The following is a 144179-nucleotide window of genomic DNA, read 5'->3' as shown; positions in this document are numbered from 1 at the left end:
GGTTCAAAAACTGTTCACGTCTATGTCAATTCCAGCAATGCCGCATACATAGCTTCTGAATGAACTCCGTAATTCTCTTTCGGAATAGTCGTGTCGCAGTATTCAAGCAGTTACTTGCAAACATAGAGAAATTTAATGATCATCAAAGATGCAGAACATATTACGTCATTTAATACAATGAAAATACAGTGTGAACGTAATTTGTTCTGCGGGTACTTTTAGATAGGTAGTTTAAATCGTCATTTACAAATCTTTCTTAATAAAAATTTGGCTCTATTACTGAAATTACAGTTCATTCAGATCGGTATTTTGAAAATTAGTCAGGATTTTCTCAACAGATATTTGATGAATTTTGTTAAACGTAATTAAAACCATCTGCACATACGAATTACGAAGAAGAGAGAGAGAGCCCTTGTCCTGAAAATGGATTTCGAGTGGAATCAAAATGCTGTGTGTTTCTCTATGACTAGACTGTGTATTTTCTGTCAGATACTCGTATTTTTAGTGTAGTATTGAACTAACTGTTGTTTTAGCTGCAAGTACGTCACTTCGACAGGACTACAATACTGATATTCCTTTAAGGAAGTATTGCAATTGCTGTACCTTAATTTAACAACCCATAAAATTTAATAGCTTTACAATTTTTCTGCAAACATATTTCTAGGATTTCTCTGAAATTTAGACTTTCGATTCTTTCTGTATTTAGTTCAATGTTTTCCAGTGCAATTTCAAACAAAGAGCAACGTCAATTAAAATGACATCAATCGTATGTCACATTAATTGGAAACTCTACCACATATATTTCTGTTGTCTATTCGCTTCCATAGCATTTATCAAATATTGACATGGAATTCATCATCATCCCCAGGAATACGCTTCTATCGGATGAAAGAACAGTTCAGTCAGGAATATAAGTGACTAATAATCACTTTGGTAATTCGAAACTCTGGAGTGATTTATGTCGCCATCTTACAGAGCGGACCATTCTTTAAAAGTAAATCATGACAAGCAAGCTTGTTAGCAACATGATTGACAATTAGGGAGGAATCTAAAGGCAACACTTTTAAAATTTCTTAGAGAAATTTCAGGTGACGCATAGGGATTACTCAGCAAAGTTCCTGATCTGTCGTTTCTTTATTTTGATATTCTTATGTCACCATTTGATACCATCGTGCAACTTCTGTCGCCCTTCGCTAATCGTTTCGTCTTTACGTAGCTCCTATACCCAACACCCCTTCAGTCTATTTTTTCACGTCCTAGTCTATGTCTTTTTTTCTTTCTTTTACTTCGTCCGAATAGGTCACGAAGGCTCCTCAGCCGATAGGCGTCACTGGATGCTGGTATAGAAAGGCATGTGGTCAGCACACCGCTCTCCCGTCAGTTTCCGAGACCGGAGCCCCCACTTCTCAGTCAAGTAGCTCCTCAGTTTGCCTCACAAGGGTTGAGTGCACCCCGCTTGCCAATAGCGCTCTACAGACCAGATGGTCACCCATCCAAGTGCTAGCCCAGCCCAACAGCGTTTAACTTTGATGATTTGATGGGAACCGGTGTTACCACTGCGGCAAGGCCGTTGGCTCTAGTCTGCGTCTACTCCACAATATTCCCCTCTATTCTTACTTCAAGTGTGAAATTAACAGTTACCTGATGACGCAAGCAACTGGCCCATTAACCTGTCCTTCGTCAGGTCTTTTCCAAGCAGTAACTCTTCTCCTGTGCTGTTGGAAGAGGTCGGTTGCTACAAGCTATTTCAGAACTCTAGAAGCTTTGTGCCTTCTCTAACTCTTCCTTCTATTACCTCTCATGCCACAACGTTCCAAGCAGAAAGGATGATCTACTTTTCAGCACTTTCCATATATTTACTTTATTTCCTCATTTTTATATTACCTCAGCATCAACTTCTGAGGGGGGCTATATTAACATATACTATAACGGTAGCTATTGGTTTAAATTATATTTCATAAGGACAGTTAATTTTTTGCGTTCATTGCAATATATTTCCTTATTCATAACCCGTTACACTGTTTTTGTTGCTGTTGCTGTTACACTACAATCATCTGGCCATAAGTCATTGTTCTCATTTCATTTCACTTTCTCTACTGACCATTTACAAATCTGACTACACCCTTGGCTATCCTTGTCGGCTCCGTCAGTTTCCTTCCAGCATCAAAGAATCCATTCCACTTTCCGGTTAATAGAACGTTAGCAACTAGTCCTCGTAACCCATTGCTGGGAAGTCCCCACATGGAGGTCCTATTGTAAGACGTCTTATTGCCTGAACTTATTGTTAAGGAAACTGTCATTTAGATGATTATCATTTTTACGACTTTAACGCAGTGGTTTCCATTGTCTGCTACATCCTCATGACGTTGACATCTTTCACTCTGACAGATTTTTCCCATCATGGGCAAGAGGGTACTCCGTCCTCTTTTGAAAACGACAAATGAAGATCCAAGCACTGAGTGGGATCGAATCTAGGATCTTTGGACTTGCAATAAAGACCAGTAAACCAAAATTACAATCTTAAGACAACAAAATAATGTGGCAGATACTACTATGACTAAGAGAAAAAATAAACACATCTTCCAAGACATCATCCTATGCAAATGGATACTCGAATGTACGGAATTTTGCTTTGAAGACATAAGAAAGGCAAAATAATTGGCGATATGAGAGAGATAGCTTCCTATAACAGCGAGACCTACTGATACGAAGTACAGCATTATGGTACAATAGTTATACCACTCGAAACAGAAAATTGGGAAGCCTGTGTTTGATGACACTAAACACCACATTATTTCCTGACGACGACGTTGTGGTGAAAGAAAATATTAGAATACGGTCGGCAGCATATGAATCTGAAAGTCGTAGGTACAGTGATAAAACGCAGCTTGTTATCCCACACTACATACTGTAAGGTAGATTTCAGAATACAAATTTAGATATACATGTTTTCACAGAGGCCTTCAATGTTGTTTCCAGTACAGGCGACAGGTACGAGTTAGCCTGTTTAGTTGGCAGCAGTCACATGACTTTGGAAAGATTTTAAACGCATTGTGAGTAAAATTCAATATTCCCACATAAATGTTGAATCTGAGACAGTGTATCGAGGGTGTTTGGTTACCTTGGGCAGCAACTAGAACATCATTTGTAGGTCACAAATCAGCTACTCACATTAGAACATCTAAAAATAAAAATAAAACGGATAAATTGGAATACCTTTCACAAAAACAAACGTTTTGATACCAAATACTTGTCTAAAAATCCCAAATTTCATGGATTTATGGATTTGATTTGACCTAGGACTAAGACTTTTCTCAAAATTAAAATCTGAGGTACGACGTTATATGTATGTGGAACATGAGGCGTCTAAGAGTTATAAAAAAGGAAGATAGTCATATCAAACTAAATGGAAAAAATTTAACAGACAACTCTCTCCCAGGAAAATTCAGTTTAATTAATTGTTAGATAAGGGTAGTATAGTGAGAGTTGCGGGAGAATCAGAGAGGAACTGGTACGGCCACGCGTAAAAATGGTTCACATGGCTCTGAGCACTATGGGACTTAACATCTGTGGTCATCAGTCCCCTAGAACTTAGAACTACTTACACCTACCTAACCTAAGGACACCACACACATCCATGCCCGAGGCAGGATTCGAACCTGCGACCGTAGCAGTCGCGCGGTTCCGGATTGAGCGCCCAGAACCGCTAGACCACCGCGGCCGGCGGCCACGCGTAAGTAAATAGCCCTTAACCAACTCCAGTTATTTAATCAGGCATAAAAAAGAATATAGAAGCACTGTAACCTTGAATCGGTGCCCGACGATAGTGTTACATGTATGACACCACATTCAGAAACATATAAATAGCCATTTACTCAAAACCATGACAAGCAAGAAGAAATCTCTGGGACAACACAGTCGAGAACAGAAATAAAATCTAGGTCACATTGTGTGTGTCCAGAATTAATTAGTTCGATAATATATGAGCAGCAAGGAGTACAACTGAGAGGCAGTACACTTAACAGTGTAGAAATGACAAAATAAGGTGGTGTACTGAATTGATCAAATAAGTGGAAAAGGAGGTGCTGAGAAGAAAGAGAGAGAGATAGAGAGAAAAACCGAAAGAAGAGACAGACTGAAAGAAAGAGAGAACTGTTTTGAAAAGCAAATAATATTCCTAAGTGTAGGGTATATGCAAATGGCGGTAAACCTCTACTTTCAATCAAAAGCATTTGCTAAAGTGCATTGAACTTAGTGGGTTTGCAGAACGGATAAAGCCGATTTGAATTGGCACGTAATTACTTTACTCCTTGGTTTCCACATTATTCGATAATTATAGACATAATTTCTTTAGCCATGAAGACAATGTGCGCAAGATATCCTGTTTTGAGCCCCGAAATCAGTCGGTTAGGAAGTCACTTGGAAACGTAATTCTTATCGGAGACCGGCAGTAAGTGCTTCGATAAGTCGTTGCTTTAGTTTTCACGGTCAACTTGTACTGCCGCAATCTCTGGTAACCACAATAAGTGCTTGTTTCTTACCTGATTATGAAAAAAACAGACAAAGAAATTCCTATCTAAAGTTGTCGCATTGGGAACACGGAATGAACCAGTCTGTTTTAGATAACCTAGCTGTTGTGCCTAAGGACACAACACGAACAACTGTTGAAATTTTTCTTCTTTTATACCCACACCTCGAAGTATGATTCTTTCGGCTGAGTTGGCGTTTCCATCAATAGCTGCTTATTTCGGTGATACAGCCATATTTTCTTGATGTCGTCTCTGCACTGCAGTTTGAAATGTATCTATCGTCAACTTCTTCTTATTAGTGTATTCAGATGAACCGCTCTGAATAAAGGCGTAATATACGGTACGTCGCCGGCCGGAGTGGCTGAGCGGTTCTAGGCGCTTCAGACTGGAACCGCGCGACCGCTACGGTCGCAGGTTCGAATCCTACCTCGAGCATGGATGTGTGTGACGTCCTTAGGTTAGTTAGGTTTAAGTAGTTCTAAGTCTAGGGGACTGATAACCTCAGAAGTTAAGTCCCATAGTGCTCAGACCCATTTGAACTATTATGGTACGTCACATTATTCGCCCGATCTGTATTTCTTCAGAATCTTCCTTTACTTCTACTACTCGCAGTAATATTTTTGTTCTACACTTTACATCAGAGGAGCACCTCGCAAATATACTGACTATTGTTTTCCCGTTTTTATGTCACGCTACTAGGACTTCTCTTGTGCAAAACTTCAGTCTCTTTATCTAAAATTAGCGCCCATTACCAACATCTTTATTTATTTGTCGTATTTAAATCACTAAACGGCTAACGCGGTGGACAGTACACGACACCAGTTACTGGTTGCCTATTGGCAGCCTCCAGGGGCAACAAAAATTTGTTTTCCATACTTCGTATAGTTATTAACCAAGTTTAAATTTAGGGTGCTATAATTATCTGCTCACTAAGAGGTCTAGTCTTATGTTAAAAGTTTAGCGCAATAAGAGAAGTGTTACATTTTTAAACTGTGTACACACTGTTCAACCAAAACCATTTGACTACTTCTCACCGCGACGTTGGTTGCTGCCTGATGGTGTTGCGGGCACATGACGCCGTAAGTAAAGTATGTAAAGCGAGCAGGCACCGACGGAATAACGTTAGAGAAGATATGGTCTGTAAATGGGGAAATCCATTTACATAACCTCCTTTGACAAGACAGATTATTATTGGACAAAGCCTGCAAACGGGTATCTCTAAAACGGCTAAGTTACTCGAATGTTCACGTGCCACTGTCGTGAGCATCTACGGAAAGAGGTAGAGTGATAGTGAAACTACCACTACGGGGCTAGATGGTCGGACGACCATGACTCTTCGCAGAACGTGGGGTTCGGAGGCTTCTCTGCTCTGTAAAGTAGGATAGATGCTGACAGTGGCATATCTGCCAGAAGAGCTGATCCACGCACTACTGTTTAAGGGCACACTGTTCATCGTAGATTGTTGAACATGGAGCTCCGCAGCAGACCACCTCTACATGTCCACATGTTGACCCAACGGTATAGTCAATTACGATTGAAGTGGGCACGGGACCATCGGGAGTCGACCGCCGATCGATGCAAAGGTGTCAGCCCATTGGGTGAATCACGTTTTAGGTACACGAGGTCGACGATCGTTTCCACGAACGCCGTCGTCGAGGTGGAAGGCGGCTCGAAAACTTGCAGCACGCCACGGACGCAGGCTGGTGGGCGCAGTATTACGCCACGGGAGACATTCTCCTGCATCTACATGGGATCTATGGTAGTAATCGAAGACTCGGTGACAGCTGTGCAACTTATGAATCCCTTCATGCTTGATGTCTTCCCCGGCAGCGATGTCATCTGTCAGCAGTATAATAGTCCGGAGCCAGAACGGAGCTACAGTTTGAGGAGCATTATAGTGAACTAACGTTAACGTATAGCCTATGGAAGCCACTAGGGAAACTTCACCGCATACGAAAATCAGTGGCCCGTTATTTACGCGAATTACACGACCTGTACGTAGACAGCTAACGCCACATACGTCCACAACCCTACCAACAAACTGTCGGATCGCCGATACGTAGAATCGGTGATGTATTTCGTTTGAAAGACAGGCAAAAAACCAACTAAGCTAGTGGTCATAATGTTTAGGCTTATCAGTGTATATATTGAGGCAGCATATCTCATGGCGCACAAGCTACCCAAACTACAGCATATTAATGTAATATTTGAGGATTAGAGCACGTAGGGCCTTCCAACGAACTTTACACATTGTTTCAAACCTTGTGAAACATTTTCTCGCTGTCACTACCCACAAGATAATGAAAGGAAAAAAAGTTTATCACTTACTACGTTTTCGTTGTTAAAGCAGTAGAACTTCAGCATCAACCATGACGCTTTAATTTATTACGTCTTTACTACAAACTATATTAGCTGCATATTTTTCAGATAGCTACATATAAAAGTGGATATAGACCTACCTGCAAAATTATATCAATGTACTGAATTCAGGAGATACGACTTGTGAGACGTGAAAAACTGACTTTCGTTTATAACGGAGCGCAAATACCCGGATTATAGTCATTCACTGTTTGATAACGAGAGCACTTACCGACTTCTAACAAACTTTAAGTGTGATTTCAAATCTTTCCTAGTAAAATGTTTAACACACTAATTCATTTCTAAAGTAATCACACGTTTGAAGCTGTCTGGTACTTGTTAGTTTGATTCTTTAAAAAAAGAACGGAGGTGTGTGTTTACTGTTACATTATGATCTCAGTCTTCTCCTATCATTTTTGTCCTTTACGGCTCTCTCTGTTCGGAAAGTAAGAAACGATCGCTCGCGAAACGGAAACCACAGTGAAAATCCGATTAAGCTTTCCATAGCTGTGTTGGGAAGTTTCTCTAGTATGCCCGCACGTAGCGTCACGTCGCTCTTCTCAGTTTAGAGTGTACAGTGAGCGCTTAAAGATTCCTGGAAAACAATGTCTCCCGATAACTATGGGTGCCTGCCGTGAGATTTCGCCTGATTTCATGCAACCCTTAATAATGGAACTGTTCTGCATTTCTTTCTTCATGAAAGTTCGCGGCCGCACCTTGCAAGAGCAATGAAGGCCCCCGCAGCGCTTTCTAAGGGAAGTATTTGATCACCCATAATATTACCAGGACTTGGCTCCCTCTCATTTTCATCTCTGCTCATATGAACTGCTGGCTATGAAGACAGCATTTTGACAGATACGACAAGCTGCAGTCCAGCGTACAAGCGCAGGAGGCTGCCTTCTCTCACGAGGATACTGGAAAGTTGGTACCAAGCAGCGACTGTGTAGAGAAATTGCTGAAAGCTAACTGTTGCGAATAAAACAGTTTTGATTTTCACTGCGGTTTCCATTTCGCTACCGATCGTTCCTTGCTTTCCTAATACCCCTCGCATATGGCAGGAAAAATGACTTCAGTGACTACGCCAGTGGCCTCATATCACCGTAGCGTTCAGCGAACAACGATGGAAATTAGAGGATGATTGGATGATATATCTTCTGCAGCTGACAGATGTAGGTAGTTACGTAGATAGATAAGAATTTAACGTCCCATCGAGAACGAGCTCATTAGTAACGTATCAAAACTCGGATTGCGGAATGATGATGAGGAAGGAAATCGGCTGTGCCCTTCTCAAGGGAACCATACAAGCATTCGTCTTAAGAGACTTAGGAAAATCAAGGAGAATTTAATTCTGGATGATCAGACGGGGATTTGAACCGTCGTCCTCTAGAACGCGATTCTACTGTGTTAGACACTGTGGCACTTCGCTCGGTTTGAGAAATGTAGACAGTCAAACTAGCGTAAACATTCTGACAGCAGGCTCATCCAGATCCTAGCGTTATCGTGTGGGGTACGAGAACTGGCGTATCAAAAGCCCCTTCTCACCACACATTGAGCATCCGTGATACGAGTAAATTGTTAGTGAAACTATACAGGTTTTTAGGCTAATACATAGTTTACGATTTACATGTACGAAACAATAACGTAATCAACATACCTGTCACACATTTCAGGCAGTGTTTCCTGTATTTCGTACCGACAAAGCACTATGGGACTTCACATATGAGGTCATCAGTCCCCTAGACTTAGAACTACTTAAACCTAACTAACCTAAGGACAACACACACATCCACGCTCGAGACAGGATTCGAACCTGCGACCGTAGCGGCAGCGTGGTTCCCGACTGAAGTGCCTAGAACGGCTCGGCCACAGCGGCCGGCGTTTATCGTCGGACTACCACTTATTCTTCTTGTTGTATGTGGGCGATTTATTGCTCTGTGCTGTTAAAGTAAGAGCTCATCTTCAGTGTTCAAGACATTAAATATTTGTTAACTGTGAGAATTCTCTCCCGTCAGGTAGGTAGCTTAGTTCAGCGATGCAGAACTACAAATGAAACCAGAGGTAGGGTTTGACTAGGGTGGAGGAAGGAGGAATCATTCAGTTGTTCTAGGAATTATCCAAGGTTCACCTCAAATTGTTTATGGAGAACACTGAAAGCTTAGGTACCCGTGAGTGAACGGGTATTTCAGATCTGCGAGTCCATTTTTTTAACCACAGCACCACCTCTCTGGATTTCAAACAAGTAATAAAGTATAGATTGTGCCCTGTGTTTGGTTATGATATGGGCTAGTGTTAAGTGAAAATACAGCCATGATGAAAAACGTTGGGCACGTTTAATTTAACCACCTCTTCTGCACGGCCCTTAAACGACAAGTAAAAATCTGGAGTCATTAGTACATCGTGCCACGGCGAACTATTTAATTCGATACGGCAATAAGATAAGCTCCTTCACAAATGGCAGTTCTCTCCATTCCTTTACCCGAGAATGAAGTGTGTGCGTACTCGCACGTGTGTGTATGTGTGTGTGTGTTGCGGAAGGGGGGCGGGGGGGGGGCAGAGGGGGAAATCGATAAGGCGTTTCATCAATACACCTCAAATAAACAATGAATGGTTCCTTCAAAAAGACCACGGCTGATTTTAGTCCTTCTTTTTCCAAACGGAGCGTATGCTCCGCTTGTAACGACCTCAAGGTAAACGGGACGTTAAGCTTTAAGCCAGTTTCCTCTTCGCCTCACGGGTCACGGGTCCATAGAGCTATTCTTGTCATGCGGGATATGGGATGGGAAGAGGTAGGGAGAGACGAGAGGGTAAACTTGAGAAGGAACAGTCGCTCTTAACGGAACAAAATCGACAGATGTATAGATAATATCCGGAGTACAAGAGGGAAGTGTGACAGGACAATTGCTGTTTACAATGTATATAAATGATCTAGCAGAAAGCGTCGGATGTTCTTTATGGCTATTCGCAGATGATACAGTTGTCTATACCAAAGTGGCAACGCCAGAACATAGTAAGAAACTGCAGAACGACCTGCACAGAATGAGTGGTACAGGCTCTGGCAGTTGACCCTGAACGTAAATAAATGTAACGTATTGCGCATATATATGAAAAGAAGTCCACTGCTGTATAGCTACACTATTGATGACAAACAGCTGGAGACAGCGTCTACCGTAAAATATCTGGGCGTAAGTATCAAGGGGAACGACCACATAAAACAGATAGTGGGAAAAGCAGATACCAGACTCAGATCGGTCGGAAGAAACTTAAGGAAATGTACCTCATCCTCGAGACAAGTGGCTTATAAGGCGCTTGTTCGCCCGATTCTTGAATATTGTTGGTCTGTCTGGGATCCCTATCAAGTAGGACTGATAGAGAAGATCCAAGGAAGAGCGGCGCGTTTCGCCACGGTATCGTTCAGTTGTCAAGAGAGCGATACGGAGATGCTAAACCAACTTTACTGGCAAACGTTACAAGAGGCGCATTGTGCATCACGGAGAGATTTACTACTGAAATTTCGGGACAGCACGTTTCAGGAATCGGATATTACTTCCCCCCACACACATCTCCACGAAGAGAAAATTCGAGAAACAATACAGAGGCTTACCGTCAATCATTCTTCCCACGCACTATTCGCGAGTGGAACAAGGTTGGAGGGATCAGATAGTGGTACCGAAAGTACCCTCCACCACACACCATTAGGTGGCTTTCGGAGTATGATGTAGATGTAGAAGGAACAGCAGAGGTGGAGGTTTAGGCAATCTCGTTAACCGTCTTGGCCTTGAGTTAGGTCACAGCGTCATTATATTATGTTCATGTAATGAAACTGCAACTGGTTCGCTATCTTCATACAAACCGGGTTTGCGACCACTGGAGATAGGAACCCGTCTGACACACGTGGAGTTGAGTAAAACAGGGCGCCCGTGGAAGACCTACAATTTGTTTTGTCAAGGTGAACCACGGTTGCTGCTGATTCAAGCATTAGAATACCATTAACTCTTTTGGAACGAGGACGAAAAAAATACAGTTTGTGTAAGCAGTTTAACAGGACAAACCGCCACGCATAGCCAGCGTATAATGCCTTCACCTTTTCCTACGAACGGATGGATGTTAATTGTTCTGCGCCCGGATTCTATTCCCGACTGGGTTGGAGATTTTCTCCGCTTAGGGACTTCGTGTTTGTGTCGTCTTTATCATCATCGCTTCAGCCTCATCGACACGCAAGTCGCCGAAGTGGCGTCATCCAAAAGACTTGCACCAAGTGATCAGGTCTACCTGCTGGAAGACCCTCACCATACGACATTTCATTTTCACTTAATGGTGTTTGAATAAAAACAACCGCGTCACTTATATAACTCACAAAAATGTTCCCCAATCGAAAATATTTTACAATCTCTGATAGGAGTGGGTTGCACAGATAAAAGTCAATCGAGCTGCCTAATCGATTGGAAATGCCAAAACAGCAGAAGAGTACGTAGATGTTACTGATGCCAACCACGACAGATTGCCTTCCAAAGTTTCTCATTTCCCACAATGAATAAATCCGCTTCAGCTTTACTTGACGTATCCCTCATTTGGATAAAATCTTATACACGACCCGTGTTTCAGAATGTAAATTTCACCTTCAGGCACTACAAAAAACAGGGGAAAAAATTAATTGATGTTGAAAGTGCGCATATAAATATGAACTTCAGGTCAGTTTGTACCTTGTAGTTCACATCTGTCTCGGCCCTTTTAACGTTAATTAATTTTATGAAGAGTCCCTCTAAGGCTTTTTCTTTAACCTGAAGATGGGATTTACAGCCTGAATCCCGGGTCGTGTTCGTGATTTTATCCAAATAAAGGGTTTTTCAAGTAAAACTGGAGCAGATTTATTCGTCATGAAAAGCTACGGCGACAGTTGCGGATGTCCCGCAAAGACTATATATCCCATTCTCACTCATAAAGTTTCGATTCAGTTGATTTCCGACTACGATTCGCTATCTCATCTTTGGCGTCAATGGAAAGCATGTAGTACAATACGTTACATAGTTGCGACAACAATTATTCTCAATTAAACTTTCGATGTTTGTTGGACAAGCAAAGAACTTGAACACTGAGACCTTAGTCTGCCACCCAGCAGTATGTTCTAGATCCATCTTTGCTATGTAATTATTTCTTATATTTGCTGTTGTGTCTACGAATCGAAGATTGAATCGAGTATCACACTGCCTTATTTCTTTCTGCAAATAATTTCATATTGGTGGGCGTAGTTTATTTGTATAGTCGCCTACTGTCGTGGAAGAACCAACGGAGAAAGGCGGGATAATAATTTCGGAAAGTTACAAAGGGTGTTTGCGGTTTAAATGCCCTGTTCTTTTGCTGAAGATAGGCTGCAGCCGATCAGCCACATATGGGAACTTTTATCGAGTAGGATGTGTGTTCTTTGAGTGCCCTCCTAGTCTATCTCCTCGTAAATTAAAGATATTGACCGTCATAGAATGATACGCGGACACATAGTCTTCACACGTCGTGCCACACCGCCACGCCCCACGTCTAAAGCTGGTACTGCGTATTGTTGACAGAGAAATAAATTCTCACCTAATTTAATAATTAAAAAACAATCTTGATCGTAAATTTCTTTTAATCGGAGCAGTCAGTTCAGCATCGTGGATCGGCGCAGCCTGCTCCATGGAAGTCCACCTGCCGTTCTGGAGTCTGAAGAATCCTTAAGGATTGAAACCAGTCATTGGGATTAAAAGAAATTTGCGATCAAGACTGTTTTATAATTATTATATCAATATAAGATCGCTGGTAATGTTTTCAAAAAATTATCTCACCTAATTACTTCATTGATCATATTGACCTGTGTCACCAGTGTTGCTATCTGCTTAGTGTGTTGATTCGATCGGTACTGGACTCGGGGGAGAGTATGTAAACCTATGGTAACCTATGCACAATGAACTTAGAACATAAATGTTATAAAGCTCAATAAAATATTGGGTGGGTGGAAATGTGGTTCTATAGAAAAATGCTGAAGATTAGATGGATAGATCACATAACCAATGAGGAGGTATTGAATAGAATTGGAGTTTGTGGCACAACGTGACTAGAAGAAGGGATCGATTGGTAGGACATGTTCTGAGGCATCAAGGGATCACCAATTTAGTATTGGAGGGCAGCGTGGAGGGTAAAAATCGTAGAGGGAAACCAAGAGATGAATACATCAAGCAGATTCAGAAGGATGTAGGTTGCAGTAGGTACTGGGAGATGAAGAAGCTTACACAGGATAGAGTAGCATGGAGAGCTGCATCAAACCAGTCTCAGGACTGAAGACCACAACAACAACAAAACATTGGGCCATCTTTCTCACATAAAACATCAGAATGTCACCGTGGAATGGATTTAACAAGCCATGCAAATGGCGCCAGCTGCCCACGCACTCCACACACACTACGTGACCAAAAGGATCCAGACACGCCCATGCGGAAGTGACCACTAGATGCCACGAGAGGCGAATCCGGCAGTATAAAAGGAAGCAGGGAGTATCGCATTGTCAGAAAAGAAGCAATAACAGGGGACTAGGTCGATCATATGAGCTCAGCGACATCGAACGAGAATTAGTCATTGGGTGTCACCTCTGCAACAAATCCATCAGGGACGTTGCAACACTTCCAGTGCTGCCAAAATCGCCTGTTGGTGATGTTACTGGGAAGAGGAAACGCCAAGAAATAATCACAGATAAACCAAGACCAGCAGATTTCGTGTTCTTACGGACAGAGATCGTAGCGCGTTGCGGAGAGTAGTTGTAAAAAAAAATTGTATGAAATATACAGAAGTAATCACTCGTGAGTTCCAGAGAGATACCAGGAGGCTCGCTAGCACAGTGAGTGTGCGTAGGGAGATCAAAGAACGGAGTACAATATTCGAACAGCCACACATTTCTGTAGCCACTGCCCAGTGGCGCTTGGAGAAGTGTCAAAGCGACGGTTGTGCACAGTGGATGAAGGAAACGAGTGCAGAATCGTGTTACACCCTGTGGCAATTCCACCGAAGGGTCTGGGTTTGGCGAATGCTTGGAAACGTTACCCCTGCCATTATGTGTAGTGCCAACTGTGTAGTACGGACACAGTGTTACAGCATGGGTTATTTTTCGTAGTTAGATTGTGGTTCCCTTACTGCGCGTAAGAAAACGCTAAATGAACACTATGTAAATTGAAGATGGGGGGGGGGGGGAGGGGGAGATACGAAAGGGATTATTGATGTCAGCTGCGTCGGGACATTACGCGTAATCGGCGGCGACGAGTGAAAATGTGTATAGGACGGGGATTAGAATTCTGGAGCTCCCGCTTACTAGGCAAGTGTTATCCCAACTGCGCGGACTTCGCGGCACGCCTCACGGCCGCCCAACATTCCCTCGGAGAGCGACCTACCCGCTGTCCCTGCCCATTTCCTCCATGCTCGCAACGCTGAGATTCCCGAAAGAACAGACATTACGCGTTCATATAAAGGATATGAACAAATTTTACAGCGTTCTGTACTTCGTACAGCAGTGGAACAAATCGTAGGCGATGGTTATTTGTATCAGCGTGACAATGCACCGTGTCATAAAGCAGCAGGTGCGAAGCAATGGTTTGTTGAGTATAAAACTCCACAGATGCAACGTCCATTTCGCTCCAGCCCTCAGCGTTCAAAATCTCTGCCTTCTTTAGTTTCGGCTCCTTAGGAAGAATCGGCTGCCATTCCTCCACAGACCTTCAGACGCATCCTACATTAATGTCCACTAACGGATGGTTGGATACTTTCGATCAGACACAGTTGAGCTGTGTCGAGCTACCAATACAGGGTGTTTCAAAAAGGACTTCACATCTTTAAAAATTCAAATAAATTTATTGAAAGAAGATATAGGCTGGGTTTAGCGTAATTTTGCAGGGAAACACATCAAATTTTTTTTACTTTAAACTAAAGGTGTTGTATGTGGCTTCCGTTGGTTATCCTGCACACATCCCATCGGAAGCCAATTTCTTCCAAAACTCGCTGTAGCGTTGCAGGTGTAACTGGCTCAGTGGCGCCGTAAATTCTTGCTCTAAGTTCAGGCAGAGTAGTCGGCACAGGAGGTACAAACACGATATCCTTGATGAATCCGCATAAAAATAAAATCGAGTGGTGTCAGGTCTGGGGAACGTGGGTGCCATGCAATTGGCGCATCACGGCCAATCCATTGACCTGGAAAGCTGTCACTGAGAAGATCCCGGACGTCAGCCAAGTAGTGCGGTGGTGGTGCACCATCTTGCAACAAACGAACATTTCGTTCTTGGTCATTCTTATCGGTCTGTGGTATCAAAAACTGTTGTAACAAATCCCGGTACACTATCCCGTTGATGGTTCTCTTACAGAAGAAAAGGGGCCGTACATTTTGTTCTTGCTCAATGTACAAAAAACGTTCAGTTTAGGGCTATAACGAACATGTTGCACTTTTTTATGTCGATTTTCACTGCCCCAAATCCTAAATTGCCACTTGAGCGAAAAATCGACTCGTCAGAAAAGATTATTTTGTCCAAGAAATGTTTATCTTCAAGTAATCGATTTAACATATCCGCACAGAATTTCTTATGAGCAATTTTACCAATGTCTTTTATTCCTTGTACGATCGTCCTATCTGTACAGTTTCAAATGCAAACGTTTTCGCAACACACGCCGAACAGACGTATGTGGGATTTGCAGTTCGCGAGATGCACGCCGGGTCGATATCGTAGACTGTTGACAAAACGTTGTCTCACTCGCTCAAAGACGTCGTCAGATGTGCTTTTACGACCTGATGATTTCCTATGTCTTACCGAGCACCTTGTTTCTACAAATTTGTAGGCCTACTAGGGGGAACTTTAGCGCACTGGGTACGGAAATTACGCTGAACTGTTGTCGCCGACTTCGATTCTTCAAACCACAACACACAGCTAGCACGCTCGGGTCCAGTGAAGGCATCCATCTTTAACGCAACTGCCGCTAGCGCTCCTTACGGAGCGATTCGGCACTAGCAAACTACGCAAGACAAAACTTGATGTATTTCCCTACAAATTTACACTACAATCACCTCTGTAGGCACTATGAATTAATTTATATGAATTTTCAAAGTTGTAAAGACCTTTTTGAAACACCCTGTTTAGTCTGACACAGGAGTATACGAGCAACGGCTCAGGCGGAACACACCATTGCCACTGCATGTGAGTAACCGGTCCGCTGCTCGCGGAGTGGTTGGAAATAGCGCAGAAAGGATCAGATCGAAATGTAGCAAAAATGTCAGCGTTCAAGTAATTCCGTCTGCTTTCGTTTATTCTCGGGTTTTAAGTAATAACTCAGTAACATCTTTCAACACTTGAAGGAAATCTACACAACAGTGGTTCACTATACCGTCCCAGACCCATCACTGTGGTCGCCACTTGTCTGTATTGTTACCTCGCGCTCTGAGAGTCAATTTCTTGCAAGCTAGGGCTTCGTATAAGAAAGTATAAAAAGAAGAAAGACTAAGCTTTACAATCACAAAAAGCAGGGAGAGGGGGGGGGGGGGGTGGGGAGGGATTGGCGGCACTGTGTTACTTAAAATAGCTTCCAATAGTAGTCTCAAAAAATTGACTATCGTTTCTTTAAATATTTTCTTGGTCACTTAGTTTAACGTTGATATATTTCTTTTTCTTCCCATGTATTGCAGAGGACTGCTAAAAATTAAAAGAAAAGGAAAAGGCACAGTTGTATTATGAGTGGCCTAAAAGCAATTTATTGTTTTAGAAGACAAGTACACATAGTACCTAAAAAGTATAACTTGGAAACTATTAGAAAAAGAAAACTGTGGTTTGTTGTAAAACGCGAAGTAGCTCTCAAAGGTTTTTTCCTTTCTTTTGACCTTTGTTATGCATTTTACTGGGTTTGCATCGAAATAGCAACAGACCAGGAGAAGGTTTACAGAGCCCAAATCTATGACAATGATACAGCGGAAATATTGGCGCCAGAATCGGAGGACACCACAGGCAAAAACAAGCATAATGAGGTGGCAAAAAAAACTTTAAAAGGCAATTCGAAACCTTTGCTCCAAGTCCCCCTGTGTCTCAAGTACCTGTTGACATAGTGTAAGCTGCATTTCAAAGCAGCCTCCAGAAGCCAGATAAATTGTTCCTGAAGTGTTACATAAGCGGTTACGCCTTTTTGTGAACAAAGTGAAAATGGTCCAGACACTGCAACCAAACAATTGTCCTCTGCCGTACGGATTCTTGTGTTCCGTGCTGGCTTTTGTAGATGCTTGTAACCTAATAAAGTGCTTGTTTTCAGATAAAGCAACTTCCCACGTGTCTGGACCTATGAATCGCCACATTAGCATTTGGAGCTCTGAAAACCGACACAACCAATGTGAACGTATCCGTAATAGCTGGAAACTTAATGTTTGATGTGGCCTAATGCACAGTAGAGTGATAGGTCCATTTTTTTTCGCAGAGAGAAGCGTAACGGGTACTTCTCTTTGGTAAATGTTTGACCGGCCGCTGTCCCGTATCCACGGTGAATCAACAGAGATAAATTTCCGTTGCCGTCATTCCCTTATTCTGCTGATCGTTGTTCGTATTCGCAACTGCCAATATATTTCATGCATCTCTTCGTGAGGTTATGTCAAGGATCACATGTACAAAACACCAGGCAGTGAAATTAATACCCTTCCTGCACGAATCACTGAAGCAATGAGAGCTGTTAATGGTGCAGTGCTGGTTCGTGCATGAACAGAACACGAATATTGCCCTGATGTTCTACGAGCGACGAAGGGAACACATTTTGAGACTCTGGCGTAACAGAAAGAAAATTTGAGTGCTGCTAAATATTTTACAACAAACCTCGGTGGTCTGTCTCTATTAGTTCCAAATCGAATAGTGGAAAATCCAGGATGGAACAACAACACTATTATGAAACGGATACACTGCTACTCATCGTATAGAGCAGACGCCGAGTCGTAGACAGGCACAACAAAAAGAATGCTATATATTAGGGCCTTCGGCCAAAAAGTCTTCTTCTAGAGTATAAAATACACACTCATTCACACAAGCACAACTCACACACGTGAGCGCCTCAGCGACCAGAGACAGTGGTCACGCGTGTGTAAGTTGTGCTTTTGTGAATGAATGTGTGTTTTGTATTCTAGAAAAAGGCTTTTAGCAGAAAGCTCCAATGCTTGGGAGCCTTCTCTTTGTGCCTCTTTACGGCTCAGTGTCTCCTCTATATGTTGAGTAGCAATAATATCGTAGATTCATATCGATTTTTTTTTAAATTATAGCGCGGGTGTATTACGTCTACAACTTTGCTTCCGCCATTTTGCAATAGACGGCAGTAGCGGCAAGTCGGGTTCAGGTGACTGGTCATAGGTGTAATACATTAAGCTTAGGCATCTGTAAACATAATGCCATAAAATATTAGTCGATTTGTGATGGCATCATAAGGTTATTCTCGATTAAGTACGTCAACTTACATACCCATTTCTCGCCATTTGCAGCAAGTTTTAATTTTCTCCTTTAACATGAAGAAATTTACAGCTGTGGCTCTCAAAATGCTGGATAAGACCAATGATGAGGGAACTATTAGTGGAAGAACGCGCAGAGAATGTTTTCAACGCCTTAAGAACGGTGATTTTGATGTCGAAGACCAGCATGGCGGGAGAAGACAGAACGTTTTCTTAGCTACTGAAACAGACGAAGACAGTCACAGGACATCATTATCGAAAGCAATTGAAACACAAACGGCCACAATACAGCGATAGACACGTAAAGGTAATTTTGCAGCAGGTCAGTGCTCGACCCCGTGTCGCAAAACGCGTCAAAATACAGTATACATGGAAACGTTTAAATGAGAATCCCTCCCGCCGTATTCTCCATACGTTGCTCTCTCTGACTACCAGCTTATTCGATCAGTGGCATACAGTCTGGCTGACCACACTTCCGATCATATGAACAAGTGCAAAATTGAATCGATTCATGGATCCCCACAAAAGACGCCCAGTTCTTCCGCTATCCGAAAAATGGGAGAATGTAGTGGCCAGCGATGGGACATAATTTTTTTGTAAGTTTTACGCAATAAAGCCCCGAACTTCCAGAAAAAACGGCGGAAGCAAAGTTGTAGACCTAGTATTAACTCCTTGCACATTATGCGTACTCAGCATATGTTCGAAGTAATGTGGGGAATACTCGAAAAAAAGAAAAGATTTAGGTATTTAAAAGAAATGACTGTTACGCTACAGGCGTAATATGAAGCGCAGGGGGTGGGAGGGAGGGGTGGCGAGTACGCTGTTCAGAGTTTTGTTAACAAGCACTTCCTCTGTCAGTTTTGATGGTCTACGAATAGATTTTCGCTATTACATTTTGCTCAGAGAATACTGAATAGTCTGAAAATTACGGTAGCTGCCGCCTCGTTTTTATGACACCTGGACATGGCAGTGAAATTCTGTTAACGGGGAGACATCGGAGACGGGGATATAATGAGCTGTAAGTGGCGTTATTTTATTGGTGCACACTTTACGGCGTCATTATGCGTGCACTTATGCGGTTACACGCTTATGAAGATAACAAGCAGAGAGACCTACTTGTAACGTAATGCTTCACCTGGCAGTGATCAGCTTTATGAGAACAGCCATTTCACTTCCTTAACTGCAACGGTAGTACAAAATCAATACCGCAGGGAGAAATAAATTACACTTAAATGACGTACAAGCAGTATTTCCAGCTCTTGATGACAGCACTCTTTATTCATTTGTGGCAATAAAGAACATTACAACTCGTCAGACATGAATCTCTTCTAGTCACTTGAGTCGAGACGTTGTTATTATTTCAGTTATTGAGGCACATAAAGAATGACGTCGTACCGGTGGTTGTCATTACTTGTATCTGTTCTGAGTGTAATAAGGTTTCGTTATTGTTACAGACCGTTTTGTGGGTGTGGTGGTTTGGCGGCTAGAGCACTAGGCTGCGGCTCTGGAGGTCTCGGGTTCAGTACTTGATAGGCGTGAAATTTTCCCCATTCCAGTCCCTCCAGGACGGCCCCAGATACACTCATCCTTCTACCAACTGGAGGTCGTCTTCTGGGGACAGGGCTTGGGGCAGGCAGAAGGCAGCCGGGGCGATGGGCTCGCCACCGTCCTCATCCTAGCGCCCTGGAGAAGATACACTGCACTTTACTCCCTTTTATAGACCATTTTGTGCGCCCAAGATGACATCTTCATCTACAGAGATACAGTAGTACCATTAACACTATTTTCACTCTTTGTTGGTTCTATCAAGTGCCAGGTTATTTTCCACGCCAAATCTGCGCTACAACTTAAATCTGCTCTTCGCCACAACTTTGTAGAACGCAACTGACTTTTCCCGTAAAAGTTTACATACATACACTGCAAATACTTCAAATAAAACTACCAATTTCCACAACTTTGAACATCATGGAATCCACGCAAGGGATTTTTGTGAGCAACATAAGTTGAGTTTTGTCATTAGCAAGTCACTCTACAGTCAAAAATTATATATTTTAATCGTTTTTCTCGTGGCAGTTTAAACAGAGTTTTGCAAATTTTATGCCAACTGTTCTTATTTCTACATAAGGCACTCTGCCAAAGACCAGCTTAAATCTGTAACTCTGATTCACTGACAACTGATATCCCCCCTCCTCCCCCCTACTCGCCCCTCCCTGTCACAAGTTGGCCGAGTAGAATGCAGCAGTAGCAGTAATTGCGAGCAGGAGTACAACCACTCGAGCCCCCTCCAAAGCGTGGCGTGGAACAGGCAGTAAAAGAAGACATTTCGACGCTGGCGCACCAGAGCGTACGGCGTGGCGCTAAATCTGAGCTGTTAGTGCCGCTCCGGCAGCCCGGCGCGCTTGGCCGGCAGCGTGTGAAAGAAAACGCCTCCGACAATCGGCGAGGCGACTGCCGCACGTACTAATAGCGCCGGCAACTTGAGGCAAACAGGGCGAGAAGCTAACAAAGTACTCGTACTCTCTTAACGTCCACATATCACGTGATTTCAACGAGGAGAGGCTGGATTATTCATATAGCGTGGCGTAACAGCTACCGCAATCTTTCCATTTAGTCTTTGCATGTTTCTCTGTTACCACCGCCTCACAAGAATCCCTGACAGCATAACACAGTTACCGAGCTCAGCTGTCTTCATTTTCTTTGGTGATATTTCCCTTCTCCCGCGGTCACACTAGTCGAACCACGGGTTTGGTGCATGGTGCACCGATATACAGGGTGAGTCACCTAACGTTACCGCTGGATATATTTCGTAAACCACATCAAATACTGACGAATCGATTCCACAGACCGAACGTGAGGAGAGGGGCTAGTGTAATTGTTTAATGCAAATCATGCAAAAATGCACGGAAGTATGTTTTTTAATACAAATCTACGTTTTTTTAAATGGAACCAAGTTAGTTTTGTTAGCACATCTGAACACATAAACAAATACGTAATCAGTGCCGCTTGTTGCATTGTAAAACGTTAATTACATCCGGAGATATTGTAACCTAAAGTTGACGCTTGAAACCTCCGACGTTCAGTTGCGTGTTGTAACAAACACGGGCCACGGTCGGCGAGCAGCATCTGCAGGGACATGTTTACGATGACGACCGTGTTTACGGGTGTGGCTGTAGTGCACTGTTGTGGTTTGGTCTAGCTGTCGCAGTGTCCGCATGTAGCGCTTGCTGCTATTGTTATTCTGCATTCGTCTCCGCACGCAGACCAACTGTAGTACACCGTGTTAACAGACGTCTGTGATAGTGTAGTGTTGTAGGAACTGTGACCATGGTGTATTCGAACTCTGAAAAGGCGGAGATGATATCTATGGCGAGTGTCGACGAAATGCAGCTGAAACCTGCAGGGTGTAAGCAGAAAGGTACCCGGACAGAGAGCATCCAATGTGCCGCACATTGCAAAACATCTACCGCCAACTGTATGCAACAGGTATGGTCGTAGCACGCAAATGGGTCCGTAACAGGCCCGTCACAGGAGAAGCGGGTGCAGTTGGTGTGTTAGCTGCTGTTGCCATGAACCCACACATGAGTACACGGGACATTGCGAGAGCCGGTGGACTGAGTCAAAGTAGTGTCATGCGCATACTGCATTGTCACCGCTTTCACCCGTTTCATGTGTCGCTACATCAGCAATTACATGGTGATGACTTTAATCATCGAGTGCAATTCCAACAATGGGCATTAACAGAGAATGCGTAGCAGTTCTACCTGTTTACCGATTAAGCGGGTTTCACAAACCACGGGGCTGTGAATCTACGGAACATGCATTACTGGTCCGTGGACAATCCTCTCTAGCTCAGACAGGTAGAGCGACAGCGACCGTGGACCGTAAATGTATGGTGCGAAATCATTGGCGACCACCTCACTGGTCCTCACTTCATTGCAGGGGCCCAAACAGCTGCAACATACATCGCGTTTCTACAGAATGATATGCCAACGTTGCTCGAAAATGTTCCACTGGAAACGCGTCGACGTATGTGGTATCAGCATGATGGTGCACCTGCACATTCCGCAATTAACACTAGGCTGACCCTTGACAGGATGTTCGACGGGCGTTTCATACGACGTGGAGGACGCATAAATTGGCCAGCCCGTTCTCCTGATCTTACACCTCTGGACTTCTTTCTGTGGCGTACGTTAAAGAGGAATGTGTACCGTGATGTGCCTACAACCCCAGAGGATATGAAACAACGTATTGTGGCAGCCTGCGGCGACATTACACCAGATGTACTGCGGCGTGTACGACGTTCATTACGCCAGAGATTGCAATTGTGTGCAGCAAATGATGGCCACCACATTGAACATCTATTGGCCTGACATGTCGGGACACACTCTATTCCACTCCGTAATTGAAAACGGAAACCACGTGTGTACGTGTACCTCACCCTTCATGGTAATGTACATGTGCGTCAGTGAAAAAGACCAATAAAAAGGTGTTGGCATGTGGACGTAATGTGCTGTTCCAGTCTCTTCTGTACCTAAGGTCCATCACCGTTTCCTTTGGATCCCTACGTAATTCGGTGCTTTCTGATACACACGATCGAACAGCGGAGGAGTGGTACTCAAGCGTCAACTTTAGGTTACAATATCTCCGAATGTAATTAGCATTTTACAATGCAAAAACGGCACTGATTACGTATTTGTTTACATGTTCAGATGTGTTAACAAAACTAACTGGGTTCTATTTAAAAAAACGTAGGTTTGTGTTAAAAAACATACTTACGTGCATTTTTTTATGGTTTGTATTAAACAATTACACTAGCCCCTCTCCTCACGTTCGGTCTGTGGAATCGATTAGTCAGTATTTGATGTGGTTTAAGAAATATATCCAGCGGTAACGTTAGTTGACTCACCCTGTATATGATGTCAGAAGAACGCTACATTAAACTAAACTTCATGTCACCTGTAGCAGGATGGTGTAATGACATTGGTGTGTCTTCCTATCTCAATTTTCCCGTTTTACCCTAAAGCAAATATATCGAAATTAAATATCTACCAAGACAAATTATTGCGAGTAACATGCACCGAAAATCGACTGCAACGAAGAATGCTTATCAAAATGTCGCAGATCAGGTAACTAACTTGCTGAAATTTGTTGACAAAATAACTTTGACAAATGTTCAAATGTGTATGAATTCCTAAGGGACCAAACTGCTGAGGTCATCGGTCCCTAGATTTACACACTACTTAATCTGACTTAAAGTAACTTATGCTAAGAACAACACACACTCACCCACGCCCGAAGGGGGACTCGAAGATCCAGCGGGAGGGGCCGCGCAATCCGTGACACGCCGCCTCAAACAGCGCGGCCACTCCGCGTCGCTTGTGGCAAATATTTACTTCGTATCCAGCTCAGAAACTCGTGGAATATTAACTATTGAAGATTACTTAGCACTGATTCTGATCTAACCATAAACCAGGAAACGGATTAGAACATTCTTGCTTACGAAATTAGGCAATGTCTTTTAGCTTTAATAACTCTATTATCTCGAATCAAGTATTGGCCTCTTATTTTTCTTGTACGTTTGTCACGCATTGTCGATGGGCCAGCATCGTTATTAACGAATGTGGCATGGTTCGTTTAAGGGACGGCCCGATACCCTTCCTCACACCCAACCGTTGGCAGTGCAAGGAGTGCCAAGGGGTAGGTTCAGTTGCCTAGTGGGAAAGGGTTTTATTCCGCCGCCGAGCACATTAGCCACTTTCCTTGTGGATTTGTCAGGACTGTGTCATGTAACTATTTGTGGAGTGTAATGAAGGTGAGTGTGTGTGTAGTGTGGTGTTATCATCTCGTATTATGATGATGAGAGAAGGAGTAGGTTCAAACGCGGTGCCGGCACACAGCATATCCTCTCGAACAGCACGAAGAGGACAGCCAGGATTAGCGTCCGCACCCGACGGATGCATCACTGTCAACAGTGGCACATGCCTTCCCTTCGTGAGACACTCCAAACCGGTTTGGAATTTAACCCAGGACTTAGGTGCTAGGTGGGGTGATCTGAAACTCTACGCCGCTACTTGTCCTCCCCCTGTCGGGCAAATGCTGGCAGTGAGTATTTCATCCACCACCAGTATTCGAACTGGCTTACCTCCGAGTCGAGGTCCAGTGCAAAGACCTACGTTAGCGACCGCGCCTATGGAGATGAGCCGGTGAAGTCTAAAATGGTTCAAATGGCTCTGAGCACTATGGGACTTAACATCTGTGGTCATCAGTCCCCTAGAACTTAGAACTACTTAAACCTAACTAACCTAAGGACATCACACACATCCATGCCCGAGGCAGGATTCGAACCTGCGACCGTAGTAGTCGCACGGTTCCGGACTGAGCGCCTGAACCGCTAGACCACCGCGGCCGGCCGGTGAAGTCTACTACTCTCGTATCACCCAATTGCGCAACATCTTCGAAAAGAGAGATGAAGTAGGGGACGAGTTACCAAAGGTACTGAATTAAGTTATCTATTGTTAAAAACTCATTATTTTGATCTTGAAGAAAACTAAGTATTTTATAAGCTGCGATTTACTCCCCACTGTTATCAAGACGCGGGGCATGTCCTTCAGGAAACTACAGCCACAGGAACTGGTTGTACACGGGCGAATCCAGAGGTTTCTGAATTATTGTCGCGTAATTTCTAGTCATTTCACGACCTCCAAAGTAGCAGTGATATCACTATCAGTTCCTTTCGTGTGTAGCTTGTCTACAGCGCGTGTAGAATCCGGTCAGTAAGGAAAGCATTGTTCCTTTAGCCACTTATAAACGAGCGTTACTAAATACTTAACGACACCAAGGCCGTGTGATAAGAACCAAAAAGACAGTTAAACGGTCGAGATATCAAACTTGTTTCCCTTTCTCTTTCGTCCTCATCATCAATGCCGACATGATACTTTACTCAACACTCACCCGTCACAGTCAGCTAGACCAAGAGCAGAAAGTACCGCAAGCTGCCCAACGGCAGCGAGTATGGAAAGCCATTCCGTTTCATTGATATCCATCTGGCTGCACTGCCACGAGACAACGCTCTGATGAAGACCACTGCAATACTGTCGAAACGTCTTCTATTTAGTATCTTAATTATTTCAGGAGACGCAGTATCTCCAGAAAGCTTTTAATGAAATTCAAGCCTGCTACGCGAGCCCATGCGTTTATAATAGTATTTTCGAATTCGGTGGTAGAATCCTGAGAGAGATACCATGCAACTTTTTTACACTACATCTGTATTTAATACTGGAATTTAGCGGTTTCATGGATTTACTTGCTTCAATGACTGTAAGCTTCAAATACATAATAGCATTAATAACCAGAGATGACTACGCCAGTGATTTGCTACTTGATGGCTTTAAACTTTTCCAAGTCTATTATTCAAAACACATTCTTTTCGCATTTTTTCGTCACAATAGAAAAGGAAGTGGAAATAAGTATTTCGTCCCCTTATACTCTTTGATTACATTCATTCGGCTTTCGATGACCTACATTTCAAGTCAGTTTATCTACTACCGCTAGATCCGATGTTTAAATTTATCTACCTTCGATAGCGAAACACACACACACACACACACACACACACACACACACACACACACACAGCTTGAAGTGTTTCATGACATAGGTTGGGCTTTACCTAAGCCACAGAACAGATTTTACGAAAGTAACCGTCATAGTAAGTTCCGTTGGCTGCCTAAGAAATAGATGGCTAGAAGATGGAACTTTCCGGAGAAAGAAGCTGTGTAACAGCCGGGAATTATACAGCTGCATTCTGCTTTCTGAGCATCTGGGTCACCGCAGCCTGTCACTGAGAGGGACTTATCTCGTATCGCATCTGGTGTTCCGGGCACGGCCAGCAGGCCGCGTCATCGGCTACGATACAATCGCCCGGCAACGACGTCACCCCAGTCCTCCGGTTCTCGTTCATTTTGTAACAGACACTTCCTGACTTTTTCTGTTAATTTGGACAGATTTATCGGCACGTTTACTTTATATCGCTTCCTGGTTGTACTGTTTTGTCTACTGCTAGCTCTTCACTGTCTCTAATATTACCACACTGCATATGGAGTTAAAACGGTAAAACAATTTGTTTTCAGTTTTTGAGTCGCCTGTCTCAGTCACTTCTTGTGCAAACGAATGAATAATTCCTTTGGCAGGTTCACACAAAATTGTTCGCTTCATCGGTGTCAAACACAAGCTGCTGCTCAGTCATCAGACGTCCATGATACCAGCATACTGTATCCCAAAAATACATACTTTTTTCCATTGGAAAACTTGTTAGCCGATATTGGTGTGTTTCCATCAGTTATAATTCCCCCAAGTATATTACGACTTTTTTTCTTCAGTTAGATCGTTTCAGACTGATGTCGCCTTTTAGAGGCCATACTTTTATTACGACGTTACCGCATCGCTCGTGGAGAGATATCCGACGCACTACACAGAGATATTTTTCCAGTGAGACGTCACTGAGTGCAGAGTTGGAATTCACTACAAAACATGTAATTCTTAGTGGATCCTCTTCAACTTGGGCCATTCTACAGAGAAGCGCCACGCCCTCGGTTTATGGGTTGTCTGTCTGCGGATCGCTCACGAAGGTATTCGAATTGCAAACCCCTTTTACGCCATTTTTCAAGGTAGCGTGTATCTTTTATGATTGGCTCTACGCGTCTGTCGGCTTCTTCAACTTGCCTGCTCTACTCGTTCGCGTATGTCATATACGGTGATCAAGCAAAACATTGTGTCTACTGCAGAGCGTGACGTTGGATGCCACCTGGTGGCGTTGCGGGCACTTGAAGAGGTAACAAAAGTATGTCAGAGAAGCAGACACCAACGGGGATAACCCGAGCGAAGATATGAGCTGTAAATGAGGAAATCCACTGAGATGAGCGACTTTAACAGTTTATCATCACGCAGAGCCTGTGAACGAATATCTCGAAAGCGGCGAAGCTGGTCAAATGTTCACGTGCTACTGTCGTTAGCATCTACGGAAAGAGATAGAAGAATAGTGAAACTACCACCAGGCGCCAAGTGGTTGAACGTCCACGACTCTTCAGAGAACATGGAGTTCGGAGGCTTGTCTGCTCTGTAAAGTAGGATACACGGTAATCTGTGGCATCTCTGCCGAAAGAGTACAATACTGGTGGACGCACAAGTGTTTCGGAGCACAGAGTTAATCGTAAATTGTTCAAATTGAGCTCCGAGCTCCGCAGCAGTGTTCACATGTTCACCCATCAATATCGTTGCAGAGGGCACAGAATCATCGGGATTCGACAACCGATCAATTGAAACGTGCCTGTTTTTCTGGTGAATCACGTTTTAGCTACAGTAGGTCGACTGTCTTCTCCCTTAACGTCGTCATCGATGTGAATAGTAGCTCGAAATGCGCAGTGCACCACGGATGCAGGCTGGTGGGTGCGATATTATCCTATAGGATACAGCGTCTTGCTCTTGCATGGGACCTGTTATAGTAATCGAAGACACGCAGACATCTGCGAACCACCGTCATCTCTTCACGCTTGATGTATTTTCCGCACTGATGTCATCTTTCAGCAGTATAATAGTCCATGTCTCGGAGCCGGAACCGTGCTACAGTGGTTTGAGGAGCAGTTTAGTGAACTCACGTTGACGTCTCGGCGACCAAATTCGCCTGATGTAGATCCTGTGAAACCCATCTGGTTCGCTATTGGGCGCCATCACCGCGTACTCAAATCAGCGGCACTTTATTTACGCGAATTACATGACCTGCGCGTAGACATCTAATGTCACATAGCAGAATCAATCACATATTTCGTTCCAGAGGCAAACAGTCTATTAAGCAGGTGGTCAAAATGTTTTGCTCATCAGTGTATAATATTTAAGAAACATACGTGAAAGAGACATGCTTTTCAATTTTGAAAAAGGATTTACCTAGTTGGCAGCCTATTTGCTCGCCTTATTTCGCATGGAATTCTACAGTTTTTACTCTGACAAGAAATCCAATGTTGAATACTACTTTCGTCATTATGTATGGCTGGTGTTGCGATTTGGGTCACCAACAAATACCTTTAAATATCCGTGGTACAACGATTTGTCTACGTAAACTGGTGCTTCAGTCTTGCTGTAGAGGCCGAGTTTATACCCTTCTTTTTGCGTGCTCTTGATGATTAATAATAACGGAGCACTTAAGGCCAGACTGAGTTGGATTGTCGCTGGCAATAAGACTAAGGCAGTCAAACCGCCACTGTTACTTAGATTTATAATACCAGTGACGCCCCCCCCCCCCTGTTGGTGAATCAGAACTCAACTGTTATCACCCCCAAATCCAGGTGTGCTTCACTGCTCAAATTAGTCCCCTTAAAGATCATTTCTCCGTATTTCGAAATTTCTCGTGATGACGTTTCCCTATAATCTCTCTCTCCTTTCACTTGTTCCATAGATTACGCCTTACATACCTCCTTCGTCTGAAAACTCGCATTTTACTGATGGTTTCAATTACATTATCTCATTTTATTTTTTGCAAAGTAGTGCAGATTTAACAGGATGACAAAGAGAGGAAAAAACGTTTTCAAAGGGATTTCTACGAAGTTTTAAGCCATAAAAGAGGAAAAAGAAAAAGTAGATAGTGATGTTTGGTTTGTGGGGCGCTCAACTGCGCGATTATCAGCGCCCGTACAAATTCCCAACCTTTTCTCAGCCCAATTTCGCCACTTTCATGATGATAATGAAATGATGAGGACAATACAAACACTCAGTCATATCGCGGCAGGTGAAAATCCCTGACCCCGCCGGGAATCAAACCCGAGATCCCGTGCTCGGGAAGCGAGAACGTGACCGCGAGACCACGAGCTTCGGACCAAAAAGGAAAAACGCTACAAGCCAAGTCACAGACACTTTTCCATGTCAATGGGCACAATATCTGCATGTGAGTGTTCGGACGTTGCGGAATGACTGGCTCTTGAAAAACAGGTTTGTCATACAGTGACATTTCGGCTAGCACCGAGCACACAGTCACGATATTAAAGCGAGCGTGACGTAGAAAAGGTTACACGAGCCACGGCCACGTGCTGCACCACGGCACGGAAGGAGCCAGCATCTTGCCGGCATAACCCTGGAACGTTTAGCTTCGGCCATAGTGTTGGCTGCGTTCACGATTCGAGGCTGTCTGCGCGAGCTCTCCCGTTGACACACAAGCAGCGTCGTTGTCTCCCATTCGCTAGAAACCACAAACATCTCAGGTTGTAATAGCCCAGTGAATGCCGTCGCTGGCGTGATTAAGAAACGAAATTTAATTTTATTAATGTATTCCGTAATTCAAAACTGCCAAGGGCTGTTGATAAAATATCTCGCCTGAAAAAGTGAAGCTTCCAGAGGAGGAGGAAATGAAATAAAACTTCGTAGACTGAGAGAATGGGTGATGCTATTTCAGTGATTACAAAATCGAGTCTAATGTACAAAGAACTTGGCAGAATGAGCCCAGTTATCTGAGACATTGTACCACGTCTGGCCTGGATGCGTCTGCTGATTCCGTTGGGAAGGTTGTCTTAAAGCCTTTGTACCCCCTCCTGAGGCAAGCTGGATAACAAGTGATATAAATAGTTCTTGTTAGGCTGCGGACGAAGTTGACGTCCCAGTTGGCCATACGTGTGTTCTACCGGGAACAGATCTGGGGATCTTCCTGGCCATGGAAGTACCTCTGTGTCACGGAAAAAATTTCACAGAGAAATTTGATAGAATTGGAAAATAACAGTCAACTTGTTGCACAATTAAAAGTATCTTACCTGTTTACTATTTTTTCAACGAATATAAATTTGTCTTCTTCGTAAGGAAAACGGGCACATATAATCACATATTGGCATAAAGGAATGGTGAAGCCATAAGGGTCTTTCTTGTCTATCCTTATAGCTTCTACATCCAATATGTAATTTTGCGAGTCTATTGCCTTCTGAACAAAACAAAATTATACACTGAAGCTCCAAAGAAACTGGTACAGGTATGCATACTCAAATACAGAAATATGTAAACAGGCAGAACACTGCGCTGCGTTCGGCAACGCTTACAAAAGACAACAAGTGTCTGTCGCAGTTTTTAGATCGGTTACTGCTGCTGCAAGGGCGATGTACTTGAGGACAATATTATGGAAATGGAAGAGGATGTAGATGAAGATGAAATGGGAGATAAGATACTGCGTGAAGAGTTTGACAGAGCACTGAAAGACCTGAATCGAAACAAGGCCCCGGGAGTAGACAACATTCCATTAGAACTACTGATGGCCTTGGGAGAGCCAGTCATGACAAAACTCTACCATCTGGTGAGCAAGATGTATGAGACAGGCGAAATACCCACAGACTTCAAGAAGAATATAATAATTCCAATCCCAAAGAAAGCAGGTGTTGACAGATGTGAAAAATACCGAACTATCAGTTTAATAAGTCACAGCTGCAAAATACTACCGCGAATTCTTTACAGACGAATGGAAAAACTGGTAGAAGCGGACCTCGGGGAAGATCAGTTTGGATTCCGTAGAAATGTTGGAACACGTGAGGCAATACTAACCTTACGACTTATCTTAGAAGAAAGATTAAGAAAAGGCAAACCTACGTTTCTAGCATTTGTAGACTTAGAGAAAGCTTTTGACAACGTTAACTGGAATACTCTCTTTCAAATTCTGAAAGTGTCAGGGGTAAAACACAAGGAGCGAAAGGCTATTTACAATTTGTACAGAAACCAGATGGCAGTTATAAGAGTCGAGGGGCATGAAATGGAAGCAGTGGTTGGGAAAGGAGTGAGACAGGGTTGTAGCATCTCCCCGATGTTATTCGATCTGTATATTGAGCAAGCAGTGAAGGAAACAAAAGAAAAATTCGAAGTAGGTACTAAAATTCATGGGGAAGAAGTAAAGACTTTGAGGTTCGCCGATGACATTGTAATTCTGTCAGAGACAGCAAAGGACTTGGAAGAGCAGTTGAACGGAATGGACAGTGTCTTGAAAGGAGGATATAAGATGAACATCAACAAAAGCAAAACGAGGATAATGGAATGTAGTCAAATTAAATCGGGTGATGCTGAGGGGATTAGATTAGGAAATGAGACACTTAAAATAGTAAAGGAGTTTTGCTATTTACGGAGTAAAATAACTGATGATGATAGAAGTAGAGAGGATATAAAATGTAGACTGGCAATGGCAAGGAAATCGTTTCTGAAGAAGAGAAATTTGTTAACATCGAGTATAGATTTAAATGTCAGGAAGTCGTTTCTGAAAGTATTTGTATGGAGTGTAGCCATGTATGGAAGTGAAACATGGACGATAAATAGTTTGGACAAGAAGAGAATAGAAGCTTTCGAAATGTGGTGCTACAGAAGAATGCTGAAGATAAGGTGTGTAGATCACGTAACTAATGAGGAGGTATTGAATAGGAATGGGGAGAAGAGAAGTTTGTGGCACAACTTGACTAGAAGAAGGGATCGGTTGATAGGACATGTTTTGAGGCATCAAGGGATCACAAATTTAGCATTGGAGGGCAGCGTGGAGGGTAAAAATCGTAGAGGGAGACCAAGAGATCAATACACTAAGCAGATTCAGAGGGATGTAGGTTGCAGTAGGTACTGGGAGATGAAGAAGCTTGCACAGGATAGAGTAGCATGGAGAGCTGCATCAAACCAGTCTCAGGACTGAAGACCACAACAACAACAACACTGCTGCTGCAATGGCAGGTTGTCAAGATTTAAGTGAGTTTGAACGTGGTGCTACAGTCTATGCACGAGCGACGGGACACAGCATCTCCGAGGTAGCGATGAAGTGGGGATTTTCCTATACGACCATTTCACGAGCGTACCGTGAATATCAGGAATCCGGTAAAACATCAGATCTGTGACATTGCTGCGACTGAGAATAGTTCTTGCAAGAACGGGACCAACGACGACTGAAGAGAATCGTTCAACTTAACAGAAGTGCAACCCTTCCGTAAATTGCTACAGATTTCAATGCTGGGCCATCAACAAGTGTCAGCGTAAGGACCATTCAAGAAACATCATCGATATAGGCTTTCGGAGCCGAAGACCCACACGTGTACCCTTGACGACTGCACAACACAAAGCTTTACGCCTCACCTGGGTCCGTCAACACCGACATTGGACTGCTGATGACGGAAAACGTTGTTTCAAATTGTATCGAGCAGATGGACTTGTACGGGTATGGAGACATCCTCATGAATCCATTGATCCTGCACGTCAGCAGTTGACTGTTCAAGCAGGTGGAGGCTCTTTAATGGTGTGGGGTGTGTGTAGTTGGACTGATATGGGACCCTTGATACATCTAGATACGACTCTGATAGACGACGCATACGTAACCATCCTGTCTGATCACCTGCATCCATTCATGTCCATTATGCCTTCCGACGAACTTGGGCAATTCCAGCAGGACAATGCGACACCCCATACGCCCAGAATTGCTACAGAGTGGCTCCAGGAAGGCTCTTGTGAGTTAATCGCGCAAAAATCTGTGTATTGCGCTATTCGACCAGCCTGCTGAATGGAGATGCATAATGAGGCCCCTTCCAAGCTTTGTCGGATACTGTAAATGCTGGCTCACACGAATACGCGACATCCCTGTGTCCTTCACAGCGATCACTCAACATCTGTGCGGTTCACGCACCATGTATACCTAAGAACTCCTGGCAACGATACTAAACCCGAACAATCTTGATGCACTATGGTAACCATTCTGCGTGTCACAGAGAATTGCAACTCTAATCATTTACATACTCGTCGATCGTGTGTACGTGAACGAAGTTACATTGAAATCCGATCAAGTCTTCTGCGTGCTTCAGTTGTTTTGTCTGGCTGTGTAATTTTTTATTTACGACCGGTTTTGATCTTCTGATCATCTTCAGGTATCGTTCTTACTGAGCCGTCACATAAAATAAAGTTCGTCCTGCTTCATTGTTCAAATGGATCTGAGCACTATGGGACTTAACATCTTAGGTCATCAGTCCCCTAGAACTTAGAACTACTTAAACCTAACTGACCGAAGGACAGCACACAACACCCAGTCATCACGAGGCAGAGAAAATCCCTGACCCCGTCGGGAATCGAACCCGGGAACCCGGGCGTGGGTCCTACTTCATTTTTTACTGTTACATACCGGCAATAGTAAAATACATGTGGAATCAGTGCTGAAACGTTCGAGCACAGTTAAAAAACCTTTGTATAATATCATAATCCGATTTAACCTTTTCATGTGGCGACACTCGACATACTAACGACTGCATAGCTGAACACTGTTTACTGGTTGATGCACGGGTTCCAGAGGGTATGACCGAACACAGTGGCGCAGATTTGTTTCTACTATATTTGGTGCCACTGTGAGAACGCTGACACGTACGTTGTCATAATTGATTTTGAGATACCTGAAGATTATCAAGAGATCGTAACCCGTAGTAAATAAAGAATTGTTTGAAATATGACTTTTTTTTTAAAAAATTACGGGCTACAAGAAATATATTGCAATATTTTAGGATAATTCCTGCTTCGTTCTGTTCTGTAGTGATTACTGCATACGTAATCGACATGGCGGATAACCACCAACTGTATCGTTTCCGGATATAGTAGATAAAAAGACACTCTGGACTTGGGGAATACTGAAAGAAATCTGAAGAACCGCTGGTATTTCAAGAAGGTTTTAGCTGCTACCCCTCCTTCAGGTAAATTACGCATGTCAACAGAACAATGTCCGGTATGGATCCTCATATTGGCGAGGTTGCACTGAGGCGCGGGCTTTGCGCGACTCCATGATCAACGACTGCTCAGCTGCCGCGCACTACTCACTGATTTTATGTTCGTTTCCAATGCGACCGCGTAATCCGTAAATAAGTCCAAATTCGTCGTGAGCAGAACGCGGAATGAAAGCCAATAACGAGAACAAGAAAGTCCAGACATTGTGCACGGTCAAAAACCAATAAGCAGGACAGCGTGATTGATAGAGATGATGGGACGCACTGTACTAGGCCGAATCATGGCCGCCGTCTTGGTCTCGATGCAGTTAGGGTTCAGCCAATGTGACGTACCATGCACAACCATGGTGGCGGTCGTCATTCGCGATCTGTACCGCCTCAGAGGTGTGATTGATATTGGCCATTGCAGCGGATATTAAAACTGAGGTTGGTTGGATAGTCAAAGCACCTATATCTACGTGTGTGAGATCAGGTGGGAATGTAGGTAGGAATGTTCATGTTTAACGTTTTGTTGACGACTAGGCAATCTGAGGTCAAAAACAGGCAGAGGAAATAGGCAGACTCATTTTCAAAGGAAATTTCTCGAAATTCGCCGTAAGTGATTTTGAAAAACAATCGAAACCAAAAAGAGGACGCGAGACCACTGTCTTCCCCATCGTATCCCCTCATTCGGTCCAAACAAACGGGTGCATAAGATGCGACAATAGGCTCTCCTGTCGTTCACCGTTGAGGTAAATATCAGGGATGCTACATTACTCCATGTGAACAGGTTCTACGTAAGAATACTCCCACCAACTTCCTGTACGCTTAAGGCAAATGGGACGCGTCGCCTCGTGATGTTTCACTGTACTGGTATCCTGGTATCGACATGTACACTATCTTGTAAGCTGCAAGAATATTCTTACCCAAGAAAAGGGTTGTCAGGAGACCTGCAAGTTCAGTTCGTGAAGGTCATGTAGGCCGTTGTTCAGGTGACTCGGTATTCTAACTCTGCCATCTGTACTCATGCAAGGAATTTGTTTTGACGATAATGACTCATTCAGAATTAACTGTAACATTTATTCAGTAAACTCTAGAATGAATTACTCTTTGCATTTGGGTAATATATCCTTAAGCATTATACAGAAGAGTGTACACTATTCAGTGGGTTTCATTTTCTATAGGCATCCAACAAAATAGAAAAAAAAATAATGGCAAACCTCAAGTCGCAAATCTAAGTTGAAATCTGTCTTTATGGTACATTCGTTTTATTCTGTATGGGAGATCATCGCTGTAGTTGGGATCTTGTCTGTAATGTATCATTTATTCCAGTACTATCAGACAATTTTTTAGTTGTTCAGTTTGTTTTGTTTCTAATTTTTTTAATCAGTATTCTGTAAAGTACGTAGCAATTTGTGCAAGGCTAAGTTGCTTTGTCTCCTGTAGTTCCACGAAACATGAAAAATAAACAAATAAAATGGCAGGTAACATAAAAATGAATGTGTAAAATCAATTATACTAGCATAAATTGTTTTACTTGCGAAAACTGGTGTGCACTATTGTACGTGTTGCGCCCCTTATTCCGGAGCGTAGCGCTAGCGACTGACGCCAGGCCGTGTTTCTTTGGGCAGTTGTGGAGCCGGCGTCTTCGGCCCGCAGCATGCCGTCCTCCCCGGAGCTGCGCCTGGCAGGGTCGCCACCCGCGCCTGCGCGCTGCGCCACGTCGCCGCCGCCCCCGCCGCCCCTGCCGCTGCCTCTGCCGCCCCGCCGCCACAGCGCCTTCTCCCTCGTCTCGCCCAGAGACTTCCGGGGTGAGTCATTCAGCTTCTCACTTGGTCTTTCTTCTTGTCGTCTTCAGTGTGAAGACCAGCTCGATGCAGTTTTCCACGCTAGTCACACCTGTCCATCTCCATTTTCTGTGTATGACTACAGCAACCCACACCCATTTAAACCAGGTTACTGTTCTGTACCTATGTACAATTTCTACTTCCCATACTTCCCTCCACTCTCATCTTCGATGGCTCAGGTTGTGTCCTATCAGGCGAGTCCTTCCTTTTAACCGACTTTCATCAAAAAATTCAGAGAGGCTATCGTTTGTGACTGTTCGAAGCGTATATAATTGATAAAACTACACTGCTGACCATTAAACCGCAGCACCATAAAGGTGGCATATAAAAACGTCGTATTAGCAAGAAGTTTCTGCAGCTTAGTTATGCAAATGAATTTCAGCGCAATCACTTTAAGTACAAATGAGTAAAGCCATCCACATTCAATATCTGTATGAATGCGTGGTGTCTGTTCTTTTCGACATGTCCGAAGCGACAGACACCACACGGTCTACGCAGCTGTGATACGTTTTATGTAAATTGAAGGTGAAGGGGGAGGACGGAAACGGAAGGAAAGGGAAGCGACTATTGATGTCAGCTGCATCGGGACACTACTCCGAATCAGTGGCGAGGAGCGAGAACCGGGATTCGTAGCCAGGATCTCCTGCTTACTGGGCAGTTGCGTTAACCCCTGCGCCACCCAGACACAAGGTTTATCACAACCGTGCGAACTACCTCTGCACGCCTCTCGGCAGACTCACACTCCCACCTAGAGCTATTTACCTGCAGCCCCTGCCCATCTACTCCATGCTGGCTACTTTGAGATTCCTTCAGGATGTCAGAAGTGATTGCGCTTCCGCACTGATGAAGCTCTCCGTACAAAGACCTGAGCGCATCCACAAAAGATAATATTATGCGTCTTATGGAACAGCGGCAGTGTGGTGTACTATGAATTGCTTCCCCAGCTGATACAATCCAAGAACAACGACCAGGAAGACTCCGTGAAGTAATGCTACACCCGCCCGCATTCTGCTAGACTGATAAAAAACACTATACAGGAGTTGAACTGGGAAGTCATACAGCAAAAACCTTACACATCTTATCTTGAGCCTTCAGGTTACCGCTTTTATCGAACAGCTTTCAAGAAACTTACTTTCCGGATGAAAATGCGCTCCGAACATGCCTCGACTAGTTCTTCGCCTCAAAACTACGTGATTTTACAGTCGCAGAATGGAAAATTTACTCAAGTGCTGGCAAGCTGTTGTAAATAGTGAAGGAGAATGTATTATTAACGACTATAGTCCCTGTTATATGTATCTATTTTGTGTATTAATCTTCTGGAAAAACGCTACGGACTTACGCACCAACCCAATAAAATTGCGTCATACTCTGTCGTTTCTGTTGCTGCAGTTCTAATTGCCAGCAGTGTATGACGATAATGAGTGAGAAGTTATTTGCTTTGTGAAATCAGATCGAGTAACTGACTGCAGAGTGCACGGTTGTGCAGAGTGAGTGCTGTGGCGTGGTGAGAGCTGGTGAGGTGAGCGCAGCTTGGTGTTGCAGGCGAGGGCGGCGCCATGTGCTGGCTGCCCGGGGGCGGCGCCGCCCACCCCGCGCTGCTGTGGGCGCAGCCGGCGCTGCTGCTGCAGTCCTTCTCGCCGCTGGTGGCGCCGCGGCACGCCGCCCAGCAGCCGCTGTCGCCGGAGAAGGCCAAGCTCGGTAAGCGCCACATCTCTACATCTGCATCTACAACTACACCTACTGGCTGCTCAAAAAGTCAGTATATATTTGAAAACTTAATAAACACATGCTTGGAATGACATGGGGTTTTATTAGAATAAAAAAAAAAGTTCACAAAATGTACGACAGATGGCGCTGGACAGCAAAACGCCAGTACTGTTACTGTGACGGGTGAGAGGTACGCCGATATGTTACAGAATCGCATCATCCCCAGCCTGGCTGATAAACACCTGCTGGAACGTACGATATTTATGCAGGACGGCGCTCCACCCCATATTGCTAGACGCGTGAAAGTTCTCTTGCGCGTGTCGTTTGGTGATGATCGTGTGCTCAACCTCCACTTTCGTCATGCTTGGCCTCCCAGGTCTCCAGACCTCAGTCCGTGCGATTATTGGATTTGGGGTTTCCCTTAAGTCGCAAGTGTATCGTGATCGACCGACATCTCTAGGGATGCTGAAAGACAACATCCGACGCCAATGCCTCACCATAACTCCGGACATGCTTTACAGTGCTGTTCACAACATTATTCCTCGACTACAGCTGCTGTTGAGGAATGATGGCGGACATATTGAGCATTTCATGTAAAGAACATCATCTTTGCTTTGTCTTACTTTGTTACGCTAATTATTGCTATTCTGATCAGATGAAGCGCCATCTGTCGGACATTTTTTGAACTTTTGTATCTTTTGGTTCTAGTAAAACCCCATGTCATTCCATGCATGTGTGTCAATTTGTACCTCTCTATCTACATTATTCCGTGATTTATTCAGTTTTCAAATTTATACTGACTTTTTGATCACCCAGTACATAGATAATCTGCAATCCGCTGTCCGGTGCCTCGCGGAGGTACCCTTTCGTGTTCCACTCTCAAATACGGCGAGAGGAAAATGACTGTCTGTATGCCTCCGTATGAACCTTAATTTCTCTTACCATCATCGTGGTCCTTCAGCGCAGTGCATGTTGGCGGCAGTTGAATCAATGGGCAGTCGGCTTCAAATCTTCTCAGTAGTGTTCTTCCAAAAGAACGTCGCCTACCCTCCAGGGATTTCCATTTGAGTCCCCGAAGCATTTCCGTACCATTTACGTACTGTTCGAAACTACCAGTAACAAATCTAGCAGGCGGCATCTGAATTGCTTCGATGTCTTCCTTTAATCCGATTTAGTGGGGATCCCAAACACTCGAACAGTACTCAACAATTTCTCGCAGTAGAGTCCTACATGCTGTCTGCTATACAGATGAACCAACTTTCCTCAAATTCTCCCGATAAAGCGATGTCGACCATTCCCCTTCCTTGCCACAGTCCTCACACGCTCTTTCCATTTCATATCTCTTTTCTACGTTACGCCCAGATATTTAAATGAGTGGCTGTGTCAGGGATACACCACTAATGCTGTATTCGTACACGACAGATTTGTTTTTTCTACTCATCCGCATTCACATTATTTTCCCACATTTAGAGCTAGCTGTCATTCATCACACCAACTAGAAATTTTGTGTAAATCATCTTGTACCTTCCTAAAGTCGCTCAACTTTGACACCTTATTGTAAACCGCAGCATCATCAGTAAACAACCGCCGACTGCTGCCCTTTCCGTCCGCCAAATTGCGTATGTATGAATAGAACAACAGTCGTCCTATCATACTTCCATGAGGCTCTCCTGACGATACCCTCGTCTCTGACGAACACTCGCGGTCTATTACTTAAGAAGTCCTCAAACCACTTATGTATCTGTGAACTTATCCCATATTCTCGTACCTTCGTTAACACTCTGCAATGAGGCACCGTGTCAAATGCTTTCCGAAAATCTAGAAATATGGCATCTGCCTGTTGTCCTTCATCCATAGTTCGCAGGATATCATGCGAGAAAAGGGCAAGCTTAGTTTCGCACGAGCGATGCCTTCTAAAAGCAAGGTGATTAGTCGACATAAGCTTCTTAGTCACAAGGAAATTTACCATATTGGGACTGAGAATATGTTCAAGAAGTCTGCGAGAAACCGAAGTTAGTGGTATTGATCTGCAATTTTGCGGGTCCCTTCTTTCACCTTTTTTATATGCCCTATACAGGAGTCACCTGCTGAGCGAGAGATTCCCGATAAATACAAGCTAGGTAAGGGGACGTAGAGCACTCTTTGTAAAACCGAACTGGGATTCCATCCGGACCTGGTGATTTATTTGCTTTCAAATCTTTCAGTTGTTTCGCTATGCCGGGATGCTTATTACTATGTCGTCCATACGGAGTCTGTTCGATGGTGAGATGACGGTATGTTTCTACGATCCTCCTGCGTGACCGATTTCTTGAACGCTAAATATAAAACTTCGGATTTCGTTTTACTATCTTCAACTGCCGCACCAGACTGGTCAACAAGGGACAGAATGGAAGCCTTAGAGCCGCTTAGCAGCTTTACATATAACCAGAATTTTCTCTTGTTCTCTGGCAGATATTTTACTAACGTTTGATGCTAATAATATGCATAGATCTTTTCACGGACGCACGAATCTCTACTAACGTTTACTTGTCGTCATTCGTGCGTTATCTTTTGAACCGATAGTTCTGACATACCAACAACCTAAACTCGTTACCGTTGTAACGTATAACACTATCGGCTTGCGCTTGGTACACTACTTATTCTGGACAAACCTCCACTAATTTTCGTTGTAACTACTAATAGATCAGTCGAAAGTGTCCTTGGATTTTTTTCAGCAACTCCACGGCTGACATTATCTCTTCATTGTACTCAAAACGTTTTTCAGACACAAACCTCTATTCTCGTCAATTAAGAGTGATGTGCCATATGCCAACGGCCTTGCCTCATTGAATACACTGGTTTCCGTCACATCTCCGAAGTTAAGCAACTTTCTCTAATTCCATGCTGTATAAACGGAAGAATGGGACTGCAGCTGGTCGATGAATTTTCTTTCCCGGAAAGGCACCGCAAATTACCCAACAGCAGGTGGCGTACCCGGACGGTTAGCCATTCATGTACCAGCCACCCCTGACATTGCTCGACTTCCAGAAAACACATGGAATCATTTTATTACACTACACGTTTCGATGCGTCATCTAATGAAAAGATGTGCGAAGTGTCCACTTCTATTGTAAAGATATCTACGGAAGCCAGTTTGATATTGTGGTTCCCTAGTAGGCACAAACGACGTTTCGATGCGTCATCTAATGAAAAGATGTGTGAAGTGTCCACATCTGTTGTGAAGATATCTACAGAAGCCAGTTTGATATTGTGGTTCATTAGTAAGCACAAACGACTGGATGGCCTACGTAGTTTCGAGTGTAGGGACCTGAAGATGATGCCAATGAGACACCGAAACTGGTAGCGTAATAAAATTATTCCATAAATTTACAGTTGTTGGCTATCTGTTTCCTGGTGATTAAGCAACGTCGAACGTGACTGGTACTTCTGTGGCTACCCGTCCAGGTACGCCACCTGATGTTGGGTGCTTTCCTGTACCTTTCCGGTAAAGAACACGAGACCTGGTGGCGTAACGTTTGCCACCACAAGCCATTGCGTCAAGGTCCTGGGTTCAATTCCAAACCTCTCCGCAGTTTCTCTTGGCTGGTACAATGATTGCTAGCCTCCAGTCCGAATTCAGAAAATACGATACACAAACAGCGAAAATACGATCGCGCACAGAACAAAGTTATCACGATTCTTCGCTTAGGTTAATACACGATAGTGGCGGCAGAAAGAGCGGTTGGCTACAAAGGTAAAATAAAATTGTGAAATCTTGAAGAGATCGGCCCGTGTCCGACGAAATGTGTACTAGGAAAGAAAAGAGAAAGTCTAGTGTGTTTGGGATCGGAGAACATGGAGATCTGTTGCTATCCATCTCTAATAGTTAACCAAACGTAACCATGAATGTGTGCTGAACATTTTCATTCGAGAACAAGGATCATGGATTTTACGGGTACATTCGGTTGCTGTAGAAATGAAACATTTATGTTTCCATGTCCGTGTTTTCTTCTATTATATATGAGAAATGTTCTCTGAAAGACATGTCAGAACCTGTTGTTACACAAATGTGTCAATTCGTGGTAGTTAGAAGGTACAAAATCATGTGCTTACAGCGGATATTCTAAAATCTCTCCGCTTTTTACATTACCGAAGAAGGGTTTGTTGGAAAGGACATTCCATTCATATAAGATTATTTGCTTTTCTCTTTATATGAAGTCAGCTTTTCCCATTTATTTTTCAACCAGTCAGGCAACAGACTTGCGTATTGATATCCAGTTTTTCTTTTCATCAGTAAGAGCAATTTCTTTAAATTCCAAGATATTGTTAACCACAGTATTCCCTACATATGAATAAGGCACCAGATTTTGTAATGAACGCATACCGACTTGATTTATACATTGCTTTGCATACTGATTAGTTTCAGGTCTAGAGTGGTGAATCACCGTCGCCTCCGCAGTACCCAATCAGTGCTTTTGCGCCGGTCTATAGAAACTTATTTTTCCATTTACTTTCGGTAAATATTCAATAAACCCCGCCCCCATATTCCATGAAGACACTTCAGCCACTTACTAGTGTAACATGTACCATACACTTTCTGTTGGCGGGCTTGTAGTCCGACATATCTGATACACCCATAATCGGCCGAGCTTGCAATACCATAATGTGCACTTCCCCTGTGTTTACTTTTTCGAACATCCTTCACGGGGACTATAGTAAATAAAAGTGCGGCACTCTTGGGTCTGTCATCAACATTTCTGCACCGGAGCTGAGTCATTATAGACCATCAACTCTCGATGAATTTTCATGGCACTAACCAGTCCAGAACAAAGTACTTTATAACGACACACTATTCCCGTATATCTGTTAAAACAAAATACACATCACTGCTTTAAAAAGCCATAAACAATTCAGCAGATAAAGTAGGCACTTCCTTTGCGTTAAAAGCCAACATGAACCGACAAAAATTTTAATTATTATCAGGCCGAGTAACTTAACTTATCCCTCGTACGTCACCCCCCCCCCCCCCCCAAAAAAAACATTGGTTGTTCATGTTCCAGTAACGTACAGGACGAAGAAAATGCTGCTACATGTTCTGAAAACATGTTAACTGGGGTTTTCTAAGGTTCAGACTTAAAATCGCAAACAACTTTGGGACGAACTCGAGAATTTGTTGATGGATAAATGCGCCCAAGGGAGTATTAATCATGTTTGCTTCAATATATCTAAACTAACTGGAATGCCTTTTCTGGGGTTACAAAATTTAATTGTTGCTAATGGCAACTTTTTTCCAAACATACTAGTTCCCCTTTACTGTCTACTCACTCGCATTGAAATACACGTGCTTCTCATTTTGTCAAAGGGAAGATAGTTTCTCTCTGTCCTCTTTTCGTTTGTTGGTCTTGTGGTCTACAGTCCGAAGACTGGTCTGAAGCACCTGTCTACGCTAGGCTACTCCGAGCGAGCCTTTTGTCTCTGCATAACTACTGAAACGTACATCCATTTCAACATTTCTACTGCTTGGTCTCAATATACAAATATGATTTCCCGCACTTCCCTCCAGTAACGAATTAAATGTTCAAGGGCTGGACAAAAATATGGAAATACCGCGAGAACTGCAAACCTGAACGTAAACACAGACGCTAGCCGAGACTGCAGGTCGCGCTGTTGTATTTAACAACCAACGGCACCTGTGCAATGTCCTCAATACGTTGCATGTATCATTCGTGGTCACAATACTTTACTGGTACTCTTGCGTTGGTGTGTGTGTGTGTGTGTGTGTGTGTGTGTGTGTGTGTGTGTGTGTGTGTGTGCGTACTACGCCTGAACTGAGTGGTCACAATAGTTTCCTGGTACTCGTGTGTGTGTGTGTGTGTGTGTGTGTGTGTGTGTGTGTGTGTGTGTGTGTGTACTAGGTCGGAACTAAGTGAATTCGAACATAGCGAATTGTTGATACTCGTATGGTGAGTACTTCCGTAACCAATGGAGCCGAAGTGTTTGGTGTCTGAAAACGCACTACATCAAAGATTTATACCGGGTACGGGGTAAACGAAAAAAATAGCATCACCCACTAAGTCCCAACGTAGGCGAAACTATGTGTTGAGTGATCGTGACAGGAGGTCGTTAAAGAAAGTTATGATGAAAAATAAGAGGACAGCTGCAAAGTCACTGTACAGCTGCTACAACCAAAAAACACGAAGGGAGCTCCATAAGCTCAGAAAGGCAGGGTGAGCTGGAATTCCAAAACCACTTATCAATGACGCAAATTCCAGCAACAGGAAAACGTGGTGCCGAAGCCATAAAATCTAACGAAGACTCATCCAACCAAATGACATTGTTCCAATGGCATCTAGTTGGACGAGTCTTGTTGTACACGTTTTCCAATTTGTAATCGAGTTTGCGTCCCAAGAGTAAAACATGGTGGGAATTCGGTGATGATTTCATCAGTCACATCGCGGCATTCCATGAACTCTTTGGTTACTGTGCTAGGACGCAATTCTGCCAAGGATTATGCGTCCATTATGGTTGATCGGGTCCTTCCTTTGGTACGTTTGCTCCCTGATGAAGATGCTGTGATCCAATACGATAGAATTCCTGTTCATACAGCCAGCGTGAACGCGGCGATGAATTACTAGCTAGTGGCTACCACAGTCATCAGATCCCAATATTACTGAGCCACTGTGCTCTACTTTGGAGAGAAGAGTGAGTGATCTCTATCCATCTTCATCAACATTACCTGTCCTTGGCAGAATTTTGCTAGAACAATAGTAGAAGATTCGTCTGAAAACCATACGGGACCAGTATTTACCCATGACGCGGGAGCTGTTCAGAATGCCTTCGGTTTTCCGACACCGTATTCGGCATGCTAATGTGTTGTGTTTTAGCTGTTCTCGTATTTCTGCCCAGCCTCTGTACCTTGATCCCTTCTTTTAGCCAAATTCTGGCGTATCTTCGATTCTGTTCAGTACTGCAGTCCGTCAGTCACCCATTTAGCGATCTTCAAATTATACATTTTAAAATCTTCTGTTCTGTTCATAGCGGCACTGTTTATCGCAAACCCCAGCCAAATATTTTCGTAGCCCTTAAATTTATAGTCGCTGCCACAATACTTGTTTTTATTTTTTTATTTTTTATTTTTCAGGTAATATTTTCTTGGTGCAGTCAGTCTACATTTGATATCACCTTTACTTCTGTCATCATTAGTTACCGAAATTCCCAAATACCGAAAATTATCTGCTTCTTCAAGAATGAACGTTTTCTAGTCTAATTGCACTATTACATGACTTAATTCGACCACAGTAAACTACCATTTGCCCTTCAACTGAAAGAGAAATTGAGAAATCGGTTGCAATTTTATTTAAGAAACAGTTACAGAACTCATCGATATAACTGCGGGGAAAATACATAATACATGAATCACTACGACTTAATTCTCCACGAATCAAGCTTGAAAAAATTTTCTCTGGAAGAGAGTGTTGGAATTGTACAAAATAAACGATTACACTTTTGGTGCTATTCAGCGCTCAGTATGATTCAAATGGCTCTGAGCATTATGGGACTTAACATCTGAGGTCATCAGTCCCCTAGAACTTAGAACTACTTAAACCTAACTAACCTAACGACATCACACACATCCATGCCCGAGGCAGGATTCGAACCTGCGACCGTAGCGGTCGCGCGGTTCCAGACTGTAGCGCCTAGAACCGCTCGGCCACTACGGCCGGCCGCTCAGCATGGCTTTCATATTTAAATATCCCTTTTATGAAGATCTAATTCACAAACTTCATTCATTTTTAAATGAACGAGCATTTCTCTTCATTGAATCTACACTTATGTGTGCTGAATGCTTCATTTTGAAGTTGTACTTCGTAGGTTACATTCTTGCCGCTATAGCTATGTTATAGATTTTCTACTGACCGTGGCTGCAAATCACAGTGAGGAGGAAGACATATCAGCGCATTTATTTCTTTTCTGTTTATTTTGCAATACATATCTGATTTGGTTCGTTAGTAAGTCTCAGAATTTCCATGTACAGAGTGGCCAATATCTCAATCCTTTTATTGGGGTTCCTTTGCCCCCGGCGCCTGCCATTCTCTGAGTGGACGGCATAGCTGTTAAGGATTCCGAAGGCGCAGATTTGCTGACTGCGCAGCACTGGTACGGCTTCGCCTCAGGCGGGTCTGTCGACGTTTCCAGGCTTCTGTCTCACGGCACCTCCCACCCCGAATCTGCATAACCAGCTAGAAGCGACGATCCCTTCACTCTACAAGCTTAAGGCCCAAATCTTACACGGGGGAACACCTAGTCGTCCTTTGCGCTATAAGGTTTTACCACCAAAGTTTGTAACTGAACATTAGTCTCTTTGTGTGAAAGACAGCACGCTGCTAGAGCTCATTGTAAACACAAGCGTGATCCCACCGTCGAAAATTTGCTCTTACGCAATAAGAAAATACTCAAGTATTTTTATTTGGACTACCGCCTATTAGCCCACAAATATCAGAAATGATTTCTCTAATACTACTTTTTCGGCATTTTAGATAATTAAATTTGTTGCCAGAAGAAAACATGGTAGAGTTTCGCCAAGTTCCACAACAATATGTGCAGAAGCGGAGCAACAAGAACTACCGTCATCGTGCTCAAGATTTAGCAAAGTCTTTTGTACAATCTTCTCTGTACGTATGAAAGCAAACCAGATGCTATGCGTTTCGGTGGTTCACAACATCATCTTCAGGTGAAGAATTGTTTGTTTATACATCTTGTGACGCAGAAGAGTACGGATGTCTTTTCACGGTAACAGACCAACTGTAAGCAACTGCGTCTTCTGCCAGTGGTAAAAATTGTTGATTTAGGAAAGGCACTTTCGAAGTTAAAAACGTGAATTTTACTTAGAGGGGCAGTAGAGCAGTAAAAAGTTTGCATGTTGCTGCCTGTTGTACACTGATCATCCAAAACATTATGACGACTGACCACCGCAACGTTGTTGCCACCTGATGGCGTTGAGGGCAAGTGACGTGGTAACAAAAGTATGTAAGCGGAGCAGACATGGACAGGGCACCACGCTAGCGAAAATATGGGTCGCAAATGGGGAAATCCATTGAGATAACCAATTTTAGAAAGGCCAGATTATTACTAAGCAGAGTCTGTGACCGAGAATTTTGAAAACGGGAAGTTGGTGGACTGTTCACCTGCTACTGTCGTCTCTCACTAGGCCGTTAATAATTGAACGTCCACGCCTCTTCACGGAACGTGGGGTTCGAAGGCTTGTCTGTACTTTAAAGTAGGATAGATGGTGATCTGTGGTCTCTCTGCCGAAAGGGTACATTGCTGGTGCACGCATAGGTGTTTCAGAGCACACCGTTCGTCGTACACTGTTGAACATGGAGCTCCGTAGCAGACCACCCCTACATGATAACGTGTTGAACCTACGAAATCGTCAATTACGATTACAGTGGACACGTTACCATCGGGATTCGACAGTTGATCAATGGAAACGTTTCGGCTCTTCGGGTGAACCATATTTTTGCTACATTAGGTCGTCTCCATAAACGCCGTCATCAAACGAGCAGCGCGCTACGGACGCAGGCTTGTGGGAGCAGCATTCTGTAATGGAAGACATTTTTCTGCTTTTGCATGGGACCTGTGGTAATAGCCGAAGACATGCTGATAATTTCGAATCAACTGCATCCCTTCATCTTGATGTCTGTCCCGATGGCCATGTCATCTTTCAGCATTATAACTGTACCTGTCTCGGAGCCAGAACCGTGCTACAGTAGTTTGAGGGGCATTATAGTCAGCTGACGTTGATGTCTCGGTCACCAAATGCGGCTGATGTAAATCGTTTGGAACCCATCTGGGTCGCTATCGGGCGCCATCACCGCGTACGAAAACCAGCGGCCCGTTATTTACCCGAATTACACGACTTGTGCGTAGACATGTAATGCTACATGCCTTAAAAAACCTACCAAAAACTGTCGGTGTCTGTTATGCAAAATAAGTTATGTATTTCGTTCCAAGGACAGGCACACAAGCTTTCAAATAGGTGGTCATAATGTCTTGACTCACCACTGTATGTCCTGTCCATGCAACGCACTTCGTCTGTATATTGTAGATACGTTGTAGTGCGAAATTAACAGTCAAATTTTGCAACTGGCGATGTTCAGTAACTCTCAGGAGGTTGACAGAAAGTTCGGAAAAGAGGTCGCACTGTTCGCCCGGGAAAACCAGAGCGCCAGAGGCAAAGGCTCCCAGGCTGACACCGTGTTCCAGGACTGCCTAAGGGCATTCAGTATAGCATAAACATAAAGTAGATTTTAGGAGAATCTCAATGGAATGGTATTTGGCTGTTGCGGTTTAAAATTTGTATTATTTATTTACTGGATAAGGGTGGAGACACTGTGTGGCTACTTGCATACGACGCTGTTTTCTGTAGGAAGACTGCAAATATAGAAGACTGTAGCCCAAAACAGGAAGAACTGCAGTAGTCAACAATTGGTCGAGTGAGTGGTAGCTGACCCTAAACGTAAATAAATATTACGTACAGCCCATAAACAGCAGAAGAAATCCGCTACTTTTCGATTACGTTATTGGCTACAAAGAGTTGGTAACAGTAGTTATCATGAAAAATTTAGGAGAAATTATCCGAAAACGACCACATAGAGCTAACTGTAGAAAACACGATGCCAGAGATATACTGGGAAAGTAGTAAGGAAATATACTTCATTCACGAAAGAGGTGGCTTACAAAATGCTTGTTCACAGATTCTTGAGTATTTTTCATCTGCTTGGGAGCCCAGCAAACTGAATTTTAAAAAATAGAGAAGATCCATCAAAGAGCGGCACGACTCGTTACAGGGTCGTCAGCAAGCGGGAGAGTTGTTTTACAGGTGGTCTACGATTTACTGTGTCATACGCTACAAGAGAAGCGTTGTGCATCATTGAGAAGTTTACTGCAGAACTTACGATTGTTTACGTTGCGGAAAGAGACGGCAACATTGCTTCCTCCAGCATAGTCGCAATATCGCCACGATAAGAAAACCAAAGACATTATACCATTCATTTGTTTATAGATGAGTTTCCATAGCAACAATTGGTACCACCAATTTGTTTATAATACCCAAAACAATCTCTGGAAAACGATAAGACCACTATGTGGTTGCAAGGCGAACTTAGTATGTAGATTAATGACAGACGTACGGAGGAATTCAGTACTGAAATGCACAACTGTTGCTTTTACAGTCATATATATTATTTTGCTAGTGTAGGTGAACCGCTAACATTTCCCCATTCCTCGTCTAGCTGTCATTCATGTTATTTATATATGTGTATGTGCAGGAGCAATGACCACTGTGTCGGGTTGGCTTAGTGGACTTAAACCAATGCTCACTCGCAGCTATTGTCTGTAACTTCTTTGTGTCTTAATTCATTTTCTCATTCTGCTGCAAGTACAGAGATTATGTGTAGGTCTTGCCACGTGCCATTTGTGTATGGGACAGGAATAGGGGTAGGGCCGGGTAGGACCCTAATCATTGCCATTCGAAATTGAAATACACCAATCCCAATGAAGATCCAAGCTTCTTCGGCTAGCAGAGATGGAAGTGTGCTTATACTGTCGGCGCGTGCTGCAGCAGCGGTGTATTTTGTTGTCTGCGGCAGGCTGCGCCCTGGGCAGAGTGCCGCGACCAGGTGACGCCACGCTGGCGGTGACGGAGGTGAGCGGCGAGCCGGAGGAGGCGCCGCTGAACCTGTGCACCAAGCCGCGCGCGCTCACCATCTGGTCGCCGGGCAGCCAGTGTGAACGCGAGAGCGAGGGCGGCGCTAGGACCGCCCCGCCGCCCACCGCCGCACCCGCCGGCGTTACCCCCGCCGCCCCCACCACCGCCGCGGACACCGCCGCTGTGCCGCCACAGAGGCCGCCGCCCCACGAGAGGACGTTCCAGGTAAGTCTACTTCAATAATTACCTCTCCTTCTTGACAACTCTCTCACTGAATACCGCCTCCGAACACATCTTTTTCTGTATCGATTCCACTGCATCTCGTCAATAGGCTGCGTCGTTCAGGCAGTACTTGATCCTCCCCTTGGACAGTGTAGACAATCGAGAATCGTTTCGAGACAGCTGTGTGAGGTCATCGTTCAATGACAATAAGCGAAGACAGCACGTGAATCAACCGTCATACTTAGAAAACCCACGTCTTTTTTTTATGTAACGACGCACCTACAACGAAATTTTAGAGACCTATGTCTTGAAAAAAAAAGTGTGCAGTAGTATAATATGCGTTAATGTCCACACTGAAACTGAAAAACTGTTTAGAAAATATTTAAAATAACAAATTAGCGTAAAAAAGCTAAGAAAGCTATTAACAGCTCTGACTTCGACAGAGTTCATTTATTACAGACTGTCTGCCCGTTTTTTTCCAGCATCACAGTTTCACCATGAACATTAAAACACTACATTGACATAATCCTTTTTTCCTGAAGTCATCAAATGTAGTACCAATAGCTTCATTTCCTACATGTTTACTGTGGTGTGCGTACTGTAAGACCTTCGGTACACACACCATCAGATTATTTGACTTGTCGCTCTAACGAAGTAGGCGAGTGTCAGCAATATGTCTCGTGGTCTTATCGTGGCGTGTTTATCTTCTGCCGTTAGGACAGACGGTAGAAATGCCACTTGCACGCTTAGAGTAGCAGATTGACGGTGACCAACTTTAAACAGAACATGATTAATTTATCACACATTTACTAAAATAATAAAAAATATAGAAATTACGTAACTTTATTCTGGATGCTGTTTACAACTGACAATCTGAAGTTCCTTTGGTCTTGGTACGTTAATCTTATTCTCACATATCTCTGATACTTGACAAAGTGTCTATTCATATATCTTCATGGCTATGTACAGGAATATGGTAATCTTATTAGGCGCAGACTGAAACTTGACTATAGACTGGTACAGACAGGTGCAGATAAATGCAGACTAATGCAGACTGATGCAGACTATGCAGACTGACTAATCGGAGGTCTGTACACTCGTTATAATACCACGCGCGTTCAGGTATCACTGCGCGAGTGTGATCCGCGAGGAGAAAAGGTTCTACGTTAGCAGCAATCTAATTGGCTGCGGTACATATTAATACGCGTATCGGCGGAAGCAGAATTTGGTCCGTCTCTAAGACAGCGCCATCTCGTAGTGCAGAGACGGACGAGCGCTGCGCCTGTGCTGCTGTTCTTAGCGGGGCACACTCTGTTGGGAAAGTTGTGTACGTGCTGACTACGCGGAACTATGTACACAACATTTACACATTTTGGTACTTAGCCAATAAGCAGTTACTATGATTGACTATACCAATGTACACATGTATTCGCTCAGTGACAGTTGCCGAAAACATTATTTTCACATTTTGAATTTTACTTAAACTGTAGACACGTAAACGTGGCTCAGAAGCATGATACGCAGTAGAACTGAAGAGAAAGAACTTAAAAAGGTACCACTTTCAAAGGAAATTATGGTTGAAAGAAAGATATTGAGGGTGGGGGGGAGTGTAAGATGGACGGATCAGAAGCTGTTGGCAAGGTGTAAACCTCTCGCGGAATAGATACACACTGAGGTGACAAAGTTCAAATGGTTCAAATGCTCTAAGCACTATGGGACTTAACTGCTGAGGTCATGAGTCCCCTAGACTTATAACTACTTAAACCTAACTAACCTAAGGACATCACACACATCCATGCCCGAGACAGGATTCAAACCTGCGACCGTAGCAGCAGCGCTGTTCCGACTGGAGCGCTTAGAACCGCTCGTCCACAGCGCTTTGCACGTATACAGATGGCGGTGGTGTCGCGTACACGAGGTATAAAAGAGCAGTTCATTAGCTAACCCGTCATTTGTTATTAGGTGATTTATGTGAAAAGGTTTCCGACGTGAATATGACTGTACGACGGGAATTGACAAGACGTTGAACGCGGAATGGTAGTTAGAGCTAGATGCATGGGACATTCCATTTAGTAAATCGTTGGAGAATTCAACATTTCGAAATCCACAGTGTCAAAAGTCTGCCGAGAATACCAATTTCAGGCATTACCTCTCACTATGGGCAATACAACACTTAACGACTGAGGGCATCGCATTTACGTAGAGTTGTCAGTGCTAACTGACCAGCAACACTGAGTGAAATAACCGCCGAAATCAGTGTGGGACAAACGACCGTATCCGTTAGGACTGTTCGGCTAAATTTGGTGTTAATGGGCTATGGAAGCAGACGACGGACGCGAGTGCCAACAGTTTGTTGCTACCCGTGGCTCTATATGTATGAGCAGCCCATTGTGGCTCGCCTTCCATATATTCTTTTTTAAATTTTTGTGACTAAAGTCTTTATTGCTTGATATTTATCTTATACCTAACATGCCAGTTCGAATATTTAATTTCTGATGAAGACACTCATAGAAGTGTCGAAACCTGGCCAAAAGGCTTAAATTTTGTGACTGAGGGCTGTAATTGCATTAAACTCTAAAAACTTAAAAAAAACTGTATTAATATTCTCCATCTTTAGTCTTCATTCCTACGTATCAGCAATCCTCTGCTATTAGAGTGCTCCGAATTATTGCGCGTACCATGCGAGCGTGCGTGAGAAGCAGCGTGCTTTACTTGAATTTCGAATTCGAAGAGTTCACCACTCATGAGCACTGCACCACCCCCAACAAACCGACGCCTTGGGTTCACTATCATTCTCCATACAGTCCCGACTTTGCGCCATCGATTTTTATCTGTTTTCGCAACTTAAAAATGGTTCAAATGGCTCTGAGCACTATGGGACTTAACATCTATGGTCATCAGTCCCCTAGAACTTAGAACTACTTAAACCTAACTAACCTAAGGACATCACACAACACCCAGTCATCACGAGGCAGAGAAAATCCCTGACCCCGCCGGGAATCGAACCCGGGAACCCGGGCGTGCGAAGCGCACAACTTAAAGATCTCCTTCGAGGACGTCGCTTTGAATGTGATGAACCGGTGCAAGCAGCGGTGAGGTTGTGGCTCTATCAACGAAGTCAAACATTCTCCAATGATACTATCGAGAAACAGGTCTCTCGTTGTGAGAAATGTGTTCCTCACCAGGGTGACTGTGTTGAGAAATAAATTTGTAGACATGAAAAATAGAGATGCAGAATGTTAATAATATTTGTCCTATTTAAAAATCTTTAAGAGTTTTCACATACGGAAATCGGAGACAGAACTTTCCAGCACGCTAGCTATCATATTATACTTTTTTCCTGCATGATGTGCTTGCGGCCTATGACTGCCAACAGAAATCAGCCACAGGTCCTAATTAATATACCACGTAATCTGCAGTATAAGGATTCCAATCTACACCTTCACTGAGCTGATGGTATTGAACTGTTTATATCTAGTGCAGATAAATTTCAACAGTAAATGGAAGATATCAACTAAGTTTACTTGTTAGTTTTACACAGTAAGTCTACAGTCCGTGTGTATTACCAAACTGAACTATGGCAGTGAGATGTGGACTTTGTGGTAAAATCATCCAAAAGCAAAGGGCCGCTCCACGAACAATTGGAAGACAGATGCTCAGAATTACATGTAGAGGCAGGAAAATAATGAAATGAAGTAGATAACAGCGGAAGATCTAATTATGACGAAAAGTGGACCTTGCCGAGATAGTGACCTGAGTGCTCACCGATACAGACAGCCGTACCCTAGTGCGACCACATTGGAAGGGTGTCTGTGGAAATATCAGGGAAACGTGTGGTTCACGTAGAGGAACAGCAGCCTATTCAGTAGTTGCAGGCTAACTGAATGGTCTGTCCTTATAACATCAGGCAACATCGTCTTGCTGCGAGGGGTATTCAAAAAGCAATGCAGCACTTTTCCTGAAAACAGGTTGGTTTCACTCAGAATTTCAATGTACAATATTAATGCCTACTATTTTTGCTACAAAACCCTATTTTCAACATAACCTCCGTTCGATGTGACGGCCTCTCGCCACCTTACTGGGAGGGTCTGTATGCCCACATGGTACCGCTCTACTGGTCGACGTCGAAGCCAACGTCTAGCTGCATCAGTAACCTCCCCATAATTCACGTACTGCATCGCGTGGAAAGCAATTACGAACATATGATTCTTCGATGTTCTTTATGGTCTTCTGTTAGGCACCGATAAACCCAGCGAGCACATACTTTTGAGTACCCCCAACTGGTGGACGAGCGTGTCGGCACTACCAACAGAGATGTTCAGTTGATCAGCAATATGTCTGATTGTGGTCCTTCGATCACCTCGAACGAGAGTGTCCGCACTTTCCAAAGCTCCAGAAGTCACAGCTGTGTGTCGGCGGCTGGCATGCAGGAGATCGGATATATTTGTGCGATCTTGTTCCGAAGACGGCAGCCTAAATAATTAAAATTGCCAACGGGTTCTAAAATTCTGTCGTCCAAAAAAATCTTTGCTCGTACTTTATGTTTGCCCTGGAATGCCATGGTTACTGATTCTGAGGTAGTGATTTTAAAGTTAACGTTCTTTAAGATCTTATGTAGCTCTTTCAAGATTATCTTTAATGCTTTACATAATCACTCACTCATTAGCATATGCCAGCACTCTTGTCTCAGTCCCTGATTAGTAGCTACATTTCCCCCACTGTAATTAAATAAACTGAGTCTGAAGCAAGTGCCAGCATACACGTTTTACACAAATTATGTGTTGAGGTTAGTCACTTTTAGACACTATTCCATAGTTCCTGTCGGGCTACGTTATCAAAGGCGTTCTCCAGATCTACACACTCCACATAGGTGGGCAAATTGTATTGCCTTCATTTCTTTACCAGCTGTTTCACAGTAAGTTTATTGTCAATACAAGCTGTCCCTTTTCGAACAACAGTTTTCGGATGGACGAAGAAATTTCTTTAGTGGTTTCAAAAACATGTGAAAAGACCGAGAAAACGACATAATGGAAGGTGGATAGGAGATATTAGACAAACATCAAAACAAACGTGGATACGTACAGGCTTAAGCCCCATCGTACACAGGAGTCTGCAGGACGCCTGATTCAGCAGTGGTTGGCAAAAGGCTATTGGTGACAATGATGATAACCCTTTCGAGAGACACGGTTATAATCCTAGGGATAAAGTACGGAGAATGGTTATATACAACCCGCACAAAAGAGTGTCTCTAAATATTGAAGTACAGGGGTTCAACGAAAATATGGAAATACCACAAACGCAAGACATTACCTTACCCAGGGTGGTGTAGGTAAACCGTTGGCACTCAAATTGGCTTCCACTCTTCTTGAAATAGAAAAATACATGTCTTGTTTGGTTTTCTGTAGATTTTTATACAGTTCTTCCTGCAAAATAGTGGCAAACTCAGGTTCCGATGATGGAGGTTCATAGCGATCACATACTCTGCTCTCCATAGCAGACGACAAAGGCTCAATGATATTGAAATCTTGGCGACTGTGGTGGCCGGGGAAAAAGCGACAATTTATCATCGTGCTCACAAACCCAGTCCTGGACGACGCGAGAAGTGTGAGTAGGGATTCTGCGTCTTGAAACACAGCATCACCATTGCGATGGACCTTATCAACTAGAATGGTCACATGATCCTTGGCACAAACCGACCTTGCAGAGTGATCAAGGAGTCCATGGAATACCACGATATGGCTGCCCAAATCATGACCCCTGTATGTTTCACACTTGGGACTTACACCCGGCCAGAAGCTGGAAGCAATGTGAAACAAGACGCATCCGACCTAATGGCATTCTTGCATGTTTTATGGATTTGGCTCGACGTTTTTCTGTTACGGGCTTTTCCTAACTGACGAGGGTTTTAGAATTTCAGCTCGCCCTGCAGTTCCTGCTCCCCTCGTGTTGTTTTAGTACTGACAGGATTTTTGAGTCCGAGACTCAGTTCTGCAGTGACTTTGGCTTCTGTCGTCCGCTTATTTTTCGTCACAATCCTCTTCAGTGTCCGTCTGTCACGATCACTCAACACACACTTCTGTCTGCGTTTTGATTTAGCGGATGATGTTTTTTCCGTTTTCCCTGTGTACTGTATAAATCTTTGACGAGGTACCGTTCGTGATCAGATGCAACTGCTCCATTTGCAGGCTTGGCATGCATCTCCATTTCTGTTCAAACATGCGTTTCTCGCGGTGTTTCCATATCTCTGTAGTAGAGTGCTGTGATGTTCTGCAGATTCCTCTCTTTGTCGCCCCTACCGCTTAGGCCGCGCAGTGTAACACCATTGCTACGCGGGCAACATCCGCGTGTCGCCTCAATGTAGTAACTAGAGGGAGCACTGACTGCTAATACACTGCCTTGGGCATCACAATCTGGGCCTGGCGTTACCATAATCCAGATTTATACTATAAAGCAATCTTTGAAATTTATAGTTTTTTTTTCAACAAACACAATTTTTCCGACAATCGTTTTGCAGATCTGGCGGCCATATCAGAGTGGGGAAAAGCCTAATCAGGTGCAGTAGAACATCACAATGTTCAAAGAAAACTTCGAATCAGTGGTAGTTCTCTGTCTTGCCGAATGAAACAGTCTACATCTTGTAAGCGATGCATGTCATACTATTCTTTGTTCTTAGCAAACTAATCTGCAAAAGAACGTACGGCTGCTGCTAAGAAAACCATGAATAATAAACCATAAATAAGATAATATTGCGTATTATCTTGTCAACTAAAGCGTTCTGTAGCGTTACGCTGATGTGACAATTTGTGTTGTTTTAGAAAAATTTAACAGTCTTATTTCAAACTAAAAGTATCAGGCAGACGATCTGCAAGCACAATGATCACTAACTTTTATTGTGATCCTTCCCCACACATATCTTAAAGGAAGAAAGAAAGCTACTAACGTTATCATTTCGCACATCATAGAAGGAGGACTCAGAAGATCATTAGCAATGGATCTTGATAGTCCCTGTTTGCGTTGAACGATGCAGCATCACAATACAGAGGCCAAGGAAATTTTGTTCTGTATTTAATTATTCGTATAAAAATATTTCCTAATAAAAAGTAACCGGAGACCTTAATTTTGCCAGTAACATGATGGCCTCCATTAATAAGACGAGACTTTTATGTTATTATACGAAGATTTTAGATATATTTTAGCAGGGAACTGAAAGTGTCTGTCGTAATATTGTCCTTTAACCATATACTGTAAAAACAATGGCTACTAAAAGCGTAAGCATCAAGTTGGTATCGTATGCCAAATTAATTGTGTTAACTTCAGCACATATTATAACAAATGCGTTACAAATTTGTAAAAATTACGTTTTTACTCTTCATCTGTAAAAGTTAGAAAATAACGGCTGCTTGAACAACTTTCCATGCAAAACGATTGTATTTATACGCACATATGTAACATTTGTATAGTGTGATCCTCGAAACTAAGCATTATGTACTGTTCCCTGGGTCTTTCTGAGTGGGGCAGGAACCAATGGTTAGTTCCGTAAGAATTGCACAGTTCTAAAAAGCGAGGCCTGTCCAGAAAGTAAGTAAGGTTATGGGGAAAAAATAAAATAAAACATAATAAAATACTCATAAAAACATTTTTTCAAACCAAAATTAATTTTTTTGCAAGAAAGAGCGTTTCTTAAACTATTTTTCTACTTCATAACGCACTATTGTTCAGACATTTGTCATAGCGGGAAACCGACTTCTCTGTGTACTCTACATATAAAGATGCTGCCAGTGAAGACAGCCAATGCCGAACATTGTTCTTTGTGTCGTCATGGCTGTCAAAAGGCATTACTTCAAAGTCAAGTACCAATAGCAGTCAGAAGGTGAGAGATCGGGGTTGTACGGTGGATGATCGAACTGTTCCCAGTCGAATTGCTGAATAAGGTTTCGAGCGACATTAGCAGCATGGAGACTTGCGTTGTCATGAAGCAATACAGTACCTTGATGACCATTCCACCCCTTTTGTTTTAAATTGCACGCTGGAGTTTTCTCAGTGTTTCACAGAATCGTATGGCATTGACGGTTTCACCTCTGACAAGGGACTCATCAAGCAGATTGCCCGGTCTGTTCCAAAACACAGTGCACATGATTTTTTGTAATGACAACGTTGTTTCAAATTTTCGTTTTTTGGGAGATTGTTATTGCATTCGCTCTATAGACTGTTATTTTGATTCTTATGTGACATGGCAAACCCAGGTTTCATCAACGGTCACAGTTCTGTTTAAGAATTCTTCTCCGTCACCACTGCATCGGGCAATAAATGTCAAAGCACTGACATGTTGCTTCGTTATGTGGGCATCCATAAGCATTTTCGAGACCATGGGAACCCAGTTTGCCAGCCGGTGTGGCCGAGTGGTTCTAGGCGCTTTAGTCTGGAACCGCGCGACCGCTATGGTCGCAGGCTCGAATCCTGCCTCGGGCGTGGATGTGTGTGATGTCCTTAGGTTAGTTAGGTTTAAGTAGTTCTACATTCTAGGGGACTGATGACCTCAGATGTTAAGTCCCATAGTGCTCAGAGCCATTTGAACCATTTTTGAACCCAGTTTGCGAAAATTTAAGCGATCTGTGACAACCTCATCCAAAACAGTTTTTGAAATTTGTGAAAACTCATCACAAAGCATTCTTATGGAGAACCGTCTGCTTTTACAATTTGTCTCATTCACTTTCTCAACCAAACCATCATTGTTAACAGAAGGCCACCAACACCTTGCTTCATTATGGATATTGGTTCGACCATCATTGAATTGTCCCACCCACTTTCTCACCATTCCATCAAACATTGTATTTTCACCAAAAATATCTACAAGTTGACAATGAATTTTAGCTGGTTTAACATTCTTTGCGTTCTAACAACCGTGTTACAGAACTGACTTCATAGCTGGCGGGCTGGAAGATTGTCTTAAACATTTTGATGATCACTAACAAACGTAAACACAACACATTCAATATTGAGTATATTCAGCCCAGTTGTCAATCGTGCGATTATTGCCACAACTTGTTTCCGGACAACATTATCCCATTTTCAAGTGCGAAAAACAGGGTAACCAGATAAACCAATCATCCTTATACCGACAGACGTATAAGGATTACACAAGTCCAGAGTGAAATGAAATGTCGTGCGGCTAGGGCCTCTCGTCGGGTAGACCGTTCGCCTGGTACAGGTCTTTCGAGTTGACGCCACTTGTTATAAACTACCTTAAAAAAATTATGCTATTAGGCCTCGTCACAACTTAAAAACAAGCTCCATACGTGCATTATCAACTCAAACCATAAAACAAATCATCACAAGCCGGTGTATCCACTGTTCCCGAGGTACAGTTGCAAACTGAAAGCCGCTACCATCACCTACCAACGATGATATTTACTTAAAGGCTAACGCTCAGCACCAACGATACTACTGTCTGTCATAGTATCTTTAAGAAACAGCTCTCTGTTCCTAGCCCATTCAATCTTAAAACTACCTCCACGCTGCAGTCTGAACGTAAATATCATACGTAAATGCCATGTCACTAGATAAAATATGTTGGTCTCTGATTCTTAAGGAGGATATCGCTAAAGTGTGCGCAGGAATGCCCTTTAGACACATTCATCACCTCGTTTAAAACGCCGACGCACTTTTCTTTTAAAGCACAATAAATCTCTACCTCCTCTAAAAGTCACGGCAACCACTCTTTTTCTTCAAAGTGCAATACACTCATGCTTTCCGTTGTATCCACCAAATAATGTTGCTCATTCTTGGGATGATTTGCTACACGTAACAAGTCAGTCTCTCTCTTACTATGCTCTTTCAATCAAATTCCGTTCCGTCTGCCCCATATCTTGTTTCACATCATATTTTACCTAGTGGCTTAGGATTTACGAGCGCTGTTTCCGTCCAGATTGCATCGTAGAGGTAGTTTTAAGTTAGAATAGGCTAGGAACAGAGAGGCATTTCTCAAATATTTTATGACAGACAGTAGTATCGTTGATACTAAGCATTAAGTTTAAGTAAATATCATCCTAGGCAGGTGATAGTAGCAGCTTTCAGTTTGCGACTGTACCTCAGGAAAGGTGGATGCACCGGCTTGTGATGCTTTACGTTTTATGATCTGAATTGACAATGAACGTGTGCAGCTTGTTTTCAAGTTGTGACGAGGTCTAGCGGCATAAAAATATTTTTAAGGTAGATTATAACTCAAGGCGTCTGTAATCCTTATATGTCTGTCGGTATAAGGAGGTTTGTTTATCGTAACTGGTTTCCTTGTTTTTCACATTTGAAAATGGGATAATGTTATCCCGAAACATGTTGTGGCAATAATCACACGACTGATAACTGGGCTGAATATCTGCAATATTGTTTGAATAATAGTTATGTGATGGCCCCACATCAGTTATACTACACAATACAGTTATAATGGCGTCAGCGGAAAGACAGTGAACCAGAGAGACGAGTGCGAATATTCGGAACTGCGACGCTAGCGCTACGGTTGCGCTAGAACGAAACGGCACTTGCTTTCTGCACGCGCCTCGTATCATTCCACAAACAACACATAGACTCTTGCGCAATGAACACCTCCACCTATATAAAATGGATAATATTTATTAAGTTCTACAAAAGAATTTAAAACATACAAGGGAAGTATTATTTGTTCTGCGACATAAATACGCTACGAGGAGTGATGTTGATATTCTATTACTTTTTGTGTCATTGCTGCGTTTCTTTTTTATCCTACTAAACACTTTCTTTCCGGTTGAATCCAATAACGAAGGTATAGAGAGCAAAAGAAAACTTCGCACTATTTCATTTATCTCGTGGTAATTTAATCTTGTGGTGCAGTTGTTCACTGCGGTGAACAACTGTTAATGTCACTTCTTTGGTGTTTTTAATCAGTACTGAGGCTCCAAATGCAGGGCCTCGCGTGCATTTGAAACCTCAGGACTGATTATAAACACCAAAGAACTGACACCAACAATCGTCCATTGCAGTCGATATAGTGAGCCAAATAATGGCAGACATTCTATTGATAGATGTCAATAAATTCAGGTCACGTGGGAAAAGTATTGCACATGCACCAGGCGTGAAAGTGCAACAAACAATGAAGAAATATGCAAGAGTTAACCCGATTTCTCTTACTTGGGAGAGGTACAGTTGATTGTTATGCTAAAAGATTCGTCATTCGATCCATAGATTACCGACTAAATGAGACATAGCTACATAACAGATTTGTTTTGAGCAACACCATTTGTCTTCACATCAATGGCTGCGACAATACGTTTAATTACAATAGGCGTCTCAACAGCATAAAGAGGAGTTGCGTTATCATAAGTGAAAGCGCGTTAATGCACGTGTGCTGCCTGGAAAGTAAATGGAAATTAAATCTGCCTCTAGGTAAACAGCGTTGGCAGAAAACATATCCGTTAATGCTAAAGTACAAGATCCGATCAAAACGTCTCCGTTTATGGGCATTGCTGCAGCGTATGTGCGACGTATCGCGACTCCGCTCCGGGAATATAATCACCGACGTGTAGGCAAGGGAACAATGTGACCTTCGTGTCTTTCCGAAGCGTGTGAGGTAAATGCGGAAACGTGAGTTACCGCGCCGCTATTACTAAATGCTTCGAGCAGGACCAATGTTCTCTTATTATTTTCTAGGCTGCTGAAGGAGGAACGGCAGTAGGCATCCATAGAATAATGAAGATTGTGTATGGGGCGACATATCTGTCGAAAACCATCGTTGTGGGACGGTGCGACAGGTTCTGTACTGGTCGCGATTCGACACCAGACGCCGATCGATCTGGGAGGTAGGCCTCATCTATTACAGACAATAACAAGCGGATGGCACTCGGGCACCATCCTTATACACCTGATCTCTTCCCAAGGCATTATCACTCCTTTGGTCCCTTAAAAAACGCCTTTAAGGATCGACGATTCCTGTCAGACACGGCGGTTACGGACCTCTTCACTCAGTGAAGCTCGGTGTTTTACCAAACGGGTATCTTCAACCTGGCGCATCTATAGGATCATTTCTCGGTGTTCATATCGATTCTGCCTGGACTGTACGGCCTTCGAAGGGGAACTTTGTGATCGCCCCTTATACTCGTAGCTGCAAGTAGCGATAATTTTTAACACTTTTTTGTTGGTACACCTAAGTACATTCCAGCGAAATAAAAGACAGCGTAGTTCTGTGGTGATGTTACAAACGGTCATGGATGAAGGTGAAGGGTAAATGTATCAACTTGAGGTGAAGGATTCTGGTCCAGAAACGGATGAATCCAAAGTTGTATGCGAAAATCGTTCTGATACTTCCGACAATGGAAAACATCTACCGCGACTGTTGTTGCTAAGATTTTAGAGCATGCAACTTTCAGAGGGGGTAGTATGGACCAAAGTAAGAAAAAAATCTCTATTAAATATGGACACTTATCATATTTGATACTATGAAACACAGCTCTTCTATTGCAAGCTATTTGGTTTTCAAATTTTTGGAGGAGGTAGCATCGACTAATACAAGGAAAAAGTCTCAAGGAAACTAGGTTTTAAAATGCATACCAGAGGAGCTATGAGCACTTGTTCAGTAGAAGTATTGTGTTTCACTGTAGCGGACATGATCAAGTGCCCAGAACTCTTAATGTCTGCATTTTAGAGCCTACGTTTAATAGATATTTTGTTCTTGTTTTGGCAAATTCAAAAAAAGGCTCAGAGCACTATGGGACTCAACATCTGAGGTCATCAGTCCCCTAGAACTTAGAACTCCTTAAACCTAACTAACCTAAGGGCATCACACACATCCATGCCCGAGGCACGATTCGAACCTGCGACCGTAGCGGTTGCGCGGTGCCACACTAAAGCGTCTAGAACCGCTCGGCCACTGTGGCTGGCCTTGGTTTGGCCCATACTACAACCTCTTAAAGGTGCTTACCTATAATCTTACGGTACGTATATTCTCTTCTCCGCCATCCCTGCGTTCTTAGTCAATTCGTAATAAGTGCCGGCCGCGGTGGTCTAGCGGTTCTAGGCGCGCAGTCCGGAACCGCGCGGCTGCTACGGTCGCAGGTTCGAATCCTGCCTCGGGCATGGATGTGTGTGATGTCCTTAGGTTCGTTAGGTTTAAGTAGTTCTAAGTTCTAGGGGACTGATGACCACAGATGTTAAGTCCCATAGTGCTCAGAGCCATTTGAACCATTTCGTAATAAGTAAAGCACTCTCCGAGCTTCGAAAGTTCCGCAAATCACAGTGTCAATCGTAGTTTGTTAAAAATGATTTTTTTCTGCCGGAATGTAAACACTATATTACATTTTTTTAACTCTCAACAATTAGCTGGTCGTAATGTGATAGTTTATCTTGTCAGTCTGAGAATAATTTAAAACTTTCAGTAAGTCACTGTAGTGATTCAGTAGTGAAAAATAAGGAATACCTCTCAAGCTGTGACGCAGAAGTTTTAAATTTCCGTCGGGCACAAATCGGCAAAAGTAACGTAGGTAATAATTCTGTTACGTGGAACGCAGAATACAGTAAATCGATAATACGCCTATGAAGCTCAGGCGTAAGTTCTAAAGGATTTCTTCAGCTAAAAATTGTTTCTAGTTTGAAACACTAGCTCAAGGTTTTTTAAAAAACTTAGATAATATCATCATGTCTCATTTTGGGGCGAAAAGTTACATTGAGGTTAAACATGGTACAACTATAAAGCCGAGGAGAATGAAGGGGAAGTTTTCTGTGTATTTTGAAAATGGTATGGACGAGAATATGCAATGAGATTCCTTTTTGTCAACTGAACACTGGAATGACTTTCTAACGACAAATTTCTTATCCTTTCTATCACATTCTATCGCCAATTATTTTTCTCACGAAACAGCAAAACTCGTCTACTAATGTTACTGGCTCATTTTCTAAAGCAGTTGCATCAGCATTCTTGTATTTAATAATTTTTTCATAATGTGGGGTCACAGTCGCAATATATTCCTTGAAAGTCAGTACCGCCATTAGACTATTTTTTATTTGCAGTGTTACATTTACACGATCATGATTTCGGCTTTAAAGTGCCATTATCAAGTGTTTTAATGTTATACAGTGCCTAAGATGGCATACTGTCTTATTTGAAATACACTATTAGACACATTGTCTAAGGGTCACTATTCCTGGTAAAAGCCTAATGCTTTGTTTTATCACTGAGATGGTATACTCAGTAGGAGATTAAAAGGAAAGCCATTGTTTATTAGGAGCGTGGAAGAAAGATTATCGAGGCATCTGACAGCAGCAGACACGTGCAGCAGACAGATAAAACACTTTATGCTATTGATATGGGTTTTTCAGAAAATCTATAGACTTGAGGTGGTCTGTAAACTTTGACAACAGTGAGAGCATTGTTTACGAAACAGCGCCTGGCTGGCGTCTATTCACCCGTGTGTAGCAGAACTATCAGCGGTGGCGGAGGTCGCGATCCTCGGGCATTGTCTGCAGACGGAAGCGCCGATCTGCGCCGGCGATAGCTCTGCTTTCCGCAAAGCGACGCCGCCGACAATACCGCGCTCGCCTCGGCTTCCCGTGTCGTGGCTCGACAACGATCTCTCGCCGGCATCTCGTTAGCTTTGAATTGAAAACTCCTCCGTCGGCAAAGCCGATATTTCCGGGGTTTACTTATCGTTAGCGAGAGTCGGCATGCAGGCCGTGAGAGCGGAAGTGAGTTCGGCTCTCCAGCCCAGCGGCCAGGGTGACACATGATTGGGCGTGAGGTAACCGAGTCGTGGGAGCGACGACACCTGCTGGCCGCCGGGTATGAAATCAAGGCGGCAGACTTGCGACACGGCTCCCATTACGCGGTGGCAGCAAAAGAACAGGTTATTTTGTACCTCACGACGTCACACGTAGCGGCGTTTACGAAATCCTGCCAGGTAATCACTTCTCCCTGGCTTCTGGCTGCCCACGCGATTTCTCACACGAAATAGTTTTCTGCTCTAGTTCTGATCTCAGATAGGGTCAATCAGATTTTACGAAACCACCCACATATACATAAGGGTGTTAAGGGTATAAGTGCAGTTATTATGATAATTCGTACCTTAATATGTACATACTTCAGCGTATTAGTTGCCGGGTTTTCTCTGTGTATAACAGTTTTCCCGATGTGTGGTCCATCGTGACGGGGGAAAACAGATGGCGCCATGGATGGCCCATGGCTCTGCCATAGGTCAAATTGGTAGTAACTGCATTTTTTGAATAGGTGCTCCCATTTTATTACATATTCGTTTAGTAAGTAAATGAATAGGAATGTTTGATTTGGAAAATTTGTTACGCTTTGTGATGGATGGTGCTGTAATATTCCAAAACTTATAATATGCCTCACCAATTTAGATGAACAGTTGATGACGATGTAGTTTTTTTAAGTTAAAACACAAAAAGTAGTTACGTTTGGACTTTATTTTTCTTGTTCCAATGTGATACTCTTACTTTTGTGACCTTATCATAAATTATGGAAACGCATGCTGTTACGGCGTGAGCAATGGTAATAACCTCATTAATGTAATAAATGCTCAAAATGATGTCCTTCAACTTCAAAGCATTTGGCAATACGGCTAACGAAATTCCTCTCGATAGCGAGTAGATCGCCTTGAGTAATTGTCGCATGTGCATTGACAATGCTCTGGTGCATGTTTTCAGGCGTTGTCGGTTTACCACGATAGCAAATATCTTTCCCCAAAGAAAGAGGTCCGGATATGTGAAGTCTCGTTAATAACCAGACAAATGAAAAGGAAACTTAATCAGTTTTCACAAACACCTTTTCAGAGGAGGGTTAGCATTCTGATCCGCTACAAGTGTAGCAACCACCAACTTCGAAGCACACATTGTACTTACGAATGATGTTGTTCTCTTTAACGTGATGCACTACGACTTCTTATAATTCGGGTGTTCAGGGTATCTTTGGAGCACCATAGTCAAACCTGCTGACGGTGGAGTTACCCCTTTCTCGAAGCCGCTGCGTTAACTGTGGCGAAAAGGATACGCGATAGAGTCGGACGTCGTGGATTACGATCCTGACGGAGGCTACGAGAAGCTCTTCCATTACCGTGAGCTTCACCATACGGAAAGATACTGTCGTTTAATTCTGTAAACGTGTTCTCAGTCATGTTGCTCTAACACTCAGGACACATGAATGAGGCTCGAGCCAGGTCAGACAGGTAGGACATACTTAAAATGACATCAACCCAACTGATTTAAGCACCTCCCACCATGACCACCCTGTTGCATACCAACCTAGCAAACTTGTTTTCAGAACGCTGTAGCACGCAAACGGTACGTTCCTAGACATAGATTCCAGGTCAAAATAGCCGGCCGAAGTGGCCGTGCGGTTAAAGGCGCTGCAGTCTGGAACCGCAAGATCGCTACGGTCGCAGGTTCGAATCCTGCCTCGGGCATGGATGTTTGTGATGTCCTTAGGTTAGTTAGGTTTAACTAGTTCTAAGTTCTAGGGGACTAATGACCTCAGCAGTTGAGTCCCATAGTGCTCAGAGCCATTTGAACCAGGTCAGAATATTATCTACTCAGTCCCCTCTACAAATAAGTTTTTAAGGGAAATTTTAGAGCACCCTTTATAAGGGGAGCATAAACGAATGCGGAATCATTCTAATGACGACATAGGCCGAAAAAGGTGATATAAGCGACTTCGACAAAGGGCTGATTGTTATAGCACGGTCCTTGGGAAAGAGCATCTCGCAAACAGCGAAGCTCATTAGCTGCTCGCGTGTTACTGTCGTGCGCATCCATCGAAAGCACAGTGAATTCATGAGTGGATGATGTGTTGGACGTTCCGCCTCATTACAACATGTGGAGACCGGAGATTGATCGCTCAGTAAAGTAGGACAGGCAACGATTTGTGGTAGAGCGCAATGCTGTTCACTGCAAATTGTTCGACATGAGTCTCCTGTATGTGTTCCCACGTTGACCCAACAACATCGTCAGTTTCGATTATAACGGATACATGTGAACCGTGAACTAAAAGAAATGTGACGTCTGGTCGGATAAATAGGTCATCTAGACGATTAGCTACTAGAAATACGTACTCCACCATGGACACAGCCAGGTTAGAGCTCTATTATCCCACGACCGACATTCAACTGAGTTCCCATGGGCTCTTTGTTAGTAATCGAAGGCACCATAATAGCTGTGGAGCACATGAACATTATTTATCTCATGAGTCGTTTAGTGCTTGATGTCTTCCCCGACTACGATAGCATCCTCCAAAAGGATAACTACCCGTCTCAAAAGACCAGAATCGTGCAACAGTTATTTTAGGAGCATCGTAGTGAAGTCACGTTGATATATTGGCCTCCAAATTCGCTTGAGCTCAACCCGATGGAACACACTGGGACGTTATAGGGCGCCAGCTCAGCATCCATAACCATCGGTCCGTAATTTGCAGGACCTGTGGGACCTGTGCAGAGAAATCTGATGGCGCATACTTCCGAAAACCTACTAAGGACTTGGCCAATCCATGTTGCGAAGAATCGGTGCTGTTCTGCCTTCCTAACATGGACCAATGCGCTGTTAATCAGGTAATGTAATTCATGGTAAACTTTCCGCGTTACATGCAGATAGAACCCCAAACTTTCGATGATTCGCTCCACCATCGTCATCAGGGGCTCTGTCTGACTGTCACAAAACTGGCGAGGCCTCCACTTTATGCTCAAAGGACGACATCCGATTAGTAAAATTGCATCATGATGACATCACTGAAATGGCGCGTACTGGGGTAACACCCTCTATGTCCATAGACTAATTTTCTACACACTATCCAGCGTCGCTTGCAGCGCCATCACTGGCATTGGGTAGTAAACTACGAGAAGTTCTCCTCTGTGCTCTTTATTAAGTGCACGCTTTCATGTATTTCTAAGTGAATACCAGATGTCTCTTCTGAAGTTCTTATCACTGAGTCTAATTTCAACTACTCCTCTAATTATAGAGTCCCAGCACAAGTCGAAGCACGGGCCAGAATACTTATATTGTGAGACATACAAGCTGTGCTTAGCCACCGCATATTTTTCAAAACCCCTGTACTGTAAGTGACGCTGATGTCCAGTACGGTTATCGGCAGGCAACAGTCCCTGTAGACTGACCCACGTAACTGCTGCTACACTCACAAGGAGCGTTACAAATCCCTGGCACTCGGCCGAAACTGTCTTTAGCAGGTCGTGACAAGTCCTTAATTTTCCTTGGAGGGCAAAATACCGTTCTGATTCCTTGCTTATTTAGTATTACACTTATCTTACCGGTTGTTGCACCGAGTAACGGAACTGCGCTGTGTGCTGGTCCTCCTGACTTTGTTGGACGATATCGCGTCTTGGTTTTCTCGACAGCGTTGGCCTAATGTATCACACTGAAGACTCGTTCCTTTTGAATACCATCATCTTATGTTTCTTGTTGGAGCCGAGGTGTTCCTTGTGCTAAATGGTCCTGGTTTTATGACTCGCGGTGTTCAACATAGTCCACTTCTGAGCTGCATGGTGAAAGGACTTATACTGTTGGAGAAAGATGAAGAATTGGTTGTTTTAGAGGGTGACAGGGGGAGTGCTATGGTTATCCTCAAAACAAATGATTATCGAAACAAAGTACGTCTATTATTGGAGGATTTCAGTCACCAGGTTCTTAAACGAGGTTTGACATCGGAAGACAGGAAAACTGTTAAAGATCGCTGGTCTTTATGACGAACTTTTGTATAATTTGAGGCCAAGAACACCTAGCTCACTCAGCATATATGATCTTCCTAAAACAAGAAAGGATGGCATACCACTAAGAGCGATGTGTTATCAGCTTTCCTACATACACTGGGCAAAGTATTTATCTAAATTATTGGCACCTATAGTTGGCCACTACAGGTTACATATTAAAAACTGTCAAAGGTTTGAGGGTCTGATCACGGAGGTGAAGACAGCCCCAATAAAATCACGCTTAGCCTCGATGTCATCGACCAGTATAAGAAACGTTAACTCCATTGACCACTCATTTCTGTCTTGAAATCTTAAAATTATTCCGATGCACCCTGATGGCTACGTATTATGAAACGACTGCAGGAAAAGCCATAGGGTCACGACTATCATCAGCTAAATTTTTGATGGAGGAGTTTGAGGAAGCATCGAATGCCACCTCCTCCATCGATCCAGGCTCTTCATATGCAACGGCGATACAATCTAGCTGTATGGCAGAAAGGCGCTGCAGCAGTTCACTAACCACATGAACAGTACGCATCCAAACAAACGCTTTACGGTTGAGAAGGATGAAAAGATGTAACTCTCAGATGCGTTGCTTGAACAAAGAGCAGATGGTCGACTTGGCCATTCTGTGTACCGAGAACCGACTCACACAGACGTAATCTCAATGGGTGCAGCTTTCATTATCCAGCACAGAAGAGAGCAATGCAGAACAACGTAACGCAGAGAGCCAGGACTATTTCGGACAATGGCCATCTCGGCTCGGAGACGAATCTTCGGACGAAATTGTTCAGAGGGAACCAGTATTCAATGCATGACATTAGGTCATTCCGCTCGAGAAAACCAAAACGTGATATCGTTCAGCAAAGCCACGAGGACCAACACAAGGGAAGTTCTATTCTGCTATGCCATAACCAGCAAGGTATGCGTAATCCTAAACGGGCAAGGAATCAGACTGGTGTTTCGTCCTCTTAGGAAAAGTAAGGAAATGTTGCGACCCCTTAAAGTCAGTTCCGGCCGACTGCCAGGGATTTATAATATTCCTTGTGAGTGAAGGAGATGATACGTGATTCAGTCTGCACGGACTGTTGCCGATAGCCGCGCTGGACAGCGTCACCTAAAGTGCAAAAATTCTAAAAAATATCGGTGACTAGGGACAGGTTGTATGTCTGAGCATACAAGAATTCTGTTCCACGCTTCGAGCTATTGGACTCTGCGGTTAAATAAGCAGTGGAGATTAGCCGCTGTCATAAAATCTTCAATGGATACAACAATCATGTACTTTCAAATACATGGAATCGTGCACTTAATAAAGACGTCACAGGAGAACTTCTCGTAGTTTACTACCCAATACGAGTGACGGCGTGGCAAGCGAAGCTGGATAGAGTATGCCAACATAATCCATGGACATAGAGGGTGTCATCTGAGTAAGCGCTATTTCCTTGATGTCATCATGACGTAATGCAGCCAATCACCTGCGCCTCTGAGATCGTCAGCTTCGCTACAATCAGACGATGCCTCTAATGACGATGATGGAGATAATCACCGAAAGCTTGGGATTTTATGGAGATTTGATGCATCACTTTTACCGAGAACTTTTTATCCAAGGCCACCGTCGCGAAAGGCTTCGTAGCCACACGATCATAATGTTTCTTCGCATCAGTTTATATGCTGTTAACAATCCGCAAAAGTCGATGCCTGTCCCTGATGTGCACAAGTTGTTCCCATTTCCGGCAGCAGTTTACTCAAACAGACCACCGGTACTCGCGGTATGTTGGTTTCATTGCTTTTCGTTTTCTTTTACTTCCTTTGGCGAAACATATCTTATAATGGGTGCCCTGAACGTGAAGAAGGAATTGGATTGTCGAGTATATCTCTTCCCACACCCACATATATCTGATGCAGTGTATGTGTGTGTGTGCTTGAGTAAGAGGATAAAGCTGTGTTTGGCGTCATAGACTGTTGCTGGATCTATAGCACTGGAGCCCTTCCTCACTCGCACTAGTATAGCGACCATCACAAAATGTTCTTCTATTACCAACTCAGCAAAAGGGTTAGTATTCGAATCTAGGAGTCACAGGATGCGGGCCTGTGGTATTGTCCTGTCCGTACGTGTGGGTGCGATCGCCCAATAATACGGTCCCATCGAGGGGATAGTTGACAGAAAGCGATTGAAGGGTAGTGGTTTTAAGGCCAAAGAGGGAGAAAAGTGACACGGATAGCGCCGCTGGGGAAAAACTTCTGCGGTAATGTGGGCGGGTAGTAGGGCTACTGGCGGATTTGTGCCAGTAGCGATAGTTGATGCTTGAGCGTTGGGGGTTGTTGGTAGAGAGGTATTACCATTGTAACTGGTCTCTGATGGAGTCACCTGGTTCTGCTGCAGCGTCAGCGTACCTGTAACGTACCGAGTCGTCATACTAGGGTCAGTTTGACTACAAAAAGGCTTCTCTTTGTGTATGGTCGTGTAGGGATTTGTTTGTGACTTGTGTGTTCGGCTTCCCTGCTTGTCTTGAACATAACAGTTTACTGGATGGGCAACCACAGCCAACCTTTTGCATGTTGAATAACAACCGCTTCACCTGTTGTAAATCCTTTATTAAAGGCCCGACTCGTTTCGGAATTTTAAATTACATCATCACGTGGTAATCTGAGGGCAGCTATGTTTTGAAATCCAATCCGTCCATGTATGGCAGTGGCAGCGTTCCGCCCTGGCGCGGGTTTATGTGAGGCACTGTTTACTCTGTACTTTGTTCCTCCCCTCTCCTCCTCCCCCCCCCCCCCCCCCCCGCTTTCCTCTTTGATGAGCGTTTTATAATCTTATCCTTCATCCGATTTGTTCATAGGTTCCAGTTTCATCCCGCGTATTTTAATCCATGATCTCGCGCTTTCCAAAATTTCCCGTATTTTAAAGGAAGGGTTGGGATCGGACTGTAAACATGGCCTAACCACTTAATGTAAGTACTCGCTCTTCCAGACACTTTTTGTCAGTGTCATACGGTCTGCGAAAAAAGTGTTTACGGTCTCCTGCACCTGATGATGTACGAGGGTAATTCGGAAAGTAAGGAACGATCGGTCGCGAAATGGAAACCAGAGTGAAAATCCGATGAATTTTGCACAGGTGTGTTGGGCAGTGTCTCTACTATGCCCGTCGATCGCGTTACTTCGTTCTTTTTAGTTCTGAGCGCACAGGGAGCACATAAAGATACCTAGAACAATAGTGTCTCCCGCCAAGTACGTGGACCTCGTAAGAAATTTCGCCTGGAGCTATGATGCCAACATTACATAAGTGTCGTGCGTTTTCTTCATCAAGACAATTTTCAGCCGCATTCTTCAGGGGCAATGCATCGTTTTCAATTGGAAATGTTTGATTACCCACAATAGAGCCCGTTATTGTCTCTCTCTGAGTTTCATCTCTGCTCACATGGACCGCTGGCTATGAACACAACATTTTGGCACAGACAACGAGGTGTAGGCCAGCGTAGAGAACTGGCGGAAAGCACTGGCGGCTGTCTTCTATAACGAGGGTATTGGAAAGTTGGTACAATGATACGACATACGTCTAAGCCGGATCGGTGACTATGGAGATAAGTAGCTGAAAGTTGTAGCTAACTGTCGCAAATAAAACAGTTTTGATTTTCACTGTGGTTTCCATTTCGCGACCTATCGTTCATTACCTTACGAATAGCCCTCGTAATTTAAAATTACGAAACCGGTCGTGCCTTTAATAAAGAATTTACAGCAGCAGCGTGGTTTTTTTTTTTTTTCAACATTCCCTGCTTGTGTCAATTAGTTGACTGTCTCAGAACAGCTCCCAGTGCTATTCAGATTTGCTGTAATACAGGGGTTCGCCGGAATAGCGTTTTCTGTTTACTTATTTAGTCCTTCCATAGGACTGCAGGCACGGATATACAGTGAGGTACCCCATTATTAGATACGTTTCGCTAACGGAAGTAAAAGAAAAAGAAAAGCAATGAAACTAACACACCGTGAGCACCGGCAGTCTGTTTGAGTAAACTGCTGCCGGAAATGGGAAAAGTGTATGGAACGGTTTTCTTCTGTCTGTGGTTATGAACCAAGTTTCCCAGATTCAAGATAAGGAGTTGTTAGAGTAACTCTAGTTCTTCTTCAGTTGTCGGATGTACACATAATGAGCCGATTACGAAGGTCGGCAAGGAGGAAAGGAAATCAGAACGTGGGTCAAGGAATCATTTTTCATTCGACGAAAACAGCAGACATTATATCGTGTGGAGTTAGAACGGATGAAAGCCACTGGAGGCAAAGTATTCACGGTAGAAATTTATGGCAAACACCTTGCTCTGTTTTGAAAACCGGTGTCACCACGATAAACCGATAACGGAATTAATTATGCAGAAAAAGGAAGCGCTGACTTATTGAAGAGGAACGCAGCCTGTTATCCCGCCGGCGTGCCTCATCGGGTATTCGCGCCGCGTCCCGTCCTGTCATCGACGGCGGCCGCGTGGGCGGCGGCACGCGACACGGCGGCGGCGGTGGGAGGCGGCGGGAGCCGGCGGCCGTAACTGGGACGGCCAGCGCAGCAGCCGCAGCACGGCTCCAGAGATAGCAAATCGGCGGCAGGCGGGGAGGCATCAGTACAGTGCACAGAGACCGTTGTCAAAAATACTCCCAATACACGTAGCTGTGTACGTAGGAGCGCTTAAACCATGAGATAGTTCGCCACTGCAGTGGACGGATCTGCTCTTCTGTAACTTTGCACAATAAATTACCCACTCGTTCTTGCAAAGCTACTATCACAGATCTTATTGCTCTCAGCAAGAAGAGTTTGTTAAAGCGAATTAGCTGCTGCACGTGTGTCGATTGTAAGCCAAATACTCTGTGTGAGTATATGAAAGTACACTACTGTCCATTAAAATCGCTACACCAACAAGAAATGCAAATGATAAACGAGTATTCATTGGACAGATATATTATACTAGAAGTGACATATGATTACATTTTGATGCAATTTGGGTGCATAGATCCTGAGAAATCAGTACCCAGAACAACCACCTCTGGCCGTAATAACGGCCTTGATACGTTTCGGCGTTGAGTCAAACAGAGCTTGGATGTCGTGTACAGGTACAGCTGCCCATGCAGCTTCAACACGATACCACAGGTCATCAAGAGTAGTTACTGGCGTATTGTTACGAGCCAGTTGCTCGGCCACCATTGACCAGACGTTTTCAATTGGCGAGAGATCTGGAGAATGTGCTGGCCAGGGCAGCAGTCGAACATTTTCTGTATCCAGAAAGGCCCGTACAGGACCTGCAACATGCGGTCGTGCATTATCCTGCTGATCGCAGGGATCGAATGAAGGGTAGAGCTACGGGTCGTAACACATCTGAAATGTAACGTCCACTGTTCAATGTGCCGTCAATGCGAACAAAACATGACCGAGATGTGTAACCAATGGCACCCCACACCATCACGACGGGTGATACGCCATTATGGCGATGACGAATACACGCTTCCAATGTGCCTTCACCGCGATGTCGGCAAACGCGGATGCGACTATCGTGATGCTGAAAACAGAACCTGGATTCATCTGAAAAAATGACGTTTTGCCATTCGTGCACCCAGGTTCGTCGTTGAGTACACCATCGCAGGCGCTCCTGTCTGTGATGCAGCGTCAAGGGTAACCGCAGACATGGTCTCCGAGCTGATAGTCCATGCTGGTGCAAACGTTGTCGAACTGTTCGTGCAGATGGTTGTTGTCTTGCAAACATCCCCATCTGTTGACTCAGGGATCGAGACGTGGCTGCACGATCCGTTACAGCCATGCGGATAAGATGCCTGTCATCTCGACTGCTAGTGATACGAGGCCGTTGGGATCCAGCACGGCGTTCCGTATTACCCTCCTGAACCCACCGATTCCATATGCTGCTAACAGTCATTGGATCTCGACCAACGCGAGCACCAATGTCGCAATACGATAAACCGCAATCGCGATAGGCTACAATCCGACCTTTATCAAAGTCGGAAACGTGATGGTACGCATTTCTCCTCGTTACACGAGACATCACAACAACGTTTCACCAGGCAACGCCGGCCAACTGCTGTTTGTGTATGAGAAATCGGTTGGAAACTTTCCTCATGTCAGCACGTTGTAGGTGTCGCCACTGGCGCCAACCTTGTGTGAATGCTCTGAAAACCTAATCATTTGCATATGACAGCATCTTCTTCCTGTCAGGTAAATTTCTCGTCTGTAGAACGTCATCTTCGTGGTGTAGCAATTTTAATGGCCAGTAGTGTATGTGTTTACTAATATACCCTGAATAAATGCTCCCCTTTACACGATCCTTTGAACAAAGAAAGGATTTATAACGCAATCTGACCATTTTTAAAGACATTCAAGAGTACTTATTGCTTACTTTGCACAACGGAAAGAATTATGCGCATACATGAAAGTTTGAGACTCGGGGTCTCAATGCCGTCACTTACTTTCTAACCTGAAAAATATGCAAAGAGTACTCAGAGGTTTCCGCTGTTTGTAGTTCCGAAAAAAACTGTATATTGATTGCAGTTGTGCCTCGCATTAATAAACATTCCTGCTGAAGGCAGAGGGTGGATGAGAATTCATACTCGACTCCTGCGCATAGAAAAAAATCCATTCAATGCCAAGTAAATAGTTATTCCCTAAACTTGAATTTATCAGTGACAAAGGAAGGTAAATAAATTATATATGCTTCAGTTGAATGTATATCACGAATCATAGTCATGGATATAGAGAAGACTGTAGTTTTCCGTGCGTGTTCCACATACCCTGGAAGACCACCACATAAGATGGAACTGCACAATGAAGAATTATTGGCGCATTAGGAAATCTTATTATCATTGAAATAAACGAGAGTGTGATGTATTCAACACGCCTACAATTCGGGTGCACACTGAAAACTCGATTCCGTAAGATGAGCATCGAAAACAGACTACCCCATTGAATAACGAACGTTTGAGAACATGTGAAAGCTCGCTGATGAGCTGAAAATGCTAAAAGCAAATATCATATTGAACTGGGGACCTAGAAACGAAGGAGAGGCTACGTCCCCGCCGTAGCCCTCAGTGCTACACAAACCGACATCAGGCTACAGCAGTCCACTCATCCCACCGCCACCCCACACCGAACCCAGGGTTACTGTGCCTTTCGGCCCCTAGTGGGCCCTCTCAGGAACGTCCAATTCCAGACGAGTGGAGCCCCAATGTTTGCGTGGCACAGTACTTATGGTGTACGCGTACGTGGAGACAGTGTTTGAGCAGCAATCGCCGACATAATGTAACTGAGGCGGAATAAGGGGAACCAGCTCGCATTTGCCGAGGCAAATGGAAAACTGCCTTAAAAACCATCCACTGACTGGCCGGCCCACGGGACCTCAACTCTAGGGGACTGGCACGCCTTCCCGCTTGGGAAGTACTGCGTAAGACCGCACGGATAGCCGCTCGGGCTTAAACAAATATTACGCCAAGCTACCAAATCTCATCACACTTTCCTCACTCGTTACACGAGAATGACAATTAGAAAGCAACTTCAAGGGAGGCTACTACATCAGTCGTCCATAGCAGAAACGTGGAAGTAACTGAGTCGTTCGTAGAAGACCACCCGAAAACGCCCACAGGAATGGAATAGAGTGTTCTGTGCACTTCTAACGGGGCAGAACGCCGACGCCATGTAGTAGCGCTGGCTGACTATTCGCTCGCAGCGCCACTCGCCAAAGAACTTCTCGGCGAACGTATCTTTACTCAACTAGTCAAAGACTGAGCTATCATTTGGCGTACAAAACATCCTTGCAGTATGCTTGCGATTCAGATTATGCAAAAAAAGGATAACTTTGAAAGTTGCAATTATGACACGCGATGAATGCCAGACTGTTCGTTGCGAGCTGTTTATTGTCCTGCAGAAACTCTATATCACTTAGGACATTATTCGGAAGTGCATTGACCTCGTGTCTTGATTGACGGGTCTCCACCAATGCCGGTCTATGCCTAGGCGGGTATTGACATGGAGATGGCATCAAAGTATATACAAGCTACTGAGCCATAATATTTCTCTAAAAATTCGTATAAAATTGAAGCATGATGATGTAAAAATAAAATAAAAAATTTAAGCAAGTGGGACAAGGCCATCAAAATTTCATACCGTGTTGTCACCTAAAACCAGTCTCCATCTCGCCAAAGATTGTCGACGTGTTCAAACACACGGTGCCCAAAGAGCTTCTGTGTCTCGATGCAGAAATACATGCCTGAGGCTTTGGCACCAGCGATCCTCTCGGTAACTCCCCTTTATGCTATCATCATGCCTCTGTAACCAGGCAACGAAAGCCGACACAAATACTTTAGAAATATATAATTAACGCATAGCACGTTGAAATGGACACACTGCAAGTTTTAACGGTTTATTAATGTTCAATACGACACACAAGTCTCGAAGTTAAACACTACTTGCCATGAACCTATCATGGGGGTAAAATTTCGTACAAAGACTTAGCGAAAATCGTTCTTTGCGCGTACCATTTCCGAATGGAAGAGGAAACTGGAGAAACAGTGCACGTACTCCCTTGTACCGTATGTCGTACTGTGGCTAGCAGTGCAGTCGTGCCGACATCGAAAAGTAAAAGGGAAATGAATTCTGGCACCAGGTTTCATAAGAAGATCCAATATGCAGGCGCAGCTCTTGCCCGAAACACCTTTTCCACGGCTGATATGTTGACGATGGTAGAGAAGAAACGAAATTACTGTAGGTGTGAGAACAAAGGAAACCAACCGACACTGAATGAAGGCTTAAAATCCAGACGGCCACATTTCGCACTTGAACAAACACAGCGGTTATGGTTTGACTTATGTCATCCTCGATGAGGCTCACTGCGGGCAAATTGCCTGTTGTTAAGCCAGACGAAGGAAGATTAAGGTTTAACGCCCGTTGGGCGACAAGGTCATTAAAGTTAATGACAGAGCTCCTATTAGACAAGAATGGGACAGAAAGTCAGCAGTGGCCTTGTCTATAGAACTACCGCGGCAGCTATCTGAATCTGGATGGCTAGACCGAGATTAGAACCTTGCTCCCCCAGTACGTGGTTGCAAAGCTTTAAGCACTTCGCCATTTCCCTCGCTAACAGTAGACATCGTTGTGATTACTGTGAGCAGAAATAATTTTACTTTTTGGTACTAACAACGGAAATGGCGCCCTGGAAGGGAAGCTGCAACTTTCACCTGAACTTGAATTGACTCACACCAAGTTTCAGGCTATCATCGATGCCAACAATTGATCGAAACATTCATCGCGCCATGACACAAAACGGGTGAGGACAGTATTATGCTATGCGGGCCACTTACCTGGGTTTCCATGGAATCTGTGGTGGTCATAAACGAAGGCTCCATGTCAGTTGTGGACTACGTGACCATTATTGCGGACCACCTTCGTCCTTTCGTATTAGATGTCTTCCCTGGCGGTGATGGAATCTTCCAGTAAGACAAAATGTGCGTGTGGCTAGGGCCTTCGATCATGTAGACTGATCACTTGGTGCAATTTTAATTGACACCACTTCGGCGACTGCCAGAGAGATTACTGCTCTTGTCACAGACCAGAATCATGCTACATAGTCTCTCCTGATAGGACATCAACACTTGTTGTATACTTTATTTCACAGGTCCGTCTTGATCACACAAAGTTTTACACTTCACTATTACCGGTTTCGGCTACTGCCATCTTCAGATCATAAAATATTCTGATGTAGTATCAACGTCAAACTAAACCTACAGGTACATAGTAAGTGCGCACTTAATATGTACCTACATGTTTAGTTTGACTTTGATACTGCATCAGAATAGTTTATGATGATCTTAAGATGGCAGTAACCGAAACCGGTAACAGTGAAGTGTAAAACTTTGTGTGATCAAGATGGGCCTGTAAAATAAAATGCCAAGAAAATATGATCACGGACTCATTTTCAGACTTTATATGTTCAGTTGACATGTTGTATATATCATTCCTGACTGACAACGTCTGCACACAGCCGTATTACATTTTATTTTCCAATAAAAGGAGGGCAAACCAGGTTTCAGAGCAACAATCACATCTTCAGCCGCATGGAATATTCTTATGAGTCAACAGGAGTAATACAGAAATTACCAAGTACATGGCATGTAAGCAGAAAACTTGTATTTTTGAGCATGTTGAGTATTACAGCTGACAAATCTAACTGATTAATGGAAACATTTACAGTTGTATAATTAGACATTTACTGTGATACGACCGGTTTCGTTCTTACAACGTCTTCAGATTGCTTTAGCACAACTCCGCAACCTGGAGATTTTCTAAGAAGGAAACCGGTCGTAGAACTGTAAAAAATGTAATTTTACAGTTGATGTGGTTTTCATTAATCATCTCAAAATTCGTCTCATATATTCCAAGGCCGCTTGAAAAAACCACTCGCAGAACGGGTCAAAGGTCGAGACATAAGCTCGCCACTAACATGCCCTCACGTATTGCATTTAAACGTCGGCTACAGTGCTCAACGTGGTAAAGAATATGAATTTTCCGTTCAGTGCCTTATACCTGAGAATCACTGTATTATCCTAGGTGATTCGTATAGATATTCAGTGCACCTGAAGATGTGACTGTTCTCCTTGAAGCTCGTTGTACTCTCCTTTTATTGGAAACTAAAATTTAATACAGCTGTATGGAGATACTATGAATCACGAATGTGCTACAGTGATTTGAGGAGCGTGGTAGTTAACATACGCCACCAAATTCGAATCCGATGGTGCATGTCTGGGACTTTAACAGGGGCTAACACCACGCCCACATTCCACCTTACGGCAACTGTGTGACCTGTGCTAGACATCTGCTTTTGCACACCTATAAAAACCTATCAAGTACCAGGTGGTTATAATTAAAGTGGAGCTACTCGTAGAGGTCGAAAACGGTCAGTTATTAATTCCAGTTTGGGCCATTAGGTGTAAATATGGCGCTTTGAATACGAGAAAGACGTATAGAAACGTTTGCATATGTTACGGATTAGATGCTGGATGTAGGTAGAAAAGATCAAACAAATGAGAAAGGCATAATGTTCAGTTTATTATAAACCACCGCTTTGTATGTTGAACATGAGCACCGTAGACGTCGACGAGATGCTGTAGAGCCCCAGATTGGCACCTGGTGGCTAAAATGGGAACTAATTTTTTTCAGCATAAATCGGTTCCGCATTAACGCATTACCTTATTTACCAAGTTTCGCTGCCATACGATAATTACAGCTCACACTTCATCTGTGTAGCTGCACTTTAATTATGACCACCCTGTACTTGACGAACACCTGGCACGCCGAATCCATGCTTTATTTCATTTCAAATGAAGACTTCCTTCAAAGGTCGTGCGCCATGTTTTTCCTCACCCCTGTCTATACCCAAAAATGTCCTCCAACTCGAATGAAACGTGGACGGGATATTTCAGATACGGTTTTAGCATTTGTATCGAATTGCGATAATCGCTTTTACAAGTTTGTCAATGAAGTATGTAAGCTGGACCTGCACAAAAAGTGTGTAGCAAACTAGTAACTGTTATGGCTTTCTCAGACGTGTTGATCCCCTACAGAGCCGTCACTCTGCCAGAGACTGGCGGTGTCCAGGTTCTAGCGCCGCCACTTCCTTCTGGCAGCGTGAAATGTGTGTGTGTGCCTACCAGGTCGGCGGCAGACTCCAGCTGCCGGTATTTACGCAGGGTGTTGTGAATTCCTTGAGACGCAGGTGCGCAGTGCGTAAACCAAAGAGGCCAGCCCACAATAGGCGCTCATTAGCGCACGCACCGCCGACGGCCGGAAGACTATGTCCCTAGCCCCTCCCCGTTCGCACACGAAGGCAGTGTACACAGTTGCTGCTTGATGGAAAAGTCCCAGAACAGATTGGGGAATTTATAACTCAAGCTGCCTGAACAAGATCAATATTTATTCTGTATGTACTAATGGCCATAATAGAAACACGAATAAAATACGAGATAATAATGCATGTAGAACATTTCTCTCTAAACCAACAACACAGAAAATCATTTTCAGGCTTTATCACCTACAAAGTGTTGTATTACTTGCGGTCTAGATTTGATTTTTAAGTCACAGTGCTGCATATAGCGTCGTATATGCGGGATAGAGTGTTGTACCTGTTTTTCCGGTAGTTCAGACTGATTTTAATTTTAGAATAACGGGAAGGAATGCGCGCTAAGGCCGACATAAGCAATTTTCGATATTTTCTAAACTTTTTGTTATTGTCAGACATGAGGCTTCGTTTTTCGAGGTATTTATAAATATTTCGCGTTCCACACATTCAAGTGCTGTAGAATTTATTAAGGCTATTTAGAAACATTGCTAATTCTTCAGGTCCGGAATTTCGTGTTGCGAAAAATTCTATATATTTTTGGAACTATTTATCAATCACATGGACAGTTAAGCCATATTTCGTCGGTCGTCCACCATCTTCTGTCCTGAAACAAAAGATCTTTTCCCGTGGGATATATGATACCAGAAAATGAATTGAATTTCCTTTTTTTGTCTTATCAGTTATAAATAGCTTCTATTTCAAAAAATATCAGGTCTTGCTGAAAAGTATCGCTTCCGAATTTTTTATTCTGTTCTGAGTACTGGTCGAGGTATTACATGTCATGCACAATACTCGGTCGGCTTTCTCGCTTCACTGACTCAAGTTGCAACACCCTGCCGCAAGAGGGCTCCGAATTGTAGCATGTAAGATGGCGGTGTGTGATGTAACAATGTCGGTGCTTGAGATACAGCGTGACACATGAAACACAGCACCTTGGATATCTGTCAACAGTTTCTCTTGAGTTTTGAGCGTGAGGATGATGGGTTGCTTAACAACACTGTGCAGCTGATGAAGGGTGGGTTCCACCATTTTGACCCCTGAGACGATGAATGGAGGTCCGCCGCAGAGAATCTCCGACACCGAGAAACTTCAAAACTGTATTCTGGGATGTCCAATGTGTGTCGCACTTGAAAGGCCTAAAGGCACGACCATAAACTCTGCAAGGTTCTTAGAGACACTCGGAAATTTGAAATTACACATTGGAACAGTTCGTCCGCACACGGAGCACCCTCTCCTTCACCATGATAACGACAGACAACACACAAGCGCTGTGACCTGTGCAACAATCCGGCGCCATGCGTCCACTGTCATAGATCGTCCACCTTACAGTCCTGACTTGCTCCCATCCGATTTTAGTTTGTTTCCAAAACTTAAAGAACACCTACGAGGACTTCACTTTGATAGTGCTGAAGCGGTGCAAGCAGAGGTGAGGGTGTGGCTCCGCCAACAAACTCGAACGCACCTTGCTGACGGTGTCATCAAATTGGTCTCCCGCTGAGTGTTGTTTTATTTAAAAAATGTTAAGAGTTCCCAAATAAAAATTTCGGAAGCATTACTTTTCAGGAAGTCCTTGTATTTAATTGTAACTTGTGTTTGATAATACTTCTACTTAATTAGATTTCACCTACCGATTATTGATGTCTACTAGAATAATTATTTAACACTTAGACTGTCAAATGCGGTATTGACAAGATTTTTCTCGATTACAACGTTTTGTAAAATTCCAGTCGAATATTTGTACCTAGAGACATGACCATGTTGTACCTTGTAATATATTTTCACATTTGGAAAAACTTAAATTCTCAGTAGCAATTTTTGTAATCTTGGAAAAAGAATGCAGCACATACAACATGAATGCAATCATTTACAAACGGAATAAGAAAATATATTAAGCTTCCACTATATGCGAAGGTCTGAGAAGCTTACCGAGGTACACACTCTCACCTGCCACCTAAATGCGGGGCAGCCGTGAGGTCTAGGGGGCTTGCCAGGGTTCGCGCGGCTCCCTCCGTCGGAGGCTCGATTCTCCCTTGAACATAGGTGTGACTGTTTTCCTTAGCGTAAGTTAGTTTAAGTTAGATTAAGTAGTGTGTAAGTCTAGGGACCGATGACCTCAGCAGTTTGGTTCCACAGGCACTAACCACCGCTGCGGAAATGGAATCACACACTTCAAATGGTTCAAATGGCTCTAAGCACTATGGGACTTAGCATCTGAGGTCATCAGTCCCCTAGACTTAGAACTACTTAAACCTAACTAACCTAAAGACATCACACACATCAATGCCCGAGGCAGGTTCGAACCTGCGACCGTAGCAGCAACGCGGTTCCGGACTGAAGCGCCTAGAAACGATTGGCCACAACGTTCGGCATCACACACTTAATGACAAGTGATGAGGGAAGAAGGTAGCTAAAAGAATAACGCAATAATTCTGTCGTGGAATTTTCGGAGGAACTAGTCTGGAAGTATTCAGAAAATCAGTAAACCACTGCATAAGAATCAATAGATGTGGTATTCAGTTCCATTGTAATTAATCATCCCCAGTGTGACACTTCGTTTGGTTTTATGAAATGGATGCTTGAGACTTTCGTCTTTTGTTACTTCTCCATGAAGAAAACTGCTTCTGACATTTTATAACATAGGTTCACATGTCGTCAACACCATTTCTCTGTCGTCACAGTAACAGGGCAAACACATTAAAATATTGCTGATGTGGTCTACTACTTCTTGCTAACCGTCTTCTCACGTATCTATTTGCAGCTGAAAATACTCGGCCAACACTATTATTACATAACTGAGGCTTCGGCATCACAAAGTAAATACAAGTACGGTACGCTATGCTATCGACCAACATCTTCTACCATAGTCCATACTCCTGCTTCCTCTAGTTACGTTCATTTTGGAAGTAAGTCTACTTATGGAGGTTGGTTGTATCTAATGAAGTTCGGAACTGCCTTACTGACTAAAGCATGCCATTTGCTAACGTTACATGATTATCAAATCTAACACAAACCGAGATATCTTAAATGTGAAAGTGAAATTAATGTGGATGCCTAAAGACGTCGAAATTTTTCTTCGCGATTTATGTGTCGTGTCCTTAAATGTATCTCTGTAGTAGCTGATACAGTTATCCTCATGTCTTGTGTGACGCTATATTTGCGTTGTCAACGGGAAACGGTGGAAAGTGAAATCACGAGTCGGTATGCTGGCTACACCTCTTTATCAAGAAGTCCACCTTCGTGGCTCAGTGGTCAGCTTGTCTGGCTGCTACGAGGATTTCCGATACTACTAGGTATTTTTTCATGATTCAGGGACTGGAATGAGGTGAACTCATCCACCCGATGCCAACTGAGGAACTACATGAGTGGGAAATAGCGGCTCCAGAGTCAAGAAACCCTACAACGGTCGGAAGAGCGGTGTGCCGAATCACCTCATGTCCATCCATACTGCATCATAATTACGTCATTGGCAGAGGATGACACGGCGGTCGGTCTATCCTGATTATTCCGTCTGGAACAGAAAGCGGAGCTTCTTTCTTAAAGAAAACGGAAAAAAGCCCCGTCGAGGCGACTGTTGATTTCATTACAGAAGCTACTCCTCCCGAATACTTGCCAGGCGACTGGCAAGTTCTTTTTTTTTATCATTAGTCTTCTGACAGGTTTGACGCACCTAGCCACGAATTCCTCTCCTGTGCTAATCTTTTCCTCTCAGAGTAGATTTCCAAGATTTCTTGCTCCCTACATCCTCAATTATCTGCTGGATATATTCAAATCTCTGTCTTCCTCTACAGATTTTATCTTCTAAAGCTCCCTTTGGCGTCAAGTTATTCCCGCATGTCCTATTATCCTGTCCCTTCTTGTCAGTGTTTTCCACATATTCCTTTCATCGTCGATTCTGCGGAGAACCTCCTCATTCTTCACCTTATGAGTCCACCTAATATTCAACATACTTCTATAGCAGCACATCTCAAATGCTGCTGTTCTTTTCTGTTCCCTTTTTCCCACAGTCCATGTTTCACGTACACTGCCGGCCGGAGTGGTCGTGCGGTTCTAGGCGCTACAGTCTGGAGCCGAGCGATCGCTACGGCCGCAGGTTCCAAACCTGCCTCGAGCGTGGATGTGTGTGATGTTCTTAGGTTAGTTAGGTTTAATTAGTTCTAAGTTCTAGGCGACTGATGACCTCAGAAGTTAAGTCGCATAGTGTTCAGAGCCATTTGAGCCATTTTTCACGTACACTCTCAGTAATTTCTTCCTCAAATTAAAGACTATGTTAGATATTAGTAGACTTCTCTTAGCCAGGAATATCCTTTTTGCCAGTGCTAGCCTTTGCGCCAGTGCTGGTCTGCTTTTTATGTCCTTGTTCCTTCGTCATCGATTATTTTGCTGCGTCAGTAGCAGTATTCCTTAACTTCATCTACTTCGTGATCAGCAATTCTGATGTTACGTTTATCGGTATTCTCGTTTCTGCTGCTTTCCTATATTTACTCTCAATCTATATTACGTACTCATTACACTGTTCATTCTATGAAATACATCCCGTAAATCTTTATCACTTTAACTGAGGATAGCAGTGTTATCAGCAAATCTTTCATCTTGAATTTTAATCCCACTCTGGAATGTTTCTTCTGTTTCCATCATTGCTTCTTCGGTGTATTGATTAAACAGTAGGTGTGAAAGAGTGCACCCCCGTCTTACACTATTTTTAATCCGTGCACTTCGTTCTTGATCTTCCAGTCATATTGTTACCTTTTGGTTCCTGTACATACTGTATACTGCCCATCTTTCCCTCTAATTCACTCTTGTTTGTTTGGAACATCTTGCACTGTTATAAACCGCCGAACACTTTTTCCAGGTCGACAAATTCTAAGAACGTGTCTTGATTTTTCTTGAGTCTTGCTTCCATTATCAACGGTCTCCAGCAACCTTAAAGTCCTTATTAACAGTGTTACCTGGCGCCAATACGTGATAATCTGTGGGAAGATGTGGATTTAGGGCCACAACACGGCTGTAATGTCAGGTGAAGAAGAACAGCAAAGCACTGCCTCCCCTTTCCCTCTACGCCACATTGTGATGTAAATTTCTTCGACCTTCGGAATCTGAACCGGCTACCTCCGAGACAAAATTTCTGTAACGTGTGATAGCGTTGTAGGCTACGGAGATGACAGAAAGATTACAAGTGGCCGCTCAGATATTGTAACTTCAATTACTGTGTCATTCGCCACTTTCTCTCCCTCTCCCTCTTTCTCTCTCTCTCTCTCTCTCTCTCTCTCTCTCTCTGTCTCTCTCTCTGTCTGTCTCTATCGAGCGAGGTGACGCAGTGGTTGGCATACTGGACTCGCATTCCGGAGGACGACGGTTCAAACCCGCCTCCGGCCATCCTGAATTAGATTTTCCGTGATTTTTCTAAATCGCTTTAGGCAATTCCGGGATGTTTCCTTTGAAAGGGCACGGCCTACTTCCTTCCCCATCCTTCCCTAATCTGATAGGACCGATGACCTTCTACTTGGTCCCCTCCCCCAAATCAACCGACCATTCTCCATCTCTGTCCCTCCGCCGCGCCCCCCCCCCCCCCCCTCTCTTTAGTATCGTTTGGCCCTTCTTACGGAGTCATCTAGAAAATTTATTTTATTTTAATCTTGCGGCCGGATGTTCTTCCTGTCGTCACAGTCGTCAGCGAATCTGGGACTTTGTGCTTTGTGAAAAGGGGGGGGGGGGGGGGGAGGGCGGAATGGGCAGCATTGTGAGTCATATGTATGTGAACTGTGTAAGCTTTGTTCTGTGTGCTATCTTTTTTTAACTCTTTGAGTGTCGTGTTTTCTGAAGTCGAGATTGGGGAGCGCAAGTATTTGCCTATAGGAAAGTGGAAAAGCGCCTAGAAAGGACACAAAGTGTGGACGGTGTACCATATTAACAGAGCAGTAGTCGTCAAACCACCATGCGAATTCGATCCAGGTCTGTCTCATCTCCCTGTCTCGTCCTGCTTAATTACACCGTCACGTATATCATTACTGACATTTTTAACTGTCAAAAAGGGGCAAAATCATTCTCGGAAAATCGCTATTATTCTATAAACATTGAAATCTCAGCGTAAATTTAAGAAAATTTAGGCCTTCAGTAAGAGTGAAGTATTCACATATCAGTGCTAACGTGGCGGATATCGGCGGTGCGCTGATTACGGCAGCTTGGTGTACAGTAGCAGGCAGGGTATCGCAGACGACAAGAGGCGGGCCGGGCGGCAGGAAATGTGCTCCATCACGCCGCACCTGAAGGGGGAACACTTGCGCCGCTGTGCAAGCAGTGTTGTGCAAACCAGACCCGCAGCACACAAGAGCGGAACCTCCCGCGCACCTGCGCGCCGGCACGACACCAAACAAACGAACTGCCGGTCATCCTGCGTCTGCTGCCACTCTTCATCTCGAAAAACAGTGGTACCAGCTAGAGTCACACTCACAAGAGAATATACGCTTGTTTTCGTAAACATTGTTAACTATCTCCTCCATAGCCGCGGCTTTGGATACGAACTCATGGAGGCCTCAGTTCCCACCTCCTCCCCCCCCCCCCCTCCCCCCCATCCTCTCGCTGGCAATACGTAAGCTCACGCAGCGAGATGTACTGTACGAAGACTGGGGATACTGGACGGAGTGACAGGACCCAAGTAAAGCGTTGGCATGGTATCGAACTTAGGAAAGAGAGCATGGACCGCCGTGGGTTGGCTAATCGGTACACGTTCAATGAGAGACCGCACAAGTCTCCTACCGAGCGAGGTGAAGCAGTGGTTAGCATACTGAACCCGCTTTCAGGAGAACTACAGCACAAGTCTCTGCCAGGCCATCCAAATTTAGGTCCTCCGTGATTTCCCTAAATCATTTAAGGCAATCGCCGGGATCGTTCATTGCAAAGGGCACGGTCGATTTCCTTCACCATCATTCAGCAATCTGAGCTTGTGCTAGATCTGTAATGATCTCATTGTCGACAGATCGTTAGATTCTACTCTTTCTCTCCTTCCAGCCTTCTGGCATCCGGTTTCAGCTAGGTTTTCTGGAATTTCACTTGGCAGTGAGGCAAATACAGGAGCTATCTCCCAAAATCTCTCTAAACTTACTTCCGTCTGGGAGATATTCCCTTCTTCTGCTCCGTCACCACACTTTCTCAGTTTCACAGTACAAAATAACAAAGAAGATACGAAAGAAAACAAAAAGAAATGGCTGCAAACAGCACCCTCTGAGGAGAACGAAATTTTCTAAAACAAAAAGAACTACCGATAACAATCTATGGATGTAAGCAGTTGACTAACTCTGTTAATGTCTGCCATGCTTCTCCTGTCAGTCTCCCAAATGCATCAGTTTAAATGTGCCTATTGTTTCGCTAAAATCTTCTCGTCTGTTCGGTTATGAGCTTCAGCAATCAATGACTTACATCGTCGTTAGAGGCAAATTATTGACTGCTTGTACTTGATGGCATCCCTTGTAGACAAAGAGCAGACAGCCCCTGGAATGACACGGATTTAGATTACGTAATTTGAATATCTATGGAAAATCCACCGTTGTGCAATCAGACGCCACGGTGTCGAGTGCCCATGCATTCGGTCCACTGTCTCCGTACCAGCCCTCCCCCTGCGCCTCATACGTGCTTGTTGCGTCTCAGTGCCCGTCCTCTCTGCGACTTGTAAGTATCGTCCGTTATACAGATGATAAGCGAAAACATTATAAGCAGTACCCAACGCAAGACTGCATGCAGCCTGTAGATGTAGCCGCAACGTGACGCAGTAAAGAAAGTATATAAGCGGAGCAGAGACGAATGGGGAAAGGCTATAGCGTAGATACGGATTGAAAATGGGGAAATCCAGTGACTTAAGCGACGCTGACAAAGGGCAGGTTGTTATGGTCCGGAATCTGGGAACAAGCATCTCTAAATCGGTGAAGTTGGTTGGCTGTTGGCATGCTGCCGGCCGAAGTGGCCGTGCGGTTAAAGGCGCTGCAGTCTGGAACCGCAAGACCGCTACGGTCGCAGGTTCGAATCCTGCCTCGGGCATGGATGTTTGTGATGTCCTTAGGTTAGTTAGGTTTAACTAGTTCTAAGTTCTAGGGGACTAATGACCTCAGCCGTTGAGTCCCATAGTGCTCAGAGCCATTTGAACCATTTTGTTGGCATGCTACTGCCCTGAGTATCTACGGAAAGTGGTTGAAGGACAGAACGGCGAAGACACAAACTTTTACGATCTGTGAAGCAGGATAGGCCGCTATCTAACCATTTAGAGGATAGAGTGCAATGCTGGTGGACGCACGTGTGTTTCGGAGCGTACTCGTCTGCTCACCCTTGTTGAACACCGAACTTCGCAGCCGACGATTCCTATGTGCTCCCGCATTGACTCAATGACATCGTAAGTTACTAATGCAATGGGCGTGGAATCATTTAGGTTGGACAGTGAAGCAATGGAATGGGTCACCTGATCGTAAGAATCAGGTCTCTGGCTACAGCTGGAAGATGGGAGTGTGCAGACACGCCATCTTCGAGACGAACGGCTGAGCCGAACATGAAACATGAACCGCGCCGTGGACAATGGTCTCTACGGACAATATTATGCTGTGGGGTTTACGGACCACCTACATCCATTAATGCTTGACCTCATCGCCAACAACAATGGCATCTGCTAGCAAGATAACTGTCCGTGTCACAAGGCCGGAATCGTCCTACAGTGGTTTGTGGAGCATCTAAGTGAATTCAAATTCCCGTGATATGAATCTGACGGGGACGCTATGTGACGCCAGCTCCGTGCCTACACCGGCTCATAATTTACGGGTATTGCAGAACGCCCGGAAACTTCCCAAGGACTTGTCGAATCCCTGCCACGAGGGGGGAGGATGCTCTTCTCCGAAGAGAACAGATTCAGTCTATGATTCTGAACGTACCATCATACATAATGTACCAGAAACATTTTCGAACGTCATCGTTTTGGTGGTCCAGGTGTTAGGTGTGTGTGGGAGCATAATGTTACATAGGCTGCGTACCGATCTCCAAACCTTTGAACGTAGTACTCTCCTCGTACAACGTAATTGTGACACCTTCCCAATGAGCGTCTTTCCAGGGATGCATTCGTCCCTGGCCACATTTTTATGGACGACCGTGCGCGACTGCATCGAACAGCACAGGTGGAGGAGCTCTTGACAGAGCATATTCGGCGAATAGAATGGCCTGTCCATTCCCTCGATTTAAATCCCATCGAGCACGTGCTGGAGTTTGTGATGCGTTGGGGATACGTACTGCAGCACGACCACATGTACCAGTGACCATCCATCGCTTGTCAAGCGCGCTGCTGGAGGAATGGATGGCCCTACCACAACAACTCTTTACCAGTCTTGCGGCCAACAGGAGAACAATTCGCAAATCACGCATTGCCGTCCGTGGTCGTCACACATCCTATTACGGTCTAATTCTCGTCTTTCGTAACGTCCAAGGGGCTATCGTAAATCGTGGTGGCTTGAGTGTAACTTTATCTTTGATGAAAAGTGCTATTTCGGGTTTGTGTCTTTGCGTCTTGCTTTCATTTGCCTTCTGTGCTCTACTGTAGCACTTCTTTCTATATGTGATCCAAGGCTCATCGAGCTGTGTTACTTGGCAGTGACACGTCATGAGAAAGTTACTTTGTCCTTATGTTTTACACATTAGTGCGGAAACCTTGCTGAACGCTGTTTCCTCGTACATAGCAACGATTTGTTTACAGTGGAAAGACATTCGTCCAAAATCCGCTTCATTTGCAACAAAGATTTATTTTGGAAAGCGAGTTTAATAATGTCCGCCGCTCGTGGTCTCGAGGTAGCGTTCTCGTTTCCCGAGCACGGGGTCCGGGTTGGATTCCCGGCGTGTTCAGGGATTTTCACCTGCCCCGAGATGACTGGGTGTTGTTGTGTCGTCTTCACGATCATCATTCATCCCCATTACGGTCGGAGGAAGGCAACGGCAAACCACCTCCATTAGGACCTTCCTTAGTACGGCGGTGCGGGTCATCCACATCGTCCCCCTACGCTCTGTCAAGAAGCATGGGACTTCATTTCCAGTTTGATAATAATCCTACCTATCATCTGGTTCCACGGACATATACTACAGCGTACGTTTGGCTTAAAATGAGAAAATATATCAATAAGGAAACAGTGTGGCGTACGCTTCAACTTTCTGTTCTTTATGTCCTGAAAAACTCAATTTTATGAATGGTTCATTCGAGCCCTTACAGTTCATTATGTCTATGGTTACCATACATCCGCATGGAGAGCTGCATCAAACCAGTCTCAGGACTGAAGACCACAACAACCATACATCCTGCGTATTTCATTAAAACATTTGCATGCCTGAAATCAGGGTACTTTTGATCTACGCTATATAGAGTAGGCTCATTAGTTACATCGGGTCATGGACTGAACGGCTGATCCCGGCGGAGGGTCGAGTCCTCCCTCGGGCATGGGTGTGTATGTTTGTCCTTAGCATAATTTAGGTTAAGTAGTGTGTACGCTTAGGGACTGATGACCTTAGCAGTTAAATCCCATAAGATTTCACACTCATTTGAGCATTTTTTGAGTTACATCGGCTGTGGTAGTGAGGAAGTGACAAATAACATTTGACACTATTCTACTTCTTCGTGAACAATGGAAATATACTCATCGATAACACTCAGTTTTCTTGACCCCTACATCAACGATGTTCACGTCCGTTTTCGGAAAATAAATTATATGCGTCTGGTAGAATTATTGTGGCTTCCGATATATTTAATAATCCAACGAAACACTTTATTTACAATAACTTCGTTCTGGTGCCCCTCATTTCTACCCTCTATTTTTCTCGGCCGGTTCACAATGATATGCAACTGGGCATGAACACTGTATTGATATGTGTATTAATAGCAGTGTGTAATTGTTCCTTACCTTCGTATCATACTGGACACGAAGGGTTTTAAGGGGCTTCAAACACGAAACACACCCCATAAAACTGATTGTGCCACAGGACTAATTGTAGTGTTCTTGGAAACCTTACTTTGACATTGTCGACGAATGTATACAAATCTTAAATGCTTGCCAGATATGTGTATAATTGTATTACAACAGCTAACGAGACACTTCAGTTCATAGTCGTCAGTTTCGTTGTCTTCGAAGTCTTTTGCAAAGGATCCTCTCTCTCTCAAGGACTGCGTAGAACACTCACAGCAGATTTAAGCTCTACTAAAAGTGTTGTAAAGGTATTTCGCAGAAAAGAGAGCATACACATTGCTCAGCTTTCGGCGACAGTCAATGACCAAAGACATTACACTAATAAACATTGACCTTGATGTTTGTACACTATATTAGAAGCAATGTGTGGCGCTAACTTTGGATGCGTCCGTCTTTTTGCCGACAGTGCAAGCAGTGCGGGAAGTCGTTCAAACGGTCGTCGACGCTGTCGACGCACCTGCTGATCCACTCGGACACGCGGCCCTACCCCTGCCAGTTCTGCGGGAAGCGCTTCCACCAGAAGTCCGACATGAAGAAGCACACCTACATACACACAGGTGAGTCTCCTCTGCAAGCTGCTGCGCGCGCGACCTCTGCGAGAGTGCTGAACGATGAGTTATTGTGATCGTTTCATAGCTTTGGTTACTGATAATAACTTGACACCAGTGCCTATGTGTTTAATTTGTACACCACAGCAGTGAAGATGATCACTATGTGATTGGAAATTGATTTTGCTGTCAATAAACCATCAACATTATGGCCAACGCTGACCTTCCTTCTAACTTGACGATGAGTTAGTCTTCTCCCAGCAAATACAGATATGTCAAGTTTTGCGAGACAAGGACATTGAAGTGCCGACCATTGCAGAAATCTACTTGATGTAGTAACGAAACTTAATTTTTGCGGCACGTAGTAGGTTAGCGAATGAAGTCAAAGTAAGGGCCTTACTCAGGAAATGACCGTTGACAGCATATGCGGGAATCCCAGTCAACTGATCAGCCAGAATATTATGATCACCTAACTAATAGCCAGCATGTCCACTTCTGGCACGGGTAACAGCGGCGATGTGTCATGGCTTGGAAGCAATAAGGCCTTGGTAGGTCGCTGGAGGGACATGGCACCACATCTGCACACAGAGGTCACCTAATTCCCGTAAATCCCGGGAGGGGGTGATGAGTTGCGACGCCACGTTCAGTCACATCCCAGACGTAATCGTTCGGGTTCAGACCTGGCGAGCTGGCGGGCCAGTACACCAACTGGAACTCGAGACTGTTCCTCGAACCACTCCATCTCACTCCTCGCCTTGTGGCATGCTGCATTATGTTGGTGAAAAATGCCACTGCTGTCGGGATCCATGATCGTCATGAAGGGGTGTACGTGGTCTGCAGCCAGTGTACGATACTCCTTGACCGTCATGGTGCCTTGAAGGAGCTCCACTGGATCCATGGATGCCCACGTGAATGTTCCCCAGAGCCTCAGCCGCCAGACTGTCTCCGTCCCGCAGTGCAGATGTCAAAGAGCTATTCTCCTGGAAGACGACGGATTGGCGCCCTCCCATTGGCATTATGAAGAAGGTATCGAAATTAATCATACCACGTAACGCTCTGTCGTTGCGCCAACGCACAGTCACGTGTCACGAGTCCATTTCAGTTGCAGTTGCCGATATGTGGCACATGCGTGGGTCATCGGCTGCGAAGGCCCATTGTTAGCAGTATTCGGTGCACAGTGCGTCCAGACACATTTGTATTCTGCCCAGCATTAAGTCTGATGCTAGTTCCGCCACAGTTCGCCACGTGTCCTGTTGTTCCAGTCTCCCCACCCTACGACGTCCGACATCTACAAAGAGGAGTGCCCTCCCAAGCCCGTGGCGTATGTACGTGGTTTCACCTTGATTTCGTCAAGTGCCGAGGACGCTCACAGCAGCACTCCTCGAACACCCGATATGTAGTGCAGTTTCTGAAATTCTCACGCCGAGCCTCCGGGCCATCACAATCTGCCCCCGGTCAAACTCAGATAGATCACGTGCCTTCCCCATTCCACACATAGACCCCACACTCACTGATATTACACGCACCGTACGTGAGTCTGACTAGCGGTCGTTCCTCGCCGGGTGGTGCTGCCATCGCTTGGACACTTTATATCTATAGTAGGTCGGTGGTCGTAATGTTCTGGCTGATGGTATAATAATATAATAATGTCGTCTGACTAGGGCCTCCCGCCGGGTAGACCGTTCGCCTGGTGCAAGTCTTTCCATTTGACGCCACTTCGGCGACTTGCGCGTCGGTGGAGATGAAATGATGAAGATTAGGACAACACAACACCCAGTCCCTGAGCCGAGAAAATCTCCGGCCCAGCCGGAAATCGAACCCGGACCCTTAGGATTGACATTCTGTCAGGCTGACCACTCAGCTACCGGGGGAGGACCTGGCTGATGGTGTATATGTGTTTCATATGCATCATTGCGATGAGTGCTTAAACATTGTAATATTGTTATGGTTGAAGGGAAGGGAGAGGGTCAAGGATAGAGTCAGCTCATTATCTGCTGTTACAGATCTCACTCATGAGAACGATGAAAGGTTTGGAACTGCATTCAAGACATGGGCACCAAGTATGGTACCCATGAACAGAACGCAAACTAACTCTCTCCTCTTGCCGGACAAGAACAAATACTGATAAAGCAAATGTCATCAACCACCTGTATTCGAATCGGCTACCTCCAAATTGAGAGTCACAGCACAAGTGTGCATTAGAAATTTTGCTACGGTGGAAGGTAGCGAAGTTACTTTAGAAAAGAATATAATGTTTAGCAGATTCGGTTTTAAAATTTTCGCGACTGTGAATGATAAATAGTAGTCATGAACGGGGGAAAAACTTTACATCTTTTCCGAAAAACTCCTCATAATTTAAATCAAATACACCACGCTGAGAATAAATAGTGTCAAAGTTACGGCACCAGATGTGTACTGACAGACAAACGCGTCGGTCAGGTTTTATCGATCACATGCCTTGCTCTTTCTGGCGTAAACTCGGCGTCGTTGCCACTATGGTCGAAATTTCAGTTTTATTTGTTTATAAGTGCTTTCGGGAGGGAATTCGTCTCTTAAGTAAGAAGGATCAGACATGGTGAGATGTCGAACGAAAATTATCTTTCCTTCCAAAAACTCTCGTTCTACACATGTGTGATTGTAAGAGCTTTTTGTCTCATTTCAGCTTCACGATGGTGGACAAGGAAACCAAAATGGGTAATGACAGTTTAGTGAAGTGATCGTATTTCCGTTTCATTTCATTTCTGCTGATTTCCAGTAATCTTGAGGAATGGCTAGACTCCCTGTGACAACAAATCGAGATGCATAACTTAACTCAGACACGCTTCGAACAGTTTGTTTACCACCTTCCAGCAGTGAAAAGAACTACCATTTCAACACCAAAAACCACCCCTAACGTGACGTTACGTTACGTAGAAAAAAAGTGGTGTTCTGGAAGGAATGTGTTTCACTATAATCTTTTATAGAATCTAATGCCTTATCTATGGTATAGCGATAAGAATCTTAGGTTTTCGTTGCACTGTAGCAGTGTATGAATCCTAGTCCTTCTGTGCTCCATGTAAATAACCTGATCTCACACTATGAATACTTCCTAAATAGCTCTTACACCTACTTCGTTGTATAGGTAGGACGTACCCTGAAGATCTACCGCAGCTCATTCGAGCCTCGCTTACATGTGGGAATGGCTTTAATCGCTGTCACACTCCATAAAAATATTCTGTGATCCAGATGAAGTATTTCAGAAACTCGTACATAATATTTGTTGTCTATTTGATGAATAAGCTTCTATTTTTATTTCCAAAAATGCGGTAACACATCTTTGTTTTCATTTCCATTCGTATTCATAAAAACATGAATATTACACTTACATTGCACGCAGTCAGCACAATCACTCCACTGAGAATGTGCAGACCACACAATCATACAGACTAAATGTGTGCCACATTCCAACAAAATCCCTCGCTGTTCGTCGTCTGTATGCAGCATTAGCAATACAAAAATATTATCGCACGCTAACTGAAGCAGTAAGGTTGGTACACGGCTATATTTGGGCCCTTTCGCTCAGGTCTCTACCGGAGAGGGGAACTGAACGTTACAGTATGGAAGCTGAATTAGTGATGAAGTCTCTCTTACGATCTGTCATCATATACCGATTACATTCATTTATACTCTAGACTTTAACTTGCAATTACGAAATACAAATTTCTTGAATTAGTTTCTTTTGTATCTTCTAGTAACAATGGAACGGCACCGGCGTAATTATCTTACCGCACCATTTCCGATTCTATTGTGTTAAACAACTTCTACGCTTGAGTAATCTGGGGTGCACGGAGCACATAAAGTTACATTAACAATGTCGATAAACGACTGCCACTGTTTTCCAAAGGGGGATTTTATATTTTCTCGGAAATATTTAGCAGATCTGCAGTCACCCTAACATTGCGAGTACGCACGAGGGGGTTTGCATATACGAGTCTCTTTGAAATGAATATCTTAAAGCGACAAGTCTTTCATAAGTTTTAGCGCAGTATTTAAATTCTAGCTATAATATTAAAAAGTAGAATGTGAAACCCCAGAGCACGTGAACTGAATGCTGATGCAGAATTTAATTCTTCTACAAAAACGGTACAAATTACAAGGGGGGAAAATAGTGAAACAAATGAAGCGCTTTTTATGCATGCAAGTCGATTGATCTGCGCGTTTGTGATAAATCGAGGCACTCGTTAGAAATTTTTAATACGAAATGAAAAAGATTATTAAATGCGGCGTTTATTCTTTTTTAATAAATCAATTCAAGAAAGCGGGACACAGCAAAATACTGTCGTTCGTCGTGGAGAAAGTTAAAATTTCACGACCGTCTTTGCGGCCTTAAAACAGCTGGAAGCAATTGCTGTCTCGCTACAAGGAGAACGGCACTTTCATGCGCGAAGCACATCGATCAGTGTCGCTTCTCGGCGTGCGATCAGTTCCCTTCTTAAAAAAACACGGTTTCTGGTGTTTCAGTTAATATTCCATTACATTTCTGGCATGCAGCCACAGAAATTTCATCCCTTCAACATATTTCGGCCGTCTTCCGTGTACGCTGAGAGACAGAGGTTACAGCAGTCGCATCCATTATTTTAAACACGAGAGCCGCGTTACTGCGCTTCCGCCCACAGAATACTCAACCGGCAGAAATGTTATTCGGCAGCGAATAGCTATGTACACGTATGAGCTGAATCTATGGTTACGCGGTCAGTGCAAAGTGATTTCTCGATACATACATGAGTAGGAGCTGCAATGTAGCGACATAGTTGCGAGTTGATGAAAGCGCCGGATTCCATGCTTCGTCCAGGCTAAAACCACTATCTCTATCAATCAAATCCTTCGATAAACGAACTTCCATTGCTTCCTTCATCACAGAGCACTGTCACACCCGATTTACTGGGCTGTAATAATCGAATGTACCTTCGCCTTGCACGCATCTCTACAACTGAACAATTTATCACCATAATACAAACGTAATCATATCATGTTGCACAAAAAGTCTTTGTTATCCGACGCATTAAAAAGTTTCAGGTTTTTTTACAGTAATTAGCATTTCTTTCTTTTATAGGCTGTAGATGAAGCATAGTCAGTACCAGGAGTTGATTGTCATCTTCTTCGTCTTCGCATGTTGCCAAAGTTTTCTGTATATTTGGCATATGTCAAGATTTTCTAGTGTCCTGTGTCAGATGTACGAAAGGCCAAATTCGCAGTACTTTTGTAAATCTAGCGCGTGCAAAGCATCAAGTCACCCTTGACGGGATATAAAAGTTCTGTTGTCTTATTCTTCTGCCTTTATCCCGCGGTTTGGCAGGGTTGGCAATGTTACAATCGGATTTGGCAAGGTTAATGTTAAGGAGTGACAGGATGCCCTTCCTGCCGCCACCCCGTACCACCCAGGACGGAATTAGTGTATCCCAGTTGTCTGCGTCTAGTGTAATATATGGAATAGTGTGAACATGTTCAGATGTCTGCGAGGCGTGTGACTGAGGCGGGACGTGGGGACCAGCCCAGTTTTCACCTAGAAGTGTGTGTAAAACAGCCTAAAAACTACATCCACTCTGGCCAGCACACCGACCCACGTCGTTAATCCGCCGGGTGGCGCATTAGCACTCTCGGCGAACCTGGCAGGCCTGCTATTGTTTTCTCTGGAAGGCTAAAGATCATTTTGACTTCATAATTTATTTATGATGACAGATTTACCACATTTGGCGGGAAAGCCATGAATTTAAAAATTTACCTCAGGTTTTATCTGTGATGCCTTGTCTATATGTAATGGATTGAGGTCATTTGTTTGAATGTTTTCTTCATTTTATGAGAGCTGCGTTCATTATTTCGGCTGAATGGCGTCATGTACTATTTCGACAGTAGGCCTATTAGAACCAGATGAATGTACTGCAGCTCCGTTTTAATCTTAAAGAGAAAACGTAGATTAATTTGTGTATTAGATTTCATTTAGTTTTAGCATGAAATTATTAACTGAAAAATTTGAGAAAATGTTCATGAATTTCATTTGTGGTGACAAGGGTGTAAAAATCTCCTGTATGGAACTTAGTAGCCGTAGAATTTCTGATAACATTTTTGTCAAGAAAAAGTAAAGGAGAAGGAAGGAAAGAAGGGCACACTATAAACAACTTCCGAATTTATAACTCTGGATATGAATGGTTGGTGTTATTTGTTACATTGGTGAAGAGCACCTTCATGTTACTAGGCTCAGAAACATTAAGGAGAAAATGTCATTCGGAGAATATTCACCTAGTTAACAATAACATTTCCTCGAATGAAACTTCTCCTTCCGTTTATCAGTTCGGTAGGCAAACGCCCTTCAGTGAAAAAGAAGGGAGATTAAAGTACAACAACGATTAACAGAAAGTAGCGTGTTCAGTTTCACTTAAAGGATTAGCACCAGGAATGGAGAATAGAGATGACAGCCATTCACTGTCGAGTGCAGTGGTAAGCTAGCAAGAGCAAAGTCAGAGAAAATTAGGGGATAAATTGCAGTACCCGTGTTACAAAACTAATCCCCTTGTTCATCTAAAGTTATTTCAGAAAATATGAAAATAAGGAAGACCAGACGGTCTTCAGAAGACAATTCACTCCTAATACGTGACTGATACATTATTTTCATTGGACAGAAGAGCGAAATCAAGATTGGCCTGCGTTAACGAATACGCTAAAACAAGACATTTAAGTAAAAAGACAATGGGAAAGAATATAATTGCTGGCTGTTGTGGCCGAGCGGTTCTAGTCGCTTCAGTCCGGAACCGTGCTGCTGCTACGGTCGTAGGTTCGAATCCTGTCTCCGAATGGATGTGTGTGATGACCTTAGGTTAGTTAGGTTTAAGTAGTTCTAAGTTCTAGGGGACTGATGACGTCAGACGTTAAGTCCCATAGTGCCTAGAACCATTTGAAGCATTTGAAAGAATATAATTAAACAAACAGGTTAGGGACAGCTAGCTGACGGAGGAAGCTTTTTATTTCGAAGTTACCGGTTTCGGGCAATGTCGCAGATCTTCAGACTGTATGTTGTAGTCACAGAGTAACCTGTCGTAATGGAATTGTCAGCGCAGTGTCATATACTACCGATAATTTTGAAATAAAAACAGTAACGACAGTGGTTTATTTTTATATATTTCTTAAAATTTTATACGCTTTTTTCTCATATAAATTTGCCTGATATTAAACTGTTCAGGCGTTAAGTTATTTTTTTGGGGTTTCCGTCCGATATGCTTGCATGTTCCTTAGATACAATGATAAGACACAATCGACCTACGGTACCTCTTTAAATCTTCAAGCAAATTACGTTTGATGTGCTGCATGGTGTTTGTTATCGACTGTAATAACAATACATGCAACACGCCCTTCAGGGCTATGTTTTGTGCACGTTATTTGTTGGCTATTACCGAAACGCGGGGACCAGTTTACAGTACAGAACATTAAAAAAGGTTTTCAAATATTAGAGGGAACCTGTAATTTGGCATCTCCGTAACAGGCCGCAGTAGGAACAACATCCTGAATAAAACACGTGGACCAGCTTCTCCGATTATTTACTTTCCACGATTTCGATTTGTAAGTCAAGCAATACTCCGGCGGCCGGAGCGTGCCGCGTGGCGGCATTAACTTTCCCCTCCAAACTGACAAAACGATCGGATTAATACCGGGATTTGGCGGCAAACGCTATATTCTTTTTAACCCGGCCGGCGGCGGTAAAACAAGTACCCCAGAAAGGTGGAATCAGCTCGTCAGCAGGCGGTCCCAGAGGGCGAGGCTCGCCGCCGCGGCGCTCTATATTATACATGGTCGCGGTGGGCGTGGCCGGAATTACGGCCGCCGGCTGCAGCGCCTCCCACGACCGCGAGGAATTATTCAGCCGCCACCCCCGCCCCCTACTCGCGTCACAAAAACTTTTGCGCCGGTGCGCGGACTCCAGCGAGCGGCGCGGGTATGACGATTTAATAACGACCCTGCCCTGATGGGGTACCGGACACCCGGGGCCCGCTCGCAATACTGCGCATGCGCTGCGCTTTGCCGTCGTAGAGGTGAAGTGCGCTATGCCTCCGTCGACTTCGCAGACACAACTGATAATAGCTTCAGTGTTCAGCGCCACAGCATTCTCAGATACGCTCGGACTGAAACGAGCGTTGCTGTAGCTAACCGTGTGGGCTACTTACAATGTTTTACTTGTCACCTCGAAAACATTAACTGCGACCACGAAACATGGTTTTACCGTATTGGCCCGAAAATAAACTGCCACCCCATAAAAGCAACACCCCTAAATTTCGAGGAAAACCAAATAGGATGTAGCACAAATATAAGCCGCTCACTGGTTCAGAGAAGAAAAATTACCAAAAATGTTATGGTACTAATATGTAAGACGGAGTTATGTACGTAAACATTTTTTGTAACATTTGATATGAGACATTGGCAACATATTTTGTGTTATTTACTCTCAACACTATCAGTACCCGTATTTGGTTCATGACTCCTATCACTTTCTTCTTTCCCTTCCCACAGCACGTCGTCCTCACTGCCACCCAGCTCATTCGATATGCAGAATTTCTTGAACCTCTCATTAATAATAATAATGGCGTGTGACGAGGGCCTCTCGCCGGGTAGACCGCTCATTGACAGTCTCTGATAATACTGAGGTCCATGGAGCAAGAATCGACTCGTACAAAAAATGTTACTGGTGCCTTCCTAGTATTACCAGACTGGTATAAGGACATTTTCTTCTTCCAGAATCAATCTGAATACATTTTTAGGGGGTTGTGCTTGAACTATTTGTTTATCGCCATATCTAGTACCTGTAGTTTCGAAGTCATTCCTCCAGGTATTATGATAAGACATGTCTTCTGTGCAGCAAGTTTATGTTTTACTTCAGCAGTTATATGCCCCTTAAAAGCATCGAAAACTAACATGGCTCTCTTAGCAAAAAGTGCCCCAGGTCTGCGATTCCAGACAGACAGAAGACAACCAGTCAACCGTCAATTGCGTTGTCTCCCAACCATCTTCTTGGCAACGAATCAATAAGCGCATAGAAAAGTTTTTTTTTTTTTTTTTTTTTTTTTTTTTTTTTTGCATGATTCTTCGCTTCAGAATCACATAAGGAGATAACTTTCCCCCATCGGCTGTAACATCTAACATCGCAGTTACTCAATTTTTTCATTTCTGATTCCTCTTAATGAGATGCTTTGTGGTCTTTTCATGTGTGCTGTCGTATTGGTCGGCTTATTAAAAACATTGGCGTTTCGTCAGCATTGACTATCTGGTATGAGTGGCACTTTCGCATATGCATGACGTTTCGCTGGAAGTTGACCAGCTTCTCCTCGAAATCCGCTGCCATCCTCTGTGCTGGTGTAGTACTTCGGAGAGCAAAGCCATTTCTCCGTATAAACCGACGATGCCATGCAGCTCTCGTTTAAGACTCTTGCGATTTCCAGTCCCTTTATTTGGATAATAATTTCTCCTGAGGTAGGCATCCCATCTGTCGTCTTATCTTGAACACAGGAAAGAACCCTTGCTTCAAGTTCCGGATACTTGCCACATTTCAGTTGCCTGAACGATTTTCTCGTTGAAACTCGCTTCATCCATTTTTTTCCTTATGAAGCAACCCAACGTCGCACGATAGATTCGTCCAATCCACATTTTCTTCCGGCCTCTTTGTTCGTTGTGGTTTCGTAGAACGCACCATTGTAAGTCTGAAGTTTGCATCGTAACTACGCCAAATTCCTTGGCTTGATGACTCTTTCGCTCTAAATGGTCGTTCATATCGTCATCAATCAGGCTTTCTTACCAGTACTGAAATGAATTATATGCTAACGAAACAATACTGGTAGATCTAGAATACGTTAACGTCAATAAAACACCGGTAAAAGTTTGCTTGTCGCCAGTTTAGGCTGCATTGTTCGAAATTTGCTTAAATTTTGTACAGCTATTCTTTGTAAAAAGAAAAGGTAGCGGTTATAAGACACTTTTCCACGATGAAATCTGGATAACAAGTGCGGCTCGCTTTAGGAACAACACGGTAGTAATATACTACGTATTCACCCTTCAATACCCAACGATCGATGATTTATGGGAGACATTGGTTGTAGAAATCCGCGATTTGACAATTCAGAAAACGTTCCACCACGAAAATTACCTCGTCATTCTGTAAATGCCTGCCGCGTAATGGTTTCTTCATCCGTGGGAAGTGGAAGGAGTTTCTGCTGCCATGTCAGAATAACACGTGGATAGGCAAATTTTGATAACCCAATGAAGCACCCTGAGTGACTGACTCGTGCAGAATGAATTGTACAGGAACAAAACCGACCTCTTCGAAAGTTTCCCGCGAAATTCTTCTCGGTAGCCTCCGATAATGTCTCTAGGAGATTTCGGGGGGATTCTCCTCCGACGGATTCCCCTTAAGTAGATAATCTTTTAGCAGCACAGCATCACACCATGTCTGTTCCAAAAAACACCGAGCGTCATCTTGCACGATGATGGTGGGGTCTTCGCTTCTTTTCGGCGCTGGTTGATCCATATAATACATCAAAATCCATCAAAAATATCTTGACACTCTTATGTAATACGGAATTGTCTCCTAGATGTGACGAGAGTCTGATCGGCCAGTACGAAAGGAGGCTGGGCGAATACTGTGTTGTCAGTTCAAAATGGCCCTGAGCACTATGGGACTTAACAGCTGTGGTCATCAGTCCCCCAGAATTTAGAACTACTTAAACCTAACTAACCTAAGGACATCACACACATCCATGCACGAGGCAGGATTCGAACCTGCGATCGTAGCAGTCGTGCGGTTCCGGACTGCGCGCCTAGAACCGCTAGACCACCGCGGTCAGCTGTTGTCAGTAGAGAAGCAGTTAACACCAGAGTAGATAGGTCAGGAGAGCCCAGCGACTACGAACATGGACCAGTCAGTAGAAGTCACCCGAGTGAGTCAGGAGCGTTTCAAACTTCGTAAGGCCCCTCAAATCGACCGCTGGTAATTTGAAGTAGAAACGCAAAGCAATAACAACTAAACCAATTCCAGGCACTCCTCATGTACTGGCGGACAGGGAACGTCGAGCATTCCGGAGGTTGGTCGCAAAAAATCGGATGAAATCAGCGGAAGGGGTCCCTGGTGAGTTCCACAGTGCAAGGAGGAGCCCAGCGTACGGAGTTACAAAGAATGGATTACAATAGTCTAACAGCTCCTTATAAGCCACAGATTTTCTAGTCAACTCTAATATACGCTTCAGGTGATGTAGGAGTGACGCCACTTACCAGTGAATGATGCCTGTCGTCAAGTGTAGTGCCAACAGTGAAGTACAGAGAAGGTGGTGTGACGGCATTTGACTGTTCTTAAGTGTTTGTGGTACAGTCTTTTATTGCTGAAGGATGTGAGCAAATTTTACAGCGTCGTATACTGCGCACAGTAGAGGAATAGTTCAGAGACGATGATTCTGTCAGCAGGACAATGCACCCTGTCGTAAAGCACCACCTGTCAACAAAGGTTTTTGGTCTGCCCAGAATCCCGATCTGTACCTCACTCAACACTTTTAGGATGCATCAGAATGTCGAGTTGCTCCAGACCCCAGCTTCCAACATCTGCTCTTGAGACAGAACGGGCTACTATTCACCCACAGGCATTTAGCTATCTCATTGAAAGCATTCGCAGCCAAGTTCAAGCAGTTATGAAGGCGAAGGATGAACACACCCCATATTCATGTCAACTAGTAGATGTCGGGATACTTTTGATCAGATAGTGTACGAGGGACATTCAATGCAACACATTTCTTTCTGATAGCAGGTAAGTTTTATTCAGGATTGAAATACACTATATTATTCCTCACTCTTTTGACTACAAAACCATGTTTCTCAACATAATCTCCGTTCAGTTCGACTGCCTTTCCCCACCCTACTGAGAGGGCCTGTATGCTAGTATGGTACGACTCTATCGGTCGACGTCGGAGGCAACGCCTTACTGCGTCAGTTACATCCCCATCACCCACGTGCTGCTTCCCACGCAGTGCATTCTCATTCGGCCAAACAGACGGAAGCTGGAAGGAGCGAGATCCCTGCTGCAGGGTGGATGAGGAGTTTTATGAGCTCCTCTCGTGCGCACAAACTTGTGTGAGGTCTTGCTTTGTCATGGAGAAGGCGAAGTTAGTTTGTAATTTTCTGGCGACGAACACGTTGAAAGCGTTTCTTCAATTTCGTAAGTTTAGTGCAGTATTCCTCAGAACAGATCGTTGCACCACGAGGGAGAATATCAAAAAGAACAACCGCCTCGCAGAAGAACGTCGCCATGAGAACAGGTTGATGTTGCGGCTTTGAACTTTTTCTTCGGAGGAGCTGCGGTGTGGCGCCACTCAAGTGTCCCAACCAATGTTTCATCGCCTGTGGTAATGTTCGACAAAAAATTGTCGCGACCAGCCTCGTAAAGTGCAAGCAGTTCCACACAGATAGTCCTACGTTGCCCTTTACGGTCTTGTGTTAGGCGACGAGGAGCAAAGCGGGTACACACATTTGAGTACCTCAACTAGTGAACCAGTGTCAGCACTACCAACAGGGACATCTACGGTGCATTATTTTCTTCAACAATTCTTTATTGAACATAATGAGAATTACACAACCGAAAGAATGGTGTTTTACGTACACACCCTACTTTTCCACGTAATCTCCATCCCTTTCTTTGAGCCGGCCGTTGTGGCCGAGCAGTTCTAGGCGCTTCAGTTCGGAACCGCGTTACTGCTACGGTCGCAGGTTCGAATCCTGCCTTAGGCATGGATGTGTATGATGTCCTTAGGTTAGTTAGGTTTAAGTAGTTCTAAGTGTAGTGGAGTGATGACCTCAGATGTTAAGTCCCATAGTGCTCAGAGCCATGTGAACCATTGTCTTTCTTTGGCCTTCCTCCAGCGCGAAACAAGGGCGCGTACGCTCTGTCGGTACCAAACCTTGTCCTGGTGGCGAAGCCAGTGCTTCACTGTGTGAATTACCTCCTCATCGTCCTCAAAATGTCCTGCGCGAATGGCATCCTTTAATGGCCTAAAGAAGTAGAAGTCCGAGGGGGCTAGATCAGATGTGTCAGGTGTGACAGCCGTGGATGATCTCCCCGACCGCTGCAAATCGTGGAGCTCTGCCGAATCACCTTCTGATGACCTTACCCTCTGTTCACAGCGACTAACTGTACCTCTGTCAACAGCAGATGTCCATAGACTTTGCACAAGCTTTTCTGAATATTCCCCACAGTTTCTTTCTCTGCAGTGAAAATTTCATTGACGGCACGTTTCTTGTAACGTACATCACCTACAGACGCCATTTTGAAACTGCGCTGCAGCTACGCTATCTGTCAGAAGTGACGGATACTTGGCGCACTTCCTCAGGAGACTTCAAATAATACATACGTAACGTTTCGAATTCGTAACATTGTTTTCCGCTGAGAAAAGAAAATGGGGTGCCTTGCTTTCTGGGCAACTCTCCTTGTTGTGCAGCGAGGTGTTTCAATGGGATCCGTCAGTCATATAGAATGAGAGTGTCCGCACGTTCCAAAATTACAGGAGTCTCAGCTGCGTGCGGCCGGCCGCCATGCAGCAGATCGAACAGGTTTGCGTGACGTTATTGCAATGATGACAGACGCGTCGCCCAACGACTCACCGTGCGTTTGTTCACTGCCAGGTCTCCGAAGACGTTCTACAAGCGCCTACGGACATCTGCGACGCTATGGTTTTGGGTCAAAAGGAACTATGACAGCTCTTTAATTTGGTCGCACCTCCGTTACAGACCCCATTTTGAAGGCTACGTATAGCGCTGCCACCTATCGGAACTTCATGAAGACATAGCGGCTGAAGCGGGAATATTCTACGATATCCCACAAAAAACTTCTCATTTACACGCGGAATTGTCGGATAAAGAAAATGTGTTGCATTACTTATTGAACACACGTAGTATTTCCACAGCTTGTTTTGCTCCTTCGTCTTCGGACCATACTCCCAGCACTTGTCATTGGTGATTAGGTGGCTCGAAGAGCCTTTTGTTTGGGTGGGAGTAGTCGTGGAACTCAGCAGCCGGCGACCTTTATCGTGTTCACAATGCTCTCCCCCCAAGTTGGAGAAAAGCACGCAGCTTGCGAAGGCTAATACACACTCAGGAAGTGCACTCACATGGCGGAGTGGAAAGCAGCGCTCGCTTCTCTAATAGCGGCCTTTGCAATCGCTGGGCAGCCGTGGCAGTTCATTTATTAAAGGCCGTCTCAGTTCTCTGCGATGCTACGATTAATTTATGCGACTGAGCGGTAGCCTTCTTGCTCTCCTACTAAATTGATTCGGACCTACCGCCCGCGAAAGGAGTATATTTGGACGCCTCTATAGCCGCGGGCTCGTTCCCTTTGCTCGATGCCCTCTTCTCCTCATCCTGCCGGCCTTCTCCCGCTTCGTCCGCTACCTCCAAGCGTCTTACCGGACTCTAATCAATCGCTTCCGCAGTCAGAGAGAGAAATTACCGACGTCGCGCCTGTCTGGGATGAATTTTTCATGTCCCTGACTTCGCTTTTGCCGTTCATTGCCTGAGTTCCTGTGACGAATCGTCTTGTTCTGAAGTACGGGGCTGCCTTATTAATGGCGCCCGAGTGCGAGTTGCGCATCGCGCCGTTTCGGACACGGAGGTCCGGATATGGCGCACGAGTGCGTCCACGCCGCCTCGGTCAATTTGTCTTTGTCGCCTCGGCGGCGAGGAGCCCTACCGGACGCTTCTGCGCTGCAAAGGATAATTAAGCAAAACAACTTAAGCGGCTGACAGGAAAATTCCTTGGCAGGCACAGATAAGAGCTGTGCCACTGTTAAAATACGATGGAGCAACGTTTTCTCATTGCTTCTGTCTTTGGTTAGAAACCATGTGAGCCGGCCGAAGTGGCCGCGCGGTTCTGGCGCTGCAGTCTGGAACCGCGAGACCGCTACGGTCGCAGGTTCGAATCCTGCCTCGGGCATGGATGTGTGTGATGTCCTTAGGTTAGTTAGGTTTAACTAGTTCTAAGTTCTAGGGGACTAATGACCTCAGCAGTTGAGTCCCATAGTGCTCAGAGCCATTTGAGCCAGAAACCATGTGAAGTGTGTCGTTTTTCTTCGAAGGATTCCCATTTCGAATAACAAAAGTTTGAATGGAACTTACGTCAGATCTAGCGATCTCCCTGTGAGATCCAGAGGCCAGATTATTGTACTCCATCTAATCATAATATTTATTCTTCGATATACGAAAGTTGTCCAGTATGTAAGTTCCGATCGGTCGCGAAACGGAAACCACAGTGAAAATCCGACGAAGCTTTGCACAGATGTGTTGGGTAGCGCCTCTAGTACGCACGTCGATCGCGTCACATTGCATTTGGCAGTTCCGAGCGCACAGTGAGATGACTAGAAAATAGTGCTTTCCGCCAAGCATGGGTGCCTGCCGAGAGATTTCGTCTGATTTTATGCAACGCCGTATAACGTAGCTGTTATACATTTCCTTTTTCATGACAGTTCTCGGCCACACACTGCAGGTGAAATGAAGATACTCCTGCGGCGTTGTCGATCGATAGTGTTTGATCACCCACTATACAGCCCAAACTTGGTTCCCCCTAATTTTTGTCTCTGTTCCCATAAACCGCTGGCTATGAAGACAACACTGTGGCATAGCCAACGGGCTGCAAACCAGACTAAAGAATTGGCGGAAAGCACAGGCGGTGCCTTCTATGAAGAGGGTATTGGAAAGTTTGTACAACGTTACAACAGATGTCTAAGTCGAAGCAGCGACTATGTAGAGAAGTAGTTGGATGGTGTCGGTAAATGTTACGAATAAAACATTTCTGATGTTCACTGTGTTTTTCATTTTGCGATCGACAGGAACTTACTTTCTGAACAGCCCTCGCACACAATTGAAATAGTCGAACGAAAAGAAATAAAATGACGTTACACCTACTTAAAATTATGATTCGTGTCGCAGTAAATATACAACATTGAGACACTTCCAGGGGACTGTTTTAAGTTACATTACTGCGTTCAGAATCTAGCACAGTCAGCAATGATAGGATGGAAGTGTGCACCCGGTTTTACGAACTAACAGCTGATTATAATTTTTTTTTCAGTGGGAACCTAAACTGAAACAGAACTTTTTATATTAACTCATTTTAATCCTGGAAGAGTGCCTCCTCATTAGGGTAATACGTACCTTCAGATAACATGCCAGATCACTTAAATTTTGCTCAAAGGTCTTAAGAAGGATTCACCCGCGGAGAGCAGCGGTAGAACCAACAGAATACCAAGAAAATGCTGTCTAAGTGCTGTGGGCGAGCGGTTCTAGGCGCTTCAGTCTGGAACCGCCTGACCACTACGGTCGCAGGTTCGAGTCCTGCCTCGGGAAGGGATGTGTGTGATGTCCTTAGGGTAGTTAGGTTTAAGTAGTTCTGAGTTCTAGGGGACTGGTGACCTCAGAAGTTAAGTCCCATAGTGCTCTTTTTCTTCTTCTTCTTTTTTTTTCGGTCCAAGTCACCTCGACGTTTCTCTCTTGCATCTTTTGAAATCTACCATTTACAAACGACAGTTGCTGTAGACAATAGAGACTACAAGTGTGATTATGATATGTGTTCTTATACTAATAGCGGTTGGTACGTTTTATTTTTCTGCTATTTGCATTGCATAAACTTTTAGTTGCAGAAATAATTAATATTTTGCTTCGCTTGTCTCTTTGTTGGTGAGTGTTGTTTTTCTGCTATTTGCATTGCATAAACTTTTAATTGCAGAAATAATTAATATTTTGCTTCCGCCTCTCTCTCTGTCCGTCTCTATAGTTGAGTGGTAATTATGTCTGACTACTACGTCAGCGCAAGGGTAAACTCAACCTTGTGCGACCAGTTGTAAGAGCTATTTGAACAAAAACCCGTTGTTCCGCTTCGGAAAAGCTGCATTAACGGTCGAGCGAGCGATATGCGGGACGGGTGACATAGCAGTCGATCAAAGTTTAGTTTTTAGTTACGGTCTTCAGTCTCAGGAAAACAAAATTTTAATTTGTATGTATTTTATACTATTAATTTTGCATCTGCTACTCCGCAAGTGACCTTCCGTTGTGTGGCAGAGAGTAGCTCTGACTGAAAGCCATGCACCTGGAGGTGGCATGTCAGAAAAAACTGTCATTTCTGGTCGCATTTGGTAGATATCTTATGTTGTTAGATACCTTACGTATAAATTCAAAAAATGGTGCAAATGGCTCTTAGCTCTATGGGACTTAACTTCTGAGGTCATCAGTCCCCTAGAACTTAGAACTACTTAAACCTAACTAACCTAAGGACATCACACACATCCATGCCCGAGGCAGGATTCGAACCTGCGACCGTAGCGGTCGCGCGGTTAAAGACTGTAGCGCCTAGAACCGCTCGGCCACCTCGGCCGGCACGTATTAATTCTTCGGGATTTACCACAAATGGTTTCACACCTGCCGCTGTTTGGTGCGTGACGAGTAGAAGTTTATACAACAAAGCTATTCTTAGGCTTACGACTTCTTTATGTAATTGTTTTGCTTCATTTGCATCTGAGCAATTGGTACATGCATCAGTATTCAGACATTAATTGCTTACATCTTCTTCAGCACTGTTCTTTTCCTTTTCTTCTTTTTTCTGATTTCTATACAGTATCTAAATGGCCTCGGCATTTTAATTTTACGGATTTGGCGCCTTCGCAGAACCCCCCCGCCCCCTCTCCTGGGATGAGATTTGTGTAACTCAAGCGTATGCGTCTAGTGTTATCCCGTGCGACTGTTTACTGTATGTTTTGTATCCCGCCTGGATAGGCGGTGCGTGGGTTGCTCCTGTGAACAGCTTCTGTAATATAGGACGAGAGTGAAGGAAGCGAGTAGGAGCAGGAGAGGTGAAGCACTTCGGTACTGCATGTAACTTTAACACTTTTAATAGAGTCATAAACACAAGTAAATATCAAATGCGTACATAACTTCGGCTAGAACGAGCACGTAGGTGTGAAGCCGTAGTCCATGTCTAATCCTGTGAAGTTAGGATGACTGTTCTGCATAATCTCAAAACTAAAAAATACTCGTTGCTGTCCAAACTTTAAGTGATCGTAACTAACACAAAGTCTCAATAGCAAGCTAGCCCACTCGGTAGTAGAAGCGATATTTCCAGGCCGTCTGCTCTTGATGAAATGGCCGAAATCAAGACGGCACTCCCTGAGCTCCACAGCGTCGGCCAGAGGGCGTTTTGGTCGGCGTAGTTAGTCTTCTTCTCGTAGTGCCAACTTACGAGAGCGTGCACCTACGACGAGGCATCGTAACTATCGACGCCGCAGTGTGTTTGCGTATTGTCTAACTGAGGCAGGACGTGGTGGGAATCAGCCCAGTGTTCACCTAAGTGGATGCGGGAAACAGCCTAAAAACGTTTTTGCCGACACACCAGCGTCTCTCGTTATTTCCCGAATTGCGGAAACGGCGCGCTACAGCGCACAGCTATCCGGACTGGTGTATCTGTAGACATTATTGTAAAGTAGTAACGTAAGTGAGTACATCAAGCGATAAGAACACTACTCAAAGGAACGAATTTTGTTGTACAAATACGTATTTTCAAGATTAATAATTAGGTTACTCAGGCTTGTTATTTTTTTTCTGCAGCCACATCTGTATAAAACTTAATTAGATTAGACTGTGGCGGGATACGGCACCAAAGCTATGCGAAATTTGTTTACATACTAACCGAGTAGTAATAATTTTTGTTATGTAAGCTAACAAACATTAACACATATCACGCTAAGAAACGACACCATTTTAATTACATTAGCATAAATCGAGTTTTCCGGAGGAGTGACGTCCATGCGGGTAAACTTACATGGGTAACACCATAAGGGGACGCTGGACTTTATATTTAACACTAGGACCTCTTTCCGGGTGGTGCTGGTGAAGGGCATCCATATATACTCCATTCTATCTTCTTTTTGTTCTCTTCTTAAAATCTGCCATAAATTTATCATTTCCTTTTTCCAAACTAATGTGTTTTTCCTTAAAAATCCTTCCGAAGAGGCCTCGGAAGATCCAATGGACCACCGTGGCATCCTCAGCCTATAGGCGTCACTAGATGCGGATGAGGAGGGGAATGGGGTCAGCACACCACTCTCCTGGCCGCTGTTTTCGTGAGCGGAGCCGCTGCTCCTCAGACAAGTACCTCCTCAAATGGCCTCCCCAGCGCTGAGTGTAGCCCGCTTGCCAGCAGCGTTCGGCTTACCCGGAAGTCACCCATCCAACTAGTAGCCAAGACCGACAGTAATTAACTTCGGTGAACTGACGGCAACCGGTATTTCAACTGGGACACGGCCATTGTTCGAGTATAATTGCTGTAAGTAAATAAAAAGCAATATCAAAGAGCATCGCCAGCCCGGTTGGCCGTGCGGTCTAGGGCACGGCTTTCCGGGCGGAAAGGAGCGCCTGGTCCCCGGCACGAATCAAAATGGTTCAAATGGCTCTGAGCCCTATGGGACTTAACTTCGGAGGTCAGCAGTCCCCTAGAACTTAGAACTACTTAAACCTAACTAACCTAAGGACATCACACACATCCATGCCCGAGGCAGGATTCGAACCTGCGACCGTAGCAGACGCGCGGTTCCGGACTGAAGCGCCTAGAACCGCTCGGCCACCGCGGCCGGCCGGCTCGAATCCGCCCGGCGGACTCGTGTCGAGGTCCGGTGAGCCGGCGAGTCCTTGGATGGTTTTTAGGCGGTTTTCCATCTGCCTCGGGGAATGCGGGCTGGTTCCCCTTATCCCGCCTAAGCTACACTATGCCGGCGATTGCTGCGCAAACCGAAACGCACCATAACCCTGGGTCCGGTGTGCGAAGGCAGAGGGGTGAAGAGGACTGCGGTAGTCGTCGTGGTGTTGTGGACCACTGCGGCTGCGGCGGGAACGGAGCCTCTCCGTCGTTTCTAGTCCCACAGTTACCATACCACACAACACAATATCAAACAGCAGACAAAAGACCTCCGCACAGCCCCACCTTCACATGGTGCTGCATGGGCAACAGTGCACCCAGAGTCAACTGCGTAGCACAGTTCTGCTGCGCCGTGGGAGCCATGGGTACTGGCTAAGAGGTCTGTGTGGAGCACTGCGGTGTGCATGGAGCTCTGAGATGGCAGGCCCTAGTAGTCATAATGCAGCTTGGAAAAAAATAAAATTTAAAAAAATTCAGGCGGAACTCGTTTAGCCTGGTAGTTGAATGTAATTCAGCAACTGATCACGTGTCGCGTCTTATTCAACGACTACTTGTTTCTGAGCGGATGGCACGCGGACAGCTTCGGAATGGGTTAACGAAGTCGTATCTCTCACTGGAGCCTCCACCTCTCGGTCACTGCCCACTGCGGTTTGTCTGAACGTTCTTCGCGCAGAGACATTCCAATCTTTTTCTAGCGCATTTGTTTCCTCCCCTCTCTGCCGCATTTCTCGTGTGTTTTCCCTTGTGCAGGAGCAACCCACATGTGTGTGTCTCGGAGACACGTGTCTGCCCACAGCAGACCGGTCCGCCGTGTCTGCTGGGCGGATTGGCAGGTGCAGCTCGCCTCGCCTCTCATGACTTTCTCCCTACGCGCGTTTCTCTTCCCTTATCTCGGCCATCGCTTAATGATATGGGCCATTATCTACGACACACGCGCCGCTTCATATACATATGATTATTACTTTAAAATAACTGAGCAAGCGCAGCCATCAGATAGAGCACGGCAGCTGCTGCGTAGCCGCTCGCGAACCCGGCAGCCGGCACTGGCGATTCTCATACGCAAAACGACCGTCACTATCCTAACTTCACCGTCTGCCGTTAGTCTTCGAGCCGATATTTCAGCGTTTAACTAATGCATTCTCTCTCGCTGATCTTCGTTTCGTGGACCATTATGCTCTTCTTTGCCGTATTTCCTTTGCGTCAAGATCGCCATCACCATACAGTCGCCAAAAGGTATTCGTATATCCTACGCATTGATGATTATCGTATCATGCCAAAACATTAATACTTCACGTATATACCATACTGGTCTATTTTCTGGTGAAGAACTCAGGCTAAATTTTGGATCACGTAATCACAATTATTTGCACTTTTGTGTTAAGCCTTCTAACTTTAGACCTACCGTACTTTGCGCCAATCTCCTCCTGGATTAAGTTCCATCTCTACAGTGTGTCATCAAGTGAGGGCACGACATACTGTTGATGACTAACCGTCTGTTGAAAGACTAATTAAGCCTTGGTGCTATTCGAGAGGAATAGGCTATGTAGCGGCATCAATACCCTTTCCTGTTTATCACTATACAAAACTAACGAGATATTACGCCTATTACAGTCACCTGCACTCGACAGATATACCAAAGACAAAATCACCGTACAACACATGAAAAGGTGCCGCTGTGAGCTGAGGAAACAAACCCTTCTTGAGTAGACACCCAAGCAATATCTCGGAGTCTTGTAGCCAGTGATTCGATACAATTCCGCCTTTAGTATCACTACTTGATGTTATGATTCGCACATGTCAGTAAAATACCCAGCAACCTTATACACTCGTAATGTCTTCTGCCCAACAAACACAAATCTGTGACACTTCCTCCTCTTACATACACTACTGCTCATTAAAATTGCTACATCAAGAAGAAATGCAGATGATAAACGGGTATTCATTGGACCAATATATTATACTAGAACTGACATGTGATTACATTTTCACGCAATTTGGGTGCATAGATCCTGAGAAATCAGTACCCAGAACAACCGCCTCTGGCCGTAATAACGGCCTTGATATGCCTAGGCATTGAGTCAAACAGAGCTTGGATGGCGTGTACAGGTACAGCTGCCCATGCAGCTTCAACACGATACCACAGTTCATCAAGAGTAGTGACTGGCGTATTGTGACGAGCCAGTTGCTCGGCCACCATTGACCAGACGTTTTCAGTTGGTGAGAGATCTGGAGAATGTGCTGGCCAGGGCAGCAGTCGAACATTTTCTGTATCCAGAAACACCCGTATAGGACCTGCAACATGCGGTCGCGCATTATCCTGGTGAAATGTAGGGTTTCGCAGGGATCGAATGAAGGGTAGAGCCACGGGTCGTAACACACCTGAAATGTAGCGTCCACTGTTCAAAGTGCCGTCAATGCGAACAAGAGGTGACCGAGACGTGTAACCAATGGCACCCCATACCATCACGCTGTGTGATACGCCAGTATGGCGATGACGAATACACGCTTCCAATGTGCATTCACCGCGATGTCGCCAAACACGGATGCGACCATCATGATGCTGTAAACAGAACCTGGATTCATCCGAAAAAATGACGTTTTGCCATTCGTGCACCCTGGTTCGTTGTTGAGTGTACCATCGCAGGCGCTCCTGATGTGATGCAGCGTCAAGAGTAACCGCAGCCATGGTCTCCGAGCTGATAGTTCATGCTGCTGCAAACGTCGTCGAACTGTTGGTGCAGGTGGTTGTTGTCTTGCAAAATTCCCAATCTGTTGACTCAGGAATCGAGACGTGGCTGCACTATTCGTTACAGCTATGCGGATAACATGCCTGTCATCTCGAATGCTAGTGATACGAGGCCGTTGGGATCCAGCACGGCGTTCCGTATTACCCTCCTGAACCTACCGATTCCATATTCTTCTAACAGTCATTGGATCTCGACCAACGCGAGCAGCAATGTCGCGATACGATAAACCGCAATCGCGATAGGCTACAATCCGACCTTTATCAAAGTCGGAAACGCGATGGTACGCATTTCTTCTCCTTACAAGAGGCATCACAACAACGTTTGATCAGGCAACGCCGATCAACTGCTGTTTGTGTATGAGAAATCGGTTGGAAACATTCCTCATGTCAGCACGTTGTAGGTGTCGCCACCGGCGCCAACATTGTGTAAATGCTCTGAAAAGCTAACCATTTACATATCGCAGCATCTTCTTCCTTTCGGTTAAATTTCACGTCTGTAGCACGTCATCTTCGTGGTGGAGCAATTTTAATGGCCAGTAGTGTATACGCTATACGACCAAAACTACACTCTTTGCCTTTATGACGGCTTGAGCTCTGCTGGTAACACTTTGAATGAGGCGTCAGAATGTCATGGAAGAATGGCAGACCATTCTTCCTCAAGAACAGAAACCACAGAAGATTGTGATGTTGGACGCTGGGGTCTGCAGCGAAGTCTATGTTCTAACTCATTCCAGAAGTGTTCCATTGGGTTCAGGTTGGGACTTTGGGCAGGCCAATCCATTTCAGGAATTTCATTATTCACAGACCACTGTCTGTCAGGTGCTGCTTTATGACATCGTGCATTGTCATGTTGATACAATCAGCGTACTGTATGCAGCACTCAGTGCTGTAAAATGTCTAAGCTATGTGAGAAAAGCAATAAGACTGACTTTATATCTATAAAAGTTTTTATGTTTTTCTTAAACAGCAATAATATCCTCTTCGGCAGCTATATACGGGTGGAGTCGTTCCCAGTCTTGGGAGCAGCGCTGAAAGGCAGGTTGGTTCCTTAACATCTCGGTCCCGTTCTTTTGAATGTTCTCTAGAGTCCCAGAATGAAGCCCTTTTAAGACATTTTTCAATCTCGGGAAAAAAAATGACACAGGGGCACAGATTAGGTGAATGGGGGGGGGGGGGGGCGCTGTAGAATGTCAGAAATGCCTTTTGGGTTCAGAAATTCCTTGATGGAAATAGCCGTGTGGCCTCCAACCACGTCGGGATTTTGGCTATCTAACGCGCCATTTGGGCAGAATGTGGCACGATACCCTCAGGAGAACATCCAACAACTCAGTCAATGAATGCCAAGCGGAAGAACTGTTTGTATAAGGGGCAGAGGTGGACCAACGTGTTATTGACTTGAGCAATTTGTGAAGCTTCTCATAAATAAACCATTCGCATTTTCTGAAATTGCAATAATTCGTTTGTCTGTACATGTACATCACTTTTTTTTGTCTTAGAAGAGTGCATTTGGGTGACGCCTCTAGTTAGTTAGTTGGTTGGTTGAGTCGGGGGAGGGGACCAAACAGAGAGCTCATCGGTCCCATCAGATTGGAGAAAGATGCGGATGGAAGTCGGCAGTGCCCTATCACAGGAAACATCCCTGCATTTTCCTGGAGCGATTTAGGGAACTCACGAAAACCTAAATCAGGATGGCCGGACGCGGGTTCGAACCGTCGTCCTCCCTAATGCGAGTCCAGTGTGCTGATCATTACGCCACGTCGCTCGGTATCTTCAGTATTTGAACACAACGTTACAGAAAATTCAGTAAAAATCTTGATACCTGATTCGTAATAACTCCGCCAGCGATTTCAGCATTTCGCCACTGGCGGACGCGGTGGATTGGAAGTCTTCAGTTCCGTATCGCGCATTTCTCGCTCCTATTTTCTCCCGTACACATGTCGGCGATGACAGGTATTACACGCGCGGGCTGAGATCGATCACAGCAGTAGCGTAACACTATCATCAGGCCACTGTCACAATCGATACTACGTCAGTGGTCGAGTAATTAGACAAATGTGAGTTCTGTGTTCAGCGAGATACGCAAGGCGAGCACTGTGCTTCGAGTCGACCGCAGACAATCGACTGCGACCGCCGCCATCTGATGCCCCGTGCAACAGATTGCCGGCTGGCTGCCTTCTCACGGGCATAATGCATGAGGGCAGGCGGTGACAATGTGAGCAGCGCGTGTCTCTCGTACGTGAAGATCAGGCTGACAAAGTTGCAAACGCCTGCCGAAGTTTGAGCGCAGCTTTTTTCGAATACTTCTGTTAATAGCCTGAAAAGGGTTCATTCGTTATGCTTAAATACATTGTGATGAATGGCTTAATTCTATCCCCACCACGATTGGCCGTCTTTGTAAATAGTGCGTAGATCATGTATTTACAACCCATTTCCGAGGTCAAAATCGCTGAGGCAAGCCAGTGTGCTAACTCAGATCATTGCGTACTCAATTCCGATAGTGGCCATTACTGTGATTTTCATCACCAGTTTATAGCGGAAAATAAGAGGAAAGATGGTAATATTTATATTTCGCATCATCAGATTATCCGCAAATATCATGCGATGAAATTTAAACCTGTACACAGTGTCTCGACTAGTGAGGTTATGTGGCTTCTTAATAATGAACTGTCGTTAGAGTATGAGTTTTAAGCTCAGATACCATCTTGATGCTGTTTGGTAGGAGTAGGCAGTTTATTGGCACGGATTGTCACCCTTCCCTTCTTTTTTGTTTCCGTACTTACTAGCAATAATATAAGTACAATAATACACAGCAAGAGCACTCATCAGAGTCAATCCTACTTCGTCTTCACATACATCACGCACAAAACTGTCTAAAAAAATCAGAGCTTCATCTCAATACTTCAATACATCCTACGAACACCCAGGAAATCAGGAGAAAATCTTCAGTTCCGAACGACCGGCTAGGCAAATGTTTTGATTACAAAAAGATCACGTATTGCACAATTTCGCTTCTACACAAACTGCCACACTCTCTTCTACTAATTAACTGTACAAAGTTCCGTATTGTCATTTTCGCTTGTTACTTACGCCATACGTTCTTTATGTTTTCATTGAGCATAACTGGTGAGAAAGCAGCCTACCTGCTCCATTTGTATCTTTATCAAGTCTTCCTCAATTTCAGTCAGTTCAGTTACAAGCGAAAGTTACAAGTTTGTTGCATTTCGACTGCTGCTCTTTACTCTTGTTATGAAAGTTTGCTTCAATATTCCTATTGATTTTTCAGCATACATGCTAAGCGAAAGTCGATGTGAATTTTCCTGCACATATTTTAACATGAGCCTGCTTTTCCTGATTTTCTGTGTTACTCTCCCTTGTTCGTCTAAACAATATATCGTAAATTACCCGACTAGCTCTATTATTTATTATCATTCTCCGCAGCATGTTTAACACTTTCCTCTGTCGCATATTGTCAGGTCCTTTAACGTCCGCCCCCGGTAGCTGAATGGCCAGCGTGACGGATTGTCAATCCTCTGGGCCCGGGTTTGATTCCCGGCTGGGTCGGGGAATTTTCATCGCCCAGGGACTGGGTTTCGTGCTCTCCTTATCATCATCCTATCATCTTCATCGACTGCAGGTGGCCTAAGTGGTGTCAAATTGAAAGACCGGCACCCGGCAACCGGCCTGCCCGACTGGGGGCCCTAGCCATACGATTAAATGCTTTAAAGATATGTTAGCATCTGTTACTGTCGGTGGATGATTGTATGCTGCCTCACACAGTTCATTAATGAGGAAATCTACAGCTGTGCGACAATGTATACGTGACAGCTAAATTACAATTCCGGTTACCCACGTGTTTTCTGATCGGTGGTGTGTGGGTATTATACCGGACTCATATTCGGAAAGAGCGGCATTTAAATCCCCTATTGCTCATCCTGAATTAGATTTCCTGTGATCTTTCTTTCAGCGAGATCATTCCACATCTCTTGCAACGTCAAAGTCAATTGGGCATTCAACACCATCATCAGTGTTGTACCCAGAGGGTGTCCCGTTATCTCGTATCTCCTCTTTCGTCTCAATCTTCTCCCACAAACTAGTTCTTCCAGAGCATCTGATAGCGAGCACTCCTGCCTCAACGAATGTCCCATCCGTTTCTTCTTCCTTTCTCTTTATAAACTGCAACAGTCTTCTCCTATCCCCAATCGTATTTACTCTTTTCAGCTAGCTTATCCTCTCCTTCTCCACCTCATCCGCATCTCACATGCTAGCCTTTTTTCACGTTCTCTTATCAATGTCCTTGTTCCTGATCCATAGAGTGCAATACTCAGGATAAGGAGTTGTCAAACCTTCTCCTCAGATCTGTCTCTAGTCTGTCACATAATCTCCTCTTTATGTTGAACGCCTCCTTCGTTACAGCATTGCGAGTCTTTAGCTCCTGATGATGGTTCAAATGGCTCTGAGCACTATGGGACTTAACGCCTGAGGTCATCAGTCCCCTAGAACTTAGAACTATTTATTTATTTACATGTCAAGTTCCGTAGGACCAAATTGAGGAGCAAATCTCCAAGATCATGGAACGTGTCAGTACATGAACTTACAACATGAAAGTAATAACAGATAAAAATAAATGTTCATGAACCTGAAAGAAAATCAGTCCATAAGTTTAAGCAAACGCTATCAGCAATACAATGAGAATCATCTTAATTTTTCAAGGAACTCCTCGACGAAATAGAAGGAGTGACCCATGAGAAAACTCTTCAGTTTCGATTTGAAAGCGCGTGGATTACTGCTAAGATTTTTGAATTCGAGTGGCAGCTTGTTGAAAATGGATGCAGCAGTATACTGCACACCTTTTTGCACAAGAGTTAAGGAAGTCCGATCCAAATGGAGGTTTGATTTCTGTCGAGTATTAACCGAGTGAAAGCTGCTTATTGTTGGAAATAAACTAATATTGGTAACAAGAAACGACAATAAGGAATATACATATTGAGAGGCCAATGTCAAAATACCCAGACTCGTGAACAGAGGTCGACAAGAGGTTCGTGAACTCACACCACTTATTGCCCGAACCGCCCGTTTCTGAGCCAAAAAGTTCCTTCTAGAATGGGAAGAGTTACCCCAAAACGTAATACCATACGACATAAGTGAATGAAAATAAGCAAAGTAGACTAATTTACGTGTCGAAGCATCATTCACTTTCGATACCGTTCGAATAGTGAACCTAACTAACCTAAGGACATTACACACATCCATGCCCGAGGCAGGATTCGAACCTGCGACCGTTGCGGCTCCTGATGACATCTCAAGTCTTCAGTGATGGCACTTCCAAGATATTTAAATGCTTTTATGTGGCTAACAGTAACTTGTCCTATCTTAATATTTGCCATTCTCCTTCCTGCGCCGATCATCATGTTCTTTGTCTTTGCTGTATTGATTCCTACACCACATTCCACACGAGATTCATCCAGATTTTTTAGCATTATGTTTACAGTTCTTCCACTTTCTACTACGGGTACCACATCCTCAGCAAATTTTATATGTTCTATTCCCTTCCTACCAAAACATACCTCTCTTTTCCCATCTGAGCCTTTCGTAATAATCGATACAAGGTATAAGTTGATCAAATAAGGTGGGAGGCAACAACCTTGTCTAACGCTCTTTGCACTAGCGGCAACGGTCTCTTTACACTTTATTTTTACCTTCTTAGGATTTCGCAAAGGTTGCTTTACATTAACCTTTCGAAATTTTATATTTGGCGACAAGTGCCCCGAAAGCGTCTGCTCTGTGTATTGTTCCGCATTATTCCTAGTTTCACTGCTGCTTTTGAACATATTTTGACTTCTGCCGCCCACCTAGTTGCCTATGAGACTGACTCTAGTGTTATTCCATCTTTCCTGGATAACCACCGAGCGAGGTGGCGCAGTGGTTAGACACTGGACTCGCATTCGGGAGGACGACGGTTCAATCCCGCGTCCGGCCATCCTGATTTAGGTTTTCCGTGATTTCCCTAAATCGCTCCAGGCAAATGCCGGGATGGTTTCTTTCAAAGGGCACGGCCGACTTCCTTCCCCTCATCCCTAATCCGATGAGACCGATGACCTCGCTGTCTGGTCTCCTTCCCCAAACCAACCAACCAACTTTCCTGGATAGTTCCACTCTAAGCCACACCACCGCGGCAAACACGGACTTATTTGTATTTATGCCTCTCAATTTGCCCTGACACAGCCGCCGTATGCATTGACCCCATAAAACATTCGGTGTCCGTACACAGTTCAACATTCCGGTTAAACAGCAGAGATTTTAACTTGTGTCTTGTCTCACATTTAAGTAAATGTCCTCAATGCGTGGTACTTACAATGATTCTCCTGTTCCAACTGCTTTTCATGTATATCGACCTGCATTATGATAATCAGATGACAACGGTAACAAATATGAAATGCGAGAAAGGCCTCGTGGAGCGGCAGCAGTGTCCAGCAACAGAGTGCAATTTCCGGTCGTACAATTAAGTCATTGTTGTGGTTCCCTCAATCTGTGCGTTCGGCAGGTGCCCCGATTGCTATCGGCCGCGGCAGAGTAGCAGCGGCGGTAATTGCCCGCTGTAAGCCGGCGCCTACAAGTCGGCCCCAACCTCCACCCCCCTCCCCCCATCGCCACCCCTCCCCTCCCCCTCTTCCGTAGTGCCGGACACTCGGGAAACGCGCAGGCCGCGCTGATGAGCTGGGGACGCCAGCCGCGATGAATTCTTTATGGCAGCCGAGCCATTAAATTGAGCCCTAATGGCCAGCGAGCAGCGCGCGTGAGAAAAATCTACGCCAGTGCGCGGTGACACGCGCGTGTGTGGCTGCGTGTACGGGGGTCCGCTCTGATCGCGTCGCGTCTCAGTAGAACTTCCGGACAGCAGCCTAGGTTGACGTGGCTTCTGCTGTACAGAATGCTCCACTGGCTTCCGTAATCCACGATGACACAGAAATACCCATAACTGAAAATATAAGTCTCGAACGTGTTGCAAGGAAGACATACTGTTGGCCAGACACACAAAAAATACAGTTGCTTTTCGCCATTGTATGCAATCTGGTCATAAGTATTCGGACACCCGTATGTAGTGGGGATATGACCACTAGATGTCACAAGAGGTCCACCTGCCAATGTTATTTGAAGCGGGGAGTGTTGTGTTTTCAGTAGAGAAGCAGTAACAGCAGAATCGATCGATCAGGAAAGCTCAGTGACTTCGACCACGGACTAGTCAGCTGATGTCACCTGATTAACAAACCCATCACGAACATTTCAAACCTTCTAAAGCTGCCAAAATCGACTGCTGGCGGTGTGATAGTAAAGTGGGAAAGCGAAAGAACGACCACAGCTCACCAAGACAAGGCAGACATCTTGTCCTGACGGACGGGGACCGCTGATCATTGCGGAGGGTGGTTGTAAAAAACCGCATCAAATCAGCGGAAGTAATCACTCGTGAGTTCCAAATGCTACCAGTGGTCTAGCTAGCTCAGTGACTGTGCGTAGGATGTTAAGAAGAATGTGGTACAGAGCTCCAGCAGCTTCTCACAAGCCACACATTTCTGTAGACAGTGCTAACCGAAGCTTGAGCTGGTCCAAAGAGCGACGTCAGTGGGCAGGGGATGGCTGGAAACGCAGTCAAGCGCTTCTCCGTGCCATTACTGGGCGGTACATGTGCTCGTGTTTGGTACATACTTTATAACGTGGGCAGCCACAGCCACTGAAATTCATGGTAAGCTTAACTTAACCGCAAACGCTGTTAATTGAAGTTGTATTAAAACGGCCCTTTTCGCAACGTTAGAGTAGCAATTTCAGGTGATAAGCAGTATCAGATTAACAGACGGAGACGTCACCAAAGATCGTAGTCACAGAATCCAACCCCATGAAGAGGGGAAATAGTAAAAAATAATGACCGGAAAGCCGGCCGGAGTGGCCGTGCGGTTCTAGGCGCTTACAGTCTGGAGCCGAGCGACCGCTCCGGTCGCAGGTTCGAATCCTGCCTCGGGAATGGATGTGTGTGATGTCCTTAGGTTAGTTAGGTTTAATTAGTTCTAAGTTCTAGGCGACTGATGACCTCAGAAGTTAAGTCGCATAGTGCTCAGAGCCCAATGACCGGAAGAGCATTTGGGGTGAATGGTGTAGGGGATGAGAAACAACAGTCGGAAACCGAAAATGAACGTATCGGGTAGTTGGAGACCCCATTTGAAATGACAACCCTATAGTTGAAACTTCCTGGCAGATTAAAATTGTGTGCCGGACCGAGACTCAAACTCGGAATCTTTGCCTTTCGCGGGCAAGTGCTCTACCAACTGAGCTACCCAAGCAGAAGTAAGGCTGTGAGGACGGGCCGTGAGTCGTGCTTGGGTATCTCAGTTGGTAGAGCACTTGCCCGCGAAAGGCAAAGGTCCCGAGTTCGAGTCTCGGTCCGGCACACAGTTTTAATCTGTCAGGAACTCTCATATCAGCGCACACTCCGCTGCAGAGTGAAAATCTCATTCTGGAACTCTATAGTTGATTGTCGTGAGGGTAAAACACTGGGGGCGGCCAGCTTTACCAGCTACAGTGTTGCCATTAGAAATGGGTTCCCTACTATTTGCTATGTTCATTCTCGGTTCCGACAAGTTTATTTTTGTGCTTCATCCCCTGTAAAATTCGCCCCAATGCTCGTCCGGTTATTTGTTACTTCCTGTCTTCATGGGGTTCGATTATGTGTCTGTGATCGTTGGGCGGCGTCTTTGTCTGCTAATCTATCTAACAATACTTACCGTCTGAAGATGATGCTTTAGCGCAGCGAAACTGGTCGTGTGAACAAATCATCAATTAACAGCTGTTCGCGCTTTTGTTCACGTTCAGTTTACCACGTTTGATAGTAATGGTTAACAGTGCTTGTGAGATGTCACCCATCTGATTACGATTTCAGAATACTCTGGAAGATGGTCTCTTAATATTCAAACTGGTAAAAAGTAATACAGCGGTGTGCAACCACGCTTTCTCGACAAGTTTTACGTACTTTGAATCACCGATTCCTCAAAATAATGAGAATTTTTTGTGTTTCTGGTTTCTGTTCCTTGTGGCTTTGCAATGACTGGAAATGAAACACTGAAAGAAGGAGGCGATCTTAAGGGAAAGTTGTGAGGAGAATTCGAGGAAAAAGAAGTGCATTCGTGAAGGAATCACTAGTCTAACAAATTCTATTTACTTCTCCCGTGTTCAGAGTCTTTATGAAGCAGACCTAAGCGCAGACGCGATGTTACAGTTGACAAGGGTAAGCACAGCTCATACAGAAGTCCAGCAGAGATTCGAGCCGTTTTTACAACGAAACCTTATGACAAACCTAGACAATGGATATTCGAAGTAGACTCTATACGCGAATGAAGTAGGATACTGAGTGGCTAAGACTGGTACAGAATAATCTCCGCTATACAGTAAACACGAGCTTGTGGACTATGTGTTTAGCCACTAGCGGACATATGTATTGAAACCGAATAGCCAGCTCAAGTACTGTATATAAAATCCTCTCAGCAGCCGCACTGAGCAGCACTGATGGAGACCTAAGACGATGTTCTGTTCAGTTAATGCTTTTACCAGTAATGTTGTATCCCGGGTTTCTGAGCAACACCATCACCTCCTCCGACGTCTGCCTCGTGCAAGTCGCTCGTATCCCCAGGCGAAAATTCCAACAATAGTAATCTGTTCCCACAAATTACATTTTCCTGGAGGCAGATGATCTCAACTTAATCCTCGATAAGGATAGAAGCTGAAGTAACGAATTAAAAATTGGGGTAAGGCTGGGACTTGAACCGACGTCTTCTGCTTACTTTTTCTCTATTTCATTTTGTTCTCTATTGTTCATTCAATTTAGGTTCTCCATTGATCTGTGCACTCAGTTTTTTGTTACAGAGGGTAGTTAACCCTCTCGAATACGCTGAGCTACCGTGCCTGCACTTATTAGACAGATGTGCTAATCACTACACCAGTGAGGTGTTGTGGCGTATTCACCTGCGCGGAATACCCTAGTCCAATGCCGTCCCTAACACAAACTTCAGTTCACACCTCAGCTTCTATTCTCATCGAAGATAAGGTTGAGACTCAGTATGTCTTCAGGAAAATGTGATTCTATCAGATGAATAGATCACCTATGGTTGAGATACGCAGAGGATTCCCCCATTACGTACAGAGTTGAGGTGCTATTCCAATATCAGAGAACCTCAGCAATACTGACGATTTAAGTAGGGGAAACTCGGCTGACGGCCTAAGGTAGCCTGTGCAGATGTCTGGGCTCAAATGGCTCCGAGCACTATGGGACTTAACTGCTGTGGTCATCAGTCCCCTAGAACTTAGAACTGCTTAAACCTAACTAACCTAAGGACATCACACAACACCCAGTCATCACGAGGCAGAGAAAATCCCTGACCCCGCCGGGAATCGAACCCGGGAACCCGGGCGCGGGAAGCGAGAACGCTACCGCACGACCACGAGCTGCGGACGCAGATGTCTGGGATACAATGCCACAGTGTTGTAGTGGGCAGGAGACCCGGGTTCAAGTCCCGGCCTAGCCACAAATTTTAATTCAGTACTTAACCTTCTATTTTTATCGAAGAACTTTGAAGAAAGTTACCCAGACTAAATTCTGTTTTAGGAGATACTTACACATCTTTGATATTTAAGGCACAATTCTTGTTGTATCTGAATTAAAAATAATCTCTAATTGGTCACTCGGGCGTTTGCAATACTCGACAAATATTGCCATAAGAGCACTTGAATCATCCGTAATGAGATAACGAGCTTTATTCTTCCACAGAATGTTCCATTTGCATCACAGAATAAAAGCGCCAAGAAAAATAGCTAAGCGAAAGTCTGATCAAGAAAAACAGAAGCGAGGTACACTTGGAGGTGTCGTTAAGGGCGCAGTAATTACAAACTTGCTCCCGATTACGGCGCATCGTCGGCCGCCTGCCTACAGCTACAGCTATTACGTGAGCAGGGCAGCCATGGCCTTCGGACAGGGCCGGTAATTATCAAGTGTAATGGTAATGTTCTCCAACAGCGTCACCAAAACGCGTTTGTTCGCCACCTGTCCTCGAGATAATTCTCCCAGTACGTTTAACAGTGAAGAGCGTTCAACGCCTGTTGGGAAAGAAAGGCGTTTTAAGCGCCATTAATAGTCAATGAGCTGTCCTTTATGGAGTACGTAGGATTTCGAGCGTTCATGAAATAATCTCAATCTATAAAGGGCTATTTAAGAGTCAGTAATTACATCTGCGCCACGGGCCAGAAGCGACCATCAGCGTAATGCATAGGACGACACGCAGTCAGTAGCGGACACCTGGAAGCCACTCCGGGCATGTACTCAAAGGCCATTTGCATGATGTGAACACCTAAACGCATAAACTACGCAGCTGAAGCTTCTGGTTATAGTTTTTCATCTTAAGAAATGTTACCTGACCGATATCAAATTAATCATTATTCGAGATTCCTCGCCTAATCGCCTCGATGAGCAACTGGTTAAAACATCCGACTCGTATTCGAGGAGTGGTCTTCAGATCTCCGTCTGGCCTCTGTTTTAAGATTTACGTGATTTCCCTAATCGCTATGCGCAAAAGCCTAACAACTCCTCGATTAGGACGGAGCAGGAAATCAGCCTGACGATTTACGTAGAACCCAGCCAGGAATTCGCCTCAAGGGATTTCCTAACAAGGCCAAAGAATCCTTTGTCAGGCCAAGGTGAAACCAGTTTTGTGGCATCCTCAAAAGATAAGAATAAAGTAAAAAAGAATGGTTGCCCCTTAATGTCCAGTTGACTTGGAGGTAATTAGAAAGTGTGGAAGTAATCTTTGATGGTGTAGAAGTAATCTCTGATGGAGTGGAAGTGATCTTGGTATATACCTGCATTAATCTGCGAGCATTACAGAAATCATAATTCAGGATGACCCAATGGGTATATGAGCTCTATTTCCGAGTATGAGTGCAGCGTGTTTACCTGCGTGACACCCCTCGCAAAACAAGTGTAATCGAAAGTAAACTATATCTAACACATATTCAGGGGATAGGCAAAATAATGTGAACACCTGTACTTACTTGGGAATGGTTTACTAATAAGGGGTTGGACCCCCATTTGCCTGTAACACAGCTGCGATAATTCTTGGAATACTGGCATATAGCGATTGTATAGTCTCCAGTGGAATGTTATACCCTGTAGTGACGAGGGAGGCGGAAATCCGCTCCGGAGTCTGTGCTCCAATACTGCCCACAGAGGCTCGATAATATTAGTCTGGGGACTGTGCTGGCCAGGGAAGACGCTGCAGGTCAGTTCATTCTCCTCGTACCACGATTGTACTGTCCTGGCTGTGTCAATGTGTTCATTATCGTCCTGAAATATGGCATCATTGTTGGGGAACAGCATTTGAATCACGGAGTGCACCTGATCACCTAAAATATTCAAATAATCGTTGACTGTAAAACGGCCTTTGAGAGTAATGATTAAACCAGCAGAATTCCATGCTTAACCGTTGGAATCAAGCAGTCAGGACAGTAGGCTTCTTTTGGCCGTTCTCCAGACGTTAACCCGGCGCGATGTTGGAAATAACGAAAACGTTTACTCGCCGGACCATATGACGTGTTTCCACTGATCAGCCTTCCGAGATTTATGCTCCTGACACCATGTTTTACATTTCTTTGCGTTGGTTGTCGTCACTAATGGTTTGGGTATAGCAGCTCGTTCACGAATATTCCTTTTATAAAGTTCTCAGCGGACAGTGTCGATAGCAACGGGGTTTCAAAGACATCTATTGAGCTCTGCAGTCACTTTAACCGCCATTGTTTTGTGTCAGCGTATGACAACCTCTGTCATTTAGTTTTGATTTGCACCCACTATTACGCTTACAAGATGACGTCTTTCCATGTTTTGTATACACTGTCATGACTATTGAAACAGTTGCTCTTGAAACATTCAGTAAGCAGGCTGTCTTGGTTACAGATGCTCCAGCTGATCAGGCCCCCACAATCTGCACTCTTTGGGAGTCTGTGAGGTGTTTCATTACACGTCGACCTCGGCCTCTGAATGCAAATACGAAGTGTGCACTACTCGTAAACAACCTGCACTGTTGCCTAGTCGGTACTGAACCGTACAGTCCAGCGCGACATGTGCCTTACCTGCGTTGATGACGGTTAAACACAACCATCCCATTACTCCCACTGTTCACATTATTTTGCCTATCCCCTGTATAGGGTATCAAGCAGAACGACTTCCTCAGTATTACAGAATCCTTGCCCAATCCAACATACGTTCAGCCTGTAAGGATCTCGTCGTAGATAGGATGTTTAACAGCCTTTCATTCCATTCCCCTTCTCTCTGAAAAACCATCCCAAATAAATCGTATTATAGGAAGGTATAAACAATGCGGATACTGAGAGACAATTGTAGGGAGTGTGTAGAGAGTGTACACCGTTAGGGAAACGTAGTCTTGCAACAACAGTGCTCGTCTCCATACGAAACGAAAAACCACGGCTACCATCGCTGAAATGGGTTTCCCGGTACTGCCACATCCACCATATTCTCCTGACTTGGCCCCTTCTGAGTATCACCTATTCGCGGTATGAAGAGACCTCTGTGTGGACATCATTTCTCAGACTTCCAGGAATTGTGAGCAGGTGTCCTGCGGTGGGGACGACACACTCCGAAGAGGTGGTTCGAAGAGAAGTCAAGTGGGCCAAGTCAGGAGAATAGGACGGCCTTGGCAGTACCTCGAACTCCATTTCAGTGATGGTTTCCGACCCTTATGTGAACGAGCGTTGTCATGTTACAAGAGCACATTTTCGTGACGGTACACACTCTCCACAAACTCCCACTAATCGCCTGTGGATACCCGCATTGTTTACATCCTCCTTCCACAGAAATCACGTACTTCAGCGCTGACCTTGGTGATGACACTCCATGTTGTCCACTCACGTAATGAAACCAGTCGGTAAAATGGGCTGTACTACACAGTGACTACACTTCTAGTGACTGCCCAGCCACCAGCGGTTAGACCAAAGTATTACATACTGGGTGGTTAGAATTAAAGTGCAGATGTTCACAGGGATCCAGTGTGGGCTGTAATTATTGTATGGCAGCGAAACTTAGCCTGCAAAAAAAATTAGTTCTAAATTTGGCAACCAGGTGCATATCTGGAGCTGTAAATGTAAGAAAGATGGTTAGAATTTTTCCATACGTAATGGATTAGGAACGGGACGTGGGCGGAAAAGGTAAAACAAAAGGGAAAGGCAAATTGTTGATTTTATTATTAACTACCGCTTACACAATTTGTTCCGATGGAACTGAGCAACGGATTTCTGTACATTCACCTTCAGCCCAAGAAGAGATAGAACGTATCCTTGATAAATCCCCAGAGCCAAAAATCACATGGATTCAGATCAAGTGATCTTGCAGGCCATGCATCTGGAAAACGTCTGGAGATAAGACGCTCGTGGAAGGTTGTTAAGCAGGTCTTTCATTCGGCGAGCGACATGAAGTGTTGCCCCACCTTGCATGAAAACAGTGGTTTCCACACAGTTGTGCGCTTCCAGAGCAGAAAACACATATCACTACTGGAAGGTATCGATAACCTGCAGACGTCACAGTACACCTCACAGACTCTCTGGGTGTATTCTCTTCAGAGAAGAACGGACCGAGAATGAACGTGCTTGTGAATCCGCACCACACAGACACATATAACCAGCGCAGTGGCTCTTCGTGCGCAAACACGCAGTTTAACAGTGCCCCAGTTAGCCAGTTCTGTGTATTCACTGCACCCTGTACAGTAAAATGTGCCATGTCACTCCATAGAATATTGCCTGGTCACTTGTCATCAACTTCGATCCGTGCCAGAAACCGAAGAGCAAATTCTGGACGTTACTGCGAGTCATGAAGTTTCAGTTGCTCTACCGTCTGGATCTTGTAGGGTACCAGTGTAATATAGAACGCGAAACTTTCCGTACTGTTGACCACGGGATGGACAGTCCTCGTACCACTACACGAGCATTAGCACCGCCTGGGGCACGTGCTACGTGGTCAGTTGCAGCAACAGCAACCTCGCCAATAACTTCCACTGGAATACGACGCCTTCCTCTTCCAGGGGCCACACCACGCTCACCCATGTTTTCTCATTTCATTATATCTTATTCGAACCATTTAATGATGACGGGTTCCCCCTCAGACCTTTCAGTCGGCGATACTCAATATAGCACCGTAATTGCTGCCGTTCACACGTAACAGTTTCTCTGACGGTGCACGGTCTCTCTCCTCGATAGCCATACTGTTCACTCACTTTATGGCTTGTCAAATAACAGCGTGGATGTCGTACCGTCATACAAACAGTTTATAGCGCCAGATTTGCAGAACTGGAGGTAATGTTCTTCCAGCGCAAATCGTTTCCGTATTAACGCATTGGAATACCACCTAAGTTTCGCAGCTATATGATAATTATAGCCCATGCTGGCCCTCCTTGAGTAGCTGCGTTTTAAGTGCAACCACCGGTTACTTGCAACACCTAATGTTGGGTCAAATAGCGCACCGTGAGTGATGGGAAAATATAGAGCACAAAATAAATGGTTCAAATGGCTCTGAGCACTATGGGACTTAACTTCTGAGGCCATCAGTCACCTAGAACTTAGAACTACTTAAATATAACTAACCTAAGGACAACACACACATCCATGCCCGAGGCAGGATTCGAACCTGCGACCGTAGCGGTCGCGTGGTTCCAGACTGTAGCGCCTAGAACCGCTCGGCCACTCCAGCCGGCATAGAGCACAAATCAAAATCAAACGCCCCTCGTGTTACGCGTGAGGAGAAAAAAAAATAATCTCGTTTCGAGGGATACTTTTTCATTTCCTTCCTTTTCTTGCTGAAAGCTCTCGGTGTATCATAATTAATACTGAAAACTGAAACAGGTATACATTAAGAGAAGCAAAAACATTCCGGTAACATGGGTTAGTAAAAGAGCTGTTTGCAAAGAAATTGTGATTACGTGTCGCCACTGATTGCTCTGTGAAACATTGTCCTGCTTAGTGCAAATGTATTTTAAATGAAACTTTTCGAATAAGTCTGTACGTAATTGCATTCTAAGACGGCGAGTTCCTTCGGGATGAAGAAAAACCTCCAACTTCCTGTCAAAGATATCATTCCAACCTGCACCTAAATCGGTTTAAGGAAAAAACTGAAAAGCTAAATCTCACACGGAGATTCGAACCGTGTTGCTTTCAAATGCGGGTCTTGTACCTTAAACGACTCTGCCGTCTCGGTCGATAATTTCATTCGAGGCCGCCTGGAACAGATTCGAGTGAGTGCTGCGTAATGAAGAAAATGGGTTTAAGTAAAGGAAGATTCCATTTTACTTCAATTTTGATGATGATTACGATCTCGTTTCCGAGTAACGGGACCTAACAAGAGCGACGCACACCCCGCCGTAGACGGGTTCTCACTTTCACGGTCTGGCAGTAGCGCGCCGCTAGAGTTTGCGCCCGCGTGCTGCCCTCACAACCAAAGTCCGCGTCACAAAGCAATCTTGGATAATTTGTTTTCTCTGCAAACATCGCCCAACGTAGCTTTCCGTGTTGTTCAAGAGTGCCGGCGCCAACAAAACCTTGCACTACTGCGTTGTGCCGCAGAACCCGCCACACACACATACACACCGGCTTTCTTTACGGCCCGGAAGGGGCCAGCTAGGGAGAGCAGTAATTCTGCCAAAGGTATCACGGGCCCGCGCTTGGTAGCCGGCCTGACAGCTGAGGCGCGGCAAAACAGGCAGCCCGTGCAGCGTCAACACGGCGCCCCGAAGCCGCCGCGCTGGCGGCGGGTAAATATTTGGGCCCCGCCTGGCGGCCACTGACGGCTTGGCTCGCCCCATTACGTTTATTGCGTCCTCTTATCGAAGTAATCAGTACTCACGCAATTGCTCGCGCCGGCGAATTAACAACTTGTTTCCTGCACGGGGCTGCAGGGTTTCTCGTGTCCCTCGAGAGATTTGTCGCAGCTACTAAAATGACTCGGAGGAACCGAATTCGTGTATATTTTATGTCTCCCAGTAAACAAGCTGTACCTCGGCGAAGCGAGGTGTTTGCCTGGGGGAACAACGGAACATTTTTCAACTACAAGGTTTGGACTAAGTTATATGAATCCATACCGTACTTAATATGGTGCTGCCATGGACGGCCTAAATTATTAAATACGAGTAAAAGGTTACCATTGTTCCAACCAGATAACAGATACCAGAAAACTATGAATTACTTAACAGGTTTCGCGCGAGCTGTAAAGAACATTGAAACTAGCCACATGCTTCGCATAACTGTAGCAACATTTTCCAAGAATTTTATGTGGTTAAAGAAATCAGTTTGCGTTCCGGAGAAATGTAATACGACATTGACCCTACGACTTATCTTGGGCGACAGGTCAAAGAGAGACAAACCTACGCTACAAACTATTTGTACATTGAGAGGAAGCTTTTGACACTGTTGACTGGACGGCACCCTTCAAAATTCTAAAGGTAGTACGGATATAGTACAGCTAGCGAAAGCTTATTTACAACTTGTACACACACCAGACTGCAGACATGGAAGTCGAAGAACGTAATACACAGGCAATAGTTGCGAATGAGATAGGTTTGAAGTTTATCGCCCACGTTGGTCAATCTATAAATTGAGGAAACAGTAACAAGCATGAGGGAGACATTTGGGAAAGGGGTTAATGAACAGGGAGAGGAACTAAATTTTTTCACGTTTCCCACTGACACTGTATATCTGTCAGAAATGCCAAAGGGCTTGGAATAGACACTGTCTAAGAAAGAGGTTAGACTCTGAACAACAACAATAATAAAATAAGCGAAATGGATTGCAGTTGCATTAAATAAGGAGTAACTGAGGGAGTTGCATTATAAAATGAGGCAGCAAAAGTAGTACCAGGTGAGTTTTAGTATTTGGGCAATAAGATAATGATGATGGCCGAAATAGAGAGGATATAAAAATCTGGCTGCAATAGCAGAAAAATTATTTCTAAATGAGGATAAATTTGTTAACATCGAATATAAATTTGTGTTAAAAATCTTTTTTGGATGTATTTGTCACAGTAGTCTTGTCGGGAAGTGTAATATGGATGATAGGCATATCGGGAAAGAAGGAAATGGAAGCTTCTGAATGTGCTGTTATAAAATAATGCTGAAGTTTAGATAGATCGATCAAATTAGGAGGCACTGAATCGAACTGAGGAAAAAAATTGTGGTTGAACTTGACTAAAAGAAGAAATAAGCTGATGGGGCACATCTACAACAACAACAAAATACCATTTTGAATTATTATTTATTTAAGATTCATTATATATTAGGAATACTGTATTCATGCAGGAGCAAAGGCCTTGCCACAGTGGATACACCGGTTCCCGTGAGATCACCGAAGTTAAGCACTGTCGGGCGTGGCCGGCGCTTGGATGGGTGACCATCCAGCCGCCATGCGCTGTTGCCAATTTTCGGGGTGCACTCAGCTTCGTGATGCCAATTGAGGAGCTACTCGACCGAATAGTAGCGGCTGAGGTGAAAGAAAACCATCATAACGACCGGGAGAGCGGTGTGTGACCACACGCCCCTCCTATCCGCATCCTCACCCGAGGATGACACGGCGGTCGGATGGTCCCGATGGGCCACTTGTGGCCTGAAGACGGAGTGATTTTTTTTATTCATGCAGGAAATATTATTTCACATTTGAAAACAATAATTCGCTATACTTTTGTACTTAAGCGAGAATTATGATCGCGTATTACATACTCGCCACCATAGCCGAGATTATAGCGCACACCTGTGCGGTGTCGCTTATGTCGGAGTTACGCCAGTTCGAGTCCTGATGGATGAAAATTTCACTGCCAGAGTTTGGCCGACAAGGGGAGGAAAGGGAGTGGTGTAAAGTTCCTGATGTTCATTCTTTACTCCAGCGTCCTGGGTTAAAAACCAAACCGGTCTGGAGTATCTCATGAAGTGTGGGCATGTGGCACTATTAATGGTGATACGTCCGTCGGCTGGGGATGTTAAGATCGGCAGCAACCTAGTGCCTTTCGAGAGAAATAGGCAGAAGGTCTGACCCTCCCCGTTATCTCATCATCATCATCATATAACATAAACATAACATTACATTACTCCCGCATTCATTACACTCACATACACTCTACAAATAAACATACAACATAACTTTCGCAAACCCGCAAGAAAAGGAGCAGAGGAAGAACACAGTTTCCTTTAGGCGGCTGAATCCTCCCCTTAGGATGGGATTTTCGAGCAACAATGCCACATGAAATTTATTTTAATTTACTACGTAGCCTACAAGGGAAACAGTTATCTTGCAAGCCACTGATGTTGCAAACGTTTTGAATATTAAGAACTACCGTTGCTTTCACATCACTTCTACTGAGTAGAATTCTTTGCTCAAGTTGTCGTTCTCCTTGTCCGCTTCATCGTCGAACGTGCACACACGCCCACAGTTCTTTTATGTTTACTTTGCATTTACTTACTGTATAGCATATACTCGTATATTTTCAATTATGTTGCGTCAAAGACGATATTTAGTCGGTGTTTGCACCTCACTGAACTAATATTCGTTTTGTAAATAAAAACCGCGTTTTTCTTGTTGCAATGTTTTTTTCCGTTTTCTTTTTTCCAGACGCGCTTCGCCTTTTTACTTTGAGGCATCTTCAACGGAATCTAAAATGATACAGATTTGTTTTGATATGCGATATTTGTAGATTGCAAAATATTTCATGCTTGTTTCCACGGAAATAAGTGATGCCTTACTGTTATTCGAGTTTTGGCTGGCATCTGTGCTTCCTCTCATCTGGTCACATGCTACCATTTCACCTACGAAACATAAGCACATAGGAAAGATCATAAAGTAAAAAGCATTAGCTAGGACTTCAAATCAATTTTCGGTTAAATCTCTACAACTAGCGTCAGACAAACAATAGTACTCCACTGCAATTAGCGCAAGGAACATGAAAGTTGTGAGGAAGAAAGTTCGTAATGTGAATATGTGCTTACGTTTCGTAAGTGAAACTACAGTGCGACCTAACTCAAATAGCACTAGTTTACGTAAAAAAAGAGACATGAACAAATACCGCATAGCAAAACAAATCTGTATCATTCTAGATTCAACTGAAGACGAGTAAGACGGCGTAACGCTTCTGCAAAAAGATAAAATACATTACAGCCAGAAAATGTGGTTGTTACTTACAATGCTAATATTTCCGTGCTTGGTGCGCGTGGTGGCTACGCTAACAGACTTGTCACTAAGCTAAATAAACTGATTTTTTGGAACACCCACACTCTTGCGCTGTTGAAACTATGAGATCCTTTGTCGAAAAGCGAGAGTGCGGCAGTAGCTGACCCTCGAGTCCTGCCGGCGTCGTTGCCCTCGCGTAATCTCGGACAGGCAGCGAATCTGGTTTGGAACGCGCGATGCGGGTGGGTAATGAGGCGCGAGCGTAGGCGCCGACACCTGGGGCCGGCGGCAGAGCTGAGCTGGCCTGGCCTGGGCGCGGACCTTGAGGCTCGCGCGGCGCGGCGCCCGCATGGCAGGGCGAGGGCCGCGGACAGACGGGACAGCTGCCGCGCCACCAGGGACCTCGACCTTACCACCTGCCGCCACCGCCGCCGCCGCCGCCGCAGCAACTGCAATCCCTGCCACTCCCTCGCCGCACACTCCCGGCTCATGGCTTGTGGCTGCGCTTAGGTTGTCACAACACGCCAGCTGCTTTTCTTATACGAGCATTACTGTCTAACTGTTGTTGTTCTCGTGGTGGTCTTCAAGTCCGAAGGCTGATTCGATGCATCTGTCCACGCTAATCTATCATGTGCACACCTCTTCATCTACAAATAACTACTGCAACCCACATCCTTTTGAACCTGCTTTCTGCGTTCACCTCTTCGTCTGCCTCCACAATTTTTACCCTCCACACTTTAGGAGACTACGGCATCCCTCAGCATTTAAGAAGGTAATTCATAGTCTGTACGCTGATAACAGCACCGAGATACGCGATGGTACAGCAACCAGGAGAATGACACAAGGAATCAACAAGGGTGTCCTTTATCGCCGCACAACTTAACTTATGAACTCAAAGTAAATAAAGATAATCGATGCGCCACAAGTAAATTATCTGAATGGGAAGAAAACGATAGATGCGGTGTACATATTATGTAGAATAAAGTGTACCTACTAAAGTTTTCTGTTTTTTAGTTCAGAATTCACATTTCTTGCAAAACCTCAAAAAGTGTTTGCAATTAAGTGCGCCATAATTTCTACATCTTAGTTTTATACAAACACACATATATTCTCCAAATTCCAGCTTCTTATCTATTTTTCTTGCGGCCTGTAAACATTAGGAATAATAGCGGCAATTGTGGAAACTACTTATAGATTTTTAATCAGACTATTTCATACGTCTACATCATTCTCCACTATTCTATGAGCCAATTATAAAAACTGTAGCACTATTTAATTTCTGTTTTACGCAGTTTGCGAAATGCTTAAGGCGCTCTCTGTTGGACTTTGAGGCTTAGAGTAGGGGAAGTCCCTCTCCCTCCCTCTAGCTCGTGGCTGTTACTATGCAGCAAACGTGCTTCCTTCCACACAGACGGTCTAGAGGCTATCGCCTTTAGTGGCGTCCTCACTACACACCCTTACGACTTTTACTCTGTCGCTATAACCACCTCCTATACAGAGAGGGACTTTCCACCAGTTATTCACTTCCTAACAGTACATTAGTACCTATCAATCCTTACGCATGAATTTTGTAGGTGCCCTTTTATGAATCTTAAAATGTCAGTTTTGTACCTTACATTGTTGTTTGTTGACACAGCTTGGATTTAAAGTTTATTATTTTTCAGAACCCTCGTCTCTACTTACTTCATTTACGGGCGCTAATAGCCCGGACGTTTGATGCTATCAGACAGTAATTATCATCATCCTATGCATGAATCAATAATTAGCACCAACACCTTCTCATACATATGATGAGGTGACAAAAGCATTGTCGGACCTCTTTTTGCCCTGCGTAGTGCAGCAACTCGACAAAGCATGGAATCAACAAGTCGTTGCAAGTCACCTGCAGGAACAATAAACAACGCTGCCTCTACAGCAGCTGCCCATAATTGCGAAAGTGTGGCTGGTGCAGTATTTTGTGCACGAACTCCCTTCTGGATTATATCCCGTAAAAGTTCGATGGGATTCACGTTAGGCGATCTGACTGGACAAATAATTCTTCCGAACTGTCCAGAATGTTCTTCAAACCAATCGCGAACAATTCTGACCCGGTGACATAGCGCATTGTCATCCATAAAAATTCCATCATTGTTTGGCAACATTAAGTGCATGAACGGCTGCAAATGGTCTCCAAGTAGCCGAACATAACCGTTTGCAGACAATGATCGATTCATTTGGACCAAAGGACTCAGTACATTCCATATAGACACAGCTCATATTGAGCCACCGTCATCCTGTACTGTGCTTTGTTGAAAACTTATTTCTGTGGCTATTTCGCTCAGTGTTGTTTGTCTGTTAGCACTGACAACGCTACCAAAAGCCGCTGCTCTCGGTCGTTAAGTGATGGCCATTGGCCACTGCGCTGTCAGTGGTGAGAGGTAATGCCCGAAATTTTGTATTCTCGGCGTACTCTTTACACTGTGGATCACGAAATATTGGATTCCCTCATGATTTCCGAATTCGAATGTCCCATGCCTCTAGCTTCAACTATCATTCTACTGTTAATTCGGGTCGTGCGGCCAAAATCACATCGAAAACCTTTTCACATGAATCACTTGAGTACAAATGACAGCCCCGCCAATACACAGCCTTAGTGAACGTGATTCTACTGCCATCTCTGTATGTACATGTCTCTGTGTACAGCACACACAAAAGTAATCCTCCCTTCCGTGAAATACGAAAAAAATATACACAAATTTGACAAGACGTTAATAATAAAACAGTAATATTAACGGCACAATGGGTCGATGTTACAAGTTCAACGACAACTGGATAGCATGTGGAGACAATTTGTTACAGTGAAGAGCCAAAAAAACTGTTACACCTGCCTAACATCGTATAGGGCCCGCGTGAGCACGTAGAAGTGCTGCAATACGACGTGGCAGGAACTCGACTAATGTCTGGAGTAGTGTTGGAGGGAACTGACACCATGAATCCTGCAGGGCTGTCTATAAATCTGAAAGAGTACGAGGGGGTGGAGATCTCTTCTGAACAGTACGTTGCAAGGCATCGCAGATACGCTCAATAATGTTCATGTCTGGGGATTCTGGTGTCCAGTGGATGTGATTAAACTCATAAGAATGTTCCTGTAGCCACTCTGTAGCAATTATGGACGTGTGGGGTGTCGCACTGTCCTGCTGGAATTGTCCGACTCCGTCGGAATGCACGATGAATGGATACAGGTGACCAGACAGGATGCTTATATACGTGTCAAGTGTCCGAGTCGTCTCTAGACGTATCAGGGGTCCCAGATCGCTCCAAGTACACACGGCCCACGCCGTTATAGAGCCTCCACCAGCTTGAACATTCCCCTGCAGAGTACATGGATTCGTGAAGGTGTCTCCATACCACAACACGTCTATCCGCTCGATACAATTTGAAGCGAGACTTGTCCGGCTAGGCAACATGTTTCCAGACATCACCAGTACAATGTCGGTGCTGACGGGCCCAGGAGAGGCGTAAATCTTTGTTGCATTTCTGCCACGTTGAACGATTGTCTTCAGTCGTCGTTGGTCCCGTTCTTGCAGACCATTTCCCAGCAGCAGCGGTGTCGGAGATTTGATATTTTACCGGGTAACTGATATTCACGGTACACTTACGAAATGATGGTACGGGAAAATCCTCACTTCATCGCTACCTCTGAGATGCTGTGTCCAATCGTCCTTGCGCCTACTATAACACCAAACTCATTCAAGCCTTGATAACCTGCCATTGAAGCAGCAGTAACCGATCTAACAACTGCGCCGCTGCAGAATATATTGGAGCATCTAGGATTGCCCAGTCTGAAAATAGAAGTTCAAGCCATGCGGCTACGCTTTCAATAATAAAAATTGACATTAAAACAATAGCTTTTTGGTAGTCTTGTTTTTTTCTTCTTTTAAATGATTTAAAAAGACATTGGCTGGATGATAATAATTTTTAATTTTTTTATTTTAATTATTTTATTTTTTTTATTTTTTAAATTATTTTAAATTTTTCCCATTCGCTCACACATTCACACGATATATACATTGTACTCACTCATACATATTACAGTTAACACATTCTCACACTCATTCATTCACCATTTTTTTATAAAATAAATAAATAAATAATAGATAAATAAACTGCGCCAGACGCTTGTTGTCTTTTATAGGCGTTGCCGACCGCAGCGCCGTGTTCTGCCTTTTTACATATCTCTGTATTTGATTACGCATGCCTGTACCAGTTTCTTTGGCGCTTCAGTGTATATTCAAATTTCACTCTTTCTTGCAAATCAGATATCCGGCTGCCCAGCAACCTCTTGAGGTGGCTGCCATGTCCTCGAGTTCTGTTACTTGCTCTTTCCTGCTTTCTTTGCGCTGCCGGCTGAAGAAGCCCCGCCACTGTAGTTTCTCACGGTGCTCGCCCGCCTCTGTTGCAGGGGAGAAGCCGCACAAGTGCGTCGTGTGCGGCAAGGCGTTCAGCCAATCGTCGAACCTCATCACGCACATGCGCAAGCACACCGGCTACAAGCCCTTCTCGTGCGGCCTGTGCGAGAAGGCGTTCCAGCGCAAGGTCGACCTCCGCCGGCACCGCGAGAGCCAGCACCCCAGCGCGCCGCTCACCTGAGGCCGCGGCGGCTGCCAGCCTCAGCTCGAGCTTTCGGTGCTGTCCTCGGTCACACGTCCAAGTGCAGAACTCTTATCGAACAGGATGGAGCCAGTACTCCCTCTTGACTCGGCAGCTACACCGATAACAATTCAGAGGTGGTCACACCCGTGACAGACGGCTCGGTCACATCAGAGACCTCCTGTGATAATGCACAAGCTGGCCATCACACCAAATAACTATGTTGCAAGAGCTGTATAGGCAGCTGGTGCAAAGAGGGAGAAGGAATTTTGTGGTGTAGCCATCATGAGTGACAACAGTGGGCATTTCCTTTCCTTTAATTTCATATTACCAGAACTAGTCTGTAAAGACAACTAATTTTGTGTTATCTCATATGTTTATGAGCTTTTGCTCTTGAAGTGTTTGGTCTGTGTCAGAATTGTTGAACACTCGTCACTGTTAGTGTATGTCCTACAGAAATGTTAAGATAAGAAGTGGTCGTCATTCGAGCCACACATGTCAAGCATTGAGTCAGACTTCCCGTCGGGCTTTCAGTTACCGGAAATCAGCGACATAATACGTTGAAGACTTAATAAATTTATAATATGAGGCTTCGAGAGTATGTCACTACACAAGGAAACGACATTATACAGAGCGAGTCGTGAATGAGGAAAAATATTGCATGGACAGCATGCTGCTAAGAACAACAAGTACAGAATCTTATTTTTGTTTCTCCTAGTGTTACTGTTTACATAACAAAGAAAGAAGTTAACCATTTAAGAAGATTCTTCACACCCTCAAGATATGAACAAATTATTCTTTCACGATGTGTCACATCACGCACCGAGGTTCTGATCTGTATCATCCAACGTTAGGAAGATGAGGGGAAACAAACTCGTTTCGTCGTACAGTACGATCAAACATGTGAAAACCTGTGAGCCATGCGTTGCCAGCAGTGGCAATAACTATTGTCTCGTGTCGCTTGAAGTTTCTGCTGTAAACGGAAAGAGCGGCAGACTACATTACAATCAAGTGTTGAAACACAAAAAAATTTAAAAATTCCCATCGTATATCGTGTGTTGAGAAGCATTATCATTTAACGACATAGGAGCACTAGAAAAAGACTGCTGTTAATAGCTCAGTGTGCGACTGAGTACGGAATATTTTTCTTCACTTGTGACGTAATCTGTGCAGTGCTTTATAAAAGTGCTCTGAGTGTGACGATAATGTTACAGCACATACGCCACTAAACTACACGTTCACGGGAACAAATCTCTCTTAATTTTCTCGATTCCGTTGAGGATGAGCTGCTGGATCTGCAACTGAAAAGTCTTGAAATGTGGAAATGTCTTTCTTTACAGCAGCTACTTCTTTTTCTGTTTTTTAGTGCACAACCCTTATCAATTTAAAGTGCATACGCTGATGTATATGTTCACTAAAACCGAAAGAGTACGTTGAAAACTCAACCACAGATAAGCTTCAGAGACACCTCCATTGGGATGTTGGGCGAATCATCTGCTCCTACAACGTACTTCAGCGTGATTTACCCTACTCTAAAAATAATGTCCAGGCTGGAAACAAATTCTTCTAATACAAAGATAGCAGCACAGCTTCACACACATTGTATTATGTCTCTGTAATATTCGAGCTGCAGTTAGTTTTTTTTTTTCATATAACTGTCATGAAAAAGAAATTTCTAATTATTCAAGGAAAAAATTAAATTTATCACTTTGCCACCTTTCACATTTTCAAGAACCATGTAAATAATATTGCAATATTACGTCCAACGATGTAGTCCCACATGGTACAGAGTTCCACCTCTAAAATACCCCAAAAACAACACAGTAGGCATTAAAAGAATACTGGCCATCTACAACGTCATTCTGTATTGAGATGATATGTTTCCGTAATTTATACATCAACTATCAACGCGAAAGGATGTTTCATCAAAACAGCATTACATTACAGTAAGGTGAAAACATTATATGGCACAGTCATTTCCACGTGGAGACAGTATCTCTACAACAACCTGGCCACTTTCTAACATTGCTTCATTGGGTCAATGGATATTTATTCTTGTACTGCTTCCGTGATTTTCATTAGATGCATATAGAACAAAATTAACATGTAAACCACGATAAACGTAGAACAACTCATAAAATTAAAACTATATACATAACGATAGAATCTAAGTCAAAATGACAAGAAGTTCTCTGAAGTGGTTGTAGGTTAATAAAATAATGTTCTTCCAACGTATAAAACTAGTAGCAGGTATCCGAAAAATATTTTATGGGCTCCGAGAAGTAAGTACGGGCGTGAACACCACTACTAAACAATGTTATTCGCTGAAATGATAGTACGACCTCAACAATAATGCTACTTAGGGATGGTTGGTAAATAGTTTGGTGAAGAAAGAGGAAAAATCGCCAAAGATGTCTCTTGTTGCTGTCTCTTTCCTAGTTAGCTGAAAGAGTCGGTTGTTTTTGTGGCCTTATTCTATACTGCAACTCAACCCAAAGATTTTTTGATGTTTTATACTTAATTAGGTTAGATTCATCGTTTGTGATGATCGCATCCGTCCACTGTATGACTTCCGTCCTGTAAAAAAAAAAAAGTGTAAACAATACCAAAGTATCTGGGCCACTCCATTGGGACCAAAAATAAAAATATGCGACGTTGATTAGTGTAGGCATAGCTTCTTAAAGCGTTGTAGCCGGATATCATTCAGCTGAAGCAATAACATAGCATAAAAATGCTATTCTAAAATATATTTCGTATATTTCCCCTCAGATCAGAATAGTCATTCGATGTACACACAATTATTTTAATATTGTGTGTCTTTTAGAACACTGTTTCAAACTAAAGCAGTTGCTCATTCCAAGAACTGTTCTTTATTGTTCTAGTTACATACATTTTATTTGTATGCTTTATGTTGGTTTTCTAATTCGACGAATGACAATGTATCTTCGTCACAGTTTGCTAGTTTGGGTCCTATATAATTGACTGCTATATAAGAATGTTATAAAAGAAAGAGGTTGATGAAAGTTACTAACTGATGGGCTTTGTAATTAAACGTGGTGCTCTTAGGAAGGCAGTTTGTCAGAGTGAAATATTCTTCCTAATTCTAGTCTTTAAATTGTGAATTGTTGATAAACGCAAAAGTGCTTAGTCATACCGACGTAAAACATTTAAAATGTTTCAAATGGTTGTCTGGCCGGACTGCTATGTGCCTGCCAGGTTTATAAATCATGTATACGATGCCCGCAAAACAATTATTCTATCTGGGAATGACATACCCAAGTTGACTCTCTTCTTTGTCTTTACTGAGCGAGTGCAAAATATATTTTATGTAAAAAGCGTTTTGTTCGAATAATGTACAGATGCACTGTATATAATACTACACAAGCACCTTTAATTGTAGGATGAGTACCTTCAGCATACCTCTGATGTAGGATTCGGGCTGAAGTTCCCATCTCGCTTGAAGACCTGCAGTTCTGATAGAATACTACACAAGCTTGATGGGAATTTCGGGCACTTCCATAGCTCAGCGTTTAAACACAGGTTGCAGCAATACAGATGCCATACGGCAATCGCAATTCAGTTCTCTTTTTTCATAAATAAAACCTGTCTCATGACTAATGTACCGTCCTACAAAAAAATTTACCATGTTCTTATGTTTAAGGAAAACCAAGTCATTGCTAAGACTTTCATAACAGCTAGCAACCAAAGAATCTTTGTATTTAGTTGTGGAATTCGGATTTACTTGTTTTTGGAAAATTTTTGTGTACAGTAGAATTTTTATTCATCATTCCTTACAAAATGAAGTACAGCGACAACTGATAATGTTTGCATATCTCTTATACAAGTTGTGATCAATAAAATTCCTATTTACAATAACTGTGTTCTTCAGTAGAAGATTTTTTCTCCATTTCCTCGTTGCTCCTTCCCTCCTTCTGTCCCACCATAACCAAACCAGCAACCTTGGAAGAAAAGGAAAATGAAAATCATGATAATAAGAGAACATGTTTGTACTCAGTGAATTACTGCAGCTAATTCTACAGAACTAGAAGGATTCCTTGTTAATGGGGTCAATAAAAGGAGCTTATTTAAAATTGTTCGCTCACGATGCATTAGCTTACGATAAACATAGTCAAGTACTATGTCATTCCCATCTTTGTTTATTACGTAATGGTATATAGCTCAGCACAGTTTATGTAAATCAGAGATAAACGTGCAAGCGACTGTACTTCAGTGGTATTGCGAACAGACTGAAGTTCACAGTTTATGCAGAATATGACTAACACCAGACATCGTTCCCAGACTGATCACTTATATCGGTGTTACTTGTAGAGAGGTATCATGGTTGAATTACTGTTAGGGAATTCTGAAGTCCTTGAATCTACGCCACACTTTATGTAGAAGTTCTCGTACATACAAAAAAAAGCCAAAAGTATTCATTTGTAATATAAGTTGTGTTCATTATATAGATAAAATAGAATGTGCTGTGAAATGTGACATGGAATGGAACAAAAGGAAAACGTCAGCAGTACAAAATCGTACAAACATACAGATACAATAAAACAGACTGTATAACTATATTCACAGAATCAAAAAGCGGATTCTGTACGTTTTTGACCAACAGGAATTTCTATTCTGCCTAACTCTCCAAAGGAAAAAAATCAAACAATGAAAAATCCAGGATGAAATCTAACAATATTATGAAAAGGATAGTTGATATTCACAATATAGCGGAGATGCTGTGTCGCAGACAGGCACAACAAATGTCTGGAAGTGAGCTTTCGGGCAAGAAGGCCTTTGTCCGAAATAGACAAAACACACACACACACACACACACATAGCCTCGCGGGGTAGCCGCGTGGTCTGGGTTGCCTTGTCACGGTACGCGTGGCTCCCCCCGACGGAGGTTCGAGTCCTTCCTCGGGCATGGGTGTGTGTGTGTTGTCCTTAGCGTAAGCTAGTGTAAGTCAGATTAAGTATTGTGTAAGCTTAGGAATCGATGACCTCAGCAGTTCGGTCTCATAGGCTCTGACCACAAATTTCCACACATACAAACACACACAGTCACACTGACACACACACGCACACACACACAAATGACCACAGTCTCCGGCAGCTGCCAATCTTGCTCCAGCTGCCAGAGGCTGTGGTCATCTGTATGTGTGTGTGTGTGTGTTTTACTT

The 144179-nt window shown here is 44.1% G+C and overlaps 1 protein-coding gene across 1 annotated transcript; it reads left to right on the top strand.

The window, feature by feature from the left end:
- Positions 1 to 37473: 37473 nt before the first annotated feature.
- On the top strand, positions 37474 to 142821 carry LOC124616364 (zinc finger protein GLI4-like). Its single transcript, XM_047144673.1, has 5 exons — positions 37474 to 37517; positions 37554 to 37615; positions 49255 to 49538; positions 91516 to 91666; positions 138812 to 142821. The coding sequence occupies exons 1-5, from the start codon at positions 37474 to 37476 to the stop codon at positions 138997 to 138999; spliced, it is 729 nt and encodes a 242-aa protein (XP_047000629.1). The 3' UTR covers positions 139000 to 142821.
- The last annotated feature ends 1358 nt before the right edge of the window (positions 142822 to 144179 follow it).

This window comes from Schistocerca americana, chromosome 5 (genome assembly GCF_021461395.2).
Source record: "Schistocerca americana isolate TAMUIC-IGC-003095 chromosome 5, iqSchAmer2.1, whole genome shotgun sequence".
In the NCBI taxonomy this organism is placed as follows: Eukaryota; Metazoa; Arthropoda; class Insecta; order Orthoptera; family Acrididae; genus Schistocerca; species Schistocerca americana.
This window is presented reverse-complemented; position numbering and strand designations above follow the sequence as displayed.

Excerpts from the sequence above, each read along its gene's own strand:
- LOC124616364 (XM_047144673.1), top strand. The coding sequence starts at position 37,474 with ATGTGCTGGCTGCCCGGGGGCGGCGCCGCCCACCCCGCGCTGCT. Across the intron at positions 49,539-91,515 it reads CCCACGAGAGGACGTTCCAG|TGCAAGCAGTGCGGGAAGTC; the intron begins GTAAGTCTACTT and ends TTTTGCCGACAG. Across the intron at positions 91,667-138,811 it reads GCACACCTACATACACACAG|GGGAGAAGCCGCACAAGTGC; the intron begins GTGAGTCTCCTC and ends CCTCTGTTGCAG.